The sequence below is a fragment of the Neoarius graeffei genome, chromosome 4, assembly GCF_027579695.1.
Source record: "Neoarius graeffei isolate fNeoGra1 chromosome 4, fNeoGra1.pri, whole genome shotgun sequence".
Taxonomy (NCBI): domain Eukaryota; kingdom Metazoa; phylum Chordata; class Actinopteri; order Siluriformes; family Ariidae; genus Neoarius; species Neoarius graeffei.
This window is the reverse complement of record NC_083572.1, coordinates 10,584,461-10,728,639: the sequence shown is the minus strand read 5'-3', so window position 1 is coordinate 10,728,639 and position 144,179 is coordinate 10,584,461. Positions and strand designations below refer to the sequence as shown.

General features: G+C 42.2%; 3 protein-coding genes across 4 annotated transcripts in view; all 3 read left to right on the top strand.

Moving 5' to 3' along the window:
• The first annotated feature begins 24,548 nt into the window (after positions 1–24,548).
• On the top strand, positions 24,549–113,078 carry zgc:92360 (uncharacterized protein LOC436988 homolog). 2 transcript variants are annotated; one of them, XM_060918815.1, is made up of 11 exons: positions 24,558–24,904; positions 74,383–74,513; positions 78,545–78,636; positions 83,385–83,467; positions 83,579–83,691; positions 90,240–90,386; positions 93,106–93,189; positions 94,608–94,670; positions 97,742–97,813; positions 105,023–105,254; positions 111,587–111,701. In XM_060918815.1, the coding sequence occupies exons 1-11, from the start codon at positions 24,817–24,819 to the stop codon at positions 111,613–111,615; spliced, it is 1,134 nt and encodes a 377-aa protein (XP_060774798.1). In that variant the 5' UTR covers positions 24,558–24,816; the 3' UTR covers positions 111,616–111,701. The 2 variants fall into 2 exon arrangements, with proteins under 2 accessions (XP_060774797.1, XP_060774798.1); XM_060918814.1 differs by lacking the exon at positions 105,023–105,254 and having other exon boundaries at positions 24,549–24,904; positions 111,587–113,078.
• A 1,034-nt stretch (positions 113,079–114,112) lies between these two features.
• uts2r4 (urotensin-2 receptor 4) lies at positions 114,113–117,044 on the top strand. The gene has a single exon (XM_060918816.1). It carries the CDS (start codon positions 115,428–115,430, stop codon positions 116,541–116,543), a length of 1,116 nt encoding a protein of 371 aa, XP_060774799.1. The 5' UTR covers positions 114,113–115,427; the 3' UTR covers positions 116,544–117,044.
• A 12,381-nt stretch (positions 117,045–129,425) lies between these two features.
• kynu (kynureninase) overlaps positions 129,426–144,179 on the top strand; it is an 81,542-nt gene continuing 66,788 nt past the window's right edge. The window contains exon 1 of the mRNA XM_060918812.1: positions 129,426–129,495. The gene's annotated coding sequence lies outside the window, so the exon portion shown is untranslated. The remainder of the gene's footprint in view (positions 129,496–144,179) is intronic.

The following is a 144,179-nucleotide window of genomic DNA, read 5'->3' as shown; positions in this document are numbered from 1 at the left end:
TTTCCTTTTATCAATAGCAAATTCAAGATGAAAAACCCAGCATGAGATAAGACTTACTGTACCTCACTGACTTCAAACAGAGCAGGCCATCTCGCCATGAAATCCTCGACCATTGGTGTGTCATGAACAACTTCAAGTCTTCTTTACGCAGAAGTCTTTTCCATCTTGAGCTTCACAACCTCTTGGTTGTTCCTCTTCTTTACATCTAAGAGTAAAGATTTCCAGGGTGGCACGGTGGTGTAGTGGTTAGCGCTGTCGCCTCACAGCAAGAAGGTCCGGGTTCGAGCCCCGTGGCCGGCGAGGGCCTTTCTGTGTGGAGTTTGCATGTTCTCCCCGTGTCCGCGTGGGTTTCCTCCGGGTGCTCCGGTTTCCCCCACAGTCCAAAGACATGCAGGTTAGGTTAACTCGTGACTCTAAATTGACCGTAGGTGTGAATGTGAGTGTGAATGGTTGTCTGTGTCTATGTGTCAGCCCTGTGATGACCTGGAGACTTGTCTAGGGTGTACCCCGCCTTTCGCCCGTAGTCAGCTGGGATAGGCTCCAGCTTGCCTGTGACCCTGTAGAACAGGATAAAGCGGCTAGAGATAATGAGATGAGATGAGAGAATTTGCATACCTGCTGCATGCAGTAATTGAAAAATAGGTTTTTGCCACTGAATTTGGCATTTTAAATTACATAGATGTCTGATGTATAATTTTCTTCGCGTGTGTCTGCAGAGTAAATGGCTTTGAAGATGGCTACTCCTGTGATCCTGAAGATCGTATTGACCGACGGCAGCTCTCAGAGGTCGACTCTCTCCCATGGACTCCCTGAATCCATTGATGACCTTATTGTTGGAGTCAAGAAACAGTGTGAACTTCAGGACAACTTCAGACTTCAATTTATGGATTCCTTGTTTGGAAACGAGTTCCTTAACCTTACCTCAGTGTCAGAAGTGGAAGACAAAGGTACTCTTAGAGTTAGTGATATGTCAAGGCCCACCACTATGCAACATGATGAGAGCTCTACTGTGCTTAATCCAGTCCTACACCTCCAAGCATTCAGTCCTTGCTCAGCAACTGACTCTTCATCCCTGTCAGGTGAACTTGTGAAGACAGATATACTGTCATCAAGCGAGTCTACAAGCTCATGGTCCTCCTGGCCAGCTGTGTTTCATGTACCAAAGTTCTCCTATAATGCAGAGTTAAAACTTCAGCAAGCAGGTTTAGCTTACATTCAAAATGGCACTGTACTTATTCCAGATCCCAAGTTGAAGTCAGCCATCCTTGACGGTTTAGTGCAGGAACTTGTGCAGTGTTAAGTCAATGTCAGTGATAAGGAGATGGAACAGGTAGCCTGGAGTCTCATTAAGAAACATCCATGTTTAACTGAGAAGGGGTCCTGCACTGGACGTGGTGGATGGAAGACCAGTTTAAAATATAAACTGTCTAACTACCGCACACATATGAGAAAACTGGGCTGCCCAGAAGTGACCGTGAACTCCTTAAAAAAACAAACCTGCTGGAAAGCACAGTGCAGCCTTTGGTGTCAAAGAGAGCAGAAGTTAATTTTTGCCCGACATACCCATCAGCTGAAACTGAGGAGAGTCTGGAAGCCATGCGGAAATCTTTACTCATCTCATCTCATTATCTCTAGCCGCTTTATCCTTCTACAGGGTCGCAGGCAAGCTGGAGCCTATCCCAGCTGACTACGAGCGAAAGGCGGGGTACACCCTGGACAAGTCGCCAGGTCATCACAGGGCTGACACATAGACACAGACAACCATTCACACTCACATTCACACCTACGGTCAATTTAGAGTCACCAGTTAACCTAACCTACATGTCTTTGGACTGTGGGGGAAACCGGAGCACCTGGAGGAAACCCACGCGGACACGGGGAGAACATGCAAACTCTGCACAGAAAGGCCCTCGTTGGCCACGGGGCTCGAACCCGGACCTTCTTCCTGTGAGGCGACAGCGCTAACCACTACACCACCGTGCCACCCCTTTATGTGCATTGGATTAAAAAAAAAAGAAAAAGGAAAAAAAAGCAAAATTGATATAATTTCATGCAAAACTCAAAAAATGGGTCGGACAAAATTGTCAGCACTCTCAACTTAATATTTGGTTGCACACCCTTTGGAAAGAATAACTGAAATCAATCACTTCCTATAACCATCAACAAGCTTCTTACACCTCTCAACTGGAATTTTGGACCACTCTTCTTTTGCAAATTGCTCCAGTTCTCTCATATTTGAATGGTGCCTTATCCCAACAGCAATTTTAAGATCGCTCCACAGGTGTTCAATGGGATTCAGATCAGGACTCATTACTGGCCACTTTAGAGCCCTCCAGTGCTTTCTTTCCATCCATTTCTGGGTGCTTTTTGAGGTATGTTTGGGGTCATTGTCCTGCTGGAAAACCCATGACCTCGGACGCAAACCCAGCTTTCTGACACTGGGCCCTACGTTGCGACCCAAAATCTTCAGATTTCATGATACCTTGCACACAGTCAAGGCATCCAGTGCCAGAGGCAGCAAAACAACCCCAAAACATCTTTGAACCTCCACCATATTTGACTGTAGGTATTGTGTTCTTTTCTTTGTAGGCCTCATTCCGTTTTCGGTAAACAGTAGAATGATATGTTTTGCCAAAAAGCTCTATCTTGGTCTCATCTCTCCACAAGACGTTTTCCCAGAAGGATTTTGGCTTATTCACGTACATTTTGGCAAACTGCAGTCTAGCATTTTTATGTCTCTGTGTCAGCAGTGGGGTCCTCCTTGGTCTTCTGCCATAGCGTTTCATTTCATTCAAATGTCGACGGATAGTTCGCGCTGACACTGATGCACCCCGAGTCTGCAGGAGAACTTGATTGGGGCTGCTTATCCACCATTCGGACAATCCTGCGTTGCAACCTTGCATCAGTTTTTCTCTTTCGTCCTCGTCCAGGGAGATTAGCTACAGTGCCATGGGTTTGGAACTTCTTGATGATGTTGCGCACCGTGGACAAAGGGACACAAAGATCTCTTGAGACGGCCTTGTAACCTTGAGACTGTTGATATTTCTCCACAATTCTGGTTCTCAAGTCCTCAGACAGCTCTCTTCTCCTCTTTCTGTCCTCCATGTTTAGTGTGGCACACACAGACACACAATGCAAAGATTGAGTCAACTTCTCTCCTTTTTATTTGGTTTCAGGTGTGATTCTTATATTGCCACAGGCGAGTTTAAACGAGCATCACAGGCTTGAAACTAAATCATTTACCCACAATTTTGAAAAGGTGCCAATAATTTTGTCCAGCCCATTTTTGGAGTTTTGTGTGAAATTATGCAAATTATTTGTTTTCTCTGTTTTTTTTTTTTGTATTGTTTCAATACACACAAAGGAAATAAACGTGTTTAAAAAAAACATGAGTAATTGCAATCATTTTCTGGGAGAAATACTTCATTTTCTGGAAAAAAAATTCTGGGGTGCCAACACTTTCGGCCATGACTGTACCGTAGCTTCTTTAGACTCGCAATATTTGTCAGGATAAAGCGAGTCTATATTTTCAATTATAATCAAATGTGAAAAAAATAGCATTAGTATTTTCTATCTATAACTCAAATTCTTTTGAAAATGTATCTCAAGGTAAATGAAGATTCAAATTTAGGGCTTTAAAAAAATATGAGCGCACTTACTATTATAAAGCCTTTTGAATATGTATGATGTGCAAATAGGACGGTGTACCTGTAAAAGAAAATATCAGTGAGGTGTGTCAATAAAAAAAAAAAAAAAAAATGACAAAGCAAATGTGCTAGATGCAGACATTAAATTTGATTTGACTTTCTGGACACAGTGGCAAGCTGAAAAATAATTTTAAAACCAGTTTGTGTTGCAATTACATGTACCAAACGTAGATAATGTATGATTGTATTGGAAATGGTGCTCAGAGTGTAATTTAATGTTGAACATGGCGGCGCGACTGATGCTTGCGGCGGTTTCTCTCAGTGAAAATGCAGTGCTTTTGTGTGTTAGTGGAATGACTGGTGAAAGCATGCAAAAGTTTAGCGCAAGTTTACTGGAATTATCTAGTAGGTTCCTGATGTGGGCAAATGTTACACAAAACACACACACACACTAAATAAATAAATAAAATAAAATAAAACCCCAACCTGATTATTGACCTCTTCTAAGGTGACATTTTACCGAGCTCAAGTCAAAGAGTCCCATATACGTTTTCATACGTACGTTGGAGATTGCCTGTTAGAGAGCACACTCTGTCTAGGCTGTCGGCATGGTGAGGTAGGGTGGCCAGTTCCTTTCCTCGCCGCCTTTAACTTCCCCAGTGTTTCCACCAGGTCCCCATTCACTGCTGGGTGAACAGGAGGCGAGCCCCAGATCACCGTCCGAGGCGAGGCTCGAACCGGGGACCATTTGCTTAGTGGTCAAGCGCTCTAACCACTTGGCCACTTGGCCTCACCAAGCTCAACTACCTACATTTTACTGGGGCTTTGTCTCTGCATTTGTAACTGCAATATAAATTGGAGTAGCGCTTACATGTATATCACTTACAGTATGTCACGGTTCACATAAAGGGTGGCACGGTGGTGTAGTGGTTAGCACTGTCACCTCACAGCAAGAAGGTCCTGGGTTTGAGCCCAGCAGCCGACGAGGGCCTTTCTGTGGAGATTTACCGGTATGTGCTCGGAAACTCAAAAAATGTTGCTTCGAAGGCCATTAATATGAATGCGTGTGACTGTTTTGATTTCATACATGAATGTCAATTCACTTACCGGGCGGGAACAACAACTCCTCGAGTGATTTCTACTTTGATAATACCAGATACCGTCTGATGAAACCATAGAAGCTTTGAAGGGTCTCCATGGAAAGTCAATCCAAGGAACACCTCAATCTTTCAGATTTCATCTCATCTCATCTCATCTCATTATCTCCAGCCGCTTTATCTTGTTCTACAGGGTCGCAGGCAAGCTGGAGCCTATCCCAGCTGACTACGGGCGAAAGGCGGGGTACACCCTGGACAAGTCGCCAGGTCATCACAGGGCTGACACATAGACACAGACAACCATTCACACTCACATTCACACCTACGGTCAATTTAGAGTCACCAGTTAACCTAACCTGCATGTCTTTGGACTGTGGGGGAAACCGGAGCACCCGGAGGAAACCCACGCGGACACGGGGAGAACATGCAAACTCCACACAGAAAGGCTCTCGCCGGCCACGGGGCTCGAACCTGGACCTTCTTGCTGTGAGACGACAGTGCTAACCACTACGCCACCGCGCCACCTCTTTCAGATTTAGCCATTTTTATGTTGAAATATATCCTTGAAACATATACGCACATCTATTTTCACAGCATTTGCTAGTTAGCTAGCTTACCTGAGCTAACCTTTCAGGAAGCAATTGTCATTGTCACTGTCAATATTCATAATCTTTAGTTGTAATGTTAGCTTGGAAGCAAGTGGGAATTTGCCAAAGATTTATGAGAGGTTCCCCCCCCCAAAAAAAAAACAAAAAACCCAAAGCTCACAAAAAGATCAGTAGCTTATGTTAATATGTTAGCTCTGTGGCTAACATATTTCTAGCTTGATGAGAATTCTGACAGGATTCTTAAGTTGTATTTCAAAGATTGCATTTACAACTGTTTTGGTAAAATTAAGTATTTGGCTAGCTTGACAAGATTTCAGAGATCAATTTTCAAGTTGGATTGATAAGAGTTCACAATTTTCACTGTTAAATGTAGCTATCTGGATAACATGCTAGCGTGACAGTATTTCTGAGAGGATTTTAAAGTTGCATTTATCAGCGTTTATGATGAGTTTTCACTGGTAAAGCTATCTGCCTGGTTAACATCCATCCATCCATCCATCCATTATCTCTAGCCGCTTTATCCTGTTCTACAGGGTCGCAGGCAAGCTGGAGCCTATCCCAGCTGACTACGGGTGAAAGGCGGGGTACACCCTGGACAAGTCGCCAGGTCATCACAGGGCTGACACATAGACACAGACAACCATTCACACTCACATTCACACCTACGGTCAATTTAGAGTCACCAGTTAACCTAACCTGCATGTCTTTGGACTGTGGGGGAAACCGGAGCACCCGGAGGAAACCCACGCAGACACAGGGAGAACGTGCGAACTCCACACAGAAAGGCCCTCGCCGGCTACAGGGCTCGAACCCAGACCTTCTTGCTGTGAGGGGACAGCGCTAACCACTACACCGCCGTGCTGCCCGGAACAGAATGTGAAGGTTAAAATAAATGACCATTTCATACTTTCTCTTATTGTGTTGCTGATCTGATAAAAAAAAAGACAATTATGTCTTAAAAGGTATTCTCAGAGCAATACTGTTTTGCAAGTTTTTGAAGTATTTATCAAAATTTGACTTTGTCAAACACTTCTCCATGTGGACACGTATCTCATCCCCACTCCTTCTCAGAGGTTAATGAGGCAATTAAGTGACTGTTACAGTCGTCCAATTATTTCTCATAATCTTGCAGATTATCCTGAAAGTACATGGAATAATTGAGGCAATTCATAATATGTTGACAAAGGAGGCCTGTTATCCCTCACTTTCTATGTCGACCTGCCTGCACACGCTCGTTCTCTGCGGTCTGACCTGTTAGCGTCCTCATATCTAATTCTGTGGACCTCACCGATGAAGCAGGGAAAGGGCATTAATTATGGTTTTGTATTCAGAGGCCAAGTGCATCTGAAAACGAATTACCATGGGAGAGCAGTCAATCTCCAAGCCCGCTGTTTGTGAGGAAAGGAGACTGATGCTTAATTCCTTGCTGCCCTCTTTATTTTGCACTCACTTAACATCAATGTGGCATTATGAATGGACGTGGAGTTGGCATGATGGATCGTGAGGTATAGTCAGGGATATCGATTCAACTATTAAAGCAATAGTTGAGCCAAAAATAAAATGTACACGTTTCCTCTTGTCGGAGATCAGTAAACTATATTAATACTGTGCTGGTTAATATTGGAACAGCGGTGGAACTTCATGAAATCTTTTCCTGTTGTAGCTCATCTGCCCCAAGGTTTGGTGTATTCTGAGATGCTTTTCTGCTCACCATGGCTGTAAAGAGTGGTGATCTGAGTTCCTGTTGCTCTCATCAACAAGTTGTGCTTTTTTTTTTCCTTTTGCATCATTGGAGTGGACCCCTGCCTGGTCACCTGGATCTCCAGCTACCTCACTGACAGGCTGCAGTACATCAGGCTGAAGGACATCACGTCTGATACTGTGATTAGCAGCACCGGAGCACCCCAGGGCACGGTGATGGCCCCTCTTCTCTTCACCCTGTACACCACGGACTTCTGCTACAACTTGGGGCTGTGTCACATTCAGAAGTTTGCCGATGACACAGCCATCGTTGGGTGTATCAGTGACGACAGAGAGGAGGAGTATAGGAGCCTGGTGAGGGACTTTGCTGTGTGGTGCAACAGGAACCATCTGCAGTTCAACACTTCGAAGACCAAGGAGCTGGTCATTCACTTTGGGAGGTCCAGACCAAGGTTCTGATTGAGGTAGTCGAGGTGGAGGCTGTGGATTCCTACAAGTACCTCGGGCTGTGGCTGGACAGCAAGCTGGACTGGACTTGCAACACCAAACACTTATACAGGAAGGGACAGAGCAGGCTATACTTCCTTAGGAGGCTGCGGTCCTTTAACATCTGCAGGAAACTCCTGTGGACGTTCTATCAGTCTGTGGTCGCCAGTGTCCTGTTTTACACCGTGGTGTGGTGGGGGGGCAGCACATCCAAGAAGGACACATCCAGGCTGGACAAACTGATCAGGCGGGCCGGCTCTGTGGTCGGCATGAAGGCGGACTCTCTGGTGACAGTGGCAGAGAAGAGGACTATGGACAAACTACTGAACATCATGGACGATGCCAGTCAGCCTCTGCACACCGTCATCAGCAACCAGAGGAGCCTGTTCAGTGACAGAATGCTCCTTCCCAAGTGCAGGACGAACAGACTTAAAAACTCCTTTGTCCCTCACACCATCAAACTGTACAACTCCTCTCTGGGGGGACAGGAGGACAGGAAGGAGCAGTAGCCTAGCCTAAAAATAAGCAATACCGGACAATGTGCAATATTTTTATTTACTTATTTTATTGTATTTCCCCCCCTCCTCTCTCTCCCCCATATCTTATTCTTTTTATATTTGTATATGTAAATACTTAATTTATTTTAATTTATCAAGAAGTTTTCCTCCATTTCTTTTCTCTGTTTATCTGTAATGATGCTGCTGGAATCTTAATTTCCCTGAGGGAACCCTCCCAAAGGGATCAATAAAGTTTTATCTAATCTAATCTAATCTAATCTAATCTAATCTAATCTAATCTAATCTAATCTAATCTAATCTAATCTAATCTAATTCCATCAGTCAAAAGACTCGTGTGCATATGTGAAAATTATTGGAGATCAACAGTTTCTGAAATACTCCAACCACCTCATCTTTTATCAGCAACCATGCCATGGTCAAAGATCACACTTTCCCCCCAGTTCTGATGTTTTGCTGTGGATCTGCTTGATGTATATGCACGAATGAGCACATGTACAGGCGTATATCGTCATATATCTTTTCATATATTATTAAGATATATCAGGGCGGCACGGTGGTGTAGTGGTTAGCGGTGTCGCCTCACAGCAAGAAGGTCCGGGTTCGAGCCCCGTGGCTGGCGAGGGCCTTTCTGTGCGGAGTTTGCATGTTCTCCCCGTGTCCGCGTGGGTTTCCTCCGGGTGCTCCGGTTTCCCCCACAGTCCAAAGACATGCAGGTTAGGTTAACTGGTGACTCTAAATTGACCGTAGGTGTGAATGTGAGTGTGAATGGTTGTCTGTGTCTGTGTGTCAGCCCTGTGATGACCTGGCGACTTGTCCAGGGTGTACCCCGCCTTTCGCCCGTAGTCAGTTGGGATAGGCTCCAGCTCGCCTGCGACCCTGTAGAACAAGATAAAGCGGCTAGAGATAATGAGATGAGATGAGATTAAGATATATCGTCATATATCTTTTGCCAATAATTCGAACAAGAATTTTAATGGACCTTTTTATGGAGCAGGCAAAGTGTAAAACATTCACAGGTGGCGTCCTGAAGCTGGAATCACCTTCTTCTTCAGCACATACAGTACTGTGCAAAAGTCTTCGGCACATGTAAAGAAATGCTGTGGACCAAAAATGGGTTAAAAATACTGAAATTAAATGAAATGTTTCAACATTAAAAAAAAAAACTATGAACAGTAATCAGTAAGCCATTATAAATGAAAGAAAGTCAATATTTGGTGTGACACGACCCTTTGCTTTAAAAAAAAAAAGTTGTCTCGGGTCCAACGAGTGCAGTTTTATGCGGAAATGAGCTGTGGGTTTTACTGAGCATCTTCCAGAACCAGCCACAGTTCTTCTGGACACTTTGTCTGTCACGCTCGCTTCTTCATTTTGCACCAAAACCCAGCAGCCTTCATTATGTTTTCTTTTTTCATCTGAAAAGTGCTCTCTTATGGAATATGCTGCTCGGATACAAACTTTCTTTTTTTTTCCCCCTGTAACATTTAATTTTGTGCTGGAAAATTCATGCTTGGACTCTAAAATGTTTCTGGAATGTTTTGACTTGATAACGTAGGAGTCATAAAATAGAAATCTATAACAAAAGTTAGGATGGAAAAGAGAAACAACAACAACAAAAAAAAACAGGGTGCCGAAGACTTTTGCACAGTACTGAAGTTTGGTGCATCTTTGTCCCCCCATCAGTTCAGAGATCTGACCAAAAGTTCTCTGGATAATAATATAGCTCTGATTTGTTTTTTTATAGCTCCATTTGCTTTCACTGATTTTTTTCGACTGATAATTAATTGCTTGTTTGAAATCAAACATGTTATAATTCCCTACTTGTTAACGACAGAAGTTTAAACCTACAACATCTCATTATCTCTAGCCGCTTTATCCTGTTCTACAGGGTTGCAGGCAAGCTGGAGCCTATCCCAGCTGACTACGGGCAAAAGGCGGGGTACACCCTGGACAAGTCGCCAGGTCATCACAGGGCTGACACATAGACACAGACAACCATTCACACTCACATTCACACCTACGGAAACCCACGCGGACACGGGGAGAACATGCAAACTCCACACAGAAAGGCCCTCGCCGGCCACGGGGCTCGAACCCGGACCTTCTTGCTGTGAGGCGACAGCGCTAACCACTACACCACCGTGCCGCCCAACCTACAACGTACAATAACAAATTGTCGACGCCAAAGGTAAGGGCAAAAAGGCTGTGATGGGGTCATAGTTTGACCGTTATCTATTATTACCTGTTGATTTTATTTCCCTGATCAAATTTCTCACTCCAGTGGATCTCATTCCTTTGCGTCTGGCTCTGAATCTTCAAAAATTTCACATTCCCTCTTCCTCTGGACTCACTTTAAAGCTAGACTGCCTTCCAGATTTTAAGTGTAGGTCATAAAACAAATTCTCCCCGACACCTACACTACTGTTCAAAAGTTTGGGGTCACCCAGACAATTTTGTGTCTTCCATGAAAAGTCACTTTTATTTACCACCATAAGTTGTAAAATGAATAGAAAATATAGTCAAGACATTTTTCTGGCCATTTTGAGCATTTACTCGACCCCACAAATGTGATGCTCCAGAAACTCAGTCTGCTCAAAGGAAGGTCAGTTTTATAGCTTCTCTAAAGAGCTCAACTGTTTTCAGCTGTGCTAACATGATTGTACAAGGGTTTTCTAATCATCCATTAGCCTTCTGAGGCAATGAGCAAACACATTCAGTGCGTTTACATGCACATCCAAATCGAGCTAAGGCCCCAGAGAAATCCAGTCCTCCATGCACACAAGGAAATCGAGCTTTTGTGTGAGGTACATTGTGCACCCGAGCCACAGGTGGCGCTACACGCCCCATCGTGTTGGTACACTTCCGGTTGTCGTCATGAAGAAGAGCTATTCAAGAGTATAAACAAAGTTAGCAGTTCCATGTTCACAAGAAGAACGACGACGAGGACAGCAACATCGAGATATTTTATATATATATATATATATATATATATATATATATATATATATATATATATATTCAACTCCTTAAGCTGAATGAGCATGAACTCTATCTCCTCATTGCTCCAGAAGTGCACGTTTCTACTACTGTTGTCATGCCGACCGAGGCTGTTGTGTTTCCCGCTTGTGGTCTCGTCGCTCGTCACTTCCGGAAGGGGCAGTGCTGAAGTAAGTAGCTCGACTACGTAGCTCGATAGGGTTACATGCACTAAGTAGCTCAGCTACAATCGCATAATATAGGTCACGTAGCTCGATTACGAGAAATCCAGTTCGGTTCGATTTCAGGCAAGCTAAGGTGTTTCCATGGCATTTAGAACTTCAATTTCAGTTCAGCTACAGCAGAAATTCGATTTTCTCTATGTGCATGTAAACGCACTGATTGTACCATTAGAACACTGGAGTGATAGTTGCTGGAAATGGGCCTCTATACACCTATGGAGATATTGCACCAAAAACCAGACATTTGCAGCTAGAATAGTCATTTACCACATTAGCAATGTATAGAGTGGATTTCTGATTAGTTTAAAGTGATCTTCATTGAAAAGAACAGTGCTTTTCTTTCAAAAATAAGGACATTTCAAAGTGACCCCAAACTTTTGAACGGTAGTGTAATTATTTTTGTTTAGTGTACCGAAAGCTACTGAATTCGAATCACGGACTTCCAATTTTATTATTTTTTTTAATAGAACAATTAATGAATTTAAGGCCACGTGGCCCTAAATTCTCTGCTTTTTTTCCTGCTTCACCATGACCCAATTCAAGATACTATGTCATGCATCATGTGGTGGGCTTTTCCCGTTCATGCAAGGCATTGTGGGATACAAATTTGAAACAGGAGAGGGAAACGAAGGACGCAAATGAAACGTGAAAGACCAACTACAGTAACGGAAAGTGAGATAAGACGTTATGTTATATATGAAGGAAAGGAAACGCAGGACCAAACTAATAAACATCGGTGTTCAGCGAGCACTTTGGTGTGATCAGCTGTTCGTTTAGCGACAGAATGATGGAACTGTCAGCGCACGCTCAAAGGGAAACCTGCGCATGCGCACGCACGGACTTCCTCTGTCTGCTTGACTGCGCAACACGAGCGATTTCATGCACGTTATTTGCTTTAATCCTCTCAAATTAAATTACTTCCCAGCCACATAACAGAATGGCCTGATATTTTGTGAGATATTACAGAAATAAACACACATATATAAACACACACACATATATATATATATATACTGTATATATATATATATATATATATATATATATATATATATATATATATCACACTGACCAAATTTCAAAGGGAACTAAATTTCACCGATTTTGTGTGAAATCGTAAGGCCGTCTCGCTTTACATCATGCAACAGCAACCTTGATTTCTTCGCTCAGGTGATTCAGACTGCACCGAAAACCCTTTGGCTGAGTTTATCGTCCTCAATGGTGTGTTTCTTCTATGTTCTTTCACAGAGGAACATGGCATTCTTATTCTTAACAATGACCAAAGAGTCTCATCTCATCTCATCTCATTATCTCTAGCCGCTTTATCCTGTTCTACAGGGTCGCAGGCAAGCTGGAGCCTATCCCAGCTGACTACGGGCGAAAGGCGGGGTACACCCTGGACAAGTCGCCAGGTCATCACAGGGCTGACACATAGACACGGACAACCATTCACACTCACATTCACACCTACGGTCAATTTAGAGTCACCAGTTAACCTAACCTGCATGTCTTTGGACTGTGGGGGAAACCGGAGCACCCGGAGGAAACCCACGCGGACACGGGGAGAACATGCAAACTCCACACAGAAAGGCCCTCGCCGGCCACGGGGCTCGAACCCGGACCTTCTTGCTGTGAGGCGACAGCGCTAACCACTACACCACCGTGCCGCCCGACCAAAGAGTCGTTTTTTTTTTTTTTTTGGCTAGCGCCTTCGCTTTGCTCGCAGCTGTTTTCTCTTTGAGCTTCTCACGACGACACGATACTGACGGTGTCAGAGATTTGATGGAGAAATTGTTCACTTTTTCAGGCCTTCGATCATTTTGTGTCATTTTACTTTTTGTGATAAAGTAGGCGCAAAGATGTGTAAATACACACACACTCTCTTGTACAAAGATTTCACGAGACGTTTTTCCTTTAAAGGGGAACAGAGGGCAATATATAGAGTAAATATAACAATAAAACACACATTAACGAACCTTATTCAAGACTTACAAAAGTTTTTTGTTCTAAGGTTGGAAAGTTATAGTGTTTTGAAAGTAGCTCGAGCAAACTATTTCCGCAGTTTGAACAGCCCGCCATGATATTAATTTTATCCAATCAGAATGCACGTTCATTTTCTCTGCGTAACACTCATGACGTATGTATGTGCCCAGTTGTGTTGGCTCATTGAGGTTGGGAATAGCACGTGTGAAATACCTGTTTCTGCCTCTTGCGACGATTTCGCAAGTCCACGGGCGGCGCCTATCTCATTGCAGCAAATAAATTCTGCTGGACTCGTGAGCAACTCCACATTACATTTTCCGCACGAGCACCACGCCGTGTCACCTGCACGCAGACGCTCTGCCCCACGCTCGCCACGCCCATGGTCAGCATCAGTCTCATCCTCGCCGTCAACTGAGCTTTCTTCTCTTATTTCATCACCGGATTCGAGAGTACCTCTCCTAGCTATTTTAAGTTCGTTTCTTAAGACAAGGATTTTTTAAGATGTTACCTTGTTGACAGTTTCGGCGAGAATCTTCCGCCTTCTTCAAAACAGTCACCAGATGTGTCCTGGGGGAGCGACCTGACAGCAGGAGGCGTGAACTACCTGTCAAATTGGGCGGGACATTCACGCCTCCGTAGCGTAACATCAGCTGATAAGGCACGTCACCACTCGACATCTGGTGACTGTTTTGAAGAAGGCGGAAGATTCTCGCCGAAACTGTCAACAAGGTAACATCTTAAAAAATCCTTGTCTTAAGAAACGAACTTAAAATAGCTTTAATAGTTAGACATAATGAACTTCCACTACATAGTACCTCTCCTAGGTTCAAACTGGTACCCTTCTACAGTGGTGCTTGAAAGTTTGTGAACCCTTCATAATTTTCTATATTTCTGCATAAATATGACCTAAAACATCAGATTTTCACACAAGTCCTAAAAGTAAATAAAGAGAACCCAGGTAAACAAATGAGACAAAAATATTATACTTGGTCATTTATTTATTGAGGAAAATGATCCAATATAACATATTTGTGCGTGGCAAAAGTATGTGAACCTTTGCTTTCAGTATCTGGTGTGACCCCCTTGTGCAGCAATAACTGCAACTAATGTTTCCGGTAACTGTTGATCAGTCCTGCACACCGGCTTGGAGGAATTTTAGCCCATTCCTCCGTACAGAACAGCTTCAACTCTGGGATGTTGGTGGGTTTCCTCACATGAACTGCTCGCTTCAGGTCCTTCCACAACATTTCCATTGGATTAAGGTCAGGACTTTGACTTGGCCATTCCAGAACATTCACTTTATTCTTCTTTAACCATTCTTTGGTAGAACGACTTGTGTGCTTAGGGTCATTGTCTTGCTGCATGACCCACCTTCTCTTGAGATTCAGTTCATGGACAGATGTCCTGACATTTTCCTTTAGAATTAACTGGTATAATTCAGCAAGCATAATGGTGGCAAGCCGTCCTGGCCCAGCTGCAGCAAAACAGGCCCAAACCATGATACTACCACCATCATGTTTCACAGATAGGATAAGGTTCTTATGCTGGAATGCAGTGTTTTCCTTTCTCCAAACATAACGCTTCTCATTTAAACCAAAAAGTTCTATTTTGGTCTCATCCATCCACAAAACATTTTTCCAATAGCCTTCTGGCTTGTCCATGTGATCTTTAGCAAACTGTAGACGAGCAGCATTGTTCATTTTGGAGAGCAGTGGCTTTCTTCTTGCAACCCTGGCATGCACACCATTGTTGTTCAGTGTTCTCCTGATGGTGGACTCATGAACATTAACATTAGCCAATGTGAGAGAGGCCTTCAGTTGCTTAGAAGTTAACCTGTGGTCCTTTGTGACCTTGCCGACTATTACATGCCTTGCTCTTGGAGTGATCTTTGTTGATTGACCACTCCTGGGGAGGGTAACAATGGTCTTGAATTTCCTCCATTTGTACCCAATCTGTCTGACTGTGGATTGGTGGAGTCCAAACTCTTTAGAGATGGTTTTGTAACCTTTTCCAACCTGATGAGCATCAACAACACTTTTTCTGAGGTCCTCAGAAATCTCCTTGGTTCCTGCCATGATACACTTCCACAGACGTGTGTTGTGAAGATCAGACTTTGATAGATCCCTGTTCTTTAAATTAAACAGGGTGCCCACTCACACCTGATTGTCATCCCATTGATTTGAAAACACCTGACTCTAATTTCACCTTCAAATTAACTGCTAATCCTAGAGGTTCACATACTTTGCCACTCACAGATATGTAATATTGGATCATTTTCCTCAATAAAAAAATGACCAAGTAAAATATTTTTGTCTCATTTGTTTAACTGGGTTCTCTTTATCTACTTTTAGGAGTTGTGTGAAAATCCGATGATGTTTTAGGTCATATTTATGCAGAAATATAGAAAATTCTAAAGGGTTCACAAACTTTCAAGCACCACTGTAAGCCATAGCCTGCTTGCAGTGTGTCTTGCGGGATCTCTTCGTATGATTCGACAGAGCTGTCGCTTTCACTTGATGCGCCCGACGCCATGATTACACGCTTATCTCCTCTATTTCGGAGAGTTCCGCTAGTGCAGTGGGTAGCGCTGACGTCACGGTCTTTTAAAAATGGCGACTCTTGTGCGGTTTAGCGTATAAAGTATTATATTTACAATTACCAAGATATTTCGTTGTTTTCTAGTATGTAAATTTGATAGAATACTTAAGAATATGTTACTTTGTCACATCAGCAACTGTATATATTATATTCGGTACCCCTTTAATTTCCAACCCCGGCTTGCATGTTATTAAATGAAGGATTAATAAGGAGAGGTTGTTCGATGAGGTAATCGTACCTGTAGCTGGTTGATCGCTGACATTTTGCGAAAGTGGAAAATGATGGGCATTTAATTTCAGTCTGTACGATTGCTTAGTATATTTTATTGAATTGAATCTTCCACAAATAGTTTTTGAATCGAATGGAAGGTTGTGCATGAAGGAAGGTGTGCGTGACATAAGCATCCTAAGAGGCCATTTGCACTAATGGCCATCCTAAGCGCCATTATATATCTGCCATGCCTGCAGAGCTTTAAAATGTCACCGTCTATTTGCATCGAAATGACACGCAGAGCTGATGCCGACATTTCATTATTTATTCGCGTGTTCATTTCAGTCAGTCAGGATCAACTCCTCTGGCTGACGCTGAACAATGGCCAATGGCATTACTGCACTCTTTATGCTCTCACTCCCTCTCTTTCTCTCTCTCTTACACACACACAGAGATGCACAAATGAAAGCAGTACATCCTTCCCAGTTCTCTCATTGCTTATTGCACACGAATAATTGCAATTGAGAATTGTTTTTCCTCTCGGCTCCTTTCGGAGAGCGACTGCACCGGCGCTGCCAAGGGAGGCTGCATCATTTCGAGTTGCTATGGAGACGCCAGTACCAGGGTTCCTGTCTCCATTTCTTGGAGTTTTGGTCTCCGCAAGACCAAATGGCACTGACTGTCAGTGCACGCTTTCATGTCCATGTATGTTTATTTGTAATGAGGCTCAGATGAAGCCCGTGGCTCAGAGATAAAAGGCACTGATGTTTGAGGAATAATTATGATCAATTCAAGTCTTTCTCTCTCATCCGTCATCTTATCCATTGCAGGTCGAGGGTGTACACGCTGGACAGGACGCCGGTCTGTTGCAGGGCGAACACAGAGAGACAGACCGATTTAGAGTAGCCATTTGACCTAATCTGCATGTCTTTGGGCCGTGGGAGGAAACCGAAGCACCTGGAAGAAACCCATGCAGAGATCTGGACACACCGAAGGATTAAAGCACTGCTGCATCAGACTCGGAAGTAGGAAGTCGTAATTATAACTCTGTCCTTGACTTGCAAGTGACGTCAAAGTAAACCAGAAACCCGGATGTCGGCCAAGTTGGTGGAGATACAAAAGCGACATTCCATACAAAACATAGTCACACGTGCGCAACGCTCTTTGTTTTTCCACTCCTTTAAGCGTCCTTTTAGCTACGCCATCTCTTTGTGCTGTGGGCACAACAGTATTCGTGACCGTGGCACGTTCCGATTTTTTAGAACTCTGTCCGTGATTCGGAAAGAGGGCAAGGAAACTCCGAGGCTTCGTACGGAGAGGAGACGAGCACGGCTGAACGACATCGGCAGGGCTGATCCAACCGAGGCTAAAACCAAAACAGCTCGTGTTTGCAGTAATCGTTTTATCTCAGGTCAGATTCAAAAGCTTTCTCGATAATATCATGGAAGAATTTGATTTCGTCTTGCTAGAATTTTGCTATAAAATGAGCGCTCTCTTGTCGTGGTTCACTCAGTCGTTGTTATAATTTTACTGTAACACGTGTATTACCATTTCGCTTCAAGGAGCGCCAGGAAAATGATACGATAGAAGCAATCCAGACTGGGCACCCACTCAGAACACGGGCTACTGTACGTTTTGTCCAAGGTCGGACTTGATTCTTCAGCAGCCAAACCAGATAGAACACGATATCTGGGTACTCGATGGTCGGTAGACGCGTCTTCAGAAAAGTGACTTTTTTTTAAATAATATGGGTCAAAACCACACACTTCTATCTTCTCTTCATATCGGATCTTCGCTCGACCGTTCAAATCGTGGTAATACTGAGAAAATTCAGCATTGTTTACAGACACGCTTTTGGCGGCTGCCGTCCTAGTTGCTTTGTATATCCACCGTCATGGCGAACGCTCATGACGTAGCACATTTTGATCACGTGGTTGCAAGTCATCTATATTTACCTCCTCAAAACAGTGAACTGTAGCGTCAGTGTTACACTACGTTCAGACTGCAACCTGAAACGACCCATATCCGATTTGTTGTGAAATCCGATTTTTTTGTTAGGCCGTTCACATTACCAATTATATGAGACTTGTATGCGATCTCCAATATGAACGGAAAACGACCCCAAAGTGTCCCGCATGCGCAAATTGACACGTAATAAGCACGTCTACGTAATACGTAAACAAAAAAAAAGCGCGCTCTTCAAGTTTGCAAGTAAAGCATGGAGATGAGGCGAGACCTGGCGATGTGGTTTTTGTGGTGGCGGCGGAACTCACACAATAATCTGATTAATGTGGGCAGCAGACTAATGAGACCGACGGTGTCAAATTACTGGAAATTTCCAGAACAATCTTATAATTTTGTAATACAGGATGGTTTAAGTTATAAATCAGTTATAGAAACTGTTTTATTTAATCAGGCTAACAGATCAACATCCAGGTCCCTACCAAATCCACCATTAGCTTGATCAATTCTATAAAAGTCTATTTAAATTCTGAAAACTGTACAAATGTTGTTGTTTTCCACCAAAGAGGCAGGATTAGCCAACGCAGAATAGTGACGTTTGTCTCTTGTTGATGATGTGTAGGTCGCATGAATGCGACCTGTCCGGTCAGACTGCAGTCGCATGTGAAAATAACGGATATGCATCAGAATTAGGACCACATATCCAAGCGGCCTGGGTCGCATGTGAAAAAAATCGGATCTGTGTCGTTCAGATTGTCAATAACAAATCGGATACAGGTCGCATATGGGCAAAAAAATCGGATATGGGTCGTTTCAGGGTGCAGTCTGAACGTAGTCTACAGATCAACCATGACATTAAATCCACCTGCCGACTACCAAAACAGCTCTGACTCATCGAGGCGTGGACTGTGGTATCTGGGACCAAGACAGGAGATTCTTTAAGTCCAAAATGTTGTGACGTAGCTCCATGAAGTCCATTTTTTTCCCCCCAACACATTTCACAGATGCTTGATCAAATTGAGATTAGGGAATATGGAGGCCAGGTCAACACCTTGAATTCTTTGTCATCTTCTTCAAACCATTTTTGCAGTGTGGCAGGACGCTGCTGGGGTGTATTTGGTCTGAAACAACGTTTATGTAGATCGTACATGTTAAAGTGACCTCCACATGAATGCCAAGACCCAAGATTTCATCACAGAACATTTCCTGGAGCATCACACTGCCTCCACTGGCTTGCCTTGTTCGCGAAGTGCATCCTGGTGCCATCTTTTCCCCAGGTAAGTGACATCCAGGCCACCTTCTTCCATCGCTCCACGGTCCAGATCAGGACTGGACAGGGGTCAGTATGAGCACTCTGCCCAGTCTGGAACGGCACAGCCGCAGACGAGCAAGCTGCTCTGAAACCTTTCTCTCATAACCAGGATTTACTTTTTTCAACAATTTGTCCTGCAATAGCTCTTCTGTGGATTTGGACCATCATCAAGTGACGATATTTAAAATAACGACGTGGGAAAAGGAAATGCCACTCACCACATACTTTTTTTTTTGTACAGAATGAAAAAAAAATGTTAGACAATGACAATATTTTTATTTTTGGCTTAGCATCTTTTACCTGGTGGGCACTGTGATGTATTGTTTAGCATGAGGATTGAAGTTCAACTTCTTGTCGTGACAACGTTACTGGAAAGTACAGAAAGGCAGCAATCACGTGTTCACCTGATGATCTGCTGCCATCTAGTGGATATTATTATTTATTATTATTATCATCATCATTAAGTAACATTATGTCCTAGTTTGCAGTTTCACAGCACTTTATAAAGGAGCACGAAAGACTAAATACAGAACAGTTCCCAAAGTCCACTTGAATGCAAAAGTTTGTACCCCCAAATGCTTTCTGAATTGGGAAAAATGGAAATACTTCGAGGCAGCATGGTGGTGTAATGGTTAGCACTGTCGCCTCAGAGCAAGAAGGTCCTGGGTTCGAGCCCAGCAGCCGGCGAGGGCCTTTCTGTGTGGAGTTTGCATGGGGTTTCCCCCCAAAGACATGATTGTTGGCTCCTCTTTCGATCTCGAAAGATCGTGGTGATCTGCGCCAGGGGTCATCCATCAGTTGTCGAGTTGCAGCGCCTAGTATGACTGTATAGGCTGCTGCAGGTGAAGTTGCTTGTTCGGGGGTCTGTTGATGCCGTCTGCAGTCTCCGCTGTCGTCTGAGCCTCCTCTCCCCCCGCCGGGTCTCTCTCCTTTCCTTGGCTTCCCCAACGACGACCTTGGTGGTAGACCGCCAGCCGGTGCGGTCTGAGGCCGCCATCTTCAGGTCTGCGGGGTTGAAGCCACCTACCCTCAGGTCGCGCTTGCACACGTCCTTGTAGCGTACTGCAGGTTGTCCTGTGGGTCTGGAGCCTGTGGCCAGCTCACCATACAGCACGTCCTTTGGGATGTGGCCATCGTCCATGCAGCTGACGTGGCCTAGCCAGTACAGGCGAGGTTAGGTTAAGTTAATGCTTAGTTTACATGTACCTGGGTATGTATAGAAATGGATAACCCCGCCTCTCTGTTTTCAAAAATATCCACAATTACACCAGACCGTTCTCCAATATATCTGCATTTACACGGATCCACATAGATATGCGGCTAAGCGCTATTATGAGCACGCCAAACATATAGGTGGCAGTATAAGGAGAAGTATAAAGCCATATTAGCCTATCAGAATCATGAAAATACAAATGACATGATGGCGACGTTGGTAAGCAGCAAGCCTTTGTCTTGGTGGGAGGAAAAGTGCCTGAAAAACTGCGACCCTCCTCGCAGTCCTTCTCCTCTGCTCCTCGTAAAGCAGTTGTAGTCCTATTTGCAAATGCAAACAAACCAAAAGTGTTTGCAAACATGTAAAAAGGACGACCACCCGTGTTGCATCCATGAGACCATCAAACCAAAATATTGAGCGACTGATGCAAATATTGTTCTGTGACGCATATCGTGACGTCGGGAAAACCTAAAACTCTGTTTTCCACTATCTGAAAACGGAGTTTTCAGAAATCTCCACTTTGCCCGGAGTTTTCAAAGATATCCGTTTTCAGTGACCGAAACCTCCGTTTACGTGTAAATGAGAGGTCCAACCGCATAAATAAATATGCGTCTTCATAGATATCCGGCTACGTGTAAACGGAGCAAAAGACATGCAGGTTAGGTTAACTGGTGACTCTAAATTGAGCGTAGGTGTGAATGTGAGTGTGAATGGTTGTGTGTGTCTATGTGTCAGCCCTGTGATGACCTGGCGACTTGTCCAGGGTGTACCCCGCCTTTCACCCGTAGTCAGCTGGGATAGGCTCCAGCTTGCCTGCGACCCTGTAGAACAGGATAAGCGGCTACAGATAATGGATGGATGGAAATACTTCAAAGGGGGGGAAGCTTTTTTTTTTTTTTGCTGTGATCCTATTGGTCCCAAAGATAAGCTGTTCAGCGAATGTGAAACAAGACATGCGAGAAATGCGAGAATATTTATCGGCCATCTCAAACAGATTCAATGAGTGTGGGGGAGGGGTGTACTGTCGTCATTTTCAGATCATCCGTGAATCCTGAGCAGATTAAATGTCTCGCTGCTGTGGAAATGTGTTTGTCTTCTCTTCCACTCCCCTTCTGAGGATTTACAGATTTTTTATGCCTCCACCACCGTAAGGTGCAGGAAGCATTATGCTTTCGGGTTGTCCGTCCGTGCGTCCGTCCCGAAACCTTGTGAATGCGATATCTCAAAGGCTAATGAAAGGAATTTCACCAAACTTTCACCATTTGTGCGCTTTGGGACAAGCATGAACTGATTAGATTTTGAGATCAAAAGGTCTAAGGTCAAGGTCACCGTGAGGTCAAATGTCTGTCCGCGTGAGTCCGTCCTGAAACCTTGCGAACACAATATCTCAAAGGCTGATGACAGGAATTTCACCAAACATTCACCATTTGTGCGCTTTGGGACAAACATGAACTGATTCGATTTTGAGATCAAAAGGTCTAAGGTCAAGGTCACTGTGAGGTCAAATGTCTGTCCGAAAACCTTGTGAACACAATACAGGGTTCCCACACTTTCTTAAACATCAAATTCAAGGCCTAATTCCATCCAATTCAAGGACCCAACACAGTATAGTTTGAGAGACGGATCAAGGTTAATTACTGTTACAACACTAAGAATTTTTATAATGAGAACTAGCAGGCTTTACAACAGCTCACAGTCAACAATTAAGCAGACAGAGAGGCTTGAATGTGTCAAGACTTCTCTATTGTACTGTTACAGTGATGGCAGACTATGTGGTCTCTTGCCTTCTCTAACACAGCACAGCAAAACAGTGTGTAAGTTGAGCGATAAAGTAAACTGCTTGTTTATTTCATTAGCACCAGTTTCACAACACAAACACATTTTTGATGAACATGACCATGGCCAAATGAGTAGACAAATAAATGCCATCTGCCTCAAGAAAGTGCGACGGTCACCATCACGTGTGCATGTGTGACTGAAGTTGAATGATGCAGGTTAAACAGCAGCAAGAGAGCTAACGTTAAGCAAACTCTGTGGATGTAACTCTGTATTGTAGAGCTTGACAAAGGTTTGCCAAAGTTAATTCCAAGCTAATGATGAATGATGGTACTTGATGCAGTGCTGTCTGAGGGTCTTCAATTTCTATTTTTCCACAAAATATATAAATTCAAGGACTTTCAGTGACCCATGTCTTGTCTCGTCTTCTTCCGCTTTATCCGGGACCGGGTCGCGGAGGCAGCAGTCTAAGCATGGAAGCCCAAACTTCCCTTTCCCCAGACACCTCGGCCAGCTCCTCAGGAAGAACACCGAGGCGTTCCCAGGCCAGCCGAGACACATAGTCCCTCCAGCGTGTCCTGGGTCTTCCCCGGGGCCTCCTCCCGGGGGGACATGCCTGGAACACCTCCCCAGGGAGGCGTCCAGGAGGCATCCGAAAGAGATGCCCGAGCCACCTCAGCTGATTCCTCTCGATGTGGAGGAGCAGCGTCTCTACTCTGAGCTCCTCCTGAGTGAAGCTAAGGAAGCGCCCAGCCACCCTGCGAAGGAAACTCATTTCGGCCACTTGTATTTTCAAAAAAAAATTGAGAAATTTGAATTTGAGAAAAAAAAAATCAAGGCCTTGAAAGTTTTTGAAAATATACATAAACAGACCCATGTCAAATTCACAAACTTTCAAGGACCCGTGTGAACCATGAAATATCTCCAAGGCTAATACAAGTAATTTCACCAGGTCAGGATTACTATGAGGTCAAATGTCCATCCCTAAATCACAACTTAATAAGGCGTGTAGTCTACCAGGCGGAGGCATCCCCATCGACGAGTTCTCATCTCATCTCATTATCTCTAGCCGCTTTATCCTGTTCTACAGGGTCACAGGCGAGCTGGAGCCTATCCCAGCTGACTACGGGCAAAAGGCGGGGTACACCCTGGACAAGTCGCCAGGTCATCACAGGGCTGACACATATGGCCCTTTTCCACTACCCTTTTTCGGCTCACTTCAGTTCACTTCAGCCCGACATGGCTCGCGTTTCGACTACCCCAGAGCAGCATGACTCAGCTCGCTTCAGCCTTACTCAGCACCCAAAACTCGCACGGTTTTGGAGTGGGACTGAAGCGAGCCAAACCGTGCCGAGTGAGGCTGGGGGCGTGAGCAGACACTCCCCTGTGCACTGATTGGTGAGGAGGAGTGTCCTCACATGCCCACACATGCCCCGCGAGCACGCTGGGATCTGTAAACACCGTAAACTCGGAAGAAGGAGAATTATGAATTATGAAGCCTTATGCGCCTCACCTCATCTATACGCTCTTGCCAGTATCTGTTGGCGTTGTCGTTGACAACAAGCCACAGCACCAAGACCAGCAACACTAACGACACCATGTCCTCCATGTTTATTGTTTACTATCCGGGTCGTGAGACTACCGCTTAAAAGGTCACTGATGTCACTGTTTGCGCCGCTTAACGACATCACGTGACGTCCACCCACTTCCAGCCAGCACGGTTCAGCGCGGTTGTAGTCGAAATGCAGCCCCAACAGCCCCATTGGTAGTGGAAAAGCGGCAATAGACACACCTACGGTCAATTTAGAGTCACCAGTTAACCTAACCTGCATGTCTTTGGACTGTGGGGGAAACCGGAGCACCCGGAGGAAACCCACGCGGACACGGGGAGAACATGCAAACTCCGCACAGAAAGGCCCTCGCCGGCCACGGGGCTCGAACCCAGGACCTTCTTGCTGTGAGGCGACAGCGCAAACCACTACACCACCCTAGACGAGTTCTATCTAGTTTTGTTTTTTTGCACTGGGGGAATTGTGTGTGAGTGGAAGCAGCCATGCATGCACTTGCTGCAACAGTCGCGTGAACGCGCGCGCGTGCGCTTCTCGGTTCTGCATGCGCGTTTCTGTTTCCAAGGAACAGCAAGTTCGAACACAGCCCGCGCGCGCGCTCTCTCTCTCTCTCTCTCTGCGTGCGAGTGTCACTTCCGAGTGTGTGTGAATCCCCCAGAGACCCTCCCTCTGAGGGAGGAAGAAACCCTCTCCCTGCTTCTCTTCACCTGCGCGCTGCTTTCTCACCTTTATTAACAGCTAAACTGTAAAAAAGTGATTTTTAATTATTTTATTTCCGCGTGACTCGGTGTGTTCCGGAGTCTCAGAGGCGCGCGCGCGCTGGCTCAGTTCTCTGTTCCGACTTGTCAGGACCTGTGCGCGTGCGTGTTTGCGCGCGCACTCCGAGCAAAGCGAAGCAAAGCGTCGCGAGCGCGGTAGTGTCATGGCCGTGAACGAGAGAGCCGCGCGAGCTCTGAAGGACATCATCAAGCGCCACGGCAACGGAACGTGCGCGGACTGCGGCGCTCCGGGTGAGTCAGCTTCCGGGTCGAGCCGCTTTTATTTATTTATTTAGCTTGTTTTCCGTCTTTTTTTTTTTAAAAGTGTGTGTGTGTGTGTGTGTGAGGAAGAGCTTCACCTTTTCGACACACGCACAGGTAACGTCACGTGGTCAGCTTATCAAGCTGTACTCTAATTGGAACCCTCGTTGCCAAGGTAACCCAACTGACAAAACTTGCTCGCCGAGACTGTTTAATCCCATAATATGCACTTTTGCAGCCAGTCATTAATTACAGAACAAAATAGACTCGTTTTCCCTCATACGTGGTGTTTTTTTTTTTAAATGTTTTTTCCCCAAAAAAGGATTTCTATCAAAAAATTAGTCAACGCTACTAATAAAGTCTAATTTCTACAGGATAAAAACTCTCCATGTCAGCGTTTAGTGCCCTGACCACGTGATACAAGGTAACGTCACGTGGTCAACTTATCAAGCTTTACTCTAATTGGAACCCTCGTTGCCAAGGTAACCCAACTGACAAAACTCTCTAGCCGGGACTGTTTCGCCTATTGGTGGGACATGGCGATTCATTTCCGCCAGTTCGTTCATGTCGGTCAGTCTCGTCTCATCTCATCATCTGTAGCCGCTTTATCCTGTTCTACAGGGTCGCAGGCAAGCTGGAGCCTATCCCAGCTGACTACGGGCGAAAGGCGGGGTACACCCTGGACAAGTCGCCAGGTCATCACAGGGCCGACACATAGACACAGACAACCATTCACACTCACATTCACACCTACGGTCAATTTAGAGTCACCAGTTAACCTAACCTGCATGTCTTTGGACTGTGGGGGAAACCGGAGCACCCGGAGGAAACCCACGCGGACACGGGGAGAACATGCAAACTCCGCACAGAAAGGCCCTCGCCGGCCACGGGGCTCGAACCCAGGACCTTCTTGCTGTGAGGCGACAGCGCTAACCACTACACCACCGTGCCGCCAAGACAACTTATTTTGCACAATAATATTTTTCTAAAGTCCATTTTTTGCTGACAAAAAAATATTTTTTTTTGCTTACAATTTAACTTATGTCTTAATAAACACACAAAAAGTTCAATTGTTTTGTTTTTATTGACATTCTTCAGATGTTGGACATATATACACACACACACACACACACAAATACAGTGACTTGTTTATGTACACAATTCACAGCTATGCAACAGCTGTACAGATGTATTTGGTGATACAGTAAGTGAGCTAAATTTTAACAGTGCAAACAATGCCACAAAAAGAAAAGATTCATGCCGTTGTCATGATTCGTTGTCATGCCGACCGAGGCTGTTGTGTTTCCCTTGTGGTCTCGTCACTCGTCACTTCCGGAAGGGGCAGTGCTGAAGTAAGTAGCTCGAATACGTAGCTCGATAGGGTTTACATGCACTCAGTAGCTCGGCAGAAATCGCATAATCTAGGTCGTGTAGCTCGATTCCGAGAAATCAAGTTCGGTTCAATTTCAGCCGAATTAAGGTGTATACATGGCATTTTGAACTTCGATTTCAGTCGAGCAACGGCAGAAATTCGATTCTCTCTATGTGCATGTAAACGCACTGAGTGTTTAGTGCCCTGACCACGTGACACAAGGTAATGTCACGTGGTCAACTTATCAAGCTTTACTCTAATTGGAACCCTCGTTGCCAAGGTAACCCAACTGACAAAACTCTCTAGCCGGGACTGTTTCGCCCCATAATATGCACTTTTGCAGCCAGTCATTAATTAAAGAACAAAAGAAACGAGTTTTCCCTCATATGTGTTGTTTTTTTCCCCCAAAAGGATTTCCATCAAAAATTACTCAACGCTACTAATATTTATAGTCTAACACTACGTTCAGACTGCAACCTGAAATGACCCATATCCGATTTGTTGTGAAATCCGATTTTTTTGTTAGGCCGTTCTCATTACCAATTATATGAGACTTGTATGCGATCTCCAATATGAACGGAAAACGACCCAAAAGTGTCCCGCATGCGCAAATTGACACGTAATAAGCACATCTACGTAATACGTACACAAAAAAAAGCGCACTCTTCAAGTTTAATGATGTTTTTTTGTTTGCTTAATTATCTGGTTAGTGTTTAAAGTGTGAGGTCTCGTGTGTGTTTTTGTTTCTGAACTGAAATGAAAACGTGTAGCCTGGTAACGAGGGTTGACTCCTAAATGTCTCTCTAATTTCTATATAAGTGCACTACATGTTACTAGGAAGTAATGGATTTTTAAACTCTATATAGTGCACTCGAGCTTCAGTAGGCAGTCATTTGGGATACGGCCGCTGTATTACCAAACTCTTAATTCAGGCTTAATAATTTGCACATATTTATTTCGTCATATTAATAAACTTTTCTACATTTTTATAAATATTTATTTAGATTGTTTATAGCCAGCTGAATTCTGCAACTTCTCTCAGCGCTGGCTCAAGCTGCAGAAACACCAGTGCAGTTTGCGATGGAGATGAGGCGAGACCTGGCGATGTGGTTTTTGTGGCGGTGGCGGAACTCACACAATAATCTGATTGTGGGCAGCAGACTAATGAGACCGAAGGTGTCAAATTACTGGAAATTTCCAGAACAATCTTATCTTGTAATACAGGATGGTTTAAGTTATAAATCAGTTATAGAAACTGTTTTATTTAATCAGGCTAACAGATCAACATCCAGGTCCCTACCAAATCCACCATTAGCTTGATCAATTCTATAAAAGTCTATTTAAATTCTGAAAACTGTACAAATGTTGTTGTTTTCCACCAAAGAGGCGGGATTAGCCAACGCAGAATAGTGGCGTTTGTCTCTTGTTGATGACGTGTAGGTCGCATGAATGCGACCTGTCCGGTCAGACTGCAGTCGCATGTGAAAATAACGGATATGCATCGGAATTAGGCCCACATATCCAAGCGGCCTGGGTCGCATGTGAAAAAATCGGATCTGTGTCGTTCAGATTGTCAATAACAAATCGGATACAGGTCGCATATGGGCAAAAAAATCGGATATGGGTCGTTTCAGGGTGCAGTCTGAACGTAGTCTAATTTCTACAGGATAAGAACTCAAGTCAGTGTTTCGTGCCCTGACCACGTGACGCACAGGTAATGTCACGTGGTGAGCTTATCAAGCTGTACTCTAATTGGAACCCTCGTTGCCATGGTAACCCAACTGACAAAACTTGCTAGCCGATACTGTTTAATCCCATAAAATGCACTTTTGCAGCCAGTCATTAATTACAGAACAAAATAGACTAGTTTTCCTTCATACGTGTTGTTTTTTTAAAATGTTTTTTTCCCCAAAAAAGGATTTCTATCAAAAATTAGTCAACGCTACTAATAATCATAGTCTAATTTCTACAGGATAAGAACTCTACAAGTCAGTGTTTAGTGCCCTGACTAATATTTATACATACATGTCAACCTTTGGCCAATCAAACCTGTATAACCAACCTCCAAAATCTGTATTTCCCTTATAAAATCCGTATAAGATGCAAATTAAAATAATTTACCTAAAATTTGAATGATAATTAACAGTGATATATGGGCAATTCCATGTAAATGTCAACCCCACCATGCAAAAATAAAGCAACATGTAATACATCAAAACCACTCCCAGAGATATCACCTAGGTAGGGTATTAGGCAGAAAAAGAAATTTACCAGTCAAAAATAATATTTTATATAATCCTGATAAGCGCCGCAGGTGCGAAGACGAGCGCCGCAGGCGCGAAGTCCCTCTAGGGGGGTCTGGGGGCATGCCCCCCCAGAAAATTTTTGAAATTTAGACTTCATTTCCTGCATTCTAGGACATTTTCAGGGTGAAATGGCGTGTAATTTTTGATCAGAAATATTGCATATTTTTACTTTGTATTTTTTTCAGTTTCACTCCTGAATGTATCAGATGTATGTATGGTGTCTGATTTGGTAACAAAAGTGAAAAGAAAATAAACAACAATGAATTGTATATAATCTTTTGATCTAGTTACAGTATTTAATAAAAAAAAAACCCCAACAGTATTCTATTTTACCATACCCCAATGAACCCCCCTTGTTAATCAATGTATCACACATACCTTTTCTGTCTTTTTGTGGAAAAACGAATCAGTTTTTGTCACATTCAATTTGGGGCGTTTGTTGGGATTCATCTTGATCCAGAAGAGTGAGTCAGCAAAAAAAAATGCGGTTCTCCCGCCAAGAAAGAGGAAACTACAACGCAGGGTGTTTGGCAATTTTCGACCAATCAGAATTCGCGATTTATTCAGTCCGCATGTTACAAGATTCAGTGCGGGCCAAAATGGCGGAAACGATGAAATATTCTGATTTTTCATTTCAAGTTTTCAGTATTTTTCGTATTAAACTGTGTTTCTTACGATTTGTAAATGATGGCGGAACCACACACGGACTGGCCATCGGGAGTAGCGGGAGTTTTCCCGGTGGGCCGGTGGTTCAGTGTGGGCCAGCGGAGAAAAAAAAAAAAAAAAAAAAAAAAACAGTTGCGCGCTGGCCTTTAATATGATAAGCAATGTTAACAGTTTCTTTAACAAACTGTTAACATTGCTTATCATATTAAAGGCCAGCGCGCAACTGTAATAAGCAATGTTAACAGTTTGTTAAATAAACTGTTAACATTGCTTATCATATTAAAGGCCAGCGCGCAACTGTTTTTTTTTTTTTTTTCTCCGCCGGCCCACGCTGAACCACCAGCCCACCGGGAAAACTCCCGCTACTCCCGATGGCCAGTCCGTGTGTGGGCGGAACATAACTGGATTTATCGGATGACATGTGGGAGTATTCATGTGCGAAAATTTTCGGCATTATCGTCCGTTTCAGTATCCGTCTGTGTGTGTACTTGCCCGTTGAAATCGGCAATCGCCCGTCAAATTTACGGGTGGACGGGTCTCTGCCTAATACCTTACACCTAGGCCTGTATTTTACAGATGTGAATAAGTTGAACCAATTTGTAACCAACCTAATACGTCACTGTCAGTCTTTCTTTCTTATAATGTAAAACCCAAGCTAAAATCAACTTTGATCATGTACAATTCTATATTATTGCCACAAGCCACAGAAATGTATGCGAAAATCCACAAAACAGCAAAACAATAGCCATCCTAAATATTATTTAAGAACTTTGATAGTTTTAGCTGATATTTAGAGAGTTTTTCAAAGGGTTATGGTGGTTAAATTGCTGATTTTCTAAACATATGCCATGTCTATTTCAGACGCGTCACATCCATAACGGAATTTCGTCACATCCATAACGCTGACTTTTCCTTCCGAAACTCTGCATGAAATACAAAATATTTTAACCCTTTGGTGACTGACCCCTTGAAAATGGTTCCTCCAGGAACGATGACGTTTCAGTTGTCAAGACAACGGAAAAACTAAAATACAAAAACAGAAAGATACGTCACAATGCTCTTGTGCACAAAACAAAATGCTCTTGTATTTGTATTTTAGTTTTTCCGTTGTCTTGACAACTGAAACGTCATGGTTCCTGGAGGAACCATTTTCAAGGGGTCAGTCACCAAATTAAACAAAGATTTTTTAATATTCACCTTGGACCCCTCTATCAAATGGATATCTCCATTTCGACATTAGGTTTACAATTTCACAGAGTTTGATAAAAATGTACAGTCACCCAAGAAAAGTGATACTTTTTCTGTCACATCCATAACGCATCTTTTATTGGCATTTTCTGGCATGCCCTAGATGTACTATGGGAATTGTTCTTGTTCTATCACTTCTCCAGTATGGTACAGCCTTAAAATATGCAACACCTGTTTAAATACTGGGAGACAATAAAACATGCACTGGGTCATTTGTTGCCATTTTGAGTTCAAGTGTCACGTCCATAACACTGGAATTGCTCATATCCCAGTTACTTTTTATTCAATATTAATAACAATAAACCTTCAGAATGAATACAAAGCTCCAATGTTTGACAAAAACACAAAGTGTTATCAGCGTAGTTACGAAGGAAATACTTCGTTGTTTGGAGACAGGTTTCACCGAGCGGCTATTATGCGCAAGACTTCATATTAGCCACAAAGTCAGGAAAATCTGTTTGTAAAATTACGTTATAATGACCAAATACAATGAAAAGTATTTTTCCAGTCTCACCTGTGAAAGGTAATCCCATGTGATCTCGTTTGGACGGTAAACCTGTTGGTACAGTTAAACGCAGCACATGAATGAGGCATCTTTATTCTCGGCTACTGTCTAGACGCTATACCAGAGACGGTTGAAGAATCTCCACTTTGCAACATCCAATATGGCGGCGAGGATGACGTATGATTCTACGCAGAAGGCGGCGTCTATGCTTATATGTCTGTGACTTCAAGGTTGGCGGGATTCTCGCAATGCGGTGTGCGCATGATCAAAAGTGGAACGAAGTCTCGCTACCACAAGATAACGCGCGATTTCATAAGACTCTTTACTGGCTGTCTGTGGTGTACAGTACGTTTGTAAATGCTATGCGCTCTTTTATCATCGTGGGAATTGATTATAGCTCTAAATAAATATTGAAGTTTTTTAAAAGAATCCGTATAACTTTATTTATACGCCCGTATACTATGTTTATAGAATCAAATCCGTATAAAATATGGACATTCCGTATAGGTTGACATGTATTGCCACTTTTCCACTACAAACGTGTTGAGTTGGGCTGAGTCGAGCTGAGCGGGGCTGTTGGGGTTGCATTTCGACTACAACCGCGCTGAACCGTGCTGGCTGGAAGTGGGTGGACACATTGGGTGGAGTTAGCGAAAGTGGGTGGACGTCACGTGATGTCGTTAGGCGGCGCAAACAGTGACATCAGTGACCTTTTAAGCGGTAGTCTCACGACCCGGATAGTAAACAATAAACATGGAGGACATGGAGTCGTTAGTGTTGCTGGTCTTGGTGCTGTGGCTTGTTGTCGCCGACAACGCCAACAGATACTGGCAAGAGCGTATAGATGAGGCGAGGCGCATAAGGCTTCAGAAATTCTCGTAATTCTTCTCCTTCCGGGTTTGCGGTGTTTACAGATCCCAGCGTGCTCGCGGGGCGTGTGTGGGCATGTGAGGACACTCCTCCTCACCAATCAGTGCACAGGGGAGTGTCTGCTCACGCCCCCAGCCTCACTCTGCTCGGTTTGGCTCGCTTCAGCCCCACTCCAAAACCAAAAAAAGTTTTGGGTGCTGAGTAAGGCTGAAGCGAGCTGAGTCGTGCTGCTCTGAGGTAGTCGAAACGCGAGCCGTGTCGGGCTGAAGTGAGCCGAAAAAGGGTAGTGGAAAAGGGCCATATGTTTATAGTCTAAATCCAGTAGTCTAATTTCCACTTAATAAGAACTCGACAAGTCAGTGTTTAGTGCCCTGACCACGTGACGCACAGGTAACGTCACGTGGTCAGCTTATTAAGCTGTACTCTAATTGGAACCCTCGTTGCCAAGGTAACCCAGCTGACGAAACTTGCTAGCCGAGACTGTTTAGCCCCATAGTCTGCACTTTTGCAGCCAGTCATTAATTAAAGAACAAAATAGACTAGTTTTCCTTCATACGTGTTGTTTTGAAATGTTTTTTTTTCCACAAAAAAGGATTTCCATCAAAAATTAGTCAACGCTACTAATAAAGTATGAACTATTCATAGTCTTTTAATACATAGCAGCGTTTTCCCCAGAAAAAAATTAAAGCCCTAAATTCTGGCATGATAATACACAGACAATTGAGTGCTAATGGTGTGAAAGCAAGCGGCAAAGGTGCGAAGCGAAACTAGGGGGGTGCGGGGGCATGCTCCCCTGGAAAATTTTTTGAAAATAGATGCTCTCGGGTGCATTTTCAGGGTCTCTGAGAGGTTTTAGATACATGATTATAGACCCCTTCGCATGCTTGTAAACAAACCGACCGTTGTCAGGATGCGCGCGCAGCCTGGACCCAGAAACAATGGCGCTGCCCACAGACCGGCATTATGAGCTGTCAGATTATGCCAAACAATTGTCGTTACAAGATCGAGAATGCTACATAAATCAGTTAACTCTAACAAGTGGACATCGCCTACCGGATCCGTATTTAATTAAAGAGTGGACGGACGATGTTAGTAAGTTCCCTGGTATACAATGGCCAGATATATACTCGTACCTTATTGACAAGACTTCAGTGTACACCCACGAAAAACTTCGTGCCTACAAGTCTTTAGACGCATATGATTATGTTATGTGCGGGCATGTACAACTTGATTAACAATGGGACATTCATATTCATTTTGTTTTAATCAAATTATGCCAGTGATGTGATGGCAATGTGGCTTTAGCTACAACAGCAAATACCAACACTAAACAGCAATTTGCAGGAGGTAACGGCATGAAAGGAATGATAGTGTAAAGAGTGCAGCTAAGAGAAATCAGAGCTGCGTAAAAAGCGAGAGGCAGAGAGCAGAAATGAAACTGAACGGGGCGGGAGCTAGGGTAGAGCAGTCAACGTAAGTTGGCATTTAGAGCGAGGGCACACAATTTGACCTTTCCATCCTTGCTTTAAAATTGTGATTTTCGGCATACACAAATAATGATGGCACAAAATCTGGACTGCTTGAGTCAAGCGAGACCTCTCCTACAAACAAAACTGCATGCAAAGCTAAGCTAACATGCTAACGATATTCATTACATTGTGTAACTATGACCCAGCTAATCAGACAAACGTTACCAAAGTATTTTGCTACATCAATAAACGAAGACTAGAAAGAATAAAAAAGAAAGATTTGATAAATAGCCGGATCTTACCTGTGATGAAGTGGGCGCTGCAAACCCGCGCATTTTTGATGGTGCTTTCATCCCAGTCTACACGTTTGATGGCTTGTAGTCATAGACGTCGGCGATTTTATTTTTTTGGAATGGGTGAGATCCTGCTGGAATTCTGAACCCCATCACTGCTACGATTCTGACACCCGACAACACAACAACTAGGCATTTCTGAGTCTTTTTTGGGTCCAGGCTGCGCGCGCAATTTCTGCTTACGTATGAATGACGTTTACTAGTGCTGGGTATCACCAGATACCTCACGATACGATACTATGGCGATATTTTGCCCATGATAACGATATCACGATACAGCGATTCTGCGATAACGGATATATTGCAAGAAATTTCAACCACATCACGATATGTGTCACTGAAGAAAATCAGAATTTATTGACCACTGTAAAATTACATTTCACTTACATAACTACACACTCTTGCCAGACATACGTATATTTGTCTCTATTCCACTGCTGGCAAAACCAAGAGTTGCTTCACTACAACATACAGAAAATTCCCATTTCTGTCCTAGTATTCTCAACTTTTCTGTAAGCATGGACACATCAGTGCTGCTTAACAAGCAGAATCAAATTGTTTTATGAAAACTTGCACTGCAGACTGCACATACATTTCAGTGCTAACACTAATATCAATTTGTTCTTTGTAAACTTGAGAACATATACCGGAGAACATTTAACTTGTGCTTATTTTGCAGGAACAACACACTGTCTGAAACACATTGAAAAGTGCAGTGTGCATCTTAGTCTCTTACTGCGCATGCGCAAAGCCTACTGCGCATGCGCAAAACACATGAATTAGCAAGTTCTCATACAGACTGGTTTATTATTCAAAACAAGGCATTACAAATTATTTGACTCGGCCAAAGACTCGACCAATACGCACAAAACATAAAAATCGGCAAATGCGTGAAATACTTACCGATTTTTTTATCAGCCCAGTTGATCGGTAGGACAAAAGTACTGTTGAATTTTCCTACCCTCCTGGATTTCGCGCATGCGAGCAATTCCAGCGTTATGGACGTGACACTTGAACTCAAAATGGCAACAAATGACCCAGTGCATGTTTTATTGTCTCCCAGTATTTAAACAGGTGTTGCATATTTTAAGGCTGTACCATACTGGAGAAGTGATGGAACAAGAACAATTCCCATAGTACATCTAGGGCATGCCAGAAAACGCCAATAAAAGATGCGTTATGGATGTGACAGAAAAAGTATCACTTTTCTTGGGTGACTGTACATTTTTATCAAACTCTGTGAAATTGTAAACCTAATGTCGAAATGGAGATATCCATTTGATAGAGGGGTCCAAGGTGAATATTAAAAAATCTTTTGTTTAAAATATTTTGTATTTCATGCAGAGTTTCGGAAGGAAAAGTCAGCGTTATGGATGTGACGAAATTCCGTTATGGATGTGACGCGTCTGAAATAGACATGGCATATGTTTAAAAAATCAGCAATTTAACCACCATAACCCTTTGAAAAACTCTCTAAATATCAGCTAAAACTATCAAAGTTCTTAAATAATATTTAGGATGGCTATTGTTTTGCTGTTTTGTGGATTTTAGCATACATTTCTGTGGCTTGTGGCAATAATATAGAATTGTACATGATCAAAGTTGATTTTAGCTTGGGGTTTACATTATAAGAAAGAAAGTCTGACAGTGACGTATTAGGTTGGTTACAAATTGGTTCAACTTATTCACATCTGTAAAATACAGGCCTAGGTGAGATCTCTGGGAGTGGTTTTGATGTATTACATGTTGCTTTATTTTTGCATGGTGAGGTTGACATTTACATGGAATTGCCCATGCGCAGTAGGCTTGGTAGGATAACTTTACAGAACACCGGCTCACTGTTTTTTTTTCTCCTTTCCTTTGGAATCCAAAGTGCCTCCAAACATCTGCCTTAAAGTTCGGCGGCGTCTCTAGGTTTACGTTAACAGCCATGCTTGCTTGTTTTTTTTTCCTCACTGCAACCGCCGGGGAAAAAAGAGAAGACGACAAGTGCCTTGCAGTGAGGGAGCGGCACAGCGACACCTCGCGGAGCGGAGGTGCGGAAGTCGTACTGGATTTACAACCCGTCTGAAACATGATTTATTATTTGAAAAAATATCAATATTCAAATTTTGAGTATCGATATTGAATCAGAAGACAAAGTATCGCGATATATCGCCGTATCGATATTTTTGCACACCCCTAACGTTTACTGCGAAGGGGTCTATAGGATAGATTTTACCAGTGTTTCAGTGATTTCTGACCTAAATAGTATTCATGTATACACATTTGAAATTTCACCGTAAAGTTCAACATGCAAGTTAAACTGTTTTGTTTGAGATTACTGAGGTATATGATAGATTGAAAATCTACGGGGATCCCTTAATTATCTATGATCAAGTAGTGTTGGAATAAAAACGTGCATGAAAATATGAACAGTGGTTTGCTCCATCTTACGCAATCCAACGAAGAGAATCGATCATCATCACCTCCTGTTGATCACAAAGGGATCTGAACCTAAGACCTGCCGCCTTAAAATAAGTTGCTGTATTACTATAACTGTAATGATTTAGAATGTTTTGGATGCAATTACCGTAATATATGTAGAACTAAGATACACTGAAAAGAAAAGTAAGGCAACTGCATATTATAAAGTTTAAATTTTGGCACTTTATTAAATGGACTAGATTAAGATTAAAACATATATATTTAAAGGAAAAGAAAACTTAATTTCTCCAGTTTAAGTTTGCAGAAAGATTATGTACTTTTGAACACATTTCATGAAGAGAATTTGTGGCAGATCACAGAATCCAGGGACACATGTCGGCCCGGGGGCATTTTGAGTTATTGACAGATTCAGAAAGTACAGTTTCTAAGCTTTCCAATGATGCCTTCCATGTGGAGCTCTGACAATATTTGAAGAATGTGTGGCCTTTTGAAAGTGTATACTTCTTAAAACAGGAAAGGGAGAAAATCGCCCTCAAAGTTTTCCATCTCAGCTACTCTGGGTGCAGGGCGGGCACATAATGGTGCTCATTTGCATGATATTAAGGAAAGCCCTGCCCCCTACGAGCTAGCACGATACTACTTTCATGTAAACAAAGATCACCACGTCAATTTTCCTTCCATGCAAAGTATGCCCAACACAATTATGAAGTACAAAAATAAGTCCTAAAGTATACTTTAACGTTTTGTGGTTGAAAAATTACTCACACCGTAAGAAAGAAAGATAGCACGATGATGACACAACTAACACAACACTAGTTTCATGTAAAGCCTCGGTCACAACCGGCCGTACAGTACGCGCTCCTACGGCCGGTCTACACGCAAAAAACGCAAGGAACACACGGAGAGCACGCATGAAACGCACGAGAGCGCGCGTGTGACGTGCTGATTTTCGAGCCGCAGACCGGCCGCAGAGGTTCTTTGTCATGTCAAACAAACTCTACGGGCACTTACGGTTTTTTCAGGTTGCAAGACAAACTTACGGCCGACGCGCGTCTTTCTCCGTGAACAACAAAAAAAAAAACCGCAGCGATTTGGGAAACGCCAAAAAAATCGTACGTCCGGTTGTGACCTAGGCTTAACCAAACCACAACACTCTCCGTTACATGCAAAAATAACCACACAGCCTTAGATTAATAAACTTACCCCATCAGAAAGAGAAACGGCGCCTTGCACACACCAATGCCTCCGATGGAATGTAATCCTAGAACGGTCCGTGTATCATCCGATCATTCAAGTATTCCATTAAATCTGGAAAATGAGGTTGCGGGTTTTTTTGCTAGAAATGGTTATCTCCGATGTAAATACCGTGTGTCTGTTTGTTTCGCGGTGTTTGCTCCTCTGCGCTCTGTTTAGTAACTCATTCCATAGTGAAATTACACGCCTGTATGCAGTTAAGTAGCCATGCGCTCAGCTCGTATCATACAGCTGATTCGCGGAAAAAAAAAAAAACAAAAGACTTAAATCATCATGTGAATGGCCCATATGGTAATTTACCCACACCCCCCAGCAGGCTACAGTCCGGACAAAAACGAGACAATTTGCAACAAAAACTGTATGCTTTTCCAACAAAACAATCTATTATCTGAAATACTGATTGCATTCTTCAAGATCTCAACTTGCACATGATGGAAAAAAACAAAAATCACAAATTTAAAAAAAAAATGCTACTTTTGCGATTATCTCGGATTCGTTTCGGCCGACATGTGTCCCTGGATTCGGTGAGGGGTCACATTTGTTAATAAGTGTCAAATGTAGCATAATTGCGAATAATAATGATAAGCGTATTTGGCAGTGTGATGTCACTGTGAGCCTTTAACGAAAGAATAATCCGGAGCCTTCGTTTGTGAAATGGATCCCAGTGACATCACACTGCCAAAAATGCTGATGATTATTATTTGAAATGATGCTATATTTGACACATTTGGACAACTTCACTTCTTGAGAGTGTTTATAAGCGCATAATCTTTCTGCAAACCCAAACTAATGAATTAAGTTTTCTACTCCTTTAAAGCAGATTAATTCTCCTTGGCTTTTGCTCGGCCCAATGTTGGGCAACCCTCTCATCGTCCATCTCGCTGTCATCCATGCTGATGTGGATTAATTTGTCCAGCGAGTCTTCTCCTAGCTTATTAAAATTAGTCGGCTTTGTCTGTCTGGTGGGGGACAACATCGGCAGCCAATGAGATCGCTTATAATGAATCCGAAAATTCCGGGAAGTCTGACGTTTTCTTTCGATGTTTTTATTGGATGGTTTGAACACGTGATCTTGACATAGCCAACAGATTACAGTTTGTTTACATCATACATATTACTTTGACAGAATCAACACAAACATTGGGAAAAAAGACCGCTTGTTTAACACAAATATCAATCAATATGTAAATGGATCTGTTATTTGCTCTCCTATGTATCTCGTTATTTGTGGGTAGGAAATTTAACGTATCAGTATAAATCTAAGCATGTCGGATTTTAACTAAAGCGACTAAGCGTATCGGCAGGCACAGCAAGCGTATCGGGCCCGACACGCTAAAACGTTTTGGGGAAAACCCTGCATCGGGCCAAATTACTCAATTCTGATTGGTCAGTCAAGGAGGGCTTTTTTTTTTTCCTTAACACGGGGCCATATTTCTGAAATGCTATTGGCTAGTTCGTTGCTTGGTTACGGTTACAAAAATTAGCAAATTTTGTCAACAGAATGGCTGACTCAGCAATGCCGCGTTTCACTATATTTGACAAAGAAATGATAAACCGATTGAAAGCTGCAAGCGAAAATGAAAATACCAAAAAAAAGTACGAATTTTTGGCTTTCCGTGTTTCAGAAATGGGCCGCAGAAAGACAAATAAACGACTCTCTAGTGGCATATGAATGCTGTGAGTTAGACAAGGTGCTATCGCAGTTTTATGCAGAAGTGAGGAAAGAAAATGGGGAAAAAACTGTGAACCAGACTCTCTTAAAGTAATGCAGGCAGCATTGGATCGGCATCTGAGACAATCCTGAAAGAGGGCGGCACGGTGGTGTAGTGGTTAGCGCTGTCGCCTCACAGCAAGAAGGTCCGGGTTCGAGCCCCGTGGCCGGCGAGGGCCTTTCTGTGCGGAGTTTGCATGTTCTCCCCGTGTCCGCGTGGGTTTCCTCCGGGTGCTCCGGTTTCCCCCACAGTCCAAAGACATGCAGGTTAGGTTAACTGGTGACTCTAAATTGAGCGTAGGTGTGAATGTGAGTGTGAATGGTTGTCTGTGTCTATGTGTCAGCCCTGTGATGACCTGGTGACTTGTCCAGGGTGTACCCCGCCTTTCGCCCGTAGTCAGCTGGGATAGGCTCCAGCTCGCCTGCGACCCTGTAGAACAGGATAAAGCGGCTTGAGATGATGAGATGAGATCCTGAAAGATGTAAAAATCCTGTCCAAAATCTTCATGTCGTGATGAAAGACACTTTAGAAACTGATTCAAACGTGCAAGATAGTCTTGCGCCCTGATTGGTTCAGAAAACGTGAATGACAAATGTGAACTTGAACGGCTTCCGAAGTGTGAATTTGGCCATATATATTGTAAACGAGTAAACGTATGGTTCCTCGTAAAATTAAGGATCAATTTCACTTGTGATTTCCAAGTTTTGAAATTGTCCTCGCAATTTTCAAAACTTCGAAATCACTCATGAAATTAATTCTTATTTACTCAGCCCCATACGATTACCTATACTAATTTCCACAGGATAAGAACTCGACAAGCCAGTGTTTAGTGCCCTGACCACGTGACGCACAGGTGACGTCACGTGGTCAACTTATCAAGCTGTACTCTAATTGGAACCCTCTTTGCCAAGGTAACCCAACTGACAAAACTTGCTAGCCGAGACTGTTTAGCCCCATAGTCTGCACTTTTGCAGCCAGTGATTAATTAAAGAACAAAATAAACTAGTTTTCTCTCATACGTGTTGTTTTGAAATGTTTTTTTTTTCCCCAAAAAAAGGATTTCCATCAAAAATTAGTCAACGCTACTAATAAAGTATGAACTATTCATAGTCTAAATCCAGTACAGGGGCGTAGCTGGGGGGGTCCTGGGGTGCCCATGACCCCCCCCCCCCTTTGTCGGACCATACATTTTTTTCAACAGCTGCATAAGAATATTAGAAAAACGCCCACTGTAATTTTTCTAACTTTTTTTTTTTAAACTAGATTGTTACCTCAGCCTCATTAGGGTTTCTATACCCTTGTATGGACTTCCTGTGGTTTGGGTGCGAAAACCCGATTTGTCAGAGTGTGTGCGGGAGAGGCGGATGTAAGTGCAGATATGTTAAATAATACGCAGTGCGATATGAGCAGAAAGTGCGTGAAACGCACACAACAGGCAAACTGTCCGAAACAGCAGGCAAAGTCGTAATCGAGGAAACAGGCACGAGGTCAATCGAGGCGCGGACAGAATATCAGAGGCAAAACTATACAAGATCAAAGGACGAGAAACAGGAGTGGAAAAACCAGGAGGCCAACAAGAACAGGGAGAGGAAACCAGGCTCAGTAAGGCACACGAGACGCGGCGTAATACTTCGCATCGTCCTTGCATGGGCGCGGTCCTTAAATAGTCCAAACATAGTTCATTGATTAAATACAGGTGTTCTTTGCAGAGATGCCTACTAGTACGGATTGGCCGTATTTTGTACGGAAAAGTTACGTAAATACGATGTTACGGCAAACAGTGTTATTCTGTACGGAATTATTATAAAGTCTTAAATTCCAGTGAGTTGTTTTTAAATGTCCAAGCGACTTTTTCAATCCATGCGCGATTCACGGCTAGGCTATTTATTTTTATGACAACCGCACATGCTGTGTGTGACATGCGCAGATTCCGCACATTTGTTCGCGCTATTTTCGATACGGTAGAATGGCTGTGCATTACACCCAGTCAAAAGGGCAATGGATACGTGCACTGCAAACTGTGTAGAACTGACATTAACATCACTCGTGGTGGTCGCGATGACTGCACGCGGCATGTCAACTACAAAAAAAACATATGGAGTATGCTGAAATGGCGAGTCAGGCGGAAAGTAAATCTGGGGGTATCCAGCAGTTTTTTACGAAATCTGTGGATGAAAAGACACGGAACGTGACCCGTGCTGAAGCGGTGATGGTTGACCTGTGCTTGGAGTTGAACTTGCCGATTAGTGCCATGAAATGTGAGTTAAACTTATTCAGTTTCTTTTTACATGTCTGATTTTTATTCACTGAAATATCAAACACTGGCTGGACTTCTTTAATTCAAAGTCTTTTCAGTGTTGCAAGTGCAAATGTACATGTAGTATGATCAAAAACAGAATTTTATGATTAGTGCTGTTGGGATTGTGGCAAAAAATTGATCATTCCACTGTTTTAAATACAATTATAAATGTCATTTTATTCAATATCTCTTCTGAAGCATTATGCTGAAGTATTTATATATTGGGACATTAAGATAACAATGTTGGACTCTCTTTGGCATGAAATAAGAATTTTTTTTTTAAATTTTATTAGAATCCGTTAACAGGTAGAACATTTTGCCAGGCAATTTAATATAATACTTTTGAGGAGTTACATTAAATACCAATGACTGGTAGTCAACCGTAATGTCTGCAAACAGGGAACACTATTGTATTTATAAAAATGTGATATATTGTATGCTCCAGAATAGGGCTGTAACGATACACCCAACTCACGATTCGATTCGTATCGCGATTTTTGACCCACGATTCGATACACCCACGATTTAAAAAAAAAAAAAAAAAATTTTAAAGTAGTAAATTTGACTTATTAACATTTACTTACTTACATTAACTATTTAATAACAAATAATTCGGACCACTGCAGAGAATGAGTAATATGTATGCAAAAATGAACAAATGTATATCCAAAGATTGTTTTATTTCTCAAAATAATACTGTTGAGCCGGAAGCTCTGTTTTTTTCAGTTCTGAAAAAGTCATTTTTCCAAATCGTGTAAATCCGTTAAGATTTTTTTTTGGGGGGGGTGGCTCTCTCACTGTCTCACTCTCATAGGGCCAATGATTTTCTGTGATCGCGGAAAACAGATGGAAATTACGGAATTTTTATGGTGAAACATTGCTCGCGTGTCAAAATGTAACTGCCGCAGAAGGCTTCCGCCCAAGCAGACATGCCTTCAGTGTTGCCAGATATTGCTAACGTTTTCCACCCCAAAATATGTTCAAAACCAGCCAAAAAGCACCTAAACCTGCCCAATCTGGCAACACTGCATGCCTTTCCGGTCAAGTGATTGTGATTGGCTTGTAGCACACCTAGCCAGCCAATGAGCTGCTTGTTTACAGATTCGCTCCCCGCGTCGCAACCAGAATGGCGACCGCTTAAAAGAAATGAATGCTCTGCCAGTGGCGAGTGTGGACGTTGCGTGACTCGCAGAAGATTGTCGCAGGTCGGCGAAAAAACAACTTACTAATAGATATAAAAAAATAAAAGTAATTTAAGTAAGTTTAAAATGTAATTTAAATAAAAAGTAAAGTATTCATAAATTGAAGTTTGGAAGCACCTCTGTTTTTGGGCTGAGAAGTTTGAAAGGGTGTACCGCGATTCTGCCTTCTTGTATCGCGACACGTATCGTGGCTCTGCGTATCGCGATTTCGATTTCGATACGCATATTGTTACAGCCCTACTCTAGAAATTTGTTGAGTGGAAATTCAGTTGAGATGGCTGCTCGCGTTTTGTTGATTCAATTCACACAAAACAGTTCTTTTTAATAATTTAAATGTTAAACATATTGGTATATATACCTCTTTATAATGGAAATGCGCATAAATTAATGTTACTGAAAGTCATTCCAAAATACTGAAAAATGTTTTCAAGAATACTGAAATTCAAAATTTGGGGTAGGCATCTCTGCATTTTTTCAACAGCTGCATAAGAATATTAGAAAAACGCCCACTGTAATTTTTCGAACTTTTTTTTTTTTTTTAAACTAGATTGTTACCTCAGTCTCATTAGGGTTTCTATACCCTTGTATGGACTTCCTGTGGTTTGGGTGCGAAAACCCGATTTGTCAGAGTGTGTGCGGGAGAGGCGGATGTAAGTGCAGATATGTTAAATAATACAAAGTGCGTGAAACGCACACAACAGGCAAACAGTCCGAAACAGCAGGCAAAGTCGTAATCGAGGAAACAGGCACGAGGTCAATCGAGGCGCAGACAGAATATCAGAGGCAAAACTATACAAGATCAAAGGACGAGAAACAGGAGTGGAAAAACCAGGAGGCCAACAAGAACAGGGAGAGGAAACCAGGCTCAGTAAGGCACACGAGACGCGGCGTAATACTTCGCATCGTCCTTGCATGGGCGCGGTCCTTAAATAGTCCAAACATAGTTCATTGATTAAAGACAGGTGTTCTTTGTTAACGGCATGCGTGCCGGAGCTCGTTAGGTGCACACGCAGCCCAAGGCGCGCAGGACTGACACAGTTCTGCGCAAGCGCAACACGATCGCGCTAGAAAGCATGTTCAAGCTGCCTGTGTAGCTGCAGTCTTTTTAGTTGCGAATTACGAGTATTTCCTCTTGTGTTAATAATTCGCCATGTCAAAACAAGCGAAACTTTCCTCCTCCTTTCGACGTGAAGAAAGGTAAGCAATTTATTATATATTTTTTCCATCACAGTTGCATTTTGTGGTTTCGAAGCTAAGTTTTAGTGCCGTTTCTAGAATACAACATCAAGAAAACGTCGAAGAAACAGCAATAATGGAAAAGCCGGTTTCTAAGCTGCCTAAAACTAGCAATGGGAATTATTTTTTGCAATACAGTGTACTCAGGCTGCCAGTCAGTGTGTGACCCCCCCCGAAAAATCCTAGCTACGCCTCTGCAGTAGTCTAATTTCCACTTAATAAGAACTCAACAAGTCAGTGTTTAGTGCCCTGACCACGTGACGCACAGGTAACGTCACGTGGTCAGCTTATTAAGCTTTACTCTAATTGGAACCCTCGTTGCCAAGGTAACCCAACTGTTTAGCCGCCTGTTTAGCCCCATAGTATGCACTCATGCATGTCAACCTTTAGTTCCCCATGCCTTTACAAAATCTGTACTTTTCCCTGACGTACACCCATGAGCCCTTATACACGAGAAAAAATTCCAATATATAATCCAAAGCACCGATTGTTTTATTCCACATTATACACTCCGATTGCAATCGGCATATTTATCACACTGCATCAAGTTAAAGGGATCAAATAAGCATGTACTGAATAAAAAGAAATTTTAGATCCCGGAGAAAACAACTGAATTAAAAAGGACTACTAGTGCATCTCAAAAAATTAGAATACCATGAAAAAGTTCCTTTTTTTCATAATTTAATTCAAAAAGGTAAACTTTCATACAGTATATTCTATATTCATTACATGTAAAGTGAAATATTTAAAGCCTTTTTTTGTTTTAATTTTGATGATTATGGCTTATAGCTCATGAAAATCAGAAACCCAGTATCTCAAATTATTAGAATATTCCCTAAGATCAATCAAAAAAAGGATTTACAAGACAGAAATGTCCAACTTCTGAAAAGTATATTCATTTATACACTCAATACTTGGTTGGGGCTCCTTTACCATGAATTACTGTATCAGTGTGGTGTGGCATGGAGGTGATCAGTCTGTGGCACTGCTGAGGTGTTATTGAAGCCCAGGTTGCTTTGATAGCGGCCTTCAGCGTATCTGTATTTTTGGGTCGGGTGTTTCTCATCTTCCTCTTGACAATACCCCATAGATTCTCTCTGGGGTTCAGGTCAGGCAAGTTGGCTGGCCAATCAAACACAGTAATATCATGGTCAGCAAACCATTTGGTAGTAGTTTTGGCACTGTGGGTAGGTGCTAAGTCCTGCTGGAAAAGGAAATCAGCATCTCCAAAAAGCTCGTCAGCAGACGGAAGCATGAAGTGCTCTAAAATCTCCTGGTAGATGGCTGTGTTGACTTTGGACTTGATAAAATACAGTGGACCAACACCAGCAGATGACATGGCACCCCAAATCATCACAGACTGTGGAAACTTCACACTGGGCTTCAAACACCTTGGATTCTGTGCCTCTCCACTCTTCCTCCAGACTCTAGAACCGTGATTTCCAAATTAAATGCAAAATGTACTTTCATCTGAAAAGAGGACTTTGGACCACTGAGCAACAGTCCATTTCTTTCTCTCCTTAGCCCAGATAAGACACTTCTGACATTGTCTCTGGCTCAGGAGTAGCTTGATATTAGGAATGTGAAAGTTGTATCCCCTTTCTTGAAGATGTCTGTTCGTGATGGGTCTTGATACACTGACACCAGCCTCAGTCCACTCCTTGTGAAGCTCTCCCAAGTTCTTGAATCGACTTTTCTTGACAATCCTCTCAAGACTGCGGCCATCCCTGTTGCTTGTGCACCTTTTCCAGCCACCCTTTCAGCAATGATCTTTTGTGCTTACCCTCCTTGTGGAGGGCATCAGTGGTCATCTTCTGGACAACAGTCAAGTCAGCAGTCTTCCCCATGATTGTGGTTGTGTGTACTGAACTAGACCGAGAGATACACTGTGTTCATACTGTTTTACTCAAACTCGAAATGAAATATTCTAATATTTTGAGATTTTTTTTTTATGTTTTTGTACTGTATGCCATACTGATTAGAATAGAAAAATGCTTGAAACATTTTAGTTTATGTGTAATGAGTCTATAATATATAACATTTTCACTTTCTTAAATAACTGATGGAAAATATTGAACTTTTTCACAATATTCTAATTTTTTGAGATGCACTAGTATATATCCAGTCAAGGAAACAATTATCTAAGAGAATGACTGACTGAACTATAAACTTAATTATTTAATATACATTGTATCAGTAATACCAGAATTATTGATGCAAATTTTGCAAATAAAATGTATTAATATTAAATAGTTCGTAAAAATTACACAACGTTCTATTTGACAAGTGTTGACATCACCTAGAAAGAAAATTGCTTGAAATATAACAGCAGTACTAAGTAGGTATGCTAATTAAAATAGTAGGTTACATGTAATAAATTATATATAATCATGTCAAACAGGTTCGTAAAAGTTCCATTTGAGGAAAAAAGTCTCGACACCGCAAGCAGTGTTCGATCCAACTAAAGATGGCTGAACCACATTAAGTATATTATGCAAACAATGATAAGTGAAAATATTAATAAATTATCAAGTTAAATTGAAAATTTTCCCAGTAATTTATAACGAATTTAAATTGCATTCCTTTTTGGAGTGTTCTGTGTTGTACAAAGATGTTGCAGATTTGGCACTAGCTATAATATCACTGCTTGGGTCGCAGTTGTAGCTCCTCGTCACAGTTCATTTTAATTTGCAGATATGCAGTTAATGTGTCTGCAGCCATATTTTTTTCTGTCCTCAGTATGAATTTTCCTAACCAATGAAAAAGCCCTCTCACTATCTGCATTGCTCTGTGGGAGGCACAGCAAAGCAGTAAAAAGTTGTTTCAGCGTTGGAAACCTGGCAACACCCAGAGCAGGTTTTACATCAAAGACCTTTCCCCAATACACATCTATTATTTTCCTGGTCAGGAAAAGAAAATCAGAGCACGGCAAACATGTAGATGGTGTTAAACTGCTTTCATCCCCTACTACACATTTTAGAGACAGGTTACCGACGGTCGTTACCACCACCACTCTTCATTCAATACTTTTCCAGTTTACTGACGACTGATGGTAGTAACGAGTGCAGGTCATCTGTGTCTACATAGAATGTCTATCAGCAATTAAAATGTGTAGGGAAGCGAAACCAGAAATCGCCGGTAACTACAGTTGCGGTTGTATAAACGGCGACTCCCAGTATCGCCTCCCTAAATTATCATCATAATGGAGGAAGCTTTCCTACATGCAAACAGTAAAAACTTAAAAAAAAAAAACCCACAAATGCTCACCTGTGCAGTCTTTAGGGGTGTTCACACGGCACATATTTGCATCGATGCTGCACCGATGTATTTTGTTGCGATATATCTTACACCGGTGTAAATTTTGTGGAGCGTTCACACGTCACAAACCTGCTTACTAGAGAGAAGCGCGTTAGCACCGGTGCAGCCCCACTTGCGCTCACACGGCGGTTTTTGCGACCGTGCTATACGATAGTAATAATGCGGAAATGAAATATGCGCATGCGTGAAAATGTACTTCCTTTTCCCGGTTGTCATGGCATCACCAAGCGCCGGGAAAACAACGTGGATGAAGACACCAGTGTTGCCAGATACTGCTGATGTTTTCCAGCCCAAAACATGTTCAAATCCGCCAAAATGCACTTAAAACCGCCCAATCTGGCAACACTGGAAGACACGCAGTTCTGTTGTTGTTCTTGATATTCGCCATTTTGGAAGCGCAAAATACCAGGATGCAAATTATGCAATGCCCGTATGTAATCAACTCTCCTCACGCGTAGCGAGTCTACCCCTGTAGCGTTCAGACGTCCCATTTTATATCGGTGCTGCCCCGCAAACTAGCATTTACTCCGGAGTAAATTTCTTAAACCACCTCCCGAGCAGGGTTAGATTTGCACCGGTTTAAGCAGCTTTCAGGGGCTACACCGGTATAACTTTATACAGTGTGAACGCTCTACCGGGGCAGCCCCGGTGCTACACCGCAGTAAAAGTTGCCGTGTGAACACCCCTTTTGAATCGGGAAACTTCTTTTTGTTTGTTTTTTTCTTTTTCACTCGCTGCGATAAATGGTCTGCCACAGTCGAGGGGATGTTGTGTTCCACGAGAAATTGGCAGAACATAACTTCTGCAGACGTCTGGGCAGTCCGAGACGTTGGACTTAAATGACCGAGAAAACCACGTGCAACTATAAAACCACATAAATCGAAAATAGTTCCGTTTCATTGTGCATGCGTGTTTGAAAAAAATAAATGGTGGATGCTAAGAAAATTCTCGGAGTAACGGAAAAAATCTCTGATCCAAAACGTAATTTTCCCGGATGAAAATCAGTGTACGCCGTATTCGCCAAAAACTTGCATTTTCCTGTACAAAATACGGGGAATAGGGTGCATCAGTTGCCCCCTAAAAATGAAAAGTTCCTCTGATCATGATGCATTTTTGTTTTTATGTTCCTTTTGGTAAGAAAACACACTGGGTGAAATATCTTGACAAAATTCAAAAGTTTAATGGTGGCACCAGGAGCTCAAAGTTTTGGAAAAAGCTGCTATTTTATGACTTTTATGACAAAATTTCGATCACATTTCATGAAACATTATGGCACCTTATAGAGTATACCAAATATCTTAGATACATATTTTAGTACATATTCTAAATATATTATCAAGCACAGTTTGAGTTTTAGCTGTTCATTGAATCATTGTTCAACTACTTTTAAACAATACAAATGTATTATGAATCACATTAATGCTTCTCAGTCCCTTGCAGAGGTTCTTAACATGATCTCTGGGTCACAAGAAATCAGTAAGGCCATCCTTAAAAAAAAAAAATCCGTTTCCTGTCCACCGGGTGAGCAAAAAAATTTTCAGTCGGGAGGGAGGGAGGGATTTTTTAATTTTTTTTATGGATAAGAAATCGCAATGCTGCGTTTGCTTTTTCTTTCAGTACTTTTATTACAAAAGCAGACACATTTAATAAAATGACAGTTTAATCAACTGAAACTTGTACAAAAACTTTAAGTTAGCATTTTAAATGCTGACTGCAACATTTGCAAAACTTTTACAAAGGTACTTAAAATGTCCGACACACGGACTTTTTGTAGTTCTAAATCGACCGTTAGGCCTAGTTCGGATGAAATTACACTATTAAAATGATCACTGAATGATTTTTACTATTTTGTTGTTCGCTAGAATACCATTTTGCGATTTCACACTTAAGCAAATGTTTGAAAACTCCGGATCTCCTTCCTTCATGGTGGCGCGGAATGCAGGGCTTTCCGCAAGCTCCGGCTGCCGACTACACAATAAGTCCAGCCGGCTACTTTAATGACTATTATTTTTGTAGCCCACAGGCTCTAAATATTAATTTTTGATTTTAATAAAATTAAATGTTTATCTAACGGACTGACAATACTGAAACTGAACCGCACTCATTTAAGTTGTGATTCGCGCTGTTTGTACCGATAATAACCACAAATTCCCCGCCGACTTCGTTGATCAAGGGAGAGTAACTCATCCGCGGCCCCGACATGCGGTGTGTGTGTGCGCGCACGCACTCGGCGGAGGCAGTAGTGTGTCGGGGCTGTCGGAGGGAACAGAAGCAGAGATGATGCTTATTTTGTCTCCGGTAAACCAGTCTTCTCTCGTTCAATTACGTGCTGGCATCAAAAGACACCGTTGGTTGTAAATGAAACCAAACTGAGTGGTTGGAGTGTATTTTCATACACAAATGGAGAAATGTTCGCTGAGTGTGTAATTGCATAGCCACCACTGCGTGAATGTGTCATGCACCGAAAATAAGAGATTTACAAGCCAGGAACGCCTCATGATGCAATACGCAAGAAAAGAAAGATGATTTACTGCCATTTTACTTTGTATTTGAGTAAAGTGAATAAATAAATGGTCTGTGGAAAATACATTTAATCCTGGGAACTGCGTGCACAGGAGTTTATTTTGTGTTTACTCCCCTCCTCCCCGGCTGGCTACTTATTTGTCATGGCTGGCTAGTATGAGCCTTAGTGGAAAGCCCTGGGAATGCGGAAATGTCAAGTTCGATTTTAGATTTACGAACCCGAAAAAAATGTCGAAAAACCGGCGTTAAAAAAAAAAAATTTCAACCGCACAAACGGCACTCACCTGGCAGGTGGACCGGAAACAGAACATTTTTTAATAATGGCCTAAATGGAGTCCAACATTGTGATTCAAACCTCACGCGAAAACATAAAATAAGTGTTTTTTGGCAAAAAATGAACCTCATGGTGCCACCATTAGACTTTTGAATATGGTCAAAAAATTTTACAGGATGTCTTTATTGGTGAAAAGGAACACCCAAACAAAAATGCATCAGATTTTATGAAGGTGAGGGCAACTGATGGACCCTAACGGGGAAACTGTATAACTTGACATGTATGTGCACTTTTGCAGCCAGTAATTCATTAAAGAACAAAAGAGACTAGTTTTCCTTCATACGTGTTTTTTTTTCCCCCAAAAAGGATTTCCATCAAAAATTTGTCAACGCTACTAATATTCATCGTCTAAATCCAGTAGTCTAATTTCCACAGGATAAGAAGTCTACAAGTCAGTGTTTAGTGCCCTTGAAACCCCAATGTACTGAAAATATTCTCTCAGTGAAGTAAGAAATAAAACGCTCAAGGTTTCTGTTTAACTTTGGGTTGCTGTGATGCCAAGCCATCACCATCAGTCCACTAAAGTGAATTAGATAGAGCGGTGGCTACAATTATCGACCATCCATAAGGCCATTATTAAAAAATGTTCTGTTTCCGGTCCACCGGCCGGGTGAGTGCCGTTTGTGCGGGTGAAATTTTTTTTTTTTAACGCCAGTTTTTCGACATTTTTTTCGGGTTCGTAAATCTAAACTCGAACTTGACATTTCCGCATTCCCAGGGCTTTCCACTAAGGCTCATACTAGCCAGCCATGACAAATAAGTAGCCAGCCGGGAGGGAGTAAACACAAACTCCTGTGCACGCAGTTCCCAGGATTAAATGTATTTTCCACAGACCATTTATTTATTCACTTTACTCAAATACAAAGTAAAATGGCAGTAAATCTTCTTTCTTTTCTTGCGTATTGCATCATGAGGCGTTCCTGGCTTGTAAATCTCTTATTTTCGGTGCATGACACAGTCATGCAGCTGAGCATGCTATGAATTAACAACGACAACGGTCTGCAGTGGGGCTACACAATTAAACTCTGGGATGTTGGTGGGTTTCCTCACACGAACTGCTCGCTTCAGGTCCTTCCACAACATTTCAATTGGATTAAGGTCAGGACTTTGACTTGGCCATTCCAAAACATTAACTTTATTCTTCTTTAACCATTCTTTGGTAGAACGACTTGTGTGCTTTGGGTCATTATCTTGCTGCATGACCCGCCTTCTCTTGAGATTCAGTTCATGGACAGATGTCCTGACATTTTCCTTTAGAATTCACTGGTATAATTCAGAATTCATTGTTCCATCAATGATGGCAAGCCGTCCTGGCCCAGATGCAGCAAAACAGGCCCAAACCATGATACTACCACCACCATGTTTCACAGATGGGATAAGGTTCTTATGCTGGAATGCAGTGTTTTCCTTTCTCCAAACATAACGCTTCTCATTTAAACCAAAGAGTTCTATTTTGGTCTCATCCATCCACAAAACATTTTCCAATAGCCTTCTGGCTTGTCCATGTGATCTTTAGCAAACTGCAGACGAGCAGCAATCTCGTTTTGGAGAGCAATGGCTTTCTCCTTGCAACCCTGCCATGCACAACATTGTTGTTCAGTGTTCTCCTGATGGTGGACTCATGAACATTAACATTAGCCAATGTGAGAGAGGCCTTCAGTTGCTTAGAAGTTATCCTGGGGTCCTTTGTGACCTTGGTGACTATTACACGCCTTGCTCTTGGAGTGATCTTTGCTGGTCGACCACTCCTGGGGAGGGTAACAATGGTCTTGAATTTCCTCCATTTGTACACAATCTGTCTGACTGTGGATTGGTGGAGTCCAAACTCTTTAGAGATGGTTTTGTAACCTTTTCCAGCCTGATGAGCATCAATAACGCTTTTTCTGAGGTCCTCAGAAATCTCCTTTGTTCGTGTCATGATACACTTCCACAAACATGTGTTGTGAAGATCAGACTTTGATAGATCCCTGTTCTTTAAATAAAACAGGGTGCCCACTCACACCTGATTGTCATCCCATTGATTGAAAACACCTGACTCTAATTTCACCTTCAAATTAACTGCTAATCCTAGAGGTTCACATACTTTTGCCACGCACAGATATGTAATATTGGATCATTTTCCTCACTAAATAAATGACCAAGAATAATATTTTTGTCTCATTTGTTGAACTGGGTTCTCTTTATCTACTTTTAGGACTTGTGTGAAAATCTGATGATGCTTTAGGTCATATTTATGCAGAAATATAGAAAATTCTAAAGGGTTCACAAACTTTCAAGCACCACTGTAAAATGCTAACTTAAAGTTTTTGTACAAGTTTCAGTTGATTAAACTGTCATTTTATTAAATGTGTCTACTTTTGTAATAAAAAAGTACTGAAAGAAAAAGCAAACAGCATTGCGATTTCTTATCCATCCATTAAAAAAAAAAAATCCCTCCCTCCCGACTGAAAATTTTTTTGCTCACCCGGTGGACAGGAAACGGATTTTTTTTTAAGCATGGCCTTATCGTCGCAGGTAAGCGTGGACGATGGAAAGATCATGGACATGTTTTTACTCCTCAAATTCACCAATATTTCATGATCTCCTTGTCGAAACCTACTTTGTTTCTGACTCTTTCATTTGACAGTCGTCATTTTGTATCGAAACACACGTTTGAGAAGTCACGCAGGGTGTCGATAATGGTGATAACTTTCACCAGTGTCCACCATTATCGACACCCTGCAGGATTGACATTTACAACCGTTATGGATCGATGGGAGGAAAACGCCGTTCACCAACAGTCTGCCGGGGAAAGAACAGTTTTGGCCATTTCACAAGAGGCATCCAGAGATAACGGAACGGGTTCTGCAAGTTCTTGGAAGAGAACGAGCTCAGATCAGTTTTGAAATGCTTCAGGGTTGGTACAAGGGCCTTAATTCATTTTCAGAATCTTATTAATAATTCCAGGCACGTTTTCAACGCAGATAAGAGTGAATTTCCCCTTTGCGTTACAAGTAATCGGGTGTTAACATCTGCATCCTCGCGACGTGTGTACCAAGTTGTTTCCAACACAAACTGGCACGCTTCAGCGCCTTCGGGGATTACTCGCCTCCTTTAATTGTCTTCCCTGGCCGGAGATTCAGGAAAATAGGTTTGTCGGATTTCCCAGAAGCCATTTATGGTCGTACTGACTCTGGTTGGGTGGACGGACGGACAGTGATTTGTTCTTTGAGTTTCTGAAGCAGTTTGTCAAGTTTGTGAAGGAGAAACACATTCAGTTTCCTGTCATTCTCTTTGTTGATGGACATTCCACCCACATCTCCCTTGCGACAGCAGAATTTTGCGCTGCAAAAATTCATGATACGAAATTATCACGTTATTTCATGATATTTTCATGTAATAACGTGAAAATAACGTCCTAGGCTAGGCTACTTCCATTAAAAGCAGACGGCCTAGCCTACTGTAGAACTTGGTCGAGCAAAAATACAGAGCAAAAACATGGCTGAATCCTGAATGACTCCTATTTGTATAAATAGGGGACTACATAGGCGGCAAAATGTAGTGTTTTTCCTGCCATGGAAGTGCACTTGTATACTGAAGAGGAAGCAATTTGCATTACAGCCTTGAATGAGGATTCAAAATGGCGGCTCGGCTCAGTTTTCCCTTCCTCCTTCAGTATACAAGTGCGCTTCCATGTTTATGCAGGAGGGCTGATAGAAGTGGCGAAACATTTAACTTTTTATCGTTTCTTTCACAACTTGAATGCGTTGAAACAAAAAATCATGACAAACTAACGCCGCTTACACTAAAATATCGAGGGAAATTTGTAATAAAAACTTCACAGTCGGCAATTTCGACCGTAAAACACTTTTTTTTTTGGCCTAAGCGATATGCTAACAACCTTGCATGCTGTCGAACGAAATTAATGAAACCTGCAAGAAGAGAATAGAACACACGTCGAAAAAGTGTCCCGGATGTGTAATAATTTGCCATAACATTTTGTTCTGAAGTGTTTTCTCTTATCCCACAACAAATGGCCTTGGTTTAGAATTTTTAATGAACGGCATTGAAGTGTTTTTGAACCATATACTGTATTGTGGAACTTGTAAGAGAAGCGAGTTCCTGTTCGCACAGTATAATCAGCTTCAGCAGCCTCTTTTTTTTTTCTCTGTCTTAAACAAACAAACAAACCATTGATTCCAAGAAACCAGAAAGCAGCGCAGAGTCCTTTATCCTGAAGACTTTACTGCAGGGGAAAACGTGCTGACTGTGTTCCAGAATGCTGACCCTGGAGATAGAGGTCTGCGCAGGACAGAATTTTCAGTCCCGCTCCCGCATTGTGCAGTCCCGCTCCCGCAAAGAATTATGATTTTCAGTCCCGCTCGCGCCTGCCATATTTTGTCCCGCTCCCGCCCGCAAATCCCGCATGATGCAGACGTTCGCGTTATTTCTCATGAAAGTTCTTGTCATTGGCTTGGGGAATTAAACATGCTGAGCTTAGCCGAGCTCTCCACTGACCGATCCTTCACCTAGCGCACGTAGCGAGGGTGCACATTGCCAGGCGGAATGCGCAGCTGAGGCTTTACAGAGACACCCAACACACCTACCAAAATCTACAGTGGATTTTAAGAATATTGTACATTGCACATAATATGTCACTCCTCACATTTACATTCTAGGAAATACAAGTAGGCCTATAAGAAATTAATATAATTTAACGACACAGCGTGATGGTGCCCCGCCCCCTACTTTGAGTGGATTTGAGCATAAATATCTACAGCTCACGTTCAGGGGTGTGTTTCCCAAATCGGAAACGTACACGAGATTAGACCACATCCGCAAATTTAGGCATCTTAAAATGTTATTAATGCCAAATAAAATATCCAGCGCAAATTATATATGATAGACATAAATTAATAATTTATAAATTTTATTTTAAACACGTTTTTAGTTAGCGGGACTGCAGCTTATCACCTCTCCCGCCTGCTCCCGCAATGTGCTTTCAAAATTTGTACCGCGCCGCACTGCTTTGCATTGGGTCCCGTGGGACTCCCACGGGAGTGCAGGGCTCTACCTGGAGACTCATTACATAAACGTTACACAAGTGTTTCCGAACAGAAAATTTCAAACGGTCAACATTTTTTTCCTCAACGTGTCCTCTATACAAGTCTCGGTGAATGAGTTGTTACTGTCAAAAGTAGTCTCCAAGTATTGTAAGAGCTGCTGTTACATAAAATTTAGCAACAGCGTCTCACCAGTTAGATGTCGTAGGCAAGGCAAGTTTATTTATACAGCACATTTCATACACAGTGGCAGTTCAATGTGCTTTACAGAGGTAAAAGCAAAACAGTAAACAATAGAAAATAAAATGACATAAAATAAAGGGGGAAGAAGAGAGAAAGTTCAGTAAAAACAGCAGAATAAAATGGAATAAAAGTTAAGTAAAGTTTAAGACATGCAAAGACTGTAAAAGTTAAGTAAAGTTTAAAGGAACAGTCCACCGTATTTCCATAATGAAATATGCTCTTACCTGAATTGAGACGAGCTGCTCCGTACCTCTCCGAGCTTTGCGCGACCTCCCAGTTAGTCAGACGCAGTCCAACGCGCTGTCACTCCTGTTAGCAATGTAGCTAGGCTCAGCATGGCCAACGGTATTTTTTGGGGCTGTAGTTAGATGCGACCAAACTCTTCCGCGTTTTTCCTGTTTACATAGGTTTATATGACCAGTGATATGAAACAAGTTCAGTTACACAAATTGAAACGTAGCGATTTTCTATGCTCTGGAAAGTCCGCACTATAATGACAGGCGTACTAACACCTTCTGCGCGCTTCGGCAGCGCATTGATATCTGAGCTCCGTATCAATGCGCTGCCGAAGCGCGCAGAAGGTGTTAGTACGCCTGTCGTTATAGTGCGGACTTTCCATAGCATAGAAAATCGCTACGTTTCAGTTTTTTTAACTGAACTTGTCTCATATCACTGCTCATATAAACCTATGTAAACAGGAAAAACGCGGAAGAGTTTGGTCGCATCTAACTACAGCCCCAAAAAATACCGTTGGCCATGCTGAGCCTAGCTACATTGCTAACAGGAGTGACAGCGCGTCGGACTGCGTCTGACTGACTGGGAGGTCGCGCAAAGCTCGGATAGGTACGGAGCAGCTCGTCTCAATTCAGGTAAGAGCATATTTCATTATGGAAATATGGTGGACTGTTCCTTTAAAACATGTAAAGATGATGATATTTATCAGTTAGCAGAAAGCATCTGAGAACAGCTTGGTCTTAAGTCTAGATTTGAGGCTGCCATCCACCGAGGCAAAGTTGATTTCATCAGACGGTTCAAAAATTGACTGTGTTGATGATTTCAAGTACCTTGGTAGCTATTCTGAAACTGAGCATGATATGAATGTTAGAATTGCGCTAGCTTGGAGTGCCCCGCATTCATTACAGAAAGTTTGGAAGTCTCCAATCAAGAAGAAAACCAAAACAAAAGTCTTCAAAGCATGTATAGAGTCAATACTTCTATACGGCTCTGAGTCGTGGACGTTAAATGCAGCACGACGAAAGCATCTCGATGGCACATTTACTAGAATGCTACGATTTGCTTACAACATCTCGTGGAAAAGCCATCCCACGAACAAGTCACTGTATGGTCCCTTGCCTCTTGTATCCGTGGTTGTGAGTCAGAGACGACTATTACTTGCGGGACATGTTACTCGTCACGATGAACCTGCCGGGAGACTTTTACTCTGGTCTCCGGATGCTAAGAGGCAAATTGGTCGTCCATGCGTCACCTTGAAATCCATCATTGAAGATGAAACTGGTTTGAAGGGAACTGAATTGCTGTCTGCTATGGCCAACCGCGATCTATGGAATTCGAACTTTGTCGTTGTTTCACCAGCGCCTACTGGCATTGGATGAACCAAGTCAAGTCAAGTTGAAGCTGCCAACAGCAGGAGTATTTTTGATGTCCTCTGGGAGTTGGTTCCATAGCTGTACTGCATAGTAGCTAAAGCTGCTTCATCACACTTTGTTTTAACAACAGGTTTTACCAGTAAATTTTGCTGCTGCGATCTGGTAGATCTGATTGGGTTAGGCCGCCGCAACATATCAGAGAGGTAATTGGGCCCTGTACCATTTAGAGATTTATACACCAGCAGCAATGCTTTAAAGTCAGTTCTGTAGCTTACTGGAAGCCAGTGAAGGGACCTTAGAATTGGAGTAATGTGCTCTGTTCTTTTTGTTCGTGTGAGAACCTTAGCCGCTGCATTTTGAACAACCTGAAGTCGTTTGATGGTCTTTTTTGGCAGGGCTGTGCGATATATCGAATATACTCGATATATCGCCGAAAATTGTGTGCGATACATAAAATTATTATATCGTAACTATCAAGTATTTTATGGTCATCTTCCGACTTGCGTTCGTTTCGTGTTTGTTTAAAACATTTCCCGGTGGTTTTCTCCCTGTCCCTCAGGCAGTAACGTGAGAGGCTGCCTAAGGGTAAAGAAAACAATAACGTCACGCACTCGCCAACCAATCCCGGGCGACATCTCTGTGCTGAAAGGAACTTCCGGGAAGATTTTCTAGTTTTGGTTGTGTTGCCAGATTGGGCGGTTTTAAGTGCGTTTTGGTGGGTTTTGAACATATTTTGGGCTGGAAAACGTCAGCAGTATCTGGCAACACTGCAAGATTTTCTGGTTCCGGTTTACAGCGCTGACTCAGTTCGTGCAATCGCTGATTTTGCATAGGCTACCGTGTAAGCTCTGTCAATTTCAGCGACAAATTAAAAATGGAAGCGGACGAATTGGTTCCTAAAAGAACTAGTAAGGGGTCAGTCATCTGGCATTTTTTTGGCTATCGCGAGGAGGACGTGGAACAGCAAATGCCAGTTTGTAAAGTGTGCAAAAAAACCCTGTCGTCACGAAAGGCAGCAGCCGGAATTATACACATCTGAGAGGCGGAGCCAGAAAACATTCAGTTCAAAAGTGTGCAAAGAGAAAAATGATGTTTTGCAGATCTCTCTCTTCTCTCCCTCAATCTCTCTCTCTATTGTGAATGTTCCAGTGGTTCTCAGTAGTCAGGTTAATAGCTTGGAGATCTATTTTTTAAAATAATTTAATGAATGAGCACTTTTCTTATTTAGGCTAAATGTCTTTCTCAGTGTTGAGCTTGCACTTTATTGATTCGAGCTCTGAGCAGCTCTGTATTGCGTTGCTCCTTTGTTGCAATTTTCAAGATTGTTTTTCAGTTTGTGCCACATCTTTATTGAATAAAAATAGTCTTATTTCAATTCAATTGTGATTAATCACCAACATGAAAAATTAAAATTTGTTGAAAACCACCTGTAAAGTGAACCAAGAATGTTATTTAATCTGCAGGGATTGTCGTGAAAACAGTAAAGAGTAAAAGTTAGATTTCATGGGGTCCTTTAGAGGAGATTTAAATATATCGAGATATATATCGTATATCGTGAAATGGAGAAAATGTATCAGGATATTCATTTTTTCCCATATCGCACAGCCCTAGATGAAGGCATGTATAAGTTTTTCCAGACCATTTTTTGACATAAGTCCTCTTAGTTTGGAAATGTTTTTTAGGTGATAAAATGCCGATTTAGTGATTTGCTTTCATGTGACTGTCAAAGTGTAGCTCGCTGTCAATGAAAACACCAAGATTTTTAACCATATCTTTTGTTTTAATCCCCTTTGTGTCAAGAATAGTGGTAATCCTGAGTTTTTCATCTTTTTTCCCAAATAGAATTACTTCTGTTTTATCTGTGTTCAGCTGGAGGAAATTTTGTGACATCCAGTTGTTGATTTGGTCGATACACTGGTAGAGACATTCAAGGGGGGCATAATAGAGCTGTGCAATATATCGTATTTTTATCACGATATCGATATTGGTGTCAAACGATATCAAAATTCATAATATCGATATGAAACGATTTTTTTGTCATTTGTCGAAAGGGACGTGCACAATATTTCTACAATGGCAATAAAACAACAATAACATTGACGTGACAGTAAGGTAAAACGAACCCTTCTGTCCCCTAAGGCACACCGTAGCCTTGCATACGTCATCCATTCTACTCCCGCGATATCTCCACAACAGTAAAAAATCAGTTCTTCTGTTTTCATACGTGTCGGGTGATTTGATATATTGATTTGTTAATATGTTGTTTGATTTGCTTGCTAATAGTTATAATAATGCAATTAACATATATTTACATCATATTTTTGGATGTGGGACTGGGTAATGTAAAAATGGCATCTACGGAAGAAAACAAGCACAACAATATTAGCACATATCCAGCTTGCTAGCTGTGTTAGATGTTTAAACCGTGTGGATTTAAGTGGAATAATTGCGAGTCGTCCTGTGGTCAAGGCAGCGTTTTAAGGTAAGGCAATTTGGTTATTAATGTTGCCCGCCGCGGCATGTTGGGTTCATTTGATTTTGACTTGTGCATCTGCAGCTAGCATCATGCTTTGAAGTAGGTTCTGCTAAGGACGGGTTTATTGCGCGATGTAGACGGACTCAGATGTAATTACATTGTTTTTAAAATTCCGTGCGCTTAAAACGGTGTCCCCCTGCTAATCATGTAGCCCTAATCATGTGTTGCTTTTACTTTTCTTAATGGCGAGTGAAATATCTCTGCAAATGGTATTTCAATGCTGACATGCCAAAAAGATAGCGGAGTCCACATTTGGAAGATGAAGGAAGAGAAGCCTATTTTCATGTATGTTAATTCTTAAGGACTTGTCTCTATATTGTGCGTGTTTAATGTTGGTGTCTTAACAACACACAAGCTTACGTTGTAGTGTGTGTGTGTGTGTGTGTGTGTGTGTGTGTGTGAGAGAGAGAGATTTTATCCTTGGCTGGCTACGAGCCAGTGTGGACGTTACGCAGTAATCACTGGTAATACCAGCGCTGGCTCCATCCTCTGTGATCGGAAATGTTGAGTGAGGAGAACGTGAGCCTTGTGCAGGCGATAGGACCTATGCAAAGTACGCGCTTGCACAGTAAATAGTTTAAGTAAAAGGCGTTTCAGGGTACAACGGGAAGGGTTGACAGGTAGCCTATGAGGCCTGTACTATAAAAATGTGGCCCGGTGCCTCAGGTGTTGATGATCAGGGCTTTAAAAAAAGGTGTATAAATATCGTTTTAAAAATCGCGATATCGATATTTACTGAAAAAATCGTGATATTGATTTTTTCCAATATCGAGCAGCCCTAGGGCATAATCATTAGGTGATGGAGCAAAATAAATTTGGGTGTCATCTGCATAGCAGTGATACAAAATTGAGTCGTTCTTGATAATTTGTCCAAGCGGGAGCATATAAAGGTTGAATAGTATAATGGTCCAAGGATCGACCCCTGGGGGACACCACAGGTCAAGGACATTGATGTTTAGGTACAATTTCCCATGGTAACAAAGAAGCTTCTATCTTTTAAGTATGATCTTAACCAATTGATAACTTTACCAGTCAACCCAACCCAGTGTTCAAGTCGAAATAACAGTATGTTGTGATCAACAGTATCAAAAGCTGCACTGAGGTCCAGTAACACCAGGACCGATGTTTTGCCTGCATCAGTATTAAGACGTATGTCATTTATAACTTTAATCAGTGCTGTTTCAGTGCTATGATTGGCACGAAATCCTGACTGAAAGTTATCAAAACAGCTGTCGTACTGTGTAAATGAGGAATAAATCACTTCTTCGGCACATCCTGAAGTTTTATGTTCTTCTCATATGACTTCAGTTTGCCAACAGTTACAATGTGTAATTTATTAATTAATTCTTTTTTTTTTTTTTTTAAGGAAATGTCATATACAATGCATGTGCTGTTATATTCTCAACTGTTCTCCCTCTATAAACTCGAAATCTTGGCTCTTTATAAGATCTTGTCCGTCACCCAAGGCTATTTTAGGGTTTCGCACTTGTCTGATGCGTTTCTCTCCATCCTACGTCTCTTCCTGTGGTTGAGTCTCTTCGCCGCCCTCTTCACACCAACCGCCGCCCTCTTCACACCAACCGCCGCCCTCTTAGGCTTAGAAATGCAGAAAGTTGATGCTTGAATGGCCATAATAGCTTGCTGACCATCAAGATAATAAATATAATCATTTCCTACTCAAATTAGCAGTGAGTGTGTTCAAAATGAAAAAAAAACAAAACTAACGCTCCGAGGCATGTCGTATCCGTGAACTATACACGGATTTAGCCGAATTCTGCACCTCGTCTTATATCAGGAGCATATATTGGTCAAAGAAAGTGTGAAATTTGAAGAATAAACCCAAGTAGGATTGAGGAATTTTTCGTTCTGTTCTCTCCAGCGCCAAGGCACAGGCGGCTCCCCGCTACAAGAATCGACACGTCCAAGGAGAAAATACCTCAAAGTCCGATAAAGCCACACAGCAGCATGCATTAGTTCTGTGAAAACTAAATGTTGAGGCTTGCTGCTCGGCAGAAACACAGTGGAAAGTTCGAGCTGCACTGTTTAATGCTTATGAAAGGAGAACTGAAGGGAAATTTTGATTATCAAAATTCAACTTCTCATTTTATTAAATATCGGAATGCATTTTTGATCGCTATTTTGTCGCTGCTATAGCAAGTTATGAGTGTTTGAAATATGCTCTGTAATATAATCAGTCCATATGTCAAAGCGATGGCCGTAAACGAGATTCGCCGAGACCTGTGCGAGACATTGTAGGACGGAAGTAAAACGTACAGCGGAAATCAAAGTGACCGACGTCTGCCGACATCCGAAATCGCTCACTCGTTCATGACTCCCTACTCCCCATATAGGGAATCACTATATAGAGGACTATATAGTGAGCTCATTGGTAAAATGAAAAAGCGCTGGTATTTACGTCATTACTGTCTCACAATTAAAACGTGCCAGATCAGTCGGCTGGTGGGTTTTCAAAATAATAAATGCATGCGTGTGTTTTTGTGATCCACTCTGGTGTTTGGCAGTGAAATGATTCATATTATACTGAGCGTATTTCCCACATTAATCAATACAAAGTACCGACATCTTTCAGTTTAAAAAAAAAAAAAAATCAAGGCTGAATACTTTCTTCTTTGCCGCTGACTTTTATTAAATCAAATTTGAGCCTTTTAATTTGATTTCTTTCAGCGCGACCGCAATGCACGATGGGATTAATCGCTTGGGTTAGTGACCGTCGGTTGTAGTATGGAATCAATTTTGTGCCAAAATGTTCATACAATACTTTTGAAATATTTGGGAAACACTCAGCGATTCCCCCGGAGGCTGTTGCGGCCATTCCCTACTCGGATTCTGGCGGACTGTTTGACGAGTGACCGATCCATTGACGGTAAACAAGGATCGAGTGGACTTCAGTGGCGACTATGATATTGAATTAATTCAACAAAGTGTAAATTCAATATCATAGTCGCCACTGAAGTCCACTCGATCCTTGTTTACCGTCAATGGATCGGTCACTCGTCAAACAGTCCGCCAGAATCCGAGTAGGGAATGGCTGAGCGTAGCTGTCAGTCAAACACAAGTTACCCAATGGGAACGCATTCCTGGACAGCCCACCCACACGTGAAGTTTGTGCCAAAACTGCAAGCAAAAAGTCAGGGAGCGCAAACGAGAAAGCTGGAATCGCAACCAAAATAAATTACGTCAAACAAAACTGAGAAAGACGCGGAACAAAAATAAAAGGTTTCTGAAGAGTAATAGACTGATATTTTGCACGATTACACGAATAATTTGTTTGCCAGTCTAAAAAAATTGACTTTTTTTTTTGTATTTTGATTTGTCGTTTTTGTTTGATATTTCAAAAGTATTGTATGAACATTTTGGCACAAAATTGATTCCATATTGTAAACTACTTTTTGTGATGCATTGTGGGATACTTTGAGTGCACTAAATAATCCTCACTAATGCCACTTTTCCACTACCAACGCGGCTGAGTTGGGCTGAGCCGTGCCGTGCTGAGTCGGGCTGAGTCGAGCTGAGCGGGGCTGTTGGAGTTGCATTTCGACTACAACCGTGCTGAACCGTGCTGGCTGGAAGTGGGTGGACACATTGGGTGGAGTTAGCGAAAGTGGGTGGACGTCACGTGATGTCGTTAGGCGGCGTAAACAGTGACATCAGTGACCTTTTAAGCAGTAGTCTCACGACCCGGATAGTAAACAATAAACATGGAGGACATGGAGTCGTTAGTGTTGCTGGTCTTGGTGCTGTGGTTTGTTGTCACCAACAACGCCAACAGATACTGGCAGATTCTAGTTTTCTGATGATCATCTTTGTCGTAATTCTTCTTCTTCCGGGTTTACGGTGTTTACAGATCCCAGCGTGCTCGCAGGGCGTGTGTGGGTATGTGAGGACACTCCTCCTCACCAATCAGTGCACAGGGGAGTGTCTCCTCATGCCCCTAGCCCCACTCAGCTCGGTTGGGCTCACTTCAGCCCTACTCCAAAACCGTGCGAGTTTTGGGTGCTGAGTAAGGCTGAAGTGAGCTCAGTCGTGCTGCTCTGAGGTAGTCGAAACGCGAGCCGTGTTGGGCTGAAGTGAGCGGAAAAAGGGTAGTGGAAAAGGGCCATTTGGTTTTGGACAGCACTACAAAATGGCGTCCTCGCTATATAGTGAGTAGGGAGCGATTTTGGACACGGCAACATCCGCCAACATAGTCAAAAGACATGTGCGCCGTCTTTCGAATGCTGACGTAATCAAGCCGGAAGTTTTGTTTGTTTTGATAGCAATCAGGAAAGTTTGAAAAAAGTAGGCAGTAATCGTCATTTAAACTTGTTTTTGTGCAATACTTCGTTTGGAAAACAGTTTTCAAAATGGCGGCACTGACACCTGGCTGACACTTCACGTTTCGAAGTCTCGTGAAGATCGCGCGGATAAGCGACGCCTGCCGTGGACCAAACGAACTAAATTCAACACGGCGAAAAACCGAATAGGCCGATAAGTATAATATTTAACTGCAATTAGTTGCCAATACGAGTCACAATATAGGATTACTCAAACCGAGAGCGTAATTGAATACCACGTTAATTAAGAAATAATGCAAGTTTAAAAATGACTTCAGTTCCCCTTTAATGCGTCATACACCACAGCATTGTTGAATTCTCAAATCTGATTAGTCAGACGTTGTGACAGTAGTGTCCGTGTGTCAGCTGGAACACAAATCACAGGTCTGTATCATGCGCCTGTTTTAATACGGTATCTTTTTTTTTTTTTTTTAAATAGTCACTCTTCTATAAGGACTTATGAAGCAGACGATCTACATAATATCAAGTGACAAGCCTAATACGTTTAGGCCATCCTTAAAAAAAAATCCGTTTCCTGTCCACCGGGTGAGCAAAAAAATTTTCAGTCGGGAGGGAGGGATTTTTTTTTTTTTTATGTATCTCATCTCATTATCTCTAGCCGCTTTATCCTGTTCTACAGGGTCGCAGGCAAGCTGGAGCCTATCCCAGCTGACTACGGGCGAAAGGCGGGGTACACCCTGGACAAGTCGCCAGGTCATCACAGGGCTGACACATAGACACAGACAACCATTCACACTCACATTCACACCTACGGTCAATTTAGAGTCACCAGTTAACCTAACCTGCATGTCTTTGGACTGTGGGGGAAACCGGAGCACCCGGAGGAAACCCACGCGGACACGGGGAGAACATGCAAACTCCGCACAGAAAGGCCATCGCCAGCCACGGGGCTCGAACCCGGACCTTCTTGCTGTGAGGCGACAGCGCTAACCACTACACCACCGTGCCGCCCCATATTAATTTTCGATTTTAATGAAATTAAATGTTTATCTAACGGACTGACAATAATGTCAAACTGAACCGCACTCATTTAAGTTGTGATTCGCGCTGTTTGTACCGATAATAACCACAAATTCCCCGCCGACTTCACTGATCAAGGGAGAGTAACTCATCCGCGGCCCCGACATGCGGTGTGTGTGTGTGCGCACTCGGCGGAGGCAGTAGTGTGTCGGGGCCGTCGGAGGGAACAGAAGCAGAGAGAACGCTTATTTTGTCTCCGGTAAACCAGTCTTCTCTCGTTCAATTACGTGCTGGCATCAAAAGACACCGTTGGTTGTAAATGAAACCAAACTGAGTCGTTGGAGTGTATTTTCATACACAAATGGAGAAATGTTCGCTGAGTGTTTAATTGTGTAGCCACCACTGCGTGAATGTGTCATGCACCGAAAATAAGAGATTTACAAGCCAGGAACGCCTCATGATGCAATACGCAAGAAAAGAAAGAAGATTTACTGCCATTTTACACCGTAGAACAGGATAAAGCGGCTAGAGATGATGAGATGAGATCTTCTGCTCCTTCATCTGACATATAAAAATCTCAATCACTATCAGAATTCTCTCCAAAACGTGATTCCATATATCGAGACCGGTCTAAGCACTGCTGCACACCATGAACGAAGTCGATACCTGGATTGTTTGACGTGTGACGTCACAAACCCCTTCGGGATCTTCCGGTTCAGTCTCGGTAGAGTCCGTGAAAATCGGCTGGTTTTTATTGATTTTTTTTTCCCCATCAATTTATGGCCTTTTGGATCAGCTGTGGTTGGAAAACACGCAGCCAATCAACATAATGATTGTTGCTTTGCACAAGGGGTTTAGGGGCATTAAATTCACTTTAAAGAAGTGTTTACTAATAAATTTAAGGGTACTAAAACCCTTCCAGGCATGCTGCTGTCAGAAAATGATCATCTTTAGGGTATCGCACCACCTCATCATGGAGTATTTTTCGACGAACGCACCCCACCCCGAAGTGTTTTTTTTTTTTTTTTTATATATTCTTCTGTAAATGTCTTCCTTAATCTCGGATTAGGGCTGTGCGATGTCCCCTTAATTGGCATCGACGATGTTTACAGTGCAAACATCGTGATGGACGATCATATCGTGGGTGGGCGGGCGGGCGGGGGGGGGGGGGGATTTTAATACCACGTTATTAAATATATTATTATTATTATTATTATTAAAAGTATTAGATACTCATCCGAGGCTTTGGCACGTAAAGAAAAAAAAGCGCTAGGTGGAATATTTGGCCTTGATAACGGATATGTGGTCCAGCTGCAACATGATGCCCTATATGTCAGCTACCGTACATTATGTGGACCGAGAGTGGGCAATGCAGTCCAAATGCCTGCAGACGAGTTTCATGCCAGAGACACAATCAGCGGACAATTTTAGAAGACGCATTGCGCGAGACACTTGCCGAATGGAAAATAGAGGAGAAAAAGATCGCCTGTATAACAACGGGGCGAATATTGTCGCAGCCATCAGGCAATTGAAATGGCCGTGGTTAAGTTGTTTTGGGCACAATTTGAACCTGGCCATAACCAACTCGCTTGCGCAACAGAGGGCCAGTACAGACCGAGCGTTTGGAGTTTGCCGAGCAGTCAACACTGCGTTTGCGCACAGCTGGCTTCGGAGAAATGAGCTGCGCAAAGCGCAGGTGGAAACGAACCTCCCCGAGCACTCACTGATCACGGTCAGATATTAATCTGCTCTAACAATGAAAGACTAGTATTCAAACTATGAGAAGAAACTACACTTAAGCTATTACTCATTGTTTATTTACACCATATCAATTGAAGATGCGTTTCGGCCTTTAGTGCGCACTTGAACGCGCTAATTTTTCCAATTTATTAGTGTTTGAATTATTGCACCAGCTTTTAAAATCATGATTTAATTTTTTTTTTAAACTGTCTTTACATTTGTCAGAATCACCTTCATTCTTCCATTTGGTTTGACATTATGGCTTAGAGTGGACCATTTTGTGTCTGAAAGTAGGCCGATTTACCAGATTAAAGTTATTTGACTTCTGCCGAAGTCTGCGCTTCACTGCCGTTTGGGGTGCAATATTTCCCGACTGAAGTCGTTAATAGTGGCTATTTGTTTGAACAACATGACAAATTTTACATTAAAAGTATAGTGTAGGCTAAAAAATGAAGTCAAAATGTATTATTAGTAGCATACTGTATTTGTGTAACCACATGTTATGTTCACTAGCACGTCCCTGCACCATAGCCTACGTGAACAAGCGGTAATAGGATATTACTTTCTAATGATTTATATAATTATGTATTTATATATAATTATATGTTATATATTTATATATTAAACAAAACTAACTAACTAAACTAACAAAAAACTAACTTTTTAGGTTAAATAGGCCCAGATGATACCGTATATGCATGTTTATGACAGGAGGGGGCGTGGTATCACGATGGTGGCTCTCCATCGTGATGGATGACCACCATCGTCGATGGACGATGGCATCGTCTATCGGCACAGCCCTATCTCGGATGCAAGTTTGCGTTGGGAATGAACGGCATTTCCGCAATCCAAATCCGAACCCGTTGAAGCTTCACCAGGCAACAGTAGGGGTGTTCACACGGCAACTTTTACTGCGGTGTAGCACCGGGGCTGCCCCGGTAGAGCGTTCACACGGTACAAAGTTATACCGGTGTAGCCCCTGAAAGCTGCTTAAACCGGTGCAAATCTAACCCTGCTCGGGAGGTGGTTTAAGAAATTTACTCCGGAGTAAATGCTAGTTTGCGGGGCAGCACCGATATAAAATGGGACGTCTGAACGCTACAGGGGTAGACTCGCTACGCGTGAGGAGAGTTGATTACATACGGGCATTGCATAATTTGCATCCTGGTATTTCGCGCTTCCAAAATGGCGAATATCAACAACAACAGAACTGCGTGTCTGGCAGTGTTGCCAGATTGGGCGGTTTTAAGTGCATTTTGGCGGATTTGAACATATTTTGGGCTGGAAAACGTCAGCAGTATCTGGCAACACTGGTGTCTTCATCCACGTTGTTTTCCCGGCGCTTGGTGATGCCATGACAACCGGGAAAAGGAAGTACATTTTCACGCATGCGCATATTTCATTTCCGCATTATTACTATCGTATAGCACGGTCGCAAAAACTGCCGTGTGAACACAAGTGGGGCTGCACCGGTGCTAACGCGCTTCTCTCTAGTCAGCAGGTTTGTGACGTGTGAACGCTCCACAAAATTTACACCGGTGTAAGATATATCGCAACAAAATACATCGGTGCAGCATCGATGCAAATACAGTGGGGCAAAAAAGTATTTAGTCAGTCACCAATTGTGCAAGTTCTCCCACTTAAAAAGATGAGAGAGGCCTGTAATTTTCATCATAGGTACATTTCAACTATGAGAGACAGAATGGGGGAAAGAATCCAGGAAATCACATTGTCTGATTTTTAAAGAATTTATTTGCAAATTATGGTGGAAAATAAGTATTTGGTCAATAACAAAAGTTCATCTCAATACTTTGTTATATACCCTTTGTTGGCAATGACAGATGTCAAACGTTTTCTGTAAGTCTTCACAAGGTTTTCACACACTGTCGCTGGTATTTTGGCCCATTCCTCCATGCAGATCTCCTCTAGAGCAGTGATGTTTTGGGGCTGTCACTGGGCAACACGGACTTTCAACTCCCTCCAAAGATTTTCTATGGGGTTGAGATCTGGAGACTGGCTAGGCCACTCCAGGACCTTGAAATGCTTCTTACGAAGCCACTCCTTCGTTGCCCGGGCGGTGTGTTTGGGATCATTGTCATGCTGAAAGACCCAGCCACGTTTCATCTTCAGTGCCCTTGCTGATGGAAGGAGGTTTTCACTCAAAATCTCACGATACATGGCCCCATTCATTCTTTCCTTTACACGGATCAGTCGTCCTGGTCCCTTTGCAGAAAAACAGCCCCAAAGCATGATGTTTCTACCCCCATGCTTCACAGTAGGTATGGTGTTCTTTGGATGCAACTCAGCATTCTTTCTCCTCCAAACACGACAAGTTGAGTTTTTAGCAAAAAGTTCTATTTTGGTTTCATCTGACCATATGACATTCTCCCAATCCTCTTCTGGATCATCCAAATGCTCTCTAGCAAACTTCAGACGGGCCTGGACATGTACTGGCTTAAGCAGGGGGACACGTCTGGCACTGCAGGATTTGAGTCCCTGGCGGCGTAGTGTGTTACTGATGGTAGCCTTTGTTACTTTGGTCCCAGCTCTCTGCAGGTCATTCACTAGGTCCCCCCGTGTGGTTCTGGGATTTTTGCTCACCGTTCTTGTGATCATTTGGACACCACGGGGTGAGATCTTGCATGGAGCCCCAGATCGAGGGAGATTATCAGTGGTCTTGTATGTCTTCCATTTTCTAATAATTGCTCCCACAGTTGATTTCTTAACACCAAGCTGCTTACCTATTGCAGATTCAGTCTTCCCAGCCTGGTGCAGGTCTACAATTTTGTTTCTGGTGTCCTTTGACAGCTCTTTGGTCTTGGCCATAGTGGAGTTTGGAGTGTGACTGTTTGAGATTGTGGACAGGTGTCTTTTATACTGATAACGAGTTCAAACAGGTGCCATTAATACAGGTAACGAGTGGAGGACAGAGGAGCCTCTTAAAGAAGAAGTTACAGGTCTGTGAGAGCCAGAAATCTTGCTTGTTTGTAGGTGACCAAATACTTATTTTACCGAGGAATTTACCAATTAATTCATTAAAAATCCTACAATGTGATTTCCTGGATCCTTTCCCCCCATTCTGTCTCTCATAGTTGAGGTGTACCTATGATGAAAATTACAGGCCTCTCTCATCTTTTTAAGTGGGAGAACTTGCACAATTGTACACTTTTGTGCCCCACTGTATGTGCCGTGTGAACACCCCTAGTAGCATGTCTCGGTCACGGTTCATCTTCAGAAAGCAATTTATCTTAATCAGGGTCACGGATGGATCCGGAGCTTATCCCAGGAACACTCGACGCAAGGTGAATCGGACAATTATGATGATATGAATAGTATAATAATGAGAGTATATGGGTTTTTTTTAGTCCTGATTTTGATTCTAAAGGAGTCATTCAAGCAGGAACCTGTTTTGAGATTTGTTTCACTTTCAGAATGCCTTTTTTTTTTTTTTTTCCTCCCAGAAATTGGGTTTCTTGCTGATGGTGTAAATTCACACAGTGGAAAAGACAATTGGAGAATTTTTATTCCTTTCCTAGGTCTGTGTATACAGCAGTGTGTAAGATAAAACCCACAGGTGTGGCACGACCTAGATAAGCGCTGTGTGTGTGTGTGTGTGTGTGTGTGCTTGAAAAGAGGACATTCGCCAAGAAGGTTGTGAAACCACAGAGTACTTTCATACTCCCATTATCACATTCCCCAAATCTCTCTCTCTCTCTCTCTGTCTCAAGCTCTAAATGGTACTTTCCGAGTTTCAAGTTTGCAAAAAGACTCATTCCTTTCCCCTCGAATTATTACATCAGAAGACATCCGTCTGTTTCTCTTCCTCATTTTGGAGCTCAAAGCGGTGCGTTTGGAGTTTGATTTTGTGAAACACGCCTGGCATTTCATGACGTTTAATGAAGAATGTTGAAAAAAAAGACCTTTTAGTCACATTCAGCGTCTCATTTTACGAAGGGACGGCACTCTCTCAAGGCCCCTCACGATTCCGATTCATTCGAACTGAATGTCGTGGTTTGCTTCCTTTTTTCGTTCTGATCTCTAGCTTTCTTTGTGGCTTTTTGTCATAGATATGTAGTTTATTGCATAAATATTTATTCGTTGAGTCATCCATCTTCGGTGACTGCTTTATCCTGGTCATGGTCCAAAAAACCCTGGAAGAAACGCTTGTAGACGTTAGAGCAGTAGAACTAATAACGTATATTATATATATTCTGTCCACATTCACTGGATATGAGCAATCACGTGCTCCGATTGGCTGCTCTACTACGAGGCTATCAACTCGTATACCGTGAGTAGAGAAAAACAAAATGGAGGAGCATGTTGCCGAACCAACCAAGGACGAACAAAAAAAAAAAACCCTCTCCTGGCGCAAAAATACAAAAAAGCAACAAAATATGGAATGAAAGTATTTGATGGGAAGAATTTATTTTATTTAATTTTTTCCAAGCATTATTATCACATTTTTTTCACAAATTGCTCCTGCCAGTTTGTTTACCACCTTCTTTTAATGCTTAATAAGCATTAAAATTTGTTCAATTTTTTTCGACTGGTTCAAAAACTCAAACGTTTGAAAGATTACCGAACTGAAATGTCCGAGGAAGAATTAAATAAATGGCTAAAGCTATTCCGTACCTCGGCACGCCAGCAAGACGGCACTTTCTAGTCGCCTTAGTCGATCGAAGAACTTTGAACACTTTCACTTATTTTCAAAAGTTTGAAGCTTATTTTATTTTCTGATAAAATGCGTTTTCGTTGATCGGCTCTTGATGGTAAATCTTGTTAAATTTGAATATTTTACGACGCAGGTAGGGCGGCACGGTGGTGTAGTGGTTAGCGCTGTCACCTCACAGCAAGAAGGTCCGGGTTCGAGCCCCGTGGCCGGCGAGGGCCTTTCTGTGCGGAGTTTGCATGTTCTCCCCGTGTCCGCGTGGGTTTCCTCCGGGTGCTCCGGTTTCCCCCACAGTCCAAAGACATGCAGGTTAGGTTAACTGGTGACTCTAAATTGAGCGTAGGTGTGAATGTGAGTGTGAATGGTTGTGTGTCTATGTGTCAGCCCTGTGATGACCTGGCGACTTGTCCAGGGTGTACCCCGCCTTTCGGCCGTAGTCAGCTGGGATAGGCTCCAGCTTGCCTGCGACCCTGTAGAACAGGACAAAGCGGCGAGAGATAATGAGATGAGACGAGACGACGCAGGTATGCAATTTGTCACGTGTCCGCTAAGCGGAAATGATTCGGTCGGACGTTTCGTGTCAAGTTTTTATTTATCGAATTTGCCAAAAAATGCTCCGTTTCTCAAAATCCAGTGAATGTGGATCGAATAAACCAGTTCTGATTCCGTGGAATAACTGTTAAGTAGTTAGCATAGGTATATAATTAATCTATTAACATTTCTATCATATCCATGTTTCTAGTCCTTTTTGTTAGGTTTCGCTATTTTTCATCCTGAGTATACAGTGCCTTGCAAAAGTATTCACCCCCTTGGCTTTTTGCCTCTTTTGTTCCATTACAACCTGCAATTTCAATTTTTTTTTTTTTTTATCTGAATTTTATGTAATGGAGCTACACAAAATAGTCTAAGTTGGTGAAGTGAAATGAGAAAAAAAATATAAAAATAAACTGAAAATTGGCGTGTGCATATGTATTCACCCCCTTTGCTATGAAGCCCCTAAAAAGTTCTGGTGCAACCAGTGATTTTCAGAAGCCACATAATTAGTGAAATAAAGTCCACCTGTGTGCAATCTAAGTGTCACATGATCTGTCAGCGTATATATGGGTCCGTCTCAGAAACCGGTCTCTCATTTGGGACATTATGGTCAAAAAAATAAATTTTCTAATTTTTTTTTTTTTTTTTTTTGCATTGACCTAACACTCACTGTTTCTTTTGTCATGTTTAATAAGAATAAAGATAGTATCTTGCTTTATCTGGCCTCCACTGTCGAACATTTTTTTTTATTACAATTCAAATGCTTTTGTAAAATTGATTTCCATATAAAATAACTCCATCATGAAGAATTAAAGCCCCTCCTTCACAGATGAGTGAAAATATTGAATAAATTTCCTCTTTTTGATTGCTTGGGTTAAAAATGCCAAGTTATGATGACTGAATTGATTATTCACTTAAATATGAATAATATGATACATTTTGGGTATTTGATACGGCGAAATAGGACACAATGGAAAAATCAAGAACACACCGGAAAGATGAGAATAACGGCGGTGGTAAAAGAACAGCGACTGTACTGGCTGAAGGTCACGTGGGTCTCTGCCGCAGCCCGCGAGCAACGGGACATCACTACCACACCGGACGGAGCACGAGGCAGGGGCGGGGCAAAATGACTGGCCGTAGATTCTATCAAAAGTTCGATCTAAATTGACCATGGTCCCAAAATATTGGCCAAAAATATTTTGGCAAACACTACAAAATATGAATAAGATGAAAAAGAAACATTCTATTGCCTTATACTGCAAGACTAAAACAAAATAAAACTGTCAAAACTCACCTTTTCAGTGATAACGTCCGAACAGATCACCCGCGTAACAGAAAGACCGCAAATGGAAGCACGATCAACTTCTAACTGTTGGAGTGGAAAATTCCATTCTACACATGCAAATTGTTAATGTGTGTCCTTCCCCGCACACAAATAACACGCTACGGTAAAAAATAGACCACAACTCATTTTATAGCTCAGAAATTCATACAAGACCAGCTACCATCGTAACATATTCTGTAAGAAACATATTCTATACCTAACTTTCAGCTTTCGTTTTAAAAAACAAAATCGCAGATTTATAACTAAATTTTTATATGGCGTAGTGATTTTAAATTACTGGTTTTGGTGAGGTAGTGACCTCGACCCTGAAGCTTTCCGTTTAGATCAAAACACGCGATCGTATTGGTTTTGGGTATGTGGAAAACGGAGTTACGACGGTGATTAAATATTTTGCATGATGTTTTATTACGGTTATGATTATTCTGTGAGCGCACCAATCTTTAGGTGTATAAAGTTACAACTTAAAATACAATTAGTGATAACTGTAGACTTTTCAGTGGACTACAACCTTTTTAAAGGGAACGCGATGCAGTCGACCATTTATCATGTCCCAGATCAAGCCGCCATTTTTCCACAAATTTGCAGAATTTTTGCCAAATTCTGAATAGAGTATTCACATCAAAGATTTAGTTTTATCTGTATTATTTCTTTCATCATTTTATTTCAAATTAAAACCAACATCACCATTCAAAACCGTATAGTTTATTGACTGTGAGTATATTTAGTGGGGTACTCCCACAGTACCCAGTTTCTGAGACAGACCCATATACACCTTTTCTGAAAGGCCCCAGAGGCTGCAACACAACTAAACAAGAGGCACCGCTTACCAAACAACACCATGAAGACTAAGGAGCTCTCCAAACAAGTCAGGAACAAAGTTGTTGAGAAGTACAAGTCAGGATTGGGTTCTCTCATCTCATCTCATTATCTGTAGCCGCTTTATCCTGTTCTACAGGGTCACAGGCAAGCTGGAGCCTATCCCAGCTGACTACAGGCAAGAAGGTCCAGGTTCTGTAAATGAAATGATGCAAACCCGCAAAGAATCCATTTTAATTCCAGGTTTTGAGGCAACAAAACCCGAAAAATGCCGGAGGGGGTGAATACTTTTTGCAAGGCACTGTAGATGCTGGCCAAATCTTGGCCATCTGTGCCTGTCTTTTTCTTTGACCATGTTTGTTGGCATTAGTGTATGGAGTACTCATAAAACCAATGCAAAGAGCCAAATAACAAACCACATTTATTATTATTTTAACACAATGTCTCATTTTCCTCTTCTATTCCTTATTTTTCTCTCTTTTCTCCTTTCTCTCTCTCTCTCTCTCTCTCTCTCTCTCTCCCTAGACCCAGAATGGGGATCCTGTTCCTTGGGAGTGTTTATTTGCCTCATTTGTTCCGGCATCCACCGGAACATTCCCGACATCGGAAAGGTCAAATCTGTCCGACTGTCCCACTGGGAGGACTCGGAAGTTCAGGTAACTGAAAAACACCACCACGTCTTTATCTTCTCGAGCTTATAACACACCACAGCACAGGTTTATAATAATGCTGTATTGTTTCTCGAGGAACAGATCACACACGCACTTGTGTGGCAGAAACACCATGTAATCCAAGTGTAATAATTACAAACATGATGCAACTGAACAAACAAAAAGCTAATTATTAATATGGTGGAGTTGGTCTGTAGGCTTTTCTCCACAGGGAAGTCTTTGTGACGAGCCTTTTTTTTTGGGGGGGGGGGGGGGGGGGGAAGGGGCTTATTTGTTGATGAGGTTGATAAAGAAGCACTCCAGTCACGATTCAATTTTATTCATGATACCGGCTTCATAATTTGATTCTCAGAGTATCTCATCTCATTATCTCTAGCCGCTTTATCCTGTTCTACAGGGTCGCAGGCAAGCTGGAGCCTATCCCAGCTGACTACGGGCGAAAGGCGGGGTACACCCTGGACAAGTCGCCAGGTCATCACAGGGCTGACACATAGACACAGACAACCATTCACACTCACATTCACACCTACGGTCAATTTAGAGTCACCAGTTAACCTAACCTGCATGTCTTTGGACTGTGGGGGAAACCGGAGCACCTGGAGGAAACCCACGCGGACACGGGGAGAACATGCAAACTCCGCACAGAAAGGCCCTCGCTGGCCACGAGGCTCGAACCCGGACCTTCTTGCTGTGAGGCGACAGCGCTAACCACTACACCACCGTGTCGCCGCAGGTTCGTCATATCTTTTAAAATAAAATAAATAAATACACTGATGCATTCATTCTCCCAAAAAAATTGATTGATGAAACAAAGTCTGCAACCCAGGGAAAATAATCAGTCGAAACGTTATGAGCTCTGAAGCAGCGCCTGAGGCGTCGGAAATAAAATCTCCGGTAAAAATGTTCACGTTCCTCAGTGCCATGTAAAACAAGTGTTGCCAGGCGGAACAAACCTCGCCCGACAGCACTTCTTTTATACCTGTATGTCGATAATGGTAATATTTCTCAATCATCAGCTGTCAGGTTATAGTCCAATGACAATCCATGACCTTGAGTTTGACATTTCATCGTCATTCAAGGCCAAAGGTCACGGCGCGAGGATGTGATTCTTCCGGATTTTTCCGGCATTCCGGATTTTCAGGCATAAAAATGCGACCCTCATGAATCATGCAAATTTTTTTTTTTTTGGGGGGGGGGGGGGTGGTAGGACCACATTATCCATAGGCAACTCCAATGAGCCACGCGTGCGCATAATAACCTACCCTAGGTTAAGCAGTACCAATAATAATAAAAAAAAGCCCATTATGCATAACGTGAGAGTAACCTTTATGTAACCCGAGTCTTGAAGACTTGAACAAAATTAGCTAGCTAGCTGGCATCGTTAGCGTTATGGTTAGTTCAGCCAGGAAGCACCGGACAACAGGCTGGAGACGGAGCGGGGTTTTTGTGAGCGTCGTTATCAACACGTACTATAGGAATGCTGCCCACCGGAGGCCACTCAAGTTTTGGATGAGGGTAGAGCCTGAGGGTTTGCTAAAGCAGTGTGAGGGAAGAGTGAAGGTGCGATGCTGGGGCAAAAGGAGGCGGCGCGGGGCGCAGAGGGTCGCCGGACGGAGTTCCGCGCTCAGCCGCTTCCAGCCCTCAGGACACTCGGGGGCTGCGTGCTGCTCCAGGCGGCCCTGTGCCTCGCCAGACCCAGCGGGATAATCAGCACCAACAGCCATAACAACCACCCGAGTGTCAACATTTACATGAGTGAAGATGAGGTGAAGAAACTTCTGGGAGTGTGTGCAGGGGCTTCAAAGTTTGGGAGAATAGCAGGGTCCAAATAATTTACAGCAGGGTGCAAAATGGTAAAATGTCTGCCAGCGGCAGACATAATGCACGCAAAGCGTGCAGGGAGATATATATATATATGTGTGTGTGTGTGTATAGAGAGAGAGAGAGAGAGAGAGAGATGCAAGTACGAATTTTTCATGGGGCGGGATGGTTTGGAACAGGCCGTCTAAAATTGGGATAACATTTACTATGGGGGCAGCCCATGGGGGAGGCGCGGGGGTTGTTTAAAATTGAGTGATATGTTAAATATTAAGTTATTACTGAAAAACTATTGATTAAAAAAAACAGACACTGAGAAATGATCCTATAAACAACTTTACCAATATAAAAGATTACCAGGACTACAAAAATGCAGAAAAATAGGCTTTACTTATCCAAATGCACCTGTTGGTTCAAAAGTTAAAGTGCGGAGAACCTCACAGCACAACATGAAGTTACCTTAAAATATAATATAAATGCCTCAACTTTCATGTAAGAAAAAAAACTATTAATACTAGTACTGTGTGCAGGCAGTCTCTCCTGAAGACTAAATTAAACAATAATTATAAACTAATAAAATAAATGGCTCAGGCTTCATAGAAGAAAAAAAAAACAATTCCTCTCTCAGTCCATGTTGGCTGTGTGTGTGTGTGTGTGTGTGTGTGTGTGTGTGTGTGTGTGTGTGTGTGTGCTAAAGCAGCCTGGATGTAGAAACACATTACACTGTTAGCTTGCAAACTAATTTAATACTTTACATAAGTACACACGCGTGAAGTTAGGAATTAATCAGTTTGTTAATTCATCAACAGTTTTGTTTTCCAGGTAGTAGTTTTAAAGTGTGTCCCAGTTTGAATGCACTGGAAATTGTATCTATCTATCTATCTATCTATCTATCTCTCTCTCTCTCTCTCTCTCTCTCTCTCTCTCTCTCTCTCTCTCTCTCTCTCTCAACGAGCGCTATTACGCATGCGTATGAACAGGCCGAATCCCAAACGGCTCCTAGTTGGAGACGGAGTGCACTACTGTAGAAGCCTTTTTATACTTTCTATAGGGCGGTTTTGGAGAGAGCTGGGGGGCATTTGGGATTCAGCCGCAGCTAGCTGCTCTTTTGTTAATAATAATTAACTGAATCCCAAATGCCCCCAGCTCTCTCCAAAACCGCCCTATAGAAAGTATAAAAAGGCTTCTACAGTAGTGCACTCCATCTTCAACCAGGAGCCGTTTGGGATTTGGCCCGTTCATAATCATGATGATAATTATATGATATAATTATATAATAATAATAATAATAATAATAATTTTTTATTATTATTATTAGACTGCACAGTGGTGTAGTGGTTAGCACTGTCGCCTCACAGCAAGAAGGTCCTGGGTTCGAGCCGCGTGGCCGGCGAGGGCCTTTCTGTGTGGAGTTAAACTGCTCACCTTGAATTCCATTTGTCCATTAACAGGGTGCTGAGTCATTATAACATCTCATGGGTAAAGTTCTCTGAAACTGTCTGTTTATACCACACCACACTGCTGCCGTGTCGCATTATGGGTCTATATATTTTCCTGCTTTTTTGTCCTTGGCCAATCACATCCCTGTAGACGCTAGATTGTTAACAGACAAGACGGACAGACAAACAAACCGCGTTGATCACTCCGCCACGGGCGAGGTTACTAGAAATGGATAAAAAGTATGACCTCCTTTATTGCGGTGGTATACACCAAGAGTAATAAAACACTTCAGGATATGGGATTGAAACCTAATCAAGTTCAATTCCACTCAATACGGCATCGTGTTTAATTATTTGTCTATCACGTCCCGTCAGTCACAGGGCTGATTCAGCTTCGGCCGACACAAAACTAAAAAAAACGTGATTCATCTCTGTAGCCTGGAAACAAAGGGTCTGCAGCGTTCTCAAGTTTTCAAGCACACACGCAAGACTTTCCTTTGACACACCTGTCCGTGTACAGTACGGTTGATTTCCAGATTAAAGCCCGCCTTTTCCCATGCAGCGTGTATTCGTCATGCAGGATCTTTTTATTCGCTGGCCTCTTTCTCAATCCAGCAGTGACACTGAAGTGTTTTATTCGTCAACACTTTCTGAACCAGCACAATGGAGACATTTTATTCCTGTGCATGTCAGCAGATAAGTTGGATGTGTTTATGATGTATAAGCTTGTTTTTTTTTTTCTCTCCCCCTGTGTTTCAGTTCATGGAGGAGAATGGAAACGAGGTGGCCAAAAGTAAATTCGAGGCTTATGTGCCGGTGTACTACTACAAACCCACTCACAAAGACTGCCAGTAAGTCTGCCAGTGAGACCAGACGGATAATTTGTGTTGACGTGTGTACTTTGAGTGCTGCTTGTGGGTTAGGCCGGACATCTGGTGTTTAACTAAGATGTGGTTAACGTGTAGTCTAGCCTGCACCAGTGCACATGCATTACAATTGGACATAGAAATACAACCCCGATTCCAAAAAAGTTGGGACAAAGTACAAATTGTAAATAAAAACGGAATGCAATGATGTGGAAGTTTCAAAATTCCATATTTTATTCAGAATAGAACATAGATGACATATCAAATGTTTAAACTGAGAAAATGTATCATTTAAAAGTGATTTTTAAATTTCATGACAACAACACATCTCAAAGTTGGGACAAGGCCATGTTTCCCACTGTGAGACATCCCCTTTTCTCTTTACAACAGTCTGTAAACGTCTGGGGACTGAGGAGACAAGTTGCTCAAGTTTAGGGATAGGAATGTTAACCCATTCTTGTCTAATGTAGGATTCTAGTTGCTCAACTGTCTTGGGTCTTTTTTGTCGTATCATCCGTTTTATGATGCGCCAAATGTTTTCTATGGGTGAAAGATCTGGACTGCAGGCTGGCCAGTTCAGTACCCGGACCCTTCTTCTACGCAGCCATGATGCTGTAATTGATGCAGTATGTGGTTTGGCATTGTCATGTTGGAAAATGCAAGGTCTTCCCTGAAAGAGATGTCGTCTGGATGGGAGCATATGTTGCTCTAGAACAGGGGTGGCCAACCAGTTGGAGACCAAGAGCCACATTTTTTACTGTATTACCGCAAAGAGCCACATCATACACATGGGCACACGAACATCACCCATCCCTTCCTCTCTCTCTCACACACACACACACACCTCTGCTCAGCCAGATTAATAGTAAATGTCACACACCAACATATTTACTCCTACAGTACTAAGACCACAGGCTGAGGCCAGTCATTTTTAACAATGAACATTGTGTGCACTTACTATGCATGCTGCTTAGTGGGACTCATGGCATTCCCAAAAAAAAGCCACACCATACACATGACCGCACATGTGTACCATACATGTGACCCCCCTCGCTCTCTCTCTCCCTCACAGACACACGCTCAAACACGCACCTCTGCTCAGCCAGATTAATAGTAAATGTCACACGCCAACATGAGAGAAATTTACTCCTTCAGTCAGTACTAATACCACAGGCCAGTCATTTACAGCAATCAATATTGTGTGCACTTACTATGCATGTTGCTTAGTGGGACTTCTGACATTCCTTGCCTTGAACAATCCTCTTCAAATCTGGCTTGTATTCCGTCGTTGCCACTCGAAGCAGTTCTTTCACATGGGTTTCACAGGGTCTCCGCGGATCCTTAAAAAGTCTTAAAAAGTCTTATTTTTAATATATGTGTTTTTTAAGGTCTTAAAAAGCATTATATTTCGCTATTTTTTGAGCTATGGTATTAAATTTCACATGGGAGGTATTAAATTTCATCCGGGTAGCCTACAGTAAATGAAAAAAAAAAACATATGTCTGGATTTTTTTTCCGCGCTAACGTTATTTATTCAACCAGCGTCGTTTGTTATCAAGATGCTGAACAAGTAGCACAAGAGCCGTTGTGTGTCTAGCACTAGTTCTAATAGCGCAGGAACCACGCCACTGGGGGCAGTGTGTTCTTTTATCCATGTAGTAGACAGTGATGGGAATAACGGCGTTAGAAATAAACGGCGTTACTAACGGCGTTACTTTTTTTTTAGTAACGAGTAATCTAACTAATTACTTTTTACATCGTTATAACGCCGTTCCCGTTACTTACAATAAAATACTATGCGTTACTTTATTAAAGCTGTTCTCATCTGGCACGCTGCTCGCTCAGCCTTGCTTTCCTCTGCTTTCGTGTGGGGCGGGGAGACACGAGACAACGGCACAGTAAGCCAATCAGAGTAGATTTGGACAACATACGTAGGTAGGCCACGCCTACTGCACTACTGCGCGCTCTTTCAATCGGAAGACCCAGCGATGGCGAGCGGTCAGTCCAGCACTGCGCTTTCACACTGGAAATACAGCCAGGACTTTTCATTACTTGAAATAAAAGGCAAGAGTGTTTACGTGCAATGCACATTATGTCGAGGAACAAAGCGTTTGTCCTCGTCAGTGGCCAGTAATTAGTAACAATTTTAATAACTACAAAAATATATTACATTTGATAGATGTCTTATCTCACATTGTCCCACAAAAATATTAATATAGTGTAGATAACATTACTAATTGGTTCTGTTAAGTGTCCATTTCAGTCATTAAACACATTTAACATTCACTTTTATTATGATTACACGAATTGAATTTGATTTTTTTTTTTGAGGGGGAACAAAATGTAACGGAATAATTACTTTCTCTGGTAATTAGTTACTTTTATGACAAAGTAACTCCGTTACTAACTCAGTTACTTTTTGGGAAAAGTAACTAGTAACTATAACTAATTACTTTTTGAAAGTAACGTGCCCAACACTGGTAGTAGAACCATTGAGAGTAGAGCAGACGAGGAAGAAGTGGTTGAACATGAACGGAGATGGGGAAGTGTAAGTTTAGTAACAAGTGGCTTGAGGAGCCAAAATACAAAAGTTGGCTAACAACAGCAACTTCAGAATATGAAGCGAGATGTAAGGTATGTCGGAAAGACATCAAGTTAACAACAATGGGCTGTAAAGCCCTTGACGCTCACTCGAAAGGGGAAAAGCATATGCGCTATGCTGCTAGTCGGGCAACAACAGTCCCCAGAGGCAGTTCGATCAGTAGTCAAACTTCCTTGCTTCCTCACTGTTTGTTCATGGCAGTACCCTACTATTAAAATATTGAGAAAGCAGTTAATGTTCTGTTTTGTTAACTGAAGATCAATTTGTTTCCTCACTGTTTGTTTACAGCAGTACCCTACTATTAAAATATCGAGAAGGCAGCTAATGTTCTGTTTTGTAAACTGAAGATGCACATTTTTTATTAAAAAAAATGCTTTGAACTTAACCTAGAGTGTGCTTTTTTTTTTTTTTACTGTACGTATTTGTTCCGCGGTAGTGGTCTTATTTTTTATACTCAGTGGTCTTAAAATGGTCTTAAAAAGTATTATTTTTGCTGGTCAGAAATGTGCAGAGACCCTGGTTTCAGTCAGAACAGAACGATGCTTTGACTTCACGTGTTTCATGGTAGAGAACACAGACTCGCAGACGTATGTTGACCCAAACATTGACAGTATCTTAAGCGCAGCCCGTTTCACATTCGGGTATTTTTCCAATGGCACACTTTTCCAAAACTCAATGGTGCCTTCCCTCAAAACAGGTTTCAGTTGGTCTTCCTCACGAAGATCAATCATCTCCAACTCAGCCGCAGCCTCATCTGTGACAAGCGGGGCTTTCAAACAGTCCATCTCCGCATTGAATGGGTCGACAAGGAACGTAATCTGTGGCCTTTTCAGTTGTATATCACGGAACCGGGTTACAAAGCTTTCGTGCAGGTTTTCAATTAGTGTTGCATATCTGGCTCCTTGCTTATTCAGGGAGGCGGGAAGCTTTGAAATGAGCTAATGACGACTGACATATAAGGCAGAATGGCTTGCCATTACGTTCAACAAAAAGTATAAACTCTCCCACTCTGTTAAAAATGTCCTATGTTCGTCTTCATATTTTTGTTTTGCTGTGCATTTTTTCACTGCCATTTTGAGAGGCTACTTGACACAAGATACACCTTGCCCAAAAACTTAGCGATTATCTCACGCACATGCGCATTTGACATGACCTGAAAATACCGTAATGTACCCAAGCAAAGCGAAGATGTATTTGACGAAAATACCATACTGAACTCAAGCAAAGCGCACACGCACATTAAAAAAAAAAAAACACAAACACAAACTTCGATATGAACGTAAGAGCCGCATGACACCGGGCAAAGAGCCGCATGCAGCTCGCGAGCCGCGGGTTGGCCACCCAAGGTATGCTGAAAGGTATATCCAGGTTCTAGAGCAACATATGCTCCCATCCAGATGACGTCTCTTTCAGGGAAGACCTTGCGTTTTCCAACATGACAATGCCAAACCACAAACTGCATCAATTACAGCATCACGGCTGCGTAGAAGAAGGGTCCGGGTACTGAACTGGCCAGCCTGCAGTCCAGATCTTTCACCCATAGAAAACATTTGGCGCATCATAAAACGGAAGATACGACAAAAAAGACCTAAGACAGTTGAGCAACTAGAATCCTACATTAGACAAGAATGGGTTAACATTCCTATCCCTAAACTTGAGCAACTTGTCTCCTCAGTCCCCAGACGTTTACAGACTGTTGTAAAGAGAAAAGGGGATGTCTCACAGTGGGAAACATGGCCTTGTCCCAACTTTTTTGAGATGTGTTGTTGTCATGAAATTTAAAATCACTTTTAAATGATACATTTTCTCACTTTAAACATTTGATATGTCATCTATGTTCTATTCTGAATAAAATATGGAATTTTGAAACTTCCACATCATTGCATTCCGTTTTTATTTACAATTTGTACTTTGTCCCAACTTTTTTCGAATCAGGGTTGTATATAAGTAACAAAATGATCTGTCTTGTGCAAAAAAAAAAAATTGAAAACTCAGACGTGACCTCCTCTTCACTCATGCAAGAATGAAGCTTTCCACTTGGCAATTGCTTGCAAATCTAAACCTGTAGTATATGTACTGTGTCTATGATGCACAGCTTAATATGAGTATCTGTCCATGTGTGCGCTCATAGAGTCCTGAAAGAGCAGTGGATCAGAGCGAAGTACGAGCGGCAGGAATTTACCCAAGACGGGAAGCCGCTGGTGTACGAAGAGGGTGAGCGTTAACCGTTTGAACGAGAGATTGATATAAAGACGCACTGATGGATTTGATTTATCAACAGAAACCTCAGTAACCCCGTACGAGTCGTGTTTTTCATGATTACAGGGACCAGAGACGGCGTGCTCATGAAGAGGGGGCGAGACAACGGGCAGTTCCTGAGCAGACGATTCGTCCTGTCGGAAAGAGAAGGGACACTTAAGTACTACACGAAGCTTGATGTGAGTTTTACACGCAGTGTATTTACTGGAATTAGCAACACCCTAAGAGGCTGCGCGATGAATTCTGTTCCAACCATTTGTGGCTTCTTCAGTTAGTTCATCAAAATTTGACTGTGATTGATATTGAATTAATAGTCAAGGACAAATTGGTGTAGTGGTTAGAGCTGTCGCCTCACAGCAAGAAGGTCCGGGTTCGAGCCCCGTGGCCGGCGAGGGCCTTTCTGTGTGGAGTTTGCATGTTCTCCCCGTGTCCGCGTGGGTTTCCTCCGGGTGCTCCGGTTTCCCCCACAGTCCAAAGACATGCAGGTTAGGTTAACTGGTGACTCTAAATTGACCGTAGGTGTGAATGTGAGTGTGAATTAAGGTATTAGGCAGAGACCCGTCCACCCGTAAATTTGACGGGCGATTGCCGATTTCAACGGGCAAGTATACACACAGACGGATACTGAAACGGACAATAATGCTGAAAATTTTCGCACATGAATACTCCCACATGTCATCCGATAAATCCAGTTATGTTCCGCCATCATTTACAAATCGTAAGAAACACAGTTTAATACGAAAAATACTGAAAACTTGAAATGAAAAATCAGAATATTTCGTCGCTTCCCTCTTCGCTCGCCGCTACTGAGGGAATCCTGGTTAGTTTCTTTTCCTCCGCTTAGTAATATGCTTAAATTCAGCGGGTCATCTCGTCTGATCTGAGGTCGCGTTCGGATGGGGTTTTCGAAAAAGGGAGAGGGGGCCCTCCCCTTCAGGCGGCCCCTCGCCTCTCGTCGTTCCGACCCCCGGCCTCAGCCTGAGCCTCTCGCGCCCGTGGCCGCGACCCCGTCTCGTCCCGGTCCGGGGCGCGCACGGGCAGCCAGAGTGGAAGGATCCACCGGCAGCCACGCGCGTCCGCGGGGGGTGGGCCGAGGCGTTCGCACGGCGTGACGCCGGAGGCACGTGTCGGGAGGTCGGGGGAGAGAGCCTTGAGAGGCGCGAGGCGCATCTGGGTTTAGGAGGACGGAGGCGCCTAGCGGGCGCCTGCGAGCCTCCAGCCGCGGAGGGGGGGGTCGCCGTCCGATCGATTGGGATAGCGACCCTCAGACAGGCAAGAGGAGAATTTCTTGTCTTCAAGCGACTAGTATACCAGAACAGGTTCTCAACAGATGGTGGTGATGAATGGCAGGAAGAGGGTCATTTTGCAAGACCAGCTCAGCTCATGATGAAGATATTTGGAGGTCCAAACATGCCAAATCAGCGGCTCTATCCAAGCATGTTTCACCTCATGTCAATGGCAATATGTGTGCTTGTTGGCAATGCAGAGGCTGAGCGAGTCTTTTCTGTTCAGAACAGGATCAAAACCAAGTTGAGAACAAAATTAAGTATAGTTAGGCTGGAGCAGCTTATCAGACAAAGCTACGAAAAGTTAGGTCGTCAGGAATTTGACTTTGATGCAGCAGCAGACCGATTCTTGCAGGCCCCTAGACGTCTGTAATCTTTGTGTAAACCAAAGAAACTCAGTTCCCGTTCTTTCAAAGTTAATTTTAATTTTTGAGTAGTTTGGTCAAAATATTATGGATGACAGTCAGTGACAGACATTCTGCGATTTAATTTGTGCCACGTAAAATAGAATACTGTTGGGTTTTTTTTTTTTATTCAATACTGTAACTAGATCAAAAGATTATATACAATTCATTGTTGTTTATTTTCTTTTCACTTTTGTTACCAAATCAAACACCGTACATACATCTGATACATTCAGGAGTGAAACTGAAAAAAATACAAAGTAAAAATATGCAATATTTCTGATCAAAAATTACACGCCATTTCACCCTGAAAATGTCCTAGAATGCAGGAAATGAAGTCTAAATTTCAAAAATTTTCTGGGGGGGGCATGCCCCCAGACCCCCCTAGAGGGACTTCGCGCCTGCGGCGCTCATCAGGATTATATAAAATATTATTTTTGACTGGTAATTTTCTTTTTCTGCCTAATACCCTAGTGTGAATGGTTGTGTGTCTACGTGTCAGCCCTGTGATGACCTGGCGACTTGTCCAGGGTGTACCCCGCCTTTCGCCCGTAGTCAGCTGGGATAGGCTCCAGCTTGCCTGCGACCCTGTAGAACAGGATAAAGCGGCGAGAGATAATGAGATAAGATGTTTGAAATGCACAACTGCGTCATCACTTGCTTTCCGCAGTGCATTGTCGGGGGTAGCCGGGGTCGGTTGTTGAGCAATATGACGGATGTCGGATAAATTTTATGCGAGAGGAGCGATTTTGCTGTGCCGTGCTCGGTCGTGGAAGACAATGGTTTAAAGAGGTGGAGAACGTGTTCGAGGGTTTAGAGCAGGAAAATCAGAATCCAAATCAAACGGCTTTTTTTTTTGGCCGACTAGGGATTATGTCGTGGCGATTTCTGTCTGTCCATCTTGAGAAGGGTGCTCACCTTCTGAAATCAACTCCTCTCACAATTTTTGGAAGAATTTCACGAAACTTGGCAGGATTCTTTGTGTTGGGAATACGCATATTTTTATTTCGTTAAATTGGGTCACATTTTACCAGAGTTACCGTACAGCCCTTGATTAACAAAAGAATAATTTGACAATTTCATGAGTGCGTTTTCCTTCTGAAATCAACTCCTCTCACAATTTTTGGAGGGATTTCACCAAACTTGGCAAAAGGCATCGTTATATGTCGGTTGTACGCATATTATTATTTTGTTCAATTCGGTCACATTTTACCAGAGTTACAGCCCTTGATTAACAACCTTGTACTTAGAATTTCATGAAGGTGTGCTCGCCTTCTGACATCAACTCCTCTCACAATTTGAGAAGGAATTTCACCAAACTCGGCAAAAGGCTTTGCTATATGACAGTTATATGCAGATTGAAATTGCGTTTAATTTGGGCAGATTTTCCCAGAGTTATGCCCTTGATTATTAACAAACTTTGGCAGTTTCATCAAGGTGTGCTTGCTTTCTGAAATCAACTTCCCTCACAATTTTTATCCCCCGCTCGCCAAAAGGCCCGAAGGGGGATTATGTCGTGGCGATGTCCGTCCGTCCTTCCCAGGAAGGGTACTCGCCTTCTGAAATCAACTCCTCTCACAACTTTTGGAGGAATTTCACGAAACTTGACAGGATTCTTTGTGATATGTCATTATTGTAATACGCATTATTGCAATTTTGTTCAATTCAGTCGCATTTTACCAGAGTTATGGCTGAGTTGCCAGCGGGGGATATTGTGCTCCGAGCACTCTCTTGTTTGAGTTACCATGTTATCAATAACACATTAGAATGGGCGCATTAATATACCGGAAGTGCTGTCTGAACCAGTGTTATAGAAAATTATTGCTATCAACATGATCAGAATCAAGAATTCAACAGTGCTGTGGAATTAAAAACCTAAAAAAAACCCCAACTTGTTTTATTTTCTTAAAAATTAACTATTTATTTTCCCACATTTGTAAAGGTTCGAGTAAAAAAAAAAAAAAAAAATATATATATATATATATATATATATATATATATATATATCTCATCTCATCTCAAGCCGCTTTATCCTTCTACAGGGTCGCAGGCAAGCTGGAGTCTATCCCAGCTGACTATGGGCGAAAGGCGGGGTACACCCTGGACAAGTCGTCAGGTCATCACAGGGCTGACACATAGACACAGACAACCATTCACACTCACATTCACACCTACGGTCAATTTAGAGTCACCAGTTAACCTAACCTGCATGTCTTTGGACTGTGGGGGAAACCGGAGCACCCGGAGGAAACCCACGTGGACACGGGGAGAACATGCAAACTCCACACAGAAAGGCCCTCGCCGGCCACGGGGCTCGAACCCGGACCTTCTTGCTGTGAGGTGACAGCGCTAACCACTACACCACCATGCCGCCCTATATTTTATTTATATATATATATATATATATATATATATATATATATATATATATATATATATATATATATACATACATACATATATACACACACACACACACATATAACCGTTCAAAAGGGGTCACCCAGACAATTTAGTGTTTTCCATGAAAAGTCACACTTTTATTTACCACCATAAGTTGTAAAATGAATAGAAAATATAGTCAAGACATTTTTCTGGCCATTTTGAGCATTTAATCGACCCCACAAATGTGATGCTCCAGAAACTCAATCTGCTCAAAGGAAGGTCAGTTTTATAGCTTCTCTAAAGAGCTCAACTGTTTTCAGCTGTGCTAACATGATTGTACAAGGGTTTTCTAATCATCCATTAGCCTTCTGAGGCAATGAGCAAACACATTGTACCATTAGAACACTGGAGTGAGAGTTGCTGGAAATGGGCCTCTATACACCTATGGAGATATTGCACCAAAACCCAGACATTTGCAGCTAGAATAGTCATTTACCACATTAGCAATGTATAGAGTGGATTTCTGATTAGTTTAAAGTGATCTTCATTGAAAAGAACAGTGCTTTTCTTTCAAAAATAAGGACATTTCAAAGTGACCCCAAAATTTTGAATGGTACTGTGTATATATGTGTGTATAATATACATACATACATATATATACACACACACACACATACACATGTATATGTGTGTGTATATATGTTATTTCCCAGCTGGGAGGTCCGTATGGTGAAATACCGTGACCGAGGTCTTGAAAGTACTGAGCGAGGCCCTCTGGGCCGAGGTCAGTATTTAAGGCCGTATTTAAAAACAAGAGCGCCCGAAAGGGAAAACCGAGCCGAGCCGCCATTTTGAATCCTCATTCACGGCTGTAATGCAAATGGCTTCCTCCTCGGTATACAAGTGCACTTCCATGGCAGGAAAAAAACTACATTTTGCTGCCTATGTAGTCCCCTATTTATACAAATAGGAGTCAATCAGGATTCAGCCATGTTTTTGCTCGGCGTTAGCAACAGTTACAGGTTTTTAAATCAAATTTAGCTCCATTAGGCGAGTGATTTAACAAATTTAGTGTTATAAATGAGACGTTTCTGCACCTCTAATATCGTGTGTGCACGCACAGAGAGAGAGAGCTTTTGATCTGTGCGTCATGTGGACCTAAAGAGGTTGAATTGACACATCAATTCAACCTCCTGAGGGGTTTATATATTAATAAATTACCACATTTTATATATATAATGCTTCCAGATGATACGTTATTTACCAGCTGGGAGGTCCCTATGGTGAAATACCATGACCGAGGTCTTGAAAGTACTGAGCGAGGCTCTCTGGGCCGAGGTCAGTATTTAAGGCCGAGGTCACGGTATTTCACCATACGGACCGACCTTAAGCTGGTAAATAATATATTTATTTTTCTCTTTACCAAATTCTAACAGAAAACGAGAGCGCCCGAAAGGGAAAACCGAGCCGAGCCGCCATTTTGAATCTTCATTCACGGCTGTAATGCAAATTGCTTCCTCCTCGGTATACAAGTGCACTTCCATGGCAGGAAAACAACTACATTTTGCCGCCTATGTAGTCCCTTATTTATTCAAAATTGAGTCATTCAGGATTCAGCCATGTTTTTGCTCGGCGTTAACAACAGTTAGAGGTTTTTAGCTTTCTCCTGAAATGTTTTCTTTTATTTCTTCTTCCTCAGGGTAGTAGAACTCGCTTTCACTGTGAAGACTGCCGTTATCGCCATCCATGCTGTAAAATTAATGCTATTAGGCTGAGAAATGCTGGCAAAAATGTATAAAATTTCTGATAATCTTATAAATAAATCTTATAAAAAAGATAAATGTTGACAAAAATTTCTGCTATGTTTGTTGTTGTTGTGAACGAGCAAGTCGACAGAGGTCCGTAACTGGAGTCCGTACCGTAGGATACGGACCCGCTCGCCAGCCAATCAGAGCGCAGGATTTGATGGAAACCGGACCGTGAAAAAAATAAAATGGTGTATTCCCTAAAATATCCCTTTCATTCAAAATGAAAATAGTTAATAATAAGTAGGCCTTTTCTTAATAAACTTGTATAAGAATTTACCTCTTCCTCTGTTCGCTTCTCTGTTCTTTAGCATTCAGCTGTCTGTAAAAAGAGAGCTCAGATTTCTTTGTAAATCTATTTGTACAGTCAGTCACACAACAACTCTTTCCCATTTTAAATCTGTGTGTCATTCGAGCTGGGTTACTTCCACCTAAGGTGAAGTAATGTGCATTCGCACTATTGTACATTATCGTGGCATTTTCCTGTCTAAACAGCACAATCACAGGAGGAACGGAGATTACGCAGCCTGATGATAATCACGATTCATTTTTTATTGAATCAATTTGAATCATAAATTTGCATCGTGATTTATTTCCACGCAGTGTATCATTACATGCCTTGAAAATCTTTCCTGTATAGCATGGTTAGAAAGGGAGAAAGTAGGAATGTTTGAAGGCCCGCGAAGGGTGAGTATACACTCGATGTCTCTTTCTTCTTCTTCATTTTGTCCTAAAGAGGTTTAATCTTCTGTGCGTGTTTCACAACCGGACACATGAAGCGTTTTCGTCCGAGAGTATGCAAGCTTGTGAGTAGTTGTGAGCGTTCTCTTGTTTTGCCTTCACGCAGGCCAAAGAACCGAAAGCTGTAATAAAGGTGGACACCATCAACGCCTCATTCCAGCCAGAGAAGATCGGCAACCCGAACGGCCTCCAGATCACTTACCTGAAAGACTACAACACGCGCAACATCTTCGTCTACCACGACAATAGCAAGGTTCGTACTCGAATACATTTCAATCTGACTGAAGCTGTACATGTCGAGGAAACGGACTTATCGTGATGTGGCTGCATCTTGCGAGCTCAAAACCGTGTATGAAGTTGAAAATAAAACTAACGTAAGGAATAAAACGTGACTGGGCACGCTGGAATGGGAAAATGGTCAATGACAGTATGGGGTCAAAGTTGATCATTTTTATTTATTTATTTATTTATTTATTTATTTACCTTGGATAGTTGTATCATGTTGTTATAATTAAGTTATTCCACAAAATCGAGTCGTACATGAGCGCATAGCACCGAGTCGGCTACAAGCCCTGTGCGACGAGATTGAGTGGAATAATTGTTTTATTCTATCCACATTCACTGGTACGGAAGCCGCGAGAGGCCCTTCATATAATCTTTTTTTTATTCACCTTGTTTTCCCGAGATAACGACATAATTAATTCAGGATGTCGAGAAAACAACACAACTAATTCGAGATCTCGAGAAAACAAAACCGGTATTCCGAGATAACGACATAATTAATTCAGGATAAATATTGCCTTATTAGGTGATCGGTTATTCCAGACATTCTAATGACCAAAGTTGCGTCTATACAGAATGAGAAATAGCCCCAAAGTCAGCATATCACAAGTCTCTTAGCGCACCTGAATGAACCATTTCTCAGCTGTTTACTCGAGATCATGAAATAATTGTTTTGTTTTCTCAAGATCTCGGAATAACGGTTTTGTTTTCTTGAGATCTCGAATTAGTTGTGTTGTTTTCTCGAGATCCTGAATTAATTATGTCGTTATCTCGGAATAACAAGGTGAATAAAAAAAAAAAAAAAGGATTATATGAAGGGCCTCTCTCGGCTTCCGTACACTGGATTTTGAGAAACGGGGCATTTTTATTTTTTGCAAATTCGATCAATGAAAACTTTTTATACAAAACATCCAACAAAATCATTTCTGCTTAGAATGTAAACAAACTTGCAAAATGACAGGAGCAATTTGTGAAAAATTCTAGAATAATAATTGTTGGAAAAAAGTTCTTGCCATGAAATACTTTCATTCCACATTTTGTTCAGGGTTTTGTATGTTTTGGGGTTTTGTTTTCGAGTCGAGTTTTGACTTCGTCCTCAGTTGTTTGAGCAGCACGTTCCGCCATTTTCTTCCTGTTTAGGGTTTTTTGGCACTTAAAGTGCCATTCCACCATTGGATGTATTCTTTGGCATAAAATACAATATATTTTATGACAACATGACTAGACAGAGAAATCTTTTAGCTTCAAAATGATATATCAAACATAATTTTTTGACAACGACAAGTATATTAATTTTGCGACCAAAGTCACCTACCCTTTTAATTTCCGCGCAGTAGTGAAACGTGATGTCATCGGCAGGTTCCCCTTCTTGTGTACCACGTGTCGGTCTATTTTTAGACCAGGAAACCCCCAAAGTGAGAGAGTCATTTCTCCTCGTACCGTATTGGCCCGAATATAAGACGACCCTGAATGTAAGACGACCCCCCCCTTTTCCAAGTTCATCTTTGGGGAAAAAGTTTTTTGAAGACCAAATGTTCATTCATATAAAGCGTATTTATTTCAAAATTCTGTTTAAAATTAGAGGCTTTTGTTTTTCACATTTAAATAGAGGTCATTTCAGTCTCATTTCCGTGAACACTTTTCATAGAAGTAAAAAAAGAGGCTAAACTGTAGGCTACTAGGCCCAGAGAAGACGTCTGCGCTTCTGGATCGTGTTTAGATACGGCTTCTTCTTTGAACTATCGAGTTTTAGTTGGCAACGGCGGATGGCACGGTGAATTGTGTTCACAGATAATGTTCTCTGGAAATATTCCTGAGCCCATTTTATGATTTCCAATACAGAAGCATGCCTGTATGTGATACAGTGCCATCTAAGGGCCCGAAGATCACGGGCACCCAGTATGGTTTTCCGGCCTTGACCCTTACGCACAGAGATTCTTCCAGATTCTCTGAATCTTTTGATGATATTATGCACTGTAGATGATGATCTGTTCAAACTCTTTGCAATTTTACACTGTCGAACTCCTTTCTGATATTGCTCCACTTATTTGTCGGTGCAGAATTAGGGGGATTGGTGATCCTCTTCCCATCTTTACTTCTGAGAGCCGCTGCCACTCCAAGATGCTCTTTTTATACCCAGTCATGTTAATGACCTATTGCCAATTGACCTAATGAGTTGCAATTTGGTCCTCCAGCTGTTCCTTTTTTGTACCTTTAACTTTTCCAACCTCTTATTGCCCCTGTCCCAACTTTTTTGAGATGTGTTGCTGTCATGAAATTTCAAATGAGCCAATATTTGGCATGAAATTTCAAAATGTCTCACTTTCGACATTTGATATGTTGTCTATGTTCTATTGTGAATACAATATCATGAAGGAGTAAATGTTTATCGGCGTTATGATTAAGTAATAATGGGAATTTGTTTCCAGGACATTCTGCAGTATTAACATGAGTATAACCAGGCAAACGTGTATAAACCTGTTGTTGTTTAATTTAAAAAAAAAAAGCAAGCGTTTCCAAATTTCTGTGGTATCAGACACTGCAGGGTTTGCAGGAATATATGCCACTTCAGGCTTCATTACAGCACCTCATTGTTTTCCACTCGACAGTGACAAAACTGTGCTTTACTGTTCAGTGTATTCGATCTCGTCTTGATATGTAATCATGTTCTGTGTGTGTCTCTCTGTCAGGAAATAGTGGACTGGTTTAACTCGATTCGAGCCGTCCAGCTACACTACCTGAAAGTTGCTTTCCCTGGGTCTTCCGATCTTGAAGTGAGTAAATGCAGGATGTTCACACCGTCATGTCTCTGCTTATTAGAGTCACGCTCTTGAGTAACTCTTAAATGTTTCAGCCGTTACAGTGCCACGAATCGGAAAGGCGTTTATCTCATTATAGGGGTGTTCACACGGCAACTTTTACTGCGGTGTAGCACCGGGGCTGCCCCGGTAGAGCGTTCACACGGTACAAAGTTATACCGGTGTAGCCCCTGAAAGCTGCTTAAACCGGTGCAAATCTAACCCTGCTCGAGAGGTGGTTTAAGAAATTTACTCCGGAGTAAATGCTAGTTTGCGGGGCAGCACCGATATAAAATGGGACGTCTGAACGCTACAGGGGTAGACTCACTACGCGTGAGGAGAGTTGATTACATACGGGCATTGCATAATTTGCATCCTGGTATTTTGCGCTTCCAAAATGGCGAATATCAACAACAACAACAACAGAACTGCGTGTCTTCCAGTGTTGCCAGATTGGGCGGTTTTAAGTGCATTTTAGCGGATTTGAACATATTTTGGGCTGGAAAACGTCAGCAGTATCTGGCAACACTGGTGTCTTCATCCACGTTGTTTTCCCGGCGCTTGGTGATGCCATGACAACCGGGAAAAGGAAGTACATTTTCACGCATGCGTGAAATATTTCATTTCCGCATTATTACTATCGTATAGCACGGTCGCAAAAACTGCCGTGTGAGCGCAAGCGGGGCTGCACCGGTGCTAACGCGCTTCTCTCTAGTAAGCAGGTTTGTGACGTGTGAACGCGCCACAAAATTTACACCGGTGTAAGATATATCGCAACAAAATACATCGGTGCAGCATCGATGCAAATATGTGCCGTGTGAACACCCCTTATGAGAGGAAGGAATGTAAGCTCGGATCTGACGATGGTTCCTGGGAGTTTAGGGGGTTAATAATGTAGTTAGAGCGCTTGCTCTCGCTCGCTCTCTCTCTCTCACACACACACACACCCCACACACGCACACATCTACTGTGTGTACACTCCTTCTTCTTCTTCTTCTTTTCAGTTCCTGTTAATAGGTTAGACTCTTGACTCTGCTATTGTGTGGTTCCAAATACCACAGATGCATTTCATATTATGGTAAGATTTAAAAAAAAAAAAGGCACCAGAGTTGTTTATTGATGAGTAGGGTTTCTGTGTAGCAAAGAAACATGACTTTGAAAAAGAAGCAATATTTAAAACGTGCTGTAGTGGCTTCCATGCAACTGTGTAATATTCCAATAACTGGAAACTTGTCGGACTGTCAGCATTTCAGGCAGGCAGGCAGGCAGGATGCATGCACAACAGCCAGATTTCATCTCGGTTCTAACCAGTAGCAGAGCTCTAATGTTGGCAAGCACGTTTTGAACTCGACTCCCATCTAAGCGAAAGGCCCCGTGTTGTGCTCTTTCTTCAGTTAAAACCCAAACTGACGCGGAACTTCCTGAAAGAGGGCTACATGGAGAAGACCGGACCACGGGTAAGCTCGCACACTAATTACTCACCATGCGTTCTTGTCGACATGTTCAGTGCAAAGGCTTATACAGACTTCTCGAGGGTTCGAACCTGAGCTCCGGTTCCATCCTCTGAGGGGTTTCTCATCCTCGTGACCCCTCCAGGTGCTCGAGTTTTCTCTTTGGTCTGGAAAACATGACCCATTCTGAATCATTCTCATGTGTCTCGGATGACATTTTCTTCAACATGCTGTGTTTTACTTTAAAACATCAAATGCATACATGTTAATAGATTTTTTTATTTTTATTTTTTTTAATATAATTATTCCATGCCGGTAGACGTTTTCATACCCCAGCGTCATACTTGCAGGAAGGGTTTGCAAATCACTGACAGTTTGCTCATGATAACGAAACAAACCGGTGGAACCAGATCCTAAAGCTGCAGTCAGGATTTAATGCTGAGCAAGATTCCCATGAATAAAGATTGTGGGAACACACACGTGACGAGATTTTAGCGTTTGTGGTCTTATTAGAAGAAGAAGAACACACTAACACAGAACAGGTGAGCACAGTCAGGTAACAAAGTAACGTGAGGGGGATGAGGCGTGGAGTCTGTGACGGCTCAATCGATTGTATTCAAAAATAAGGAGTAAAAGCTACAAAGAGATAAAATCAGGTTTTGTGCCGCCGTCTTGATGAATCAGCCAAACGATCAGGAGTGGGTTTCCTGATAACGTCGCCCTTTCAAGGTAAAGAGAGAGAGTTGAGAGACTCTCTTAAGCAACGAACGTCGTCTCTGTACGCGGTTTTCCCGAACTCACTCGTCAGAAGGAGTCGAAAGAGCAACAGGATGAAGAGCGTCTTTGCACCCCGATACAGGCATTAGTAGTCGCTAAAGGCAATCGTACTGTCATTGCTGAAGGCATTAGTAGTTGCTAAATCCAGTCGATAAGGTCACATGGCGCTCGTTTTTAACCAGAATCTCATGAAATAATGTAAAGTGTTTAAAATAAGATAATTTTTTTTTTCGCGGTGCGGTTTCCATCAAATCCTGCGCTCTGATTGGCTGGCGAGCGGGTCCGTATCCTACAGTACGGACCCCAGTTACGGACCTCTGTCGACTCGCTCGTTCACAACAATAACAAACATAGTAGAATTTTTTTGTCAGCACTTCTCTTTTTTATAAGATTTATTTATTAGATAATCAAAAATCTTATAAATGTTTGCCAGCATTTCTCAGGAGAATAGCGTTAATTTTACAGCATGGATAGCGATAACGGCAGTCTTGACAGCGAAAGCGAGTTTTACGACCCTGAGGAAGAAGAAATAAAAGAAAACATTTCAGGAGAAAGCTAAAAACCTCTAACTGTTGCTAACGCCGAGCAAAAACATGGCTGAATCCTGAATGACTCCTATTTGTATAAACAGGGGACTACATAGGCAGCAAAATGTAGTTTTTTTTCTGCCATGGAAGTGCACTTGTATACCGAGGAGGAAGCCATTTGCATTACAGCCGTGAATGAGGATTCAAAATGGCGGCTCGGCTTTCCCTTTCGGGCGCTCTCGTTTTCTGTAAAGAAAAAAATATATTATTTACCAGTTTAAGGTCGGCCTGTATGGTGAAATACCGTGACCTCGGCCCAGAGGGCCTTGGCCAACACGTTCAAGACCTCGGTCACGGTATTTCACGATACGGACCTCCCAGCTGGTAAATAATGTATCATCGGGAAGCATTATATATAAAATGTGGTAATTGATTAATATATAAACCCCTCAGGAGGTTGAATTGACATGTCAATTCAACCTCTTTAGGTCCACATGACACACAGATCAAAAGCTCTCTCTCTCTCTCTCTCTCTCTCTCTCTCTGTGCATGCACACACGATATTAGAGGTGCAGAAACGTCTCATTTATAACACTAAATTTGTTAATCACTCGCCTAATGGAGCTAAATTTGATTTAAAAACCTGTAACTGTTGCTAACGCCGAGCAAAAACATGGCTGAATCCTGAATGACTCCTATTTGTATAAATAGGGGACTACATAGGCGACAAAATGTAGTTTTTTTCCTGCCATGGAAGTGCACTTGTATACCGAGGAGGAAGCCATTTGCATTACAGCCGTGAATGAGGATTCAAAATGGCGGTTCGGCTCGGTTTTCCCTTTCGGGCGCTCTTGTTTTCTGTTAGAATTTGGTAAAGAGAAAAATAAATATATTATTTACCAGCTTAAGGTCGGTCCGTATGGTGAAATACCGTGACCTCGGCCTTGAATACTGACCTCGGCCCAGAGAGCCTCGCTCGGTACTTTCAAGACCTCGGTCACGGTATTTCACGATACGGACCTCCCAGCTGGTAAATAACGCATCATCTGGAAGCATTATATATAAACCCCTCAGGAGGTTGAATTGACGTGTCAGTTCAACCTCTTTAGGTCCACATGACGCACAGATCAAAAGCTCTCTCTCTCTCTCTCTCTCTGTGCGTGCACACACGATATTAGAGGTGCAGAAACGTCTCATTTATGACACTAAATCTGTTAATCACTCCCCTCATGGAGCTAAGTTTGATTTAAAATGTAGCGATATAAACGTGACATTCCGATATCCATCCATAATTCCATAACACATTGAAATATATTCAGAATGTTTTGCGTGTATTTCTTTAATCATTAACTCTATGTACTTGCAATGTACAAGAAAACTAATTTAAGACCATCAGCAGATTCAACACCAGTTTCCGCCATTGACTGCGACAGTCCCTCGGACGCGCACGCGTATTCGGCGGTGAGCGAGTCGCTCTTTGTTTTGCACGAGTGGCCCAAGTCCGTCGTAAGTTCCGAGGACTACTTGGGCTACGATGTTGTTCGGGAAAACCACGTTAGCCTGACGATGGATCTCAAGAGGTAATTTCAGATTCTCTTGGCCTTAAGAGGCTTCCGGGAAACCCACCCCAGTTCATGAATCCAAATATACTGCTCTCCTGTGCTAGACGTCTCGGACAAGAATCGTTTTGGTAAATTCAGTTGTAATTAATGGTCTCCTTGCTTCATTTCTCTTTCTCTACCTGTCTTTATCTGTCTCTCATTTCCTTCACAGCAAACAGAGGGTTTTAAGAAGCGCTGGTTCACCCTGGACCACAGGAGATTAATGTACTTCAAGGATCCTCTGGTAGAACTGGTTTCTTTTCTTTTTAGCTGCCTCAGTGCTTCCTCCTATGTTAAAATTTCCTGACGTGAACTGTCTGGTACAATGTGTTAACTGATAAAACTGATCCATTCACACAGGCTGCGAGAAAACCAGTTGTGACATCTTGAACTCTGCAGATGTGTCATCTGTGCACTCTTAAAGCTAGACTGCCTTTCAGGTTTTTCAGGGTTGGATCATAAAGCGTATTTTCCCCGACACCTACACTACCGTTCAAAAGTTTGGGGTCACCCAGACAATTTTGTGTTTTCCATGAAAAGTCACACTTTTATTTCCCACCATAAGTTGTAAAATGAATAGAAAATATAGTCGAGACATTTTTCTGGCCATTTTGAGCATTTAATCGACCCCACAAATGTGATGCTCCAGAAACTCAATCTGCTCAAAGGAAGGTCAGTTTTATAGCTTCTCTAAAGAGCTCAACTGTTTTCAGCTGTGCTAACATGATTGTACAAGGGTTTTCTAATCCTCCATTAGCCTTCTGAGGCAATGAGCAAACACATTGTACCATTAGAACACTGGAGTGAGAGTTGCTGGAAATGGGCCTCTATACACCTATGGAGATATTGCACCAAAAACCAGACATTTGCAGCTAGAATAGTCATTTAGCACATTAGCAATGGATAGAGTGGATTTCTGATTAGTTTAAAGTGATCTTCATTGAAAAGAACAGTGCTTTTCTTTCAAAAATAAGGACATTTCAAAGCGACCCCAAACTTTTGAACGGTAGTGTAATTATTTTTGTTTAGTGGACCGAAAGCTACTGAATTCGAATCGCAGACTTCCAATTTTATTAATAGAACAAGTAATGAATTTAAGGCCACGTAGCCCTAAATTCTGTTTTTTTTTTTTCCCTGCTTCACCATGACCCAATTCAAGATACCACATCATGCATCACGTGGCGGGCTTTCTCCGTTCATGCAAGGCGTTGTGGGATACAAATTTGAAACAGGAGAGAAAAATGGCAGACGTGAGCGTGCGAATGAAACGTGAAAGACCGACGACAGTAACAGAAAGTGAGAAGAAAAGACGTTATGTTATATACAAAGGAAAGGAAACGCAGGACCAAACTAATAAATATCGGCGCTCAGCGAGCACCTCGGTGTGATCAGCTGTTCGTTTAGCGACAGAGTGATGGAACTGTCAGTGCACGGTAGGGCTGTGCCGATAGACGATGCCATCGTCCATCGACGATGGTGGTCATCCATCACGATGGAGAGCCACCATCGTGATACCACGCCCCCTCCTGTCATAAACATGCATATACGGTATCATCTGGGCCTATTTAACCTAAAAAGTTAGTTTTTTGTTAGTTTAGTTAGTTAGTTTTGTTTAATATATAAATATATTATATAACATATATAAATACATAATTATATAAATCATTATAAAGTAATATCCTGTTACCGCTTGTTCACGTAGGCTATGGTGCAGGGACGTGCTAGTGAATGTGGTTACACAAATACAGTATGCTACTAATAATAAATTTCGACTTCATTTTTTAGCCTACACTATACTTTTAATGTAAAATTTGTCATGTTGTTCAAACAAATAGCCACTATTAACGACTTCAGTCAGGAAATATTGCACCTTATCAAACGGCAGTGAAGCGCAGACTTCGGCAGAAGTCAAATAACTTTAATCTGGTAAACAGGCCTACTTTCAGACACAAAATGGTCCACTCTAAGCCATAATGTCAAACCAAATGGAAGAATGAAGGTGATTCTGATAAATGTAAAGACAGTTAAAAAAAACAATATTAAATCATGATTTTAAAAGCTGGCGCAATAATTCAAACACTAATAAATTGGAAAAATTAGTGCGTTCAAGTGCGCACTAAAGGCCGAAACGCATCTTCAATTGATATGGTGTAAATAAACAATGAGTAATAGCTTAAGTGTAGTTTCTTCTCATTATTTGAATACTAGTCTTTCATTGTTAGAGCAGATTAATATCTTGCCGTGATCAGTGAGTGCTCGGGGAGGTTCATTTCCACCTGCGCTTTGCGCAGCTCATTTCTCCGAAGCCAGCTGTGCGCAAACGCAGTGTTGACTGCTCGGCAAACTCCAAACGCTCGGTCTGTACTGGCCCTCTGTTGCGCAAGCGAGTTGGTTATGGCCAGGTTCAAATTGTGCCCAAAACAACTTAACCACGGCCATTTCAATTGCCTGATGGCTGCGACAATATTCGCCCCGTTGTTGCAGGCGATCTTTTTCTCCTCTATTTTCCATTCGGCAAGTGTCTCGCGCAATGCGTCTTCTAAATGGTCCGCTGAATGTGTCTCTGGCATGAAACTCGTCTGCAGGCATTTGGACTGCATTGCCCACTCTCGGTCCACATAATATACGGTAGCTGACATATAGGGCATCATGTTGCAGCTGGACCACATATCCGTTGTCAAGGCCAAATATTCCACATCACCTAGCGCTTTTTTTTTCCTTTACGTGCCAAAGCCTCGGATGAGTATCTAATACTTTTAATAATAATAATAATAATATATTTAATAACGTAGTATTAACCCCCCCCCCCCGCCCACGATATCATCGTCCATCACGATGTTTGCACTGTAAACATCGTCGATGCCAATTAAGGGGACATCGCACAGCCCTAGTGCACGGTCAAAGGTAAACTTGCGCGCACGCGCACACACGGACTTCCTCTGTGAGCGATTTCATGCACATTATTTGCTCAGGAATCCGCTCAAATTAATGCCATGTACACACGTAGCCAGGTATTTTTAAAACCGAACATTCCCCCCCCCCCTCCGTTTATAAAAATGTTTTATCCACACCACCTCGTCTTCGAAAAAAATCCCTTCCACACATAACCGAACATCTGCGTTTTCAATCACATTCATAAGCATTCCAAACCTGTAGATGGCATTATTTCCCCAAATCCTACCCCCTAATCACATCGCCTGTGCTCTTGGAGCAGTAGTTGGGCTTCTAAAATTAAACAAGTAAATAGCACCTGCACAATAATTAACGCTTTCAAGGCACTACTCCGATCCATTACTCTTTAGCTAGCCGCACACTACGCCGATTTTCAGCGTACCGAGCCAACTGAAGTCGCGAGTCAGGCGTAAAGACTAGTTTTCGATGGTACCGACTCATCTCACAGCCGATTCGAAAAACTAATCGGGAGCCAGACTGATCGGCGAGAGTTGCTAGCAATAGCCAATCATATCTTTCGCATATAACACGTGACATCATTAAACACAATTTCTAGCGCGAGAAATACGTGTTGGTAGCACCTAATGCAGGTATATACTGTAATTCCATAGACTGAAGCTTTATCCATAGACACAGTGGGCTGGAAAGCCACTCTGCTCAAGTTGTGTGGCTGAATTCCAAATCGCTTTAACTCCCCTATATAAGTGCACTATTTAAGGTTGGGAATAATAGCTCATGCAGCCTAGATAGTGCGCTACATATTCCGTGTTGTGTCATTTATAATTCAGCCTGTAGCATCTTCAAGTGATGGATTTAACAGCAACTATATCCAATAGCCAATCACAAAGCTATTAAGTTGTCACGTGTTGCTTCAATCGCGACTGCACTCGTCAACAGTCGGGGATATGTGCGTGCCCTGTCGGGAGTCGGCTCTGAAATGGGTCGGTTCGGTACCGCGTGGATCGCCGTAGTATGCGGCTAGCTTAAGTCCATGCTTAATCTGGCTTCTGCAGTAAACAAAGGTCGCACGTTTGACGTCAGGGCAGATTTGTTGTCATTTTTTTGGCGCAGATTGTGACGTTCTAAAATGCAAAACTCCGGTTATCTCTGTCTACACGAAAAGGCATACACGGAGTTTTCAAAAATCTTCACTTTGCCCGGAGTTTTTTTAAATATTCGTTTTTGATGTGTTTTCATGTGGATGACGTAGAAAAATATCTTCGATTTAGCACATACCCGGCTACGTGTGGACGGGGTCTGAATAACTTCCCAAACACAGAACAGAATGACTTGATATTTTGTGAGATATTATACAAATAAACATATTTTTTTCGCAGTCCAGTTTTCATCAAATCCCACGCTCTGATTGGCTGGCGAGCGGGTCCGTATCCTATGGTACAGACCCCAGATACGGACCTCTGGTGACTCGTTCGTTCACGACAACAAACATAGTAGCAATTTTTGTCAACATTTATTTTCGCATTTCTCAGGAGAATAGCATTAATGTTACAGCATGGATAGCGATAACGACAGTGTTCACAGCGAAAGCGAATTTTACTACCCTGAGGAAGAAGAAATACAAGAAAACAGTTCAGGAGAAAGCTAAAAACCTCTAACTGTTGCTAACGCCGAGCAAAAACATGGCTGAATCCTGAATGACTCCTATTTGTATAAATAGGGAACTACATAGGCAGCAAAATGTAGTTTTTTTTCCTGCCATGGAAGTGCACTTGTATACCGAGGAGGAAGCAATTTGCATTACAGCCGTGAATGAGGATTCAAAATGCCGGCTCGGCTCGGTTTTCCCTTTCGGGCGCTCTCGTTTTCTGTTAGAATTTGGTAAAGAAAAAAATTAATATATTATTTACCAGCTTAAGGTCGGTCCGTATGGTGAAATACCGTGACCTCGGCCTTGAATACTGACCTCGGCCCAGAGAGCCTCGCTCAGTACTTTCAAGACCTTGGTCACAGTATTTCACGATACGCACCTCCCAGCTGGTAAATAACATGTACAGTTAGGTCCATATATATTTGGACACTGACACAAATTTTTTTTTTTTACCTGTTTACTGAAACATATTCAAGTTATAGTTATATAATGGACATAAAGTCCAGACTTTCAGCTTTCATTTGAGGGTATCCACATTAAAATTGGATGAAAGGTTTAGGAGTTTCAACTCCTTAACATGTGCCACCCTGTTTTTAAAGGGACCAAAAGTAATTGGACCATTGACTCAAAGACTATTTCATGGGTAGGTGTGGGCAATTCCTTTGTTATGTCATTCTCAATTAAGCAGATAAAAGGCCTGGAGTTGATTTGAGGTGTGGTGCTTGCATTTGGAAGATTTTGCTGTGAAGAAAACATGCGGTCAAAGGAGCTCTCCATGCAGGTGAAACAAGCCATCCTTAAGCTGCGAAAACAGAAAAAAACCATCTGAGAAATTGCTACAATATTAGGAGTGGCAAAATCTACAGTTTGGTACATCCTGAGAAAGAAAGAAAGCACTGGTGAACTCATCAATGCAAAAAGACCTGGACGCCCACAGAAGACAACAGTGGTGGATGATCGCAGAATAATTTCCATGGTGAAGAGAAACCCCTTCACAACAGCCAACCAAGTGAACAACACTCTCCAGGAAGTAGGCATATCAATATCCAAATCTACCATAAAGAGAAGACTGCATGAAAGTAAATACAGAGGGTTCACTGCATGGTGCGAGCCACTCATAAGCCTCAAGAATAAAAAGGCTAGATTAGACTTTGCTAAAACACATCTAAAAAAGCCAGCACAGTTCTGGAAGAACATTCTTTGGACAGATGAAACCAAGATCAACCTCTACCAGAATGATGGAAAGAAAAAAGTATGGCGAAGGCATGGTACAGCTCATGATCCAAAGCATACCACATCATCTGTAAAACACGGCGGAGGCAGTGTGATGGCTTGGGCATGCATGGCTGCCAGTGGCACTGGGTCACTAGTGTTTATTGATGATGTGAAACAGGACCGAAGCAGGCGGATGAATTCTGAGGTATTCAGAGACATACTGTGTGCTCAAATCCAGCCAAACTGATTGGTCGGCGTTTCATAATACAGATGGACAATGACCCAAAACAAAGCCAAAGCAACCCAGGAGTTTATTAAAGCAAAGAAGTGGAATATTCTTGAATGGCCAAGCCAGTCACCTGATCTCAACCCAGTTGAGCAGCATTTCACTTGTTAAAGACTAAACTTCAGACAGAAAGGCCCACAAACAAACAGCACCTGAAAACCGCTGCAGTAAAGGCCTGGCAGAGCATTAAAAAGGAGGAAACACAGCGTCTGGTGATGTCCATGAGTTCAAGACTTCAGGCAGTCATTGCCAACAAAGGGGTTTTCAACCAAGTATTAGAAATGAACATGTTATTTACAATTATTTAATTTGTCCAATTACTTTTGAGCCCCTGAAATGAAGGGATTGTGTTTAAAAAATGCTTTAGTTCCTCACATTTTTATGCAGTTATTTCGTTCAACCCACTGAATTAAAGCTGAAAGTCTGAACTTCAACTGCATCTAAATTGTTTTGTTCAAAATTCATTGTGGTAATGTACAGAACCAAAATTAGAAAAATGTTGTCTCTGTCCAAATATTTATGTACCGAACTGTATATCAGAATGACCGCGTTTGAGACGGAACTAAATTTCACAGATTTTATAAAATCGAAAGGCCGTCTAGCTTTAATGGACATTTTCCATATTCACGCTGCTAAAACCTGCTGTCATGATGTCTTCCTGGTCGCAGTGGAAGATGGGACAATTATGTTGATGCCAGTAGAACATAATTCAAATATAATGCAATTAAAATGATGTCAGCACTGGTAATGTGGATTTCCATCACATGAAATAAGAGTAATGGATCATGTGATGGGCATACAACCAGCCTGGCCCATGTGAGAAATGATTTTGGTTTCGATTTATGAACAGAGTCTCATTTTCATTGTATTGAAGGAATACTTAAATGACAACGGCATAAATGCACATTTCTACTGAAAGTAATGAATGCGTCCCTTTCCGAGCTTCACTGGTCATCGAATTTTTGTTCCTTGTGTTCGATTTGATGGCAAAACGTGAAGTGAGAAGAATATTTGAAATTATTTTCTCAAACATTGTAGCATTTCAATTTGCTTGAGCCAGTTTTAGTAACAAAATTTAACACGATTTAACCATTATATTTGTATTCATTAGGTTACTGTCATAAGGTAAAATGAAAGATTTTTTTTTTTTTAAAGATTCCCACATGTAACGAAAAGGAAGACATGGCTTATTATGTATTTTGCAATTGTGTTGCTGTAAAACCTGAGTCAGTGAGGCCTCCAGTGTTAATACTGTCCAGAACACAAGGGTTAGGCCTTCTACACCTAGTGACTCACTCACTGTTAGACATCATTTTAGTCTCAACAGGAAGCAGGTTTTATAGTACCTCAGGACATAAAACCTGGCTGTGGCGTGTGGGTGTGTTCGGCAGGATGCGTTTGCTAAAGGCGAGGTGTTCCTGGGTCACAGAGATCTGGGTTACAGCGCCAGTCCTGGCTTACCAGCCAGTACCCAAAGCAATGGCTCCTGGCAACATGGCATCACCATAGTGACCCCCGAGCGCAGTTTTCTATTCACCTGCGAGACCGAGGTGGAACAGCTGGATTGGCTGAAGCACTTTAATGACGTCATCAACCTGCAGATGTCGCCGCAGGAGTACAGCAGTAAGTGAGCCAGCACACGTCACATTTCTGGAAACCTTGTCGATTGTTTGATTTTAATACGATACAAATGTTGCCAGGTGAAACAAACCTCGCCCGGCAGCACTTCTTTTATACCTGTATGCAGGGATGAGAGTTTTCCACTTTTCGGCGGCTTTCCGCTTTTTCTAAGTAAAAAAAACAACCTTTTTATCTGATGCCAAATCCGTTGAGAATTTTTTTTCATTAATTTCAGGGGGTTGGGGTATGTTCCTTCATGTTGTTCAAACTTGATTAACTCCAACGATGTTTACACATCATTTGTAAGTCGCCATCTTTAGTCTCGTTGAATGTGATGTAAAATTCGTGTTATCTACGAGTGCATCTCAAAAAATTAGAATACCATGAAAAAGTTCCTTTTTTTCATAATTTAATTCAAAAAGGTAAACTTTCATATATTCATTACATGTAAAGTGAAATATTTAAAGCCTTTTTTGTTTTAATTTTGATGATTATGGCTTATAGCTCATGAAAATCAGAAAATCTTCCTCTTGACAATACCCCATAGATTCTCTCTGGGGTTCAGGTCAGGCAAGTTGGCTGGCCAATCAAACACAGTAATATCATGGTCAGCAAACCATTTGGTAGTAGTTTTGGCACTGTGGGTAGGTGCTAAGTCCTGCTGGAAAAGGAAATCAGCATCTCCAAAAAGCTCGTCAGCAGACGGAAGCATGAAGTGCTCTAAAATCTCCTGGTAGATGGCTGTGTTGACTTTTGACTTGATAAAATACAGTGGACCAACACCAGCAGATGACATGGCACCCCAGATCATCACAGACTGTGGAAACTTCACATTGGGCTTCAAACACCTTGGATTCTGTGCCTCTCCACTCTTCCTCCAGACTCTAGAACCGTGATTTCCAAATTAAATGCAAAATGTACTTTCATCTGAAAAGAGGACTTTGGACCACTGAGCAACAGTCCATTTCTTTCTCTCCTTAGCCCAGATAAGACACTTCTCACATTGTCTCTGGCTCAGGAGTAGCTTGATATTAGGAATGCGAAAGTTGTATCCCCTTTCTTGAAGATGTCTGTTCGTGATGGGTCTTGATACACTGACACCAGCCTCAGTCCACTCCTTGTGAAGCTCTCCCAAGTTCTTGAATCAACTTTTCTTGACAATCCTCTCAAGACTGCGGCCATCCCTGTTGCTTGTGCACCTTTTCCAGCCACCCTTTTGTGCTTACCCTCCTTGTGGAGGGCATCAGTGATCATCTTCTGGACAACAGTCAAGTCAGCAGTCTTCCCCATGATTGTGGTTGTGTGTACTGAACTAGACCGAGAGATACACTGTGTTCATACTGTTTTACTCAAACTCGAAATGAAATATTCTAATATTTTGAGATGTTTTTTTTTATGTTTTTGTACTGTATGCCAGACTGATTAAAATTAGAATAGAAAAATGCTTGAAACATTTTAGTTTGTGTGTAATGAGTCTATAATGTATAACATTTTCACTTTCTTAAATAACTGATGGAAAATATTGAACTTTTTCACAATATTCTAATTTTTTGAGATGCACTAGTACATTGTTATTGGTCAAAACATCGATGTCGAGACCATAATAGCCAATCAAAACAGTTTTTACAAAGATACCCACAGCCGTTGTCTTTTATCAAAACTTACACATGTTCGTGAGCTGCATATCAAAAGTACGCTCCTCTAATCGGCATTTTTTCTCAAGATGCCGAATACTATTGGCAAGCGAGATGAAGCGAAGGTACATGAAATTGATGCTGGTATAAAAACAAGTTTAGCAAAGCAAAAGGAAAGCAAGAGAGGAGTGTGAGAGAGAGCAGAAGAGAGCCAGGTTAGAGCATGTAAAAACACAGGAGGCGCTGGCTAATGAAAGAAAAAGGAAAAAAGAGAGGACTGATAAGCTTTTGGCTTTGGCCAAGAAGCTGAAGTCTAAATGATCAAATGAAAATTAGTTTCAAAAATAACTGGGAACTGTAAATAACTTTTATCTGTAAAAAGTGTCAGTAGACATTTTCCTTTTGAAGAAAACATACAAGTGATGTGGACAATAAGATAAAGACAGTCCCCATAAAATATGCATTTGTTTGATTCAATACACTGAATATATGATAATTTGAATTATAGCTGACAGTGCTGATAACTGGATAACTTTAAAGTTTGAACAGACATTGTGAAGAAATCATATACAAGTAATGTGGACATTAGGAAAAGGTCAGTCTCGATAAGATATATATAAATGTTTTTATTTAATTCAATATACTGTACTGAATATATGAAAATTTGAATTATTAATGGAACTGCAAATAACTATGGATTTTAATGGATATTTTTTAGAAAAACGAGTGTTGACAATGAGTAATAACCAGTCCGCATAAAATGTACATACACTACCGTTCAAAAGTTTGGGGTCACTTTGAAATGTCCTCATTTTTGAAAGAAAAGCACTGTTCTTTTCAATGAAGATCACTTTAAACTAATCAGAAATCCACTCTATACATTGCTAATGTGGTAAATGACTATTCTAGCTGCAAATGTCTGGTTTTTGGTGCAATATCTCCATAGGTGTATAGAGGCCCATTTCCAGCAACTCTCACTCCAGTGTTCTAATGGTACAATGTGTTTGCTCATTGCCTCAGAAGGCTAATGGATGATTAGAAAACCCTTGTACAATCATGTTAGCACAGCTGAAAACAGTTGAGCTCTTTAGAGAAGCTATAAAACTGACCTTCCTTTGAGCAGATTGAGGCCCTGTCCACACGGCAACGGATTCAGGTGAATCCGATAAAATTGCTTATCATTTCGGCCTGGCGTCCACACGGCACCGGCGTTTTGGGTGCCCCAAAACGAAATCTTTTGAGAACGGGTTCCAGAGTGGAAAGATCTGGCAACGGCGCCGTTGCAAAATCGTCTGGATGAGTAGAACGGATTTGTTTACGATGACGTCACAACCACATGTGCTTCACGCCGGGTAGAAGTGTAGCGAACTCGATGCGAGTTGTCAACAAATCCTATAACTTGGTTCATGAAACGCGCTTACAAAATATTTTCACTGTGAATATTTATCGTGTAATGGTGCAAAGTGAGAGAGAGAGAGAGAGAGAGAGAGAGTGTCAATCCTGCCAGCAAAAATGGGGAAAAAAAAGGAGCGATCTCACCTCTTCAGATGTTGGTTTAAGTCCTACAATACATTCCTCAAAAAGGGCGTAGAAGAGCAAATTAATCCATCAACGTGTAGCATTCAATTTATTCCGGACCATTAAAGACTCCGCCTTCCACGTAGAATCATACGTCATCCTCGCCGCCATATTGGATGGGTCAAAGCGGAGAATAAAGATGCCTCATTCATGTGCTGCGTTTAACTGTACCAACAGATTTACCGTCCAAACGAGATCACATGGGATTACCTTTCACAGGTGAGACTGGAAAAATACTTTTCATTCTATTTGGTCATTATAACAATTTTACGAACAGATTTTTCTGACTTTGTGGCTAATATGAAGTCTCGCGCATAGTAGTTTATGCGCATGCGTCCTTACTTCTTCTATTGTTCTGGTGTCTCCGAAGGGACCGTCTTACAGCGCCCCTAGAGGTGTGGCATGTGTATTGCATTGTTTTCAGCAAGCGTTGCGTTGCCATATGTACCTGATATTTTACTGATCCGTTGCCTATGTGGACGCGATATTTTTTTTTTTAATAACATCTCGTTGCCGTTGTCGTGTGGATGTAGCCTGAGTTTCTGGAGCATCACATTTGTGGGGTCGATTAAATGCTCAAAATGGCCAGAAAAATGTCTTGACTGTATTTTCTATTCATTTTACAACTTATGGTGGTAAATAAAAGTGTGACTTTTCATGGAAAACACAAAATTGTCTGGGTGACCCCAAACTTTTGAACGGTAGTGTGTTATTTTGAATTAATGCAATACACATATTGATTTTGATACATCTTGTTCTATATAATAGTGTTTTTATTTCAATAAGTATGAAAATAGACATCAGGTGTTTTAATTAACTACAGCTCAGATTGCAGGAAATAGGGTGTGTAAGGTCTCATTTTGAAAAAAATTTCACGGGCGTGTCCCCCCTGGACCCCCCTTATTACTTCGGGCACCTTTGGCGCCCTCAAGACATTTTACAGATTTTCTGCTTTTTTCATCCATTCACTCTCATCCCTGTGCATGTCGATAACGATAATATTTCTCAAATCATCAGCTGTCAGGTTATACAGTAGTCCTATGAAAATCCATGACCGTGAGTTTGACATTTCAAAGTCATTCAAGGTCATGGCGGCAACTGGAAGCCCATATGGCACTTCTTATATGTTGATACCGGAAACATCTGGCTATCATGAACCATTTTAAAGTTATAGCCCTTTGAAAACCCATGACCTTCAGTTTGACCTTTCAAGGTCATGAAAGCCCATCTGGCACTTCCTATAAGTTGATAACAGTCTACCATCAACCGTTTTCAAGTTACAGCCCTCTGAAAATCCGTGACCTTGAGTTTGACCTGATCATGGTGCCAAATGAAAGGCCATGTGGGAGTTCCTATATGCTCACAATCGTAAACATCTGCCTATCAGCACCCGCTTTTGAGTAACTATGGAAAATGCTATTTTTCACCGAAAGGGTGACCTTTACGGTGACTTTGGCCTTGACCCGATTACTGCCAACATTTAATCAGGTAATCTACGGACCATCACCAACCTACCCTGAAAATTTCAAGTCAATCGGTGCAACCGTAGATGCTAGATTGTTAACAAACAAACCGCACTGATTACAATACCGTGCTCCGCTTCCTCCATTGCGGGCGAGGTAATTATCATCATGGATGCAAACGGCGTGCCTTTTGGCGGATGCCGCCTTTTTCACGGCTGTCTGGGGGACTTGTGTGAATCGTGCAGATCCGATGAGGTTTTTTTTTTGGGGGGGGGGTGTCTGATTATAATTTCATCAAAGTAAATTCTGTATTAAAATTACTAAATTAGCAAATGCCGTTACAGTCCATGAAACATAGGAAGTACAAGTATGAGAAGAAAACAGTAAATCAGAAAGCTGCGCACGTAAAGCCAATTACGTAACTTACGTTGGACTGATGGAAATCCTTGTGCGTGCAGTGAAGTGCAGCCAGCAGCAGATAATGGCGTGCAGCCAATTGGCTTTACGTGCACAGCTTTCTGATTTACTGTTTTCTTCTCATACTTATACTTCCTATGTTTCATGGACTGTAACGGCATTTGCTTATTTAGGGCCCGTTTACACGAGGATGCTGTCGGGTAAAAACGACTAAATATTTTATCGGAAGTGCCTTTCGTCTACACGGGGACGGCGTTTCCGAGGCTGAAAAATGGAAAAAATTGAAAACGCCTTCCAGAGTGGATAAGTTAAAAACAGCCCCCGTTGCATATCCGTCTAAACTACCCAATACGCGAAACTCTGCTCGGATCTGCTCATGTCGGGTACGCGTTTACGTCATACATATGTCATATACTGTACATGCCAGCCCGGGAAGTAAGAAAGTAAGTAAAAATGTAAGAGCATGTCTGATTACATCGATCCAACGGACCTTCAAGCTGCTCTGGCAGCTTTAATAAACGTCCAGGAGTCCTTCGAACATCTATACCGAATCTGCACATATACCGTTAATGAACAGAGGCGGGTATAGCATGCTCTTACTTTTTTACTTACTTTCTTACTTACCATAGCCAGAGTAGTCAAAGTTTTCGCGGCACAGATGTGCAGATCAGACAAGACGGAAGACGTCGCGCATGCGTGCAGACATAGCGGAGGTCTTTCACAGCACCACCTAGCCGCCTGGCATGCACATCCAATTGAATTCCACACATTTATGCGTCACCGTATAGACGCAGATTTCCTCCTTGAAAACGGTCGTGTAGACGCGGAAAAAAGTGAGAACGAAAACGGACTTTTGCGTTTTTGTTTCAGACCGTCCCCGTGTAAAGTGGGCCTTAGTAACTTTAATACAGAATTTACTTTGATGAAATTATAATCAGACCCTCCAACGCCCCCCTCCCTTAAAAAAAAAAAAACTCATCGGATCTGCACGATTCACACAAGTCCCCCAGACAGCCGTGAAAAAGGCGGCATCCGCCAAAAGGCGCGCCGTTTGCATCCATGATTACTGAATGATGTTCCAGTGCCTTTGCTTAAGACAAGTGTAGGTATGTTCTAGTTGAGACATACTTAAGAATTTTACCAATAAATATGATGTAAGCATTCTGTATTTTGGATCATGTAATTGAATTGAAATGTGATGTGGAAGGAAAAACCTGATATCGACTCCGTCTCTGTTTTTCAGTGGAGGCCCTCTTTAAGCATAAACACTGACCGATTGACACGCACTTCCCGACTCCAGCCTGACCCATCACCTCTTTACTTCGAGAATGAAACACTACTTGTTTATTTTTATACATGGGAGTACTTGAGTACTTTTAGTGCTGGTGTGTTTACTGTAATTACCAAGCCAAGGAGATCAAGATCCATTTCAGTAACAGTCACTTTTAAAAGCGTTTTTGGTTTCTCTGTTCTGTATTTGATATTGGATATACATGATATCGGATTGCATTCGGTCCGTGTACTTTTTCGTTCATTCATTATTCTATTTTGGAAGTCACATGAGAAAGGAAAAAGGACTCGTTTATGAATTTTTACACTCGTGTATGACTTGTGAAATGGAATCCAGAGCCATGTTTTGATGTATTTTTAGTTATTGAAAACGAGTCACTGAACAGCTGAAAAAGGGAAAAAGCAATTTTGAAAAATGCCGTTCCGAATTGCGTTTTAGTTTATTTAGAATTTAGGTTTTGGGTGACCTGGAAGCCTAAGCTTGTGGGCGGGTTGGGAGCGTTATGGTTTGTTTATTCTCATCCGCATGACATGGCGTCTTTGGAGGCGTATTCCGACTTAATTTGCGAAATGTTGCGAAGGCATGCTACGCGTGCAGATATTTCACAGCACCTCAAAGACATTGGCACAGGACATGGCTGTTCTGTTATGAGCGTACGGAGGTTTTTGGGATAGCATCCATGATCCGTGAACTCGCTGGAGGTCGATCTATCGTCGTCGTCTTGTGTGTTGTAAGTGAGACATGAGTGAGCGCGGGCCAGGCGGTGTAATTTACTTCCAGGTGAAATATACTGTAGGATCAGTCAAATGAAATTCAATCAAGGAATAAATGGATATTACAAAATAAGAAAACGATCAGAAATGTTGTCCACTTTTCTAATACTACTATTTGATGATGGCAATACATTTCGAGAACAAAATGGAGCCATTTCTGCTTGTATTGTTTGAAATAAAACACCAAGCCGCGCCCTTTTTTAAATTTCATCTTTCATTCCAAAATAGAATAATGAATGAACGAAAAAGTACACGGACCGTGTTCAATCGTAATTAATACATTATCTAATCTAGCAAACTATTGACATGGACTCTGTCCTTCTTTTTTTTTTTTAATTGCTCTGGTAGAGCCTGAATTGCATTTGTTTTGTCCTGAGATGCCCTCTGTTGGTAAAGTTATGCCATTTAATGCCGAGCTTTTAAAGGAAAAATCCACCATGCATGATCTTGATATTAAAATTTATAATTCACAAGTTCAGCAAATAAATAAATAAATAAATTGACGGACGGGGGCGGCACGGTGGTGTAGTGGTTAGCGCTGTCGCCTCACAGCAAGAAGGTCCTGGGTTCGAGCCCCGGGGCCGGCGAGGGCCTTTCTGTGCGGAGTTTGCATGTTCTCCCCGTGTCCGCGTGGGTTTCCTCCGGGTGCTCCGGTTTCCCCCACAGTCCAAAGACATGCAGGTTAGGTTAACTGGTGACTCTAAATTGACCGTAGGTGTGAATGTGAGTGTGAATGGTTGTCTGTGTCTATGTGTCAGCCCTGTGATGACCTGGCGACTTGTCCAGGGTGTACCCCGCCTCTCGCCCGTAGTCAGCTGGGATAGGCTCCAGCTTGCCTGCGACCCTGTAGAACAGGATAAAGCGGCTAGAGATGATGAGATGAGATGAGATTGACGGACGGTACGAGTTCAATTGGTTAGATTAAACCTCAAATTAGATGAAACATTTTTGGTTTGGTTTCCTATATTACCCACAGTGTGGTTCAACTCCCTGCTTACAGCAACGCCAGTGGAAATTCATCTGCTAGACCGTGATGCAACAGTGCTTTTAGGCCTCAGTGAAGATGAAGCCACTTTAGAAAGCATACAGGCTCGCGTACTGTACATTTTTCATTTTTGCTGTTGTGCGCAAGTGCTCCGATACAGCAGGTGGCGTCATTTGAAATTTAATGACCGTTTGCATCACTTAAAGTGCCATTCCACCATTGGATGTATTTTTTTGGCATAAAATACAATATATTTTATGACAACATGACTAGACCGAGAAATCTTTTAGCTTCAAAATGATATATCAAACATAATTTTTTGACAACGACAAGTATATTAATTTTGCGACCAAAGTCACCTACCCTTTTAATTTCCGCGCGGTAGTGAAACGTGATGTCATCGGCAGGTTCCCCTTCTTGTGTACCACGTGGTACTCGGAAAAGAAGCGAAGGAAAATAGCAAGTGATGCCCAAAGGAGACGGTCGATGGTGAATATCGGCACAGCAATCGACAAGTGGAAATCGCATTCTATCCGCCATTGCTGATAATCTGTGCCACGTCACACGTGACGTGGTACACAAGAAGGGGAACCTGCCGATGACATCACGTTTCACTACCGCGCGGAAATTAAAAGGGTAGGTGACTTTGGTTGCAAAATTAATATACTTGTCGTTGTCAAAAAATTATGTTTGATATATCATTTTGAAGCTAAAAGATTTCTCTGTCTAGTCATGTTGTCATAAAATATATTGTATTTTATGCCAAAGAATACATCCAATGGTGGAACGGCAGTTTAAGGGAGAATAATTGCCGCTTGGTTGCGTAGCGTATTTCTTCAGCAGAGTTCACCCAACGGCCACGTGCATGTCTCAACAAACGAATTGTCACGATGTTGGTGGAAGCCAAACGAACATTGTCTCTGCACGAAGTATGCATCTATTAAATGCCATTGCAACTGCGATCGCAACGTCCACGTATGACAATAGCGAGACACTCGGTATCTAACTCACGCGAATAAGAATAATACAGCATCACCTAACAAATTATCAACAGAATTGCTGAAAACATCTCAAAATATTTTCATACAAATATCATTCATGTCTTTCAGGGTGGACTTTTCCTTTAACCGTGCTTCCTACAGACTTAAACATTTTGCCAAATACAAATTTATAACATGCACTGTTCTTATTACATTTTGAACATGGCGATTTATCATTTGTGTATAAAATAACTTTTTATAAAAGATCCAACTGAAATGTAAAAACACTGATGAGCAATAAAGAACTGTAATGGATTTCACACTTGGTGTAAATGTGCAAGTGTAATGGAGATAATTATTCTTAGCCTCGTGTGATTTGTATGTGAGGATGAGGGAAAGTGTGTGTGAGTGCACACTCAATTGTGTCACTGGCGTTTGAAATGGCACCTTGGTGTTCAAAGTCGAGTCGGGTGGCCCAAAGTGAGCGTGTCCTAAATCTAACATGTCAGTGAAGGTTTTAAGAGTCGAGTGACGGAGAAAGCGGGACAAAGAGAACGAGACGGTTGGATAGAAAAGACGGGCGCTTGGCAAGAAAGCTCACTGAAGCAGAGATCTCCAACATATAAACTCTTGACACTTATCAAAAACGCTTTGCATGAAGGACAGAATTCCAAACTCTGGATGGAAACATTTAAAAGCGATCTGCATTGCAGATGAAGGAAACCAGGAAAGCTGCGATTGCGTTTCCGGAAACTTCCGTTCAGTTTTACGGACGTGGAGCTTTGACAGACCAACAGGATAGCTCTTTTCCGTGAAGATTTGGATAATGGCATGGTTTAAGACTCGTTCATTGATCTTTCTAAGGACTAGTCAACCATGTCTACAACTCTGGCGTTTTAAGTGAAAAAAGAGCAGTCTGAGCATTAACTTTGCATCCATTTACAACTGGACCTTGGACTTGCTGGATTTGTAAAGAGATGGTCCCCACCACTTCCCACTAAACCATTGAGATTTTTTTTTTGTTTAGCCTTTGTAGTTGTGCCATTCTGTGGATCATGAGCTTGGTGGACAATGCCAGCATCCCTGTCCTTTCCAACTCGGGCAACAGTAGAACAGGAAGTGGCTCAAGCGGAGGTGGAACTGACACCATTTGGGTAACTCCTCTTCTTGGTGCTACCCTGATCACCATGTGCATCTTTGGTGTGGTGGGAAATGTTTACACGCTGGGTGTGATGCGCTCTGTGGTTTTGCGTCGCTCTGGTTCCATGTATGTTTTCATTGTCAATCTGGCAGCAGCTGACCTGCTCTACCTGGCCACCATCCCATTTGTGGTATGCACCTATTTTGTCCACGACTGGTTCTTCGGTGAGACTGGTTGTCGGGTTCTGCTTAGTCTTGACCTGCTCACAATGCATGCCAGTGTCTTTGCCCTTGTAGCTATGAGCCTGGAACGTTACCATGCCGTGGCATCGCCATTCCGTGCTCGTCGCTCTGCCACTGACTCCACCCGACGCCACTGGCTTGCAGCTCTTGCCATCTGGGGTGCTGCTTTAGCGCTTACACTACCCATGATGATGATGATCAGGCTGCGAGAGGGGCGTCCAGGAGCCTCCGGTCTCATCAAGCGCATCTGCTTTCCCACATGGACTCCTGAGGCCTTCAAAGCCTACCTCACTATTCTTTTCTTCACGAGCATGTTGGTGCCAGGGCTAGTCATGGTCGTGCTGTATATAGGGTTGGCACGACGCTACTGGGTAATGCAGTCCAACCTCACACATGGAGCAGCAGGAAACAAGAAGAGCATCTGCCTTTCGACCTCTTTTTGCCCCTCTAGGCGGAAAAGGCTTAAGCACAAGGTGGTGTGCATGATCTTCAGCATCGTGGTGGCCTATTGGGCATGTTTCCTGCCTTTTTGGGGCTGGCAGATGGCCAAACTGTTCTCACCCGAATCCCTGCGCTCATTGACACCTGCCACGCACACCTATGTCAACTTCTTTGTTACGTGCCTTACATATGGCAACAGTTGTGTGAACCCGTTGCTCTACACGTTGCTCACCCGCAACTATAAAGACTACTTGGCACAAAGGGGACTGGCCTCAGGCTCCTGCCGTATTGACCAGGGCTCAGGGTCAGGGATCAATGATCTGGAGATGAAATCATCCCTGAGGTGAATGGCTGACATGGATAATTTCCTAATGTTATACCACAACCACATTTGGTTATATCACATGTTCCCAACTCTGGTCCTTGGGCACAAAGGCTAAAATGTACTACAGGGTCAGTGGGTTCTCCAAGACCAGGGTTGGGAACCTGTGGGTTATGTGACCATATAGAGCAGTAATTATGAACCCTGGTCCTGTAGCCTACTTGATCTGAATCAAGTTGCTCAAACTCACCTAATTTGGCGAATACACGAATTACCAGGTCTGTTGCAAGCAGGTGTTTAGTGCAGGAGTATTCAAGTCATATGAAGTTCAACACAGTAGAAGGGCACCAAATACAATGATTGGGAACCATTGCTACATAGATTAAGCAATAACTTGAGCGACACCCAGATCGCTTTAAATCAGTTTAACGTTTTTTGACAAATGTTGGTATGTAATGGACATCTGATGTGATGGACGGCTGATGAGTTCAATAACTTGCATGCTACAACCTTCTGAACATGTACAACCCCGATTCCAAAAAAGTTGGGACAAAGTACAAATTGTAAATAAAAACGGAATGCAATGATGTGGAAGTTTCAAAATTCCATATTTTATTCAGAATAGAACATCGATGACATATCAAATGTTTAAACTGAGAAAATGTATAATTTAAAGAGAAAAAATTAGGCGATTTTAAATTTCATGACAACACCACATCTCAAAAAAGTTGGGACAAGGCCATGTTTACCACTGTGAGACATCCCCTTTTCTCTTTACAACAGTCTGTAAACGTCTGGGGACTGAGAAGACATGTTGCTCAAGTTTAGGGATAGGAATGTTAACCCGTTCTTGTCTAATGTAGGATTCTAGTTGCTCAACTGTCTTAGGTCTTTTTTGTCGTATCTTCCGTTTTATGATGCGCCAAATGTTTTCTATGGGTGAAAGATCTGGACTGCAGGCTGGCCAGTTCAGTACCCGGACCCTTCTTTTACGCAGCCATGATGCTGTAATTGATGCAGTATGTGGTTTGGCATTGTCATGTTGGAAAATGCAAGGTCTTCCCTGAAAGAGACGTCGTCTGGATGGGCGCATATGTTGCTCTAGAACCTGGATATACCTTTCAGCATTGATGGTGTCTTTCCAGATGTGTAAGCTGCCCATGCCACCCGCACTAATGCAACCCCATACCATCAGAGATGCAGGCTTCTGAACTGAGCACTGATAACAACTTGGGTCGTCCTCCTCCTCTTTAGTCCGAATGACACGGCGTCCCTGATTTCCATAAAGAACTTCAAATTTTGATTCATCTGACCACAGAACAGTTTTCCACTTTGCCACAGTCCATTTTAAATGAGCCTTGGCCCAGAGAAGACATCTGCGCTTCTGGATCGTGTTTAGATACGGCTTCTTCTTTGAACTATAGAGTTTTAGCTGGCAACGGCGGATGGCACGGTGAATTGTGTTCACAGATAATGTTCTCTGGAAATATTCCTGAGCCCATTTTGTGATTTCCAATACAGAAGCATGCCTGTATGTGATGCAGTGCCGTCTAAGGGCCCGAAGATCACGGGCACCCGGTATGGTTTTCCGGCCTTGACCTTTGCGCACAGAGATTCTTCCAGATTCTCTGAATCTTTTGATGATATTATGCACTGTAGATGATGATATGTTCAAACTCTTTGCAATTTTACACTGTCGAACTCCTTTCTGATATTGCTCCACTATTTGTCGGCGCAGAATTAGGGGGATTGGTGATCCTCTTCCCATCTTTACTTCTGAGAGTCGCTGCCACTCCAAGATGCTCTTTTTATACCCAGTCATGTTAATGACCTATTGCCAATTGACCTAATGAGTTGCAATTTGGTCCTCCAGCTGTTCCTTTTTTGTACCTTTAACTTTTCCAGCCTCTTATTGCCCCGTCCCAACTTTTTTGAGATGTGTTGCTGTCATGAAATTTCAGATGAGCCAATATTTGGCATGAAATTTCAAAATGTCTCACTTTCGACATTTGATATGTTGTCTATGTTCTATTGTGAATACAATATCAGTTTTTGAGATTTGTAAATTATTGCATTCCGTTTTTATTTACAATTTGTTCTTTGTCCCAACTTTTTTGGAATCGGGGTTGTAGGATGCCATGGATTCAACGTAATTTGTGACATGGAATGTCGTTAGTGCTTTGTGTATATTTTAAGATAGATTATGTCTTTATGTTTGATATATCCTGGGGGAAAAAAAAATTTTACCCCGTCTGACTTCTAAAAGGTATGTTTGCTGTGACGTTCTTTTAGCAATACTTGAAAAACCTCTAAAAATAAAATAAACATCTCCAGCCCTCATCACCAAGATGAACTCACCAGTGGTTCTTTCAGTAGTGATATTGATTTGATATGATATGAGGATGAACATGCGTTGAAATGCAGGCATGTGTGTACAGATCGAACCATTAATGCACACTGAAACGAATGTGTGTTGTGTGTAGCCATGGATAACTCCTAGCTGAACATGTCTGGACTGTTCCCTTCCACCCTGGAATGTTTCTCCAGGCTGATAAATTCCTCACGCTGGGCTACAGGCCGTTTCGAGCAGCAATGCAAATTGTTCCTACTCAGTTGTGACAGCAGATCATAATGCTGACAATACAGATGACCTGAAAAATGTTTGATGAATCCTGTGACCTTCAGCTTAGTGAAATCATTGTGGTACCATCACTGATGTAATTCATTGAACTGGATTATTTTCAGTCGATACAAAACTGCCAAAATATGGCATGTGGAAACAGCTGGAGCTGAATTACTGATCTGGTGTGAACTTCATGTTGATAACTGATGAGCTGCTCTTACTGGTTCCGAAGCTGACAAAGGCTGTACCTTGTTAAGTACCCTTGAAAAATCAAGTGAAACTTGCTATGTTATACAGTGTCTTGCAAAAGTATCCGTCCTCATTGGTGTTTGTCCTGTTTTGTCGTGTTACAAGCTGGAATGAAAATGGATTTTTTTTTTTTTTAGATTTTTTTTGGGCTTTGTTCACCTTTATTGGATAGGACAGTGTAGAGACAGGAAATGAGCGGGAGAGAGAGAGACGGGGAGGGATCGGGAAATGACCTCGGGCCGGAATCGCACCCGGGTCCCCAGATTTATGGTATGGCGCCTTATCCACCTGATTTACACAACATGCCAACCACTTTTAAAAGGTGCAAATTGTTGTTTTACTGTGACACAAAACAATTAAAACGGGGGGGGAAAAAAACAGAAATCTGGATTGTGCATAGGTATTCACCCTCTTTTGTAGCCCCTAAATAAGAGCTGGTCCAAACAATTCACTTCATCAGTCACATAATGAGTTGATTAAGATCCACCTGTGTTCATCAAAGTGTCACAGGATTGGTCACATGACGTCTGTATAAATCAGCTTGTTCTGGAAGGACCCTGACTCTGCAATACTATTAAGCAAGCAACATGAGAACCAAAGAGCACTCCAAACAGGTCAGAGACAAAGTTGTGGAGAAGTATAGATCAGGGTTGGGTTATAAAAAAATATCCCAAACTTTGAATATCCCACGGAGCATCATTCAATCCATTCTAGCAAAATGGAAAGACTAGGTCACCACTACAAACCTGACGAGAAGAGCGCCCACCAAAACTCACAGACCGGGCAATGAGGGCATTAATCAGAGATGCAACAAAAACACCAAAGATAACACTGAAGGAGCTGCAAAGATCCACAGTGGAGACGGGAGTATCTGTCCATAGGACCACTTTAATCCGTACACTCCACAGAGCGGGGCTTTATGGAAGAGTGGCCAGAAAAAAGCCATTGCTTAAGAAAACACGTTTGGAGTTTGCCCAACAGCATGTGGCAGACTCCCCAAACACATGGAAGAAGATTCTCTGGTCAAATTAGACTAAAAATTGATCCTTTTGGTCGTCATGGGAAATGCCATGTGTAGTGCAAACCCAACACCATTCCTACAGTGAAGCATGGTGGTGGCATCATCATGCTGTGGGGATATTTTTCATTTGCAGGGACAAGAAAGCTGGTCAGGACCTGAGGTCAAGATGGATGGCACTAAATACAGGGTAATTCTGGAGGAAAACCTGTTTGAGTCAGCCAGAGGTTTGAGACTGGGACGAAGGTTCATGTTCCAGCAGGACAATGACCCTAAACATACTGCTAAAGCTACACTGGAGTGGTTTAAAGGGAAACATTTAAATGTCTTGGAATGGCCTAGTCAAAGCCCAGACCTCAATCCGATTGTGAATCTGTGGCATAACTTGAAGATTGCTGTACACCAACGCAACCCATCTAACTTGAAGGAGTTGGAGCAGTTTTGCCTTGAGGAATGGGCAAAAATCCCAGTGGCTAGATGTGCTAAGCTAATAGAGACACACCCCAAGAGACTTGCAGCTGTAATTGCAGCAAAAGGTGGCTCTACGAAGTATTGACTTTGGGGGGTGAATACCTATGCACACACAAGATTTCTGTTTTTTTCATCTTAATTATTGTTTGTGTCACAACAGTTTGGACCTTTTTAAAGTGTTAGGCATGTTGTGTAAATCAAATGGTGCTAACCCCCCAAAAAATCAATTTTAAATCCAGCTTGTAATGCGACAAAACGGGACAAACACCAAGGGGGATGAATACTTTTGCAAGACACGGTATTGTTCATGTTGGTCATTATTAACTTTTATTGATGGACAGTATGAACATTGCTTCATGCACTCTTTGGCTTATTTGGTTTATTATTTAAAAAAGCAATATATCAATTGTTATTCAGAAATAAATATGGAAATTCATGGCTTGTTTTGTTAACTAATAGAGGATGTTAAATCATGTCAGTTGAGGGACCTTTAACGTAAAGCATTTTCATATCATTCTCAAATTTTCTTGGCTATGATCTTCTGAGAAGAAGTCAGACCATTTTTTGGTACTGGTTTTATTCACTAATGTTCAGAAGTTTCCTTTTAGACTCCTTACTTGCTGTAGTAAAGTTTAATTTAACAGGATTTTGCATCATACATGGTTTCTCAGTGATCCTCAACTCAGTCACTGTGACAAAGGTTGGGTTACAGATATATTTAAGCTGGACTGGCCCATTGGATTGGTCAGATGTTCTTCCATGAGAGAAATCACCTGCAGATCACAATTTTCTGTTGCTGACCTCATCAAGATTGGCATCACATTTCAGCTGAAAGTATGTGAAGTGGTCATCGCCGAAGCGGTTGGTGAAGGTTATGTTTTTGCCCCTGGGATTGGAGATAGAAAATTTGTTCTTTGGTGAAGGAAATCATCACCTACTGGAGAGGCAGACAGACCGAGAAACAACCACCAAGGTCAAGCAACAGATTTTAAGTCAGCTCCAGTATAGTGACAGGAAGGGTTTTCTCACACAAGTCAAAGTTCCTCTCACACCAGAGTCTGGTCTTTCCAAGCAGTCCCCTGTCCCAGTACTAACCAACTCTTTAAGGCATATGGGTGCGGGTTACGGTGGGGGGGGTGGGTCCTCTGGTAATGGCGGGAGTTTGAATTCCCCACTCGCATCTTTATTGCAGCGTGCCTTGCCAGATGATAGTCGGTACCATTTTTATGATGGTCTTTGGTATGACCCGACTGCAAGTAGAACTCTCGACCTCCCAGTCAAGAGGCGGACACGCTAACCACTAGGCCAACTCGCAGTTTTCTCATACAAGACATGATGTATTTTTCTATCAATTACTGTCATGTTGAACATTCGGAAGAGCAGCAAGATGACCTCATCAAACAGAGACGTGGTCTCAAGACAACTGATTCCATGTTCTTGATTTACATGTTTTCTCCAGCTGCATGGGTTTCTTGCAGATTCTCTGGTTTCCCCTTCATTAGCTATACGTGAATGAGTGTGTGAATGAATGTGGATGGTGTCCTACGATTGACTGGATTCCCATTCAGGGTGTGGTTGTGGATTAGGTGTTGGATCCCTGACCAAGATGGGGTCCAAAAGTGAACAATAGACCATACCGAAAATCTGGGATTCCCCCCCCCCATTTAAAAGTGGCAATAAAAAAAAGAAGTTTTTGAACTGTGAAAGTAAATGTTCTAGCAAACTTTCCACTGGACCCCAGAGAGGGAGGTGACCAGTGCGAACCTTGTTAACCCGGGTGACGTTCAAGCCGGTATGATACAAGTTCCTTTCAGCCATAGTCATGAAACTGCTTGCAAGGGTTTTAAAGTACTGCTAGCTTTTGCAAGTTATTAGCAGCGCCATCTTGACAGAACAATGGTGTAGCCCAGTGGCAAGGACAGGCCAAGATAAACTGGCATCAATGTCTGCTGCAGTGGCTGACCGTGAGATAGGTTTGTTTAACCCTGGTCTTAGGTGATACCATGGGCCACGTTGCATGATGGCCGTTTCCTCCCAAGGAGTTCTTCCGCCCTTTGACAGGTCTTGTTTTTAGTCCTGCTGGGTGGCATGCCACCCTCCTCACCAGTATACACTGGTGGGGGAGCCGGTTTAGACGCCGACCACCCGCCCATGCTGCAGGTTTTACTGGGTTACGATGTTACCAGTAGCAAGGTCTGCCAGGGCCTTGACCTGACATTCGAAAGTAAATATTCAAAGTAAAAATTCAATATTTCAATATCAAGAGTGATGGGTGGATGGACGGATGGCTAGAATTTGACGATTTCTGTTACATGTTTCTTATCACTTGAACACAGCCTAATTTTGGTACTTCCTGCCTTGTTTAATGTACTTAAGAGTCACTGTCAAATTTGGTAGTGCCACTGACAGTCAGTTCATCACCAACCTTGAAGTCGATCTCCTGAAAACATCCCTCCTGTTCAGATACTGTATACTGTAAGCATGACATGCAGAACGCAAACTGCTGCATCAGACCAGGTGATATTTCCACAGAACAGGAAGATGTGGTGTTGAAACACTGACTCGATAATATTTTACTTTATTATAGCTCTATTGTGTATTTGAATACTAGATTTAAATTTTAAAAAAAAAATCCAAACATCTCATTCAAGGAACAGAAATTAATATAGTATTATTACTCTTGGTAATTATCGAGTCAATGTATACAACACACACCATATATAAAGGTTTACACTCAGAATAACTATGAATAGCCAAGGCCACATGGGAAACCTTTCTTTCGTTGCGATCGTCGTCGGCTGTCCCTCGCTAGCGAAGATGACTGCTTCATTAGGATGCACAGAAATGGAGATGGGCCACGAGGCCCGCACCAAAGTGACAGAGTCGTCAATGGCAGGGGCACGAATGGCCTGGTTGAGATGCTATAGAATATCTGGTTTCATGACCCCTCGTATACTCCCTCTGACGCTTGTCTTCAATTGCGGACACTATCTGAGACATCCCTTTCCCGTGTCTGATAGATAATTCCGTCATTCTTCACGTTCCTCTTCAAAAACGTCTTTGTACCTCAGTTTCTGTCCTCCTTGCCTCCTCTTTCCTCAGCTCAGTTCTCCATAGGAAACGGCTTTGGGTAGTCGCGTGTCAGGCATGCGCCGGATGCGTCCAGCCCAACGAAGTTGGGAGGCTGTGATGAGGGCTTCCACGCTTACTGTACTGGCTCGGCTGAGGATTTCTACATTTTATTTTGAGGACTTGGCGCAGATGTCGGAATTGTAGCCTAGTCAGTTTCTTGAAGTGTTTACAGTAGAGTGTCATGCATTCGGTGGCATAAAGCAGAGATGGTAAGACTGTGGAGTTGTATACTTTCAACTTGGTGGTTCTCTCGATGTCATGGCAAGACCATAGTTGCATTTGTAATGCACCGAAGGCTTTGGTGGCAGCTTGAATCCGGCGGTCTACCTCCAAGTCTGATGAATTTGTGTTGGTAACTGCACTGCTTAAATAGATGAAACTCTCGAACTCCAAAGAGGCGTCCCATTGACCAAAACAACATTGTTTGACCTGACCTGTGGCTCAGGTGAGGGATGGTACAGGAGTTCTGTTTTTGTGGTATTGATTTTCAATCCAAAGAGTATTGCAGCTCTGGCAACCCCTTTGTGATGCAAAGAATGCACAAGACTAAATTTCTATTTTACAACCCCGATTCCAAAAAAGTTGGGACAAAGTACAAATTGTAAATAAAACGGAATGCAATAATTTACAAATCTCAAAAACTGATATTGTATTCACAATAGAACATGGACAACATATCAAATGTCAAAAGTGAGACATTTTGAAATTTCATGCCAAATATTGGCTCATTTGAAATTTCATGACAGCAACACATCTCAAAAAAGTTGGGACAGGGGCAATAAGAGGCTGGAAAAGTTAAAGGTACAAAAAAGGAACAGCTGGAGGACCAAACTGCAACTCATTAGGTCAATTGGCAATAGGTCATTAACATGACTGGGTATAAAAAGAGCATCTTGGAGTGGCAGCGGCTCTCAGAAGTAAAGATGGGAAGAGGATCACCAATCCCCCTAATTCTGCACCGACAAATAGTAGAGCAATATCAGAAAGGAGTTCGACAGTGTAAAATTGCAAAGAGTTTGAACATATCATCATCTACAGTGCATAATATCATCAAAAGATTCAGAGAATCTGGAAGAATCTCTGTGTGTAAGGGTCAAGGCCGGAAAACCATACCGGGTGCCCGTGATCTTCGGGCCCTTAGACGGCACTGCATCACATACAGGCATGCTTCTGTATTGGACATCACAAAATGGGCTCAGGAATATTTCCAGAGAACATTATCTGTAAACACAATTCACCGTGCCATCCGCCGTTGCCAGCTAAAACTCGATAGTTCAAAGAAGAAGCCGTATCTAAACACGATCCAGAAGCGCAGATGTCTTCTCTGGGCCAAGGCTCATTTAAAATGGACTGTGGCAAAGTGGAAAACTGTTCTGTGGTCAGACGAATCAAAATTTGAAGTTCTTTATGGAAATCAGGGACTCTGTGTCATTCGGACTAAAGAGGAGAAGGACGACCCAAGTTGTTATCAGCGCTCAGTTCAGAAGCCTGCATCTCTGATGGTATGGGGTTGCATTAGTGCGTGTGGCATGGGCAGCTTACACATCTGGAAAGACACCATCAATGCTGAAAGGTATATCCAGGTTCTAGAGCAACATATGCTCCCATCCAGACGACGTCTCTTTCAGGGAAGACCTTGCATTTTCCAACATGACAATGCCAAACCACATACTGCATCAATTACAGCATCATGGCTGCGTAGAAGAAGGGTTCGGGTACTGAACTGGCCAGCCTGCAGTCCAGATCTTTCACCCATAGAAAACATTTGGCGCATCATAAAACGGAAGATACGACAAAAAAGACCTAAGACAGTTGAGCAAGGGTGGCACGGTGGTGTAGTGGTTAGCATTGTCGCCTCACAGCAAGAAGGTCTGGGTTCGAGCCCCATGGCTGGCGAGGGCCTTTCTGTGTGGAGTTTGCATGTTCTCCCCGTGTCCATGTGGGTTTCCTCTGGGTGCTCCGGTTTCCCCCACAGTCCAAAGACATGCAGGTTAGGTTACTTGGTGGCTCTAAATTGAGCGTAGGTGTGAATGTGAGTGTGAATGGTTGTCTGGGTCTATGTGTCAGCCCTGTGATGACCTGGCGACTTGTCCAGGGTGTACCCCGCCTTTCACCCGTAGTCAGCTGGGATAGGCTCCAGCTTGCCTGCGACCCTGTAGAACAGGATAAAGCAGCTAGAGATAATGAGATGAGAATGGGACAGTTGAGCAACGAGAATCCTACATTAGACAAGAATGGGTTAACATTCCTATCCCTAAACTTGAGCAACTTGTCTCCTCAGTCCCCAGACGTTTACAGACTGTTGTAAAGAGAAAAGGGGATGTCTCACAGTGGTAAACATGGCCTTGTCCCAACTTTTTTGAGATGTGGTGTTGTCATGAAATTTAAAATCACCTAATTTTTCTCTTTAAATGATACATTTTCTCAGTTTAAACACTTGATATATCATCTATATTCTATTCTGAGTAAAATATGGAATTGTGAAACTTCCACATCATTGCATTCCGTTTTTATTTACAATTTGTACTTTGTCCCAACTTTTTTGGAATCGGGGTTGTACCTGACAAACATTGAACGACCGTGATAAGACCTCTGAGGACTCTACTCACCATTGTATCGCTAATGTGGTGAAGGTTTGAACACACAACTTTGTGGACGTGTAATTATTTTTTTTTATAATACCATGACAAACCTAGCAGTGTAATCTAGCCATCTTTCATCAGTGGGAACACAGGGAAAGGGTAAAAAACAATCCCATCATCGCCTCCAGTCATAATCGATAATGTGATACTGTACTGGGTGAGGAACGGGAGTTGATTTGAAAATTGTGCAGCTATTCATTTCTGCAGTTTTCTGACATTTTTGTGCATAACTGTTGGTTACGACATCTAAATCCTCTAATCTGCTGTTTATATTGTTATGTCATACAAGCCTTGGTGGAAGAGAAACTAATTTATTATTATAACTACTAATGATCTGTGAATAATTATAAAGTGACTGCAATATTTAGATTTATTAGATCGGACGGATATCACCTTCTGGTCTTTTACCAATCTTGAGCTGTACAATTTTGGTGAGTCTGCACCCTGGGGAGCCTCCTTGGCTTGGTTCTTGGCTGAATCGGAGTCCAGACTGAGGTGGTCTTCTGCTGTTGTTGCCCACCCCCCTGAAGATGCTTTTCTGCTCACTATGGCGGTAAAGAGTGGTTATTTGACTACTTGTAGCCTTTCTGTTTGCTCCTCTAACCTCTCTCAGCCAGGTATTTCTGTCTGCAGAACAATCAAATGCTTTTTTTTGTTTTTCGCACCATTCCCATTCTGTGGGATTCATGACTTGAATCAGTAATTTTTCAGGCATTGTGCTGCAACCATACGATTCGATCATTGAATCATTTCACGAATGTGATGGTATACAAGCTAAGTTATGGTGATTTTATGAAAATGGGTTTCGTTGAAAGTGTTCCCAGTAAATTATTTCTCGTTTTTATACATTTTGTACTACAACTTACTTTAAAATTAATCAATCATTCAGATCACTTGAATTCTACAAAGTGTAAAGGAGCAGTAAGCTGAAGTTGCAAAGTCAAAAATATGTCAAGATGTCTTGTCTCCATCTCCTGTTTGAGTTGAGACACTGCAAACATTTCTTGGAGAGAAAAAAAGCAGCTGGGACTGGAATCTCATCTCATCTCATTATCTGTAGCCGCTTTATCCTGTTCTACAGGGTCGCAGGCAAGCTGGAGCCTATCCCAGCTGACTACGGGCGAAAGGCGGGGTACACCCTGGACAAGTCGCCAGGTCATCACAGGGCTGACACATAGACACAGACAACCATTCGCACTCACATTCACACCTACGGTCAATTTAGAGTCACCAGTTAACCTAACCTGCATGTCTTTGGACTGTGGGGGAAACCGGAGCACCCGGAGGAAACCCACGCGGACACGGGGAGAACATGCAAACTCCGCACAGAAAGGCCCTCGCCAGCCACGGGGCTCGAACCCGGACCTTCTTGCTGTGAGGCGACAGCGCTAACCACTACATCACCGTGCCGCCCCAACTGGAATCTTAAATGGACTGTTTTCTGTGTAGTGCATAAACAGTAATGGTATAAAGCCAGAAATTGTCAGCTTATTTGTCCATCTTATTATTTTTTTTAAATTCTTATCACTCATGACAACACATTTAGCCATTCATTATGCTGCAAATTCAATATGATTCAAGGTCAGCATGAAAGATTTCACAATGAAAATATTTCTGCTAGTTTTTTAAATAGAGCAGCGGCTACAATTATCGACACCTTAATAATCTTTTAGCCGTTGCAAAAGCAGAAAAGACTTTCAATACGCAAATTGTGCATGAATAATTAACGTCCACTGGAAAAAAAAAAAAAGAGAATTGATTCCCAATTACTTAGCGAATCAGATCACGTGACACCGTTCCACAATTATCGACATTCAGATGATTATTTATAAAAAAAATATATATATATCATCAGTATGTGGTATTAAGTTAACAAAACATCTCATCTCATTATCTCTAGCCGCTTTATCCTTCTACAGGGTCGCAGGCAAGCTGGAGCCTATCCCAGCTGACTACGGGCGAAAGGCGGGGTACACCCTGGACAAGTCGCCAGGTCATCACAGGGCTGACACATAGACACAGACAACCATTCACACTCACATTCACACCTACGGTCAATTTAGAGTCACCAGTTAACCTAACCTGCATGTCTTTGGACTGTGGGGGAAACCGGAGCACCCGGAGGAAACCCACGCGGACACGGGGAGAACATGCAAACTCCGCACAGAAAGGCCCTCGCCGGCCCCGGGGCTTGAACCCAGGACCTTCTTGCTGTGAGGCGACAGCGCTAACCACTACACCACCGTGCCGCCCTTAACAAAACATAGTTTTTATTTAAAATTTGTTTTACATAGACTTATATTTAGTACAAAATATTTTTTATATACATCACTGATTCTTGAAACTTTGGCAAAAACGTGTCCCACTAAGAAAAGTTCTAAGTCTGTTGGAAATTAATAATGTTTTCATAAATAAAAAAAAATTAAAGTTATAATCGGGGGTCCTTTGCACATATGTAAGGTTCTTTTATAGGATTGTTTTTATTTTTTATTAATTTAATGATTATATTCTGGCCACTGCCTACAAAATCAGTTGTCCTCGAATAGGAGCTAATCATTTCAACTTGATTTAAAAAAACAAAAAGTAATAATTTAATTGAATAATACCTTTACTACATGAAAGAATACATCGTTATATGTATTTAAAACTGCAAACAGTGAGTTTTGAACGATGTTTACTATTATTTTGTGGTTGCTCAAAATGTGTCCCACATATTCATCACCACCGTCAGATATTTACAAAAAGCAATAAAATCAGGCAGCTACAAGGTCAACTATATTCCTGAGGACCCTCTTTTCAAACCTTCAGCTCTACTGCATGCTTCCAGATTAAGCAAGCTCCTGTAAGTTTGGTATTTTCTCTTAAACTTGTTCATGTTTTTGGACACTGCTACACTCACAACCATAGCATGTCAACACCGTCACTTTTGTATAAAAAAATATTAGATTAGATGACGACATAAATGTATACTTTTTAAGAAGAGGTCTGAAGTAGCTCGCAACAGAGGGAAAACAAGATGGCTAATGTGAACAACGCCTGCATATCATGTGAAAGAGTAGGTTTTTGTCACCACCGTCAGGTTTTCTGTCTGACGGTGGTGACAAAAACCTCCAAATGGCCCTCAACGGAGGCTAGAACATAATTGTTGATCACGATAAATACCAATATGACGTGATGTTTCATTAACCTCTTTTATATTTATGTAATTCCTCCTATATTTCTTCCCTATTGTCCAACCCTTAGGGGATGTAGTGTACCTTTCCTCTCTCTCTCTCTCTCTCTCTCTCAATTCACTATTATGTCATGTTCATTTGGCTTATGTCATTTGGGATGCACATAGGGCACCTACTACCTACCTATATAGCACATAGTGTCCCTTCTCCAATGACTAAAGCCAAATGGAAATGGAATGACCTTTAACCAAATCCAACATTCATAACATCTCCCTCAATTTCATAGTCATTACACTCAACTTTGACTTTATGTATTTTAGGAAGTTATGGCTAGGCAGGGCGGCACGGTGGTGTAGTGGTTAGCGCTGTCGCCTCACAGCAAGAAGGTCCGGGTTCGAGCCCCGTGGCCGACGAGGGCCTTTCTGTGTGGAGTTTGCATGTTCTTCCCGTGTCCGCATGGGTTTCCTCCAGGTGTTGAATTAATTTTTAAATGAAAATGAGTCCATGAAAACACAAGTTATTAAATATATAGCATTTATAGCCTATATATATTGTCATTTAAAAGTTAAAATAAAATGACCGATAATAATGGACAATGACGGATTTTTTACGACCCTGTCCGTCAAAATGACGGGCAATGAAAAAGTCTAATGCAACCACTGCTGCAAAGTATGTAAATCCAGTGCTGGATAGCGTACCTAATATAGTGTAACGAGTAACGGCCTGTATTGTTGTAAGTGTGTGTGTTCTGCCTGCGCCTTGCTCCCTGTCTGTAGTTGCGTGCATTGCCTCTGTCTTGCACTGCGGTGGTTCCCACGGTAGCCGGGGGGGGGGGGGGGGGAGTGAAAAAGTTAAAAAAATTTTTGCCGTTCCGCCATGCTAGTGCGTTTTACCGGGACATGAGATTTCAGCATTTTTATTCTTCTCTGTCTGTAGCTTGAATAAGTTTAGGCTACTGAATAACACTTTCAGTTAAAGTTGAGTCTGGTGCTTTTGTGCTGACGCTACAATAGCCTACTATCACAATAAATATCCCCCGTAACATTTCCCGTTTTCTACTCATCTTTCTGTGATTGCCCCTCTTTCCCACGGTTGTATGTTGTGGGTGTGGCATTAGGTGGGAAAAGTGCTTTTTCGGGATTCATCAGATCATTCAACTGAGAGCTGGTTCGGACCGAGCTGAGAAATATATTCGCTATGCAGAGAATAACGGCGTTTTTTAAAAGCAATGATGGTGGAAACAAGAATAAAAGAACGGATGAGGAAGAAAGTGTAGTGAAGAAAGCTAGAACGACAGGAAACGGTGCGGGAAAATTATATAAATTCAACCCTCAGTGGTTAAAAGATTTCGAGTGGCTGGAATATGATGCTACTATGAAGGAGATATTCTGCAAATTTTGTAGGGCAGCCCCGTCAGCAATGGCAGGCTCCACATTGTTTGTGACCGGGAACCCGCTCCTGAAGCGCGATGGAGTGGTGAAGCACGGCGAGTCTGGTTGGCATTGTCGCTGTCGCGAGTATATATTAACCGTACACAGACCAATAATGCAGGTACGCTTCAAGCTGCTGTCACCAAACAAGTGGCCATAGCCAATCAGGAAGCGCTGCGGCAACTAAAAATTAAGTTCAACATAGCATACGTGATTGCAAAGGAAGAAATGGCATTCACAAAGTTCCCAGCATTGATTGCCTTTGTTAGCTCTGCTGTTGTTAGCTCTGCTGAGCTCTGCTCTCTGTTTAGCTACTGCTTGTTCATTCATTCAGTTGTTCATTTTTCATTTGTGGGTGATTCTCATGAAGACCTTCACATTAACATAAAAAAAAGTTTTTCACCTCATTTCAGTATTTTTTCAAGTTGAGAGCCTAAAATAGAGTGTGAACTTTACTATGTTGATCTTTTTTTAATGGAAAAATATTTTAATATAATTTTTTTCTTATTTGAGGCTTACATGATCCAGAATAATTCTCATCACCATTACAGTAAATGATGAAGCTAGATCATGAGTTAAACATTTTTGACAATTTATTTCATATTTCCACAAAATATCCCATTAAATGAACAGCACAGTCCATGACAATTACTTTATATATATTTTTTTTTTACCTTTATTTAACCTCACAGTGCATGGTAATGAGAATATTGAGTAACGGTAATGAGATACTCTTGGCTAATTTCACAAATAACCTGAAATGCTAGCAACCTATAACTTTGCCACATGTTAAAGCCTTATATTGTGATAATAATCATAAAATAATATATATTTTTTATTTTTAAAAGTAATGAGTATTAAACCATAACGGTAATGATAATAGACAGAGTAACTGAGGACAGATTTAGCAACATTAACATAAATATCACAAAGTAAGAGAAGAGTGAGCAACTGACCTTGTCTCCATTTTGAATCTTGTATCTGAAGTGATGCATCATGGGATAGCTGATCAATTTAAAGGCACGGTGTACTTTTTATATGGGGGTGAAATCATGAAACGGTAATGAGAAACATTTGGTGCGGACGCAGTTATTTTGTTTAAAATCAAGTACCTTTTTTTGTTCAACACAAAAAATATTAATATTATGCATAAATATAGATGTTTTAAAATAACTTTACACTGTATTTTTTATATAGTTAGGAATTTTTATATGATTTAAAGTAAACATTAAAAAAGGGATGCGGACACATAACGGTAATGAGAATTTCCATAGATTTTTTTGTTTAATTGATATAAAAATTAGTTTATATGATGATGAAAACCATTTGTCCATACAGTGCTCCCTATTTTCTTTACACAAAATATCAGAGTTTATGTGAATTAAGTATTGATTTTGGACATGTTCACTGCAGCTTCATGAGAATCACCCTTATTCGTTCATTCATTCTTTCTCAACTGAATTTTGCGTTTTATGTGTTGGTGTGTCTAAGGTTTGCCCTGCAATAAACCTTTAAAATGAAAACCTACTTGTGCTTGTGCCCCCATTTTTTTCCCTGTGCTCCTAAAATTTTTAACTTGGGAGCACGTGTGCACCTGAAAAAAAAAAGTTAGTGTAGAGCCCTGGCAAGGCGGGTCTTCTGGTTGATTAATTAACCAATAATAACTGTTGGAACTGAAACTCACCTTTTGTAATTTTTTTTTTTAATCTGAAAAGGTGTCGATTAATTATGGACTGTTTGATAATTGCTCTAGTAATATTTATTTCCAAGCCTTTCAAGGCTCTAAAATATGAACAGAAATATAAATCACTCAATATGCAGACACAATATATAACCATGTTGATAAAATAAAGTTTTCCTGGATTGAAATCATATATTTTTTTTCTTTATTTACTCATTTATTCTGTTTCTGGGAGTGATCTGAGTAGCCTGGACCAAGTCATTTCATCTTGATGCTGCTAATCATGACCTTACATTCAAGGCATTTAGCAGACGCTCTTATCCAGAGCCATGTACAACCGGACCCCGACGTACCCACAGTAGTGGGCAGCCCAGGAAGTAGTTGGGGTTCGTTGCCTTGCTCAAGGTCACTTCAGCCATTCCTGCTCATCCAGGGAATCGAACCGGCGACCTTTTTGGTCCCAAAGCTGCTTGTCTAACTGTTTGGCCATGGCTTCCCAGTGACATCACAATCCATATTTTTTATCGCGTACAAAACGATTGTTCTTTCTGAATATATGTAGCTAAAAGACTGCCTTTAATGAGTCTGAGATAAAGTTATAATTTTTTGGACATTGAGTGAGGGGGGGGGGAGAGAAAGAAGGCCCACTTTTAACTTGAGCTTTTCTTTATTTCAAGAACTGCAAGAAGATGAAAATATGCTATTTTTGTACTGAATTTACTGTCAACTGGAATGCTGTACAGTGCAAGCGCTGCCTCATCAACCGTATCCTTAAACCGTTTTGCTCGCCAATGTAAACACTGTTATCACTCAGTTTTCTGAAGTGTATTTTGTGCTTCAGTGAATCTTAAAAATGGCGCAAGAGAGAAAATTGGTCCCTCATATTTTCTTGATTAAAAAATGATAACATCAAATACAATTTTATATTCATTTGACCACAGTCTCATCTTAAATGTAGTAATTCTGTGGAAAATCTGCATCTGGCAACATCGAACTGAACTGTCGGTGGAAGATTCTCGACAAGTGGGTGCTCTTTTGTGTACCTGCAACATCAGGAGCATTCAAGTTGCTGGAACTCTTTCTGAACACTGTGGTCTGGTATTTGAAGTTTATTTTCCATCCCCGGTTTCATTTTCACTGACTGACTGTTCTGGTGTTTAGTCGGCACAGCGATCGAGTGTGCACTCCACACTCAGCTTTTTCCCTTCTGTGCCGAGGCAGTGAGGTCAGCAGGAAGATTGAGTGCCTGATGCAGTGTGAATTACTGTAGACTCAGGAATTGGCAAATTTTGAGGTTAACACTTCTGGTCCAGTCCAACACACACAATTCACTGATACATGTGTCAGCAGTGGAGGTAGTGTGGTCTGTGTGTGTGAGTGAGTGAGTGTGTATGTGGATCTGCAGCTTCTAAATTCATGTGTGTGCATACACTAACTACATGGCCAAAGGTTTGTAGAGACCTGGCCATCAGGCCCGCCGACAGGGGGGGACAAACGGGTATGTTGTCCCGGGCCCAGGAATGGGGGGGCCCAGAACTGGGCTCTCATGAAGTTGCGATTATTTTATTTCATTTCAAAATGTGTTGATTTGGGGGAGAAATGTGCTATATTTGCATTCAATAAATGATTTCTAGATCTTTTGCCTTTATTGTCTTTGAAAAAGGCGTCAAGAACCCCCTACCACCCATAATGCAAAAATGGTTTGGTCTGACTCTTTGATTAAGGGGAAAAAAACGACATCGTTCGATCATAGCGCTTCGACAATCAGCGTGCGTGCCATTTGCCAACATGCACAAGTCAGGAGCACAGAAAAGAAAAGAGAAAAAGAGAGGAAGAAACCAAGAGACTCAGGGGCTCACTGCATAAATATTTTAAAAAAGATTCGGATGATGCAGCAGGTACTAGCAAAGGCAGTGGGGCAGCTGAGCCAGGTAAGACCAGTGTTGGGCACGTTACTTTCAAAAAGTACACTGACAGTCAATGAAAATGTCCAGGTGACATTTATGAAAATAATTTTATTCATAAGCTATGAAATCATGTACTAGAAGCTTACAGATCAATATACTGACATTTAACTCGAGATGAATAAACAAAAAATCACAATTGTTGTGAGCTTTGATAATGTACAGTCCGAACAAAATGGATACCCTGTAATTGGAAAGTTGCAGCTTCAGTACCGAGTATTGTCCCCACCAACAGCAATACAAGCCGTCAGTCTGCGACGCATACTGCGTATCAAACGGCGAATCCTGTCTTGTGGAATGGCCTGCCACTCCTCTTGAAGAGCCTGGATCAGTTGACCTCTGTTCATGGGACGAGGAACACGGTTCTGGATCTGAACACCAAGGTGATCCCATAAATGCTCAATGGGATTGAGATCAGGTGAATACGCAGGCCATGGCAGGGTTTGGACATTCAATCGACGCCCAACTTCTGAAAAACTTAGGCCGGCTTGCACCATGCCGAGGGCCCGCCATCTGTCATCTGGATTTAACCGTGGCATCTTGGACACAGGGCGGCACGGTGGTGTAGTGGTTAGCGCTGTCGCCTCACAGCAAGAAGGTCCTGGGTTCGAGCCCCGTGGCCGGCGAGGGCCTTTCTGTGCGGAGTTTGCATGTTCTCCCCGTGTCCACGTGGGTTTCCTCCGGGTGCTCCGGTTTCCCCCACAGTCCAAAGACATGCAGGTTAGGTTAACTGGTGACTCTAAATTGACCGTAGGTGTGAATGTGAGTGTGAATGGTTGTCTGTGTCTATGTGTCAGCCCTGTGATGACCTGGCGACTTGTCCAGGGTGTACCCCGCCTTTCGCCCGTAGTCAGCTGGGATAGGCTCCAGCTTGCCTGCGACCCTGTAGAAGGATAAAGCGGCTAGAGATGATGAGATGAGATCTTGGACATAAGGAATACAAAAGTCGGCTTTTTCATGGCCTTAATAAAGGCTATCCAACCCATCCTTTCAACCGTGTACAAATTTTTGTTTTTCTCCAAAACAGCACTTTGAGCTGATTCCTAGAGACCACTCCCTGAAGACTACTGAAAAATGTTTGGATTGAGGAGAACTCATTAATGACTTCTGTGCACGCTATTCAATAGAAACATCTCAAAACAAACATTTCCCCAACTCCGTATTGCATAATATGTTGAATTATTGACCTGGACTTTTTCATTGACTGCCAGTGTAATTAGTTATAGTTACTAGTTACTTTTCCCAAAAAGTAACTGAGTTAATAACTGAGTTACTTTGTCATAAAAGTAACTAATTACCAGGGAAAGTAATTATTCCGTTACATTTTGTTCCCCCTCAAAAAAAATCAAATTCAATTAGTGTAATCATAATAAAAGTGAATGTTAAATGTGTTTAATGACTGAAATGGACACTTAACAGAACCAATTAGTAATGTTATCTACACTATATTAATATTTTTGTGGGACAATGTGAGATAAGGCATCTATCAAATGTAATATATTTTTGTAGTTATTAAAATTATGTTACTAATTACTGGCCACTGACGAGGACAAACGCTTTGTTCCTCGACATAATGTGGAACAAAGTTGTATCAAACGAGGGGAGAGCAAGTCACACTGAACACCATATCAAACGCACAGGGCATTGAATCATTTCATAACCGCAACGGCTTAATAACATTGCGTTTCATATATCTGATTGAAGCTAAGAATATTCACATTAGCCCGCAGTCATATCCCGCCGTTTCTCGAGCGGTGTGTTCTTCTCTGCTTTTCACACTGGACAGTACGCACAACAAAACGCACAACAAAAGTCCGGCGCATTGCATTTCGCACCTGAATAGTTGCAGACGAAGGAAATGTTAAAACTGTAAAAATGTTGAAATGCTAAAATGAAATGGTTGTTGACCGGTTGAATGGTTTTTGAATACCTGTCATTTAAGGGTTGGAGTGAGTAGAGACTGGGATAAGAGAGGTGGGGGTGTGTGTGGGTTGGCCCGGGGGGGGGCCCATTCAGAGCATTTTGTCCCGGGCCCAGCCAAAGCTGTCAGCGGCCCTGCTGGCCATCACACCCGTATGAACATCCCGTTCCAGATGTAGTCCATCTTTGCTGTTGTAACAACCTCCACATTTCTGGGAAGCCTTTCTTGATTTTGGAGCAGGGCTGTGGGGATTTGCCAATTCAGCTGCAAGAGCATTCATGAAGTCGGGCACTGATGTCGAGTGAGAAGACTTGCCCCAACCCAAAGGTGTTCAGTGGGTTTGAGGTCAGGGCTCTGTGCAGGCTACTCAAGTTCCTTCACTCCAACCTTGGCGAACCATGTCTTCATAGAGCTCACTGTGTGCACAGGGGACAGATTTGGTTCTCTGAGTTCCAGTGAAGGGAAATTGTAAAGCAACAGCACCCAATGACATCTGATACCGTTACCTGCTTACAACTTTGTTTCAACAATTTAGGGAAGAACCACATCAGGATATGATGATCAGGTGTCCACAAACCTTTGCCCAAATAGTGGGCCGAGATACTGTGGGCATTTTAAAACCTCACACGAGACTTTTTTAAGAGGGACAGCACATGTGGAGAGCTTGGGAATTAAGCTAAGAGAGATGAGACTGAGATGGTATGGGCACATCCTGAGAAGAGATGCAGAGCATGTTGGAAGGAGAATGTTGAGGATGGAGCTGCCAGGCAAACGAAAACGAGGAAGGCCAAAGAGGAGATACATGGATGTGGTGAGAGAGGACATGAAAGTGGCAGGTGTGGTAGAGAAGGATGCAGAAGACAGGGAACAATGGAGACGAAAGATCCACTGTGGCGACCCCCTAATCGGGAGCAGCCAGAAGAAGAAAAGAAGACACGAGACTTTTTTGGATGGTTTCATACAATTTTCTGGACTCGCCATTCATCTCATCTCATCTTAGTATCTCTAGCCGCTTTATCCTGTTCTACAGGGTCGCAGGCAAGCTGGAGCCTATCCCAGCTGACTACGGGCGAAAGGTGGGGTACACCCTGGACAAGTCGCCAGGTCATCACAGGGCTGACACATAGACACAGACAACCATTCACACTCACATTCACACCTACGGTCAATTTAGAGTCACCAGTTAACCTAACCTGCATGTCTTTGGACTGTGGGGGAAACCGGAGCACCCGGAGGAAACCCATGCGGACATGGGGAGAACATGCAAACTCTGCACAGAAAGGCCCTCGCCGGCCACGGGGCTCGAACCCAGACCTTCTTGCTGTGAGGCGACAGTGCTAACTACTACACCACCGTGCCGCCCGATTTGCCATTCAAATGATTAAAATTATCTGAGTGTAGTTTACACCTCCAGAGATTTCTAGATTTTTCTTGAGTCGAAGCATCTAATACAAGGCTTTTCAATACCCCCATCTTTTAACACTTTCCTACTGTTAGATTTAAAGCCATGATTTAAGTTAGCTTTATAGCTACACGTGATTTAGGATTGTTAAGACTTTATGATTTAATATTTTAGAGCTTTTTAAGATCCTTTATTATAACAGTGATTTTAAACTATCCCTGTGTAACCTGACCTTCCTCCAGTGGAGAAGACACACACTTCTTTGCTAAGACTAAACATAGTAGAATTGTCGTAAAAACATTTCGCACTTTGATGTGCATAAATGCTGAAATTGCTGAAACATCCGTTGATATGAAATATTATTTTGCTTATGATTGAAGGTTTCATTCACACACACACATATTGTAAGGTTTTATTCCTTTGTAAGGATAAAGAGGATAAAGGGGAACCCTTTCACCTACTAAGCCTCCAATAATAAGGGGAAAGAAAATGTGGACTGATGAAGAAACTTGCATTTATTTATTATTTTTTATACCTCCGCTCCGAAGGAGGGGGCGGGGGGTATACTGGTTTACCTCCATCCGTCTGTATCTCCATCCGTCCGAAACACCCTTTTCAGCAACCACAAATCATAGCCACTTGGTGCCAAACTTCAGCTTGGGGTTCTATACCGTGTATACCGGTACCGTTTTCAGATCTGTCGCACATCAACTTCCTGTTTACCAACTGAATGTGTTTATGAAACATATACCGTGGATTTACAAAATTTTCATAAGACTTTTCTCTTCTTCCAACTGGAGATCTGAAATCTAGTTACTCCAGCTGCACACACATGTTCATCATATAAATAGTCCTATGGTGTTTCCTTGAGTTGATTGGAAAGTAATGTTTGGTTATCCCAGTCATAGGGATGGTAGTTTTCAGTTATCTCAATCGCACACATCCGTTCATTGTATAAATGGTCCGATGGTGTTCCTTAGGGCCAATTGGATGGTAGTTTTTGGTTATCCCAGTTGGACACACACGGTGATCGTATAAATACAACCATGATTCCAAAAAAGTTGGGACAAAGTACAAATTGTAAATAAAAATGGAATGCAATAAGTTACAAATCTCAAAAACTGATATTGTATTCACAATAGAACATAGACAACATATCAAATGTCGAAAGTGAGACATTTTGAAATTTCATGCCAAATATTGGCTCATTTGAAATTTCATGACAGCAACACATCTCAAAAAAGTTGGGACAGGGGCAATAAGAGGCTGGAAAAGTTAAAGGTACAAAAACGGAACAGCTGGAGGACCAAATTCCAACTCATTAGGTCAATTGGCAATAGGTCATTAACATGACTGGCTATAAAAAGAGCATCTTGGAGTGGCAGCGGCTCTCAGAAGTAAAGATGGGAAGAGGATCACCAATCCCCCTAATTCTGCGCCGACAAATAGTGGAGCAATATCAGAAAGGAGTTCGACAGTGTAAAATTGCAAAGAGTTTGAACATATCATCATCTACAGTGCATAATATCATCAAAAGATTCAGAGAATCTGGAAGAATCTCTGTGCGTAAGGGTCAAGGCCGGAAAACCATACTGGGTGCCCGTGATCTTCGGGCCCTTAGACGGCACTGCATCACATACAGGCATGCTTCTGTATTGGAAATCACAAAATGGGCTCAGGAATATTTCCAGAGAACATTATCTGTGAACACAATTCACCGTGCCATCCGCCGTTGCCAGCTAAAACTCTATAGTTCAAAGAAGAAGCCGTATCTAAACACGATCCAGAAGCGCAGACGTCTTCTCTGGGCCAAGGCTCATTTAAAATGGACTGTGGCAAAGTGGAAAACTGTTCTGTGGTCAGACGAATCAAAATTTGAAGTTCTTTATGGAAATCAGGGACGCCGTGTCATTCGGACTAAAGAGGAGAAGGACGACCCAAGTTGTTATCAGCGCTCAGTTCAGAAGCCTGCATCTCTGATGGTATGGGGTTGCATTAGTGCGTGTGGCATGGGCAGCTTACACATCTGGAAAGACACCATCAATGCTGAAAGGTATATCCAGGTTCGAGAGCAACATATGCTCTCATCCAGACAAGTCAAGTCAACTTTATTGTCAAATATGCTATACATGCTCGACATACAGCACAGATGAAATTTCAGTCCTCTCTGACCCACGGTGCAAACAGGCAATGCAATAAATAAAAATAAAGATAGAATAATTGAAAAAAATATATATATAAACACGAGATAAAAACTAGACATAGACTAAACACTCATATATACAAACATATATACACACACACACGTAAATTGGTGCAAATAACCAAACAGTCAAGGGCACTTGAGGTATAGCAGGTAAACATGAAATAAGCAGTATAAACAAACTAGCAGCTATTAAGGTGAGGTAGTGTGGAATAGTGCAAATGAGCGAGGTAAAGTGAGATATGCAGTCCCTGAGTTCATTGTGTTTATGAACGTTGAGATGTATGTATGTGTGTGTGTGTGTGTGTGTGTTTGGGGGGGGGGGACTGTGAAGATGACATGTCAGATGCTGCAGGGGGGACAGGGGGGTGTACGGGCAGAATCTTTGGCAGGGGGCAGAGGGGGGAGGAGGGGCAGAACAGGGAGGGAGTTGAGCCTCCTGACCGCCTGGTGAAAGAAACTGTTCTTGAGCTTGCTAGTTTTGGCCTGGAGACTCCGCAGTCTCCTCCCCGACGGCAGCAGACTGAAGAGGCTGTGAGATGGGTGGGTGGGGTCACCTGCAATTCTGATGGCTTTGCGGGTGAGGCGGGAGTTATAAATATCCGTTAGAGAAGGAAAAGAGACACCAATGATCCTCTCAGCTGCTCTCACGATGCGCTGCAGAGTCTTGCAGCAGGACACGGTGCAGGCGCCGTACCACACGGTGATGCAGCTGGTCAGGATGTTCTCGATGGTGCCTCTGTAGAAAGTGTGCATGATGGGGGCCGGGGCTCTTGCTCTCCTCAGTTTGCGGAGGAAGTACAGACGCTGTTGAGCTTTTTTGGCCAGTGATGCAGTGTTGTTGCTCCAGGACAGGTCTTCAGAGATGTGCAGACCCAGAAACTTGGTGCTGCTCACCCTCTCCACTGCAGCACCGTCGATAGATAGTGGAGCATGCTGGGTGTGCTCTCTCCTGAAGTCCACAACAATCTCCTTCATCTTCTCCACGTTCACCCAGGTGGGTGAGGGCTGAGTGGAGGGCAGTGGAGATGGCGTCATTGGTCGAACGGTTGGACTGATATGCAAACTGGAAAGGGTCCAGGGCGGGGGGGAGGGCAGACTTGATATGCAACATGACTAGCCGCTCGAAGCCATTCATGAGGATGGGAGTGAGTGCGACAGGGCGGTAGTCATTGAAGCAGGAGGGAGATGGCTTCTTCGGGACCGGGATGATGGTGGTGGTTTTGAGGCACGTAGGGACAACAGCCTGGCTCAACAAGATGTTGAAGATGTCTGTAAAGACATCTGTGAGCTCCTCGGCACAATCTCTCAGGACACGACCAGGAATGTTATCAGGACCCGGGGCTTTTTGTGCATTTGTCGTCCTGAGAGCTCTCCTCACGCTGCCTGGGGACAGCGTCAACACCTGGTCGCCGGGAGGTGGTGGGGTCTTCTGTGCCGTGGTGCTGTTGTCTGCCTTAAAGCGAGTGAAGAAGTCGTTCAACTGATTCAGCAGAGACGTGGAGTTGTCACAGGTCTGCGGCGAGGGCTTGTAGTCCGTGATGGTCTGAATCCCCCGCCACAGGTTCCTGGTGTCTCTGCTTTCTGATTTATTAGGCTTTAAAAATAAACATTTTACGCCTATAATTCAAATGCATATTACAAATGTATGACAAGGGCTACCATAAAAGCAATTATACCACTGGAAAGAGCTTGTTTTGATTGGCAAATGCACAAAATATTAAGTTGGTACCTTAAACCAAGCTATAAATATTAAGGTATCAAGTACGGCATGTTTTACAATAGACGGAAATGCTGTTTTAAGGCATATAATATAATATGCATTTGAATTATAGGCGCAGAATGTTTTATTTTTTTATTTTTAAAGCCTAATAAATCAGAAAGTTTGATTTCTTTTGAACACATACCCTAATTGCCTCAAGAGTACTATAACATGAGTAATAAATAAGAAAATTGGAAAGATCTGGTGTGCTTTAATGTGGAGATATGGGGCGTCAAAGTTGCTCCAACGCACATTTTTTTAAATGATTTTCAGCAAGCCATAACTTGGCAAATATTGAACTGTGAAATTTCTATTTTAGTATTTAAAGGCGTCTGGCATTGAAGAGCAATCCTTGAAAATTTCATGCATCTTATATGAATAGTTTAAAAGTAATCACTTATGGAATTTAGGTCCGTTTTCTGTAGCACGCGTTTCAACAGTGAAATTGGGGCCACGCCCCTTTTATAAGCCCCTGTATTTCAGAAACTAATGAAGGTACAAGCCTAAAATTTTGTACACTATTTATTGGGCACACTGACAATATTTCCAGAAAGTATGAAGCGAATCTGAGATGGTCAGTGGCGAACATTTTTCTAAATCTGGTGATTTGGGGCGGAATTGCCTAATTTAATAGAAAAACATGTAGCCCACCTACTGCTTAAATTGGAAAGCATATTCATTTAAGCTGTCCTCAAATTAAAGAGGAAATGTTGCACTGTTATTTGCAATGTGTTAACATACTGTATTGTCGGTGTACTGTTGAGAGTTTATTAACTACACTTAGTTCAAAGTAATGTACTTTTAAACAGAAGAACTCAAATCAGTCTCAAGAGCATGACTGTCAATACTGTATGTTCAATCTTTCTGAGACAGTTTTACAGAGCTACTTTATGTTGTCAGTTTCCTGATTTATTTTATGAAGGCTACATTTGTACTATTAAAATGTCAATATACACTCAGTCCTGTTACTGTAAGTGAGATGCTGACTGGTGTTTAAATAAACAGTTCATAAAACTGGAATTTAAATGTGTGATTTATTCTGACTTCGGTAAATAAGTTCTTGTACTAAAAAAAAATTAAGGTAACAATTTGCATGGACAATTCTGAGTAAAATGAAAGGAAATGTTAGAATAACTAAAAGGAATAATTTTAACATTATTAAAATTAAGTTGGTTCAACTTAAATAAGCTTGTAAAGGACAAGGCGAATCATGTTGCTTGTACTAAAGTAGTTGAGTTGGCCTAACTAGAGAAGTCTTGTGGCATGTACTCAATACTAGGTAAGTGGAAATAACTTGAAAATATCCATGCAAATTCATCAATTTGTTACGTTGAGCCAGCACATCATTTGTTAGAGTGCAGTTTTTCTCCGAAAATTAAAATACAATCTTGTGACAGGGTGGGAAAGTGGTGTAATGGTTAGCACTGTCACCTCACAGCAAGAAGGTTCCGGGTTCAAGCCCAGCAGCCGACGGGGGCCTTTCTGTTTGGAGTTTGCATGTTCTCCCCGTGTCTGCGTGGGTTTCCTCCGGGTGCTCCGGTTTCCCCCACAGTCCAAAGACATGCAGGTTAGGTTAACTGGTGACTCTAAATTGACCGTAGGTGTGAATGTGAGTGTGAATGGTTGTTTGTCTTGATGTGTCAGCCCTTTGATGATCTGGCAACTTGTCCAGGGTGTACCCCCGCCTTTCACCCATAGCGAGCTGGGATAGGCTCCAGCTTGCCTGTGACCCTGAACAGGATAAGCAGTTACAGATAATGGATGGATGGAATCTTGTGATAGAAGAGTTTCTAATGTGAAGATAAAAAATTCTAGTCACTATTAGATTTCTCTCGAGAACACTGCATGAACAGTTATTGTACATGATATTCAGAAATGGAAGAAATAAAAGTGTCTTGGATATGATCTTATAAGAAGAAATCGGACCTTTTTTTTGTACTGGTTTTATTCACAAATGTTTCAAGGTTTCCTTTTAGACACCTTACTTTCT

Excerpts from the sequence above, each read along its gene's own strand:
- zgc:92360 (XM_060918814.1), top strand. The coding sequence starts at position 24,817 with ATGGCCGTGAACGAGAGAGCCGCGCGAGCTCTGAAGGACATCATCAAG. Across the intron at positions 74,514-78,544 it reads GGGAGGACTCGGAAGTTCAG|TTCATGGAGGAGAATGGAAA; the intron begins GTAACTGAAAAA and ends CCTGTGTTTCAG. Across the intron at positions 94,671-97,741 it reads TGGAGAAGACCGGACCACGG|CAAACAGAGGGTTTTAAGAA; the intron begins GTAAGCTCGCAC and ends TTTCCTTCACAG.
- uts2r4 (XM_060918816.1), top strand. The coding sequence starts at position 115,428 with ATGAGCTTGGTGGACAATGCCAGCATCCCTGTCCTTTCCAACTCGGGC.